Source organism: Sorex fumeus, unplaced genomic scaffold (assembly GCF_029834395.1).
Source record: "Sorex fumeus unplaced genomic scaffold, SorFum_2.1 ptg000100l, whole genome shotgun sequence".
Taxonomy (NCBI): domain Eukaryota; kingdom Metazoa; phylum Chordata; class Mammalia; order Eulipotyphla; family Soricidae; genus Sorex; species Sorex fumeus.
In genome coordinates, this window is record NW_026606157.1 from 1,790,547 (window position 1) to 1,917,469 (window position 126,923).

General features: G+C 38.9%; 1 protein-coding gene across 1 annotated transcript; it reads right to left on the reverse strand.

Moving 5' to 3' along the window:
* Positions 1-322: 322 nt before the first annotated feature.
* On the reverse strand, positions 323-88,217 carry SLC15A5 (solute carrier family 15 member 5). Its single transcript, XM_056134594.1, has 9 exons — positions 87,911-88,217; positions 82,471-82,690; positions 68,076-68,245; positions 56,631-56,851; positions 50,938-51,124; positions 40,934-41,122; positions 31,644-31,772; positions 5,339-5,447; positions 323-477 (listed from the first exon to the last, which is right to left on the reverse strand). Exons 1-9 carry the CDS (start codon positions 88,215-88,217, stop codon positions 330-332), a joined length of 1,680 nt encoding a protein of 559 aa, XP_055990569.1. The 3' UTR covers positions 323-329.
* Between the last annotated feature and the right edge of the window lie 38,706 nt (positions 88,218-126,923).

A 126,923-nucleotide genomic window follows, 5' to 3' on the forward strand; every position in this document is an offset into this window, starting at 1 on the left:
CGTTAAAACTCTAATATTATATACTTTGTTTTTAATAGCTGAACCATTCTAAAAGATTGCAGAATAGTCTTCTGCATAGGAAATACAATTTTGTGGTCATAGAACAATTTCCTAAGTTTCTAGTTAACTTCATTAATTATAGTGTATAACATTGGTGGCACACCACTGCAGTTTAATGAAGATTTATAGTCTTGGTAAATAAAGTACATGGGTACAATATGAAAATCTACTCCCACACTTTCTCATTCTTAAGCAAAAATGCATAAAGTGTTCAGCTGAAGGTAATAATGATAACTTTGCTTCCAAGACAGACAGAGTCAAATATAGTTTCATAGGGCTGTCTCCCAAAGATCAATACTAGAAGAAAACTCCTGTGTGCTACCATAAAATTTCAGAGACTTTTCATGGAGGAGAAATGTTTCTTCAAGATTACTTCCATGGATGTTCCGGGCATTAAAATGATTTAGATTACAATATCTGAAAAAGAAAAAAAGAAAGCCCCTTTTAAGTCAGATGTAGATGACTTGGTAAATCCTTTGTTTTTCTACCATGTTTGTCCACTTTTTTAAAAAAAATCATGGGCTGGAGTGATAGCACAGCGGTAGGACATTTGCCTTGTGCACAGCCAGCCTGGCCGAGCCAGGTTCGATTTCTCTGCCCCTCTCAGAGAGCCTGGCAAGTTACCGAGTATTCAATATGCCAAACACAGTAACAAGAAGTCTCACAATGGAGATGTTGCTGGGCCCGCTTGAGCAAATCGATGAACAATGGGAGAACAGTGTTTTTGTTTGGGCCCATAGATACTGGCACCACAGAGGTGGTTATTCAAGGATACAACACACCAGAATGGACTGTATAAGAGGACAAAAGGGACTTTACTATATATGAAGGTATCTCATAAGGACTTTTAGGTGGTATCCTCTTTGCAGTCTGCAGTTAGTAGCATTGAGCAACTAGAAAGCTTGATCCTCTTCCAACTTTAGAGAATTCTTGGCACCAGGACTTATGAGAGGTTGGTTAATCAGTCACTCTGGAAATTGGCAAATTCAGTGCTGAGACATTGTGAAAAACCATAGTTGAAGAGTATCACATCACAGTCCTCCCGTTGTTCATTGATTTGCTCAAGTGGGCCCAGTAACGTCTTCATCCTGAGACTTGTTGTTACTGTGTGTGGCATATCAAATACGTCACGGGTAGCTTGCCAGGCTTTGCCATGCCGGCAAGATACTCTTGGTAGCTTCTCCGAGAGGGGCAGAGGAATCGAACCTGGCTCGGCCAGGCCGGCTGCACGCAAGGTAAACGCCTTACTCCAGCCCAGTTGAAGAGTCACTGTCACTGTCACTGTCACTGTCACCCTGTTGATCATCGATTTGCTCGAGCGGGCCCAGTAACGTCTCCATTGGAGACTTTGTTGTTACTGTGTTTGGCATATCGAATACATCACGGGTAGCTTGCCAGGTTCTGCCATGCGGGCAAGATACTCTCAGTAGTTTGCCAGGCTCTCCGAGAGGGGCAGAGGAATCGAACCCGGCTCGGCCGGGCTGACTGCGTGCAAGGTAAACGCCTTACCGCTGTGTTATTGCTCCAGCCCAGTTGCAGAGTAAATGCATGAATTCTTTTAGAATAAGCGCTGATTCAAGAAAAACTTGGCTTTCCTAAGTCTCTTCTAAGTGCCAGACACCACATTAAAGTCATGCTCTCCCCTTAAATTGTTGCATTTTCAGTACAAGTCTGAATGACTGGAATCATCCCTTTTATTTCATGGAGAGGGAAATAAATTCAAAGAGATTAAACAGCTTCCTTAGGATTCATGGATTGATAATATCAGAACTCTATTATTTGGAACCTTGGAATGTCCCTCAAATGATATGTTACTTTTAGAGACTAATTATTCTCTAAACACTTTTGAATAAACTCTAGGAGAATAGAAACTGCAAATGTAGGCTGTGGTCACTGATCTGTTACTAGGACCTTAACCAGGGCCTACCAGGTAGCAAATGTTAACAAATATTTGTTGAGCATATATTTGTTGAATTTGTGTGAAAAGTTTAATTTGATCACATAAATCTCTGAGGACAGACAACTGTTTTGTGTATGTGAAGGTTTCCAAAGTGAATTTCAACTTTTCCCTTCTCATTCCATTGCAAAAAGAAACAGAAAGAAAAGAACACTGCTTGAATACTCATTCATTTGTCTCTGCTCTATGCCACTCTCCATGAATGTCACAGATTATGAACAAAAGATGATCAGTATTATTGTGAAAATAGGCACAATGATGGCAACTTTGTAAGATATGATTCACAGATTGAAAAAAGGAGTGAAGTTCTAAACACAAATACCTGAATACCCCTATTCCTCATCCTATTGAGAAACCTGTACTCTCTTTTTAGCCTCCAGTATTGTACCCCTATTTGTAGGAAGGTATTACAGATGGAGCGATAGCACAGCGGGTAGGGCGTTCGCCTTACAAGCGGCCAACATGGCCGACCCGAGTTCGATTCCTCCGCCCCTCTCGGAGAGCCCGGCAAGCTACCGAGAGTATTCGATATGCCAGACACAGTAACAACAAAGTCTCCAATGGAGACGTTACTGGGCCCGCTCGAGCAAATCGACGATCAACGGGAGGGCCTTTACCTTTACCTTTACCTTTACTGTTCAATGACGAAAAGACATTTCACCTGCCTGCTTACATTACCCCCAACCTAGAGTAAGACTCTCCATGTTTCATATTCCATGTTTGTTTTATTTCAGATTTGATTTTTTGTACTTTTGTTTTCTTTCGGGGACTGAACATGGGAACAGCCACTTGCAAGGCAAGCGCCTACCCACCATTCTATCACTCCGGCCGCGGTAGGGCGTTTGCCTTGCAAGCAGCCAACATGACCGACCCAAGTTTGATTCCTCTGCCACTCTCGGAGAGCCCGGCAAGCTACCGAGAGTATCTCGCCCACATGGCAGAGCCTGGCAAGCTACCCGTGACGTATTCGATATGCCAGACACAGTAAGAACAAAGTCTCCAATGGAGACGTTACTGAGCCCGCTCAAGCTCGAGTTTTCTTTAGGCAAAAATAAAAAGTATATCTGGTATGATATTTATAGATATCCTTACCAATACAGTCACTGGTTGACATTCTATGTATTCTGACAAGATTAGTTTGAATTCAGGCTTGCATCAGACTAACAAACTTGGTGACAGAGCTGCCCGCTGGTGCTAGCGCAGACCTGGGGCCATCTATAGATTGGTCAGGATGCTCTTCCTTAAATCAGTATCAGTCTTTAAGATACTGTGGTCAGGAATAGTACGGAGTTAACCGAATTTGCCACTATTACCTGGCTCTTACCATATTTGGATTTGGTAAAAATTAAATTGTGAACAGATGTATACTGAGATCAAATACTGTCTGACTCACGAGCACGGTGTTTCACTACTCTTGTCCCTGATGCTCTTGGTGTCACCTGTTCCCCCTTATTTCTCTGCATTCTTACTGTAATTCTTTGACAATAATAGTTAGTGTTAGACTAACATTATAGTTGCTAGCATTTTTGAGCATTTACTCATTCTCAAGATAACTTATTGCAATGACTATTCTTAGGGTTTCTTATTTACAAAGGAAGGCATTGAGGCAGAATTAGCTTAAATGGCTTGCAGGAGTCTGTTTAGCTATGTTGTGGACCAGGATCTAACTGCTTGCTTCTAGAGATTAACTTTTAAACTAATTCGTGAATGACATGGGTCCTATCTTGCAGTGGGAGAGAAAGGACACTTGAGAAACAGCACAGGTCTGTGTGAATGTGGTAGGCTCTGCAATGTCTGGGGGCAACAAAGGAGGGGAAGAGGTTTTGCCTGTTGGTTCTGTCTTCATTGCTCACTGTTTTGTTAAAAAAAATCAAGGATATTATTATCGCATCCCTCTTGTGTGATTCAGATGTTATAATTTGGTTATTTAAGAGTAAGACATTTTGGGGGCTGGAGCAATAGCACAGTGGGTAGGGTGTTTGCCTTTCATGCAGGTGACCCAGGTTCGATTCCCAGCATCCCTTATGGTCCCCTGAGCACCGCCAGGGGTAATTCCTGAGTGCAGAGCCAGGAGTAACCCCTGTGCATTGCCAGATGTGACCCAAAAAGCAAAAAAAAAAAAAAAGGACATTTTAGGGAAATTACATATTGTGGAAGGACAATTTGATAACTTTTGTACTTTGAGTGGATAAATACTAAATGCAGGGATGTCATAGACATAGTACAGGAGGTAGGGCACTTGCTTTGCAATGCCGCGAACTCCAGTTCCGTTGCTAGCACCCCAGATGTTTCTCTCAGCATCGCCAGGAGTGACTTCTGAACACAGATCCAGGGATAATCCATGATCATTACCAAGTGTTCTTCCCCCTCACCCCCACCCAATCCAGGCAGCCTTTCAGATTTTGGATTTTGACAGCAGTTTTGCTTCACATCGTGATTGTGTCACTTTTCTACCAAACCGTTAGCTTCCCAGGAGCAGGACTATTATTAGCACTAACTCTTTGTCTTACTGACTTTGTGACTTTTTCCCCCACAGGATTGATGTTCTAAAGATACTTATTCGATGAATAAAATTTAGATTTAGGCAAAAGAGAAGTCACCATGGAAGGGATGGCAATTGATTAAATAATCCATAAATGAATAGAGGTAAGAGAGGAAAATGAGATCCTCATAGTCACTTCTATTTGAAAGACGCTGTATTTTATCAGAATTTATCTCCCTAAAGTCCATAAGACATTGGCATTGCTGCTTTGATTTTACATGTGTGAAACCAGGTTCAGAGAGGGTAGATAATTTGCTCAGAAGCACACAGCCATCTGAGAATGAGAAAGAGGTGAGCTGGCCATGGATGGTACATGTGAAGTCATAGATTGGTCTCTGATGAGTGGCTAAATGATTTTGCAGTTTGTTATTGACCTTGAAATGGTCACTGCTGATTTAAAGGCCTGACTGGAATCCAAATTATGTAAGCATCATTAGATTTCTAGCTATTTGTTTAATGATATTTGTTTTTAACGATAATGACTCATTCATTCTTATTATCAATATGGTTATTTCTAATTCTAAAATGATTCTATAGGGTAGATAAAATGTTGTCTTAGAACATGCTTTAGAATAGAAAAAGCTCTACTTTTTTAATAAGGATCAATGAAGAAAAAGTGAAGTCTAAATTTAAATTTTTCTCTGAATAATCTGCTCAATTTCTCTAATATGGTAATTTGTCCAGTCATGGTATGTAGGATTTTCATTCGCTCAGGATGAGTCTGATGCCCAAATCAATATTTCATAGACTCAGAAATTGTTACCCTACTACACACTTACCTTTGTGAAACACTCCAGAATCCCAGGACGTTCAACAACGTTAATGAGGCCAAGAAGAAGAAGAAGCTTTCTAAATTGCCTTTGTTTAATGTGTTTGGAAACCAATTGCCTGTTTGGAACAAATGTAATTGTTATTCAACTGCAGAGTTGTAGGTTTCTTTGAATATTTTATCATTATACAATTCATAGAGCTTTATTCGCTTCAATAATATCTACAAAGCAAAAGAGCTGATCTGCAACTCATTGTCAAAATTCATTTGATGCTGTAATTAATAGTAAAAATGATTAGCAAAGAACCCCAAATATTTTGAAGGTCAGAACACCAACACCTTAATTTGCATAGCACAATATAGGTGTTGAAGAACTAGCTTATAAAAGTCACCCTGATTATGCTATTAGCTTTCAGAAATCACGTTTCTCATTTTTATCCTTATAATTCTAGTAGCTAGAACAGCGCTGGGACATAGGGGTTGCTTGGTAGAGGTAAATTGGATGAATTGAAAATGTTTGCTCTTATCAGATAGCCTATTGCATATGCTAATTGTAAAACTAGTATGATAATATATGTAGATGCCAGATGATACGTTATTTTGATAACTTAGATAAATCATAATATTATTGCGGGCTCCGTAGGTCAAATTTTTTGCAATCTATGGTAGACGTAGAGATTTTCTTTTAATCGGATGAGTAATTCCTTCAATTTAATGTCCTTGTATAAAGGACTATTACCTCCTTAGGATGTCAAACTGAGTATATCTGAAACTGTTTAGAATTCAAGGTAATTACTTTCAATTTGCTCCTAAGCTATTGCCTTTACTTTGTATATTGCTAGAACTTATTCTTTCCACATCAGCATCTATAGCTATATAATCTCTGTCTCCATATTCTTCACTAGGTGTTGAAATATTATGTAATGTCATGAGTATATGGGCTGGAGCGATAGCACAGCGGGTAGGGCGTTCGCCTTACAAGCGGCCAACATGGCCGACCCGAGTTCGATTCCTCCGCCCCTCTCGGAGAGCCCGGCAAGCTACCGAGAGTATTCGATATGCCAGACACAGTAACAACAAAGTCTCCAATGGAGACGTTACTGGGCCCGCTCGAGCAAATCAACGATCAACGGGAGGGCCTTTTACCATGAGTATATGATGATACATACAATGCTTATGAAATATTTTAAACAACAATGAAATATACTGGTGTTGCCAAATACATTATAGATAAATAGTACTATAGAATATTTGTAATTGCTTAAAAGGGAGGAACCTGTTTTTGCAGAGAGAGAACTTAAAGTCAATTGTAGTCATAGGTGGGCAGAATACTTTTAGAAAATGTCATCCTGTATAAGAATAGGAATGGATCATCTTTGAACAATCAATGACCAAGAGTTTTGGCATTTTTGTGCCTTTTTTTAGGGGCAAGTTTGCAGAGGGGTTGTTAAAAGGATTCTGGGACCAAACCCATCAGTCTGTGTCTCTACAGACTTCATCCTAAGTGCCATCTTTGACTCCTGGGTAGCGCATTGCTTCTTGAACTAGAAAATGTTGCCTGGCCATTCCCTTGATGGTGAAGACCTTTAAACGGGATTTGAATGAAATGCTGTGTTCAAGGTTGATAGTCGGCAAGTGCCTAAGTATGGCAGCTGTGATTAATTGTGCCACTTTTCATTTAAAGCTGTTTCTCTGCTGTTATTTAGCTGCCCAATGACTATTATTATGAGTCGACCATGAAAATGAGCCAGTGTCCATTATAGACTTGGACCTATACATGAAAATATTTATTATATTGGTTTTAAAACCATTTTGTAAACTCCACCTCCTGGTTTTCTTAATTTGTGGTCAGTTGCAATAGAAATGTGTGTTTCTGTTGATAGACTATTGGGTAACCTTTTGTGTGTGTACATGTATGTGTGCATATGTGTATGTGTGTGTCCTTAGTATTATCTAAGTATTTGTTATACGTCAATATGCATGTTGGGGTGGGAGTCAAGGTAAGATGAAAAGACATCACATTACTATCAGGAAGAACTGACCCATCCCACAAAGCCTAGTCAAACAGTCCTTTTTTTATTTCCTTTATGTGAATATCCCAGTCATATTTCTGTCCTTTCCATTTCTCATCAGCACTTTGCATGTCATGCAATTATACCATTTTCTCACTATGTTTCTCTGGCTAGAGTAAGAGAAGTTCGCATTGAGTATGCGGAATCTCAAAATTAACATGACATTAATTCTTGGAGCATGGATTTTAAGCTATATATAATAAGTAATTGCAAAGACTATATTTTAACAAAGTCAGATGAGGGAGAAGAATATAAATTTTGTGATATCTTTAAAGGTAAAACAATTTTTAAAAGAAATTGTGCAATTATAGAAAATACCAGTCTATTAGAAATAACACAAGATCCCCTGGGTTTTCCAGGGTGTTGTACTTTCATTGTGGATACTAGGTATATCCACAGTAAATGAGAAAGGGATGTTTTGGGGATGACATCTGGTAGTGTTCCTGGTTGATGCAGTGCTGGGAATCAAACCCAGGTGCATGCAATACCCATACCTTACCCACTCTACGACCTCTCCAGCCCCGTAGAAGTGCTATGAGTTGATATAACAGTCATGTGGGCTGGAGCGATAGCACAGCAGTAGGGCATTTGCCTTGCATGCAGCCGGCCTGGTGAGCCGGGGTTCAATTCCTCCACCCCTCTCAGAGAGCCCAGCAAGCTACTGAAAGTATCTTACCCTCACAGCAAAGCCTGGCAAGCTACCCGTGACATATTCAATAAGCCAAAAACAGTAACACCAAGTCTCACGATGGAGACGTTACTGGGCCCGCTTGAGCAAATTGATAAACAACGGGAGGACCGTGACCGTGATGACAAAAGATACTATTGTAAGAAGGTTAGAGAAAGGCACTGTAAATTTAAGTGTAACAAAACATGTTGTGAGTGGAATTATTTAAAACTTAAAATGAAAGACCACATTATGCAATCTACTGAGTGATAGCACAGCAGGTAAGGCATTTGCCTTGCATTCAGGCCCACCCGTGTTCAATTCCTCTGTCCCTCTTGGAGAGCCTGGCAAGCTACCGAGAGTATCCCACCCACATGGCAGACCCTGGCAAGCTCCCTGTGGCATATTTGATATGCCAAACACAGTAACAAAAAGTCTCACTATGGAGACATTTCTGGTGCCTGCTTGAGCTAATCGATGAACAACAGGACAACAGTGACAGTGACAGTGACTGAGAATGTTCTATGTTCCTTGTTAAATATCTTTCTTTAAGTGTTCGACTTTTTTCCTAATGCTGATTGATTTCAGTCCAATATTTTTGTGTTATTAAGCTAAAAGTGAACATACTCCATGCAACTAATTCACAGAGCTCAGTTGAGACTTAGAGAAATCATCACCTGTATGGATAATATGGGCAGTTGCTAACATTATGTGGGCAAGATTCTTTATGAAACTTAAAATTGGCTTCACTATATAGTGATAGTCTCTCTAAGAAATGACATGAGATATATAAAGGGAAAGAGCACAATCTTTGAAATAAACACAGAGTCAAACACTGCCTTTACTTTTAAATACTTTTTTGGGGGGCATCTGTTCCACTTGATCACTGTGGCATTGATATCTACTCTCTCAAATGATAATACCATCTCTCTCATTGAGCTGTTAGAAGTTAAAGAGATTCTAGATGTCAACGGTTGGAAACAGAGGAGATACCCTGAAAGTATTAGCTTATCACCTCCTCTTTCTGCTGTTAGAGGTGGCTCATACAAAATCTTATTGCCTGGGCTTGATCTGTGACCCGTTTCCTATCAGGTATTTCTGCACATTCTGTCTGCCATATTTTCTTTCTTTCTTTCTTTCTTTCTTTTTTTAAAATCATTATCTCAGGACTGGTTATAAAATGTTTCATTTAACATTGTCAGTTGACTCAGCTCCTAGGTACTATAACTTTATTTTAGTAGCTTATAAACTTTTATTGTCATAATTCACATTTGTGCCATTTTTCATCTAACATTTCTTGGAGCTCCTTGAAATAAAGAGTATCCTTGCCAAAGGAGAGCAGGTGAAGACCTGAGGACTAGAATAAGACCAATTAAATGTCTCTGGATCTTTACTTGGGTAGACAGGAAGGTTCACAGTTTACAGCATGAGAAAAAATGTACCACACGATAAGTCTGAGGAACACAAGATGCTATTTGTTATTATTCCCATAAACCCTAATTCTATACTTGAATCAGCTGCTTAGTGATAATACAAGACTACTATCATAATAGAACACTCACAAAAACTTTTGACAGTAGTTGATATTCCCTAATATATTAGAAACTCCCCAAATCTTGCTCAGCTAGATTTATTTTGCTCACTTGAAAATCTTTTGTCAAAAAAATTATCATTACAGGGAAATGGGCATTTCAGATTGTTTAAGGAAAGGAACTCGTGGATTTATTGGGAGAGGCTATGCAAACAAATAATTACTTGGCGACATTAGAATTTAGAGATACTCAAACTCTTTCCATTTATCCTAAAATGTCATGGTCATCTTGTCATTATTTTCTGTGTTAAAGTATATATAGACACAGAAAGCAGAATGAAACATAGTCAGTAGCTGCCTCGTTGCCTTACTCTGAGCAGCATCTAAATTACTGAAGTACTAGTACTTAAGCCCAGAACCAGCACTCTTACAACTTAACACCTACTCATCTCTGAAGAAGTGTCTCACCAGCAGTTTTTAGAATACATGGTACAAATACTGTCTAAAACACATAAAATGACAGTTTAACTTAAATCCTCGGACTAGCATTCACCCTAGTGTGAGACTCACGATTGAAGTAATTCACAATGAATTTAAAACGATGCATGGTGACCCACACATGTTGTGATTCTACAGCACAATGTTGCTAATATAAGTGATATACTTCCTTTCTGCTCCCAGCTTAGGTCCTCTAGTGTCGGGACCTGCATTCCACATGCTCCCCTTATGTTTTGCATCTTACAGAATCCCAGGTTTAACAGTTTCTTCCATTTTACATCCGATACTCTCTTCACTTGGCAGGCAATGGTACATAGCAGGCCAGTGTTCCAATCTTTCTATCAGCGAACCTGCACTCTGTTGAGTCCTTCTCAGCATAATGGGTTTCATGTCCTTTCCAAGCGTTGATGTTGTTTAAATTAGCAGTCACATACTCCTCTATACCTTTTCCAGTTCCCAGCCTCCAGCAGGACCCAGGGCTCACCTTGCTGTTGTTTTTTACTGCATAGCCTGCCTATGTCCTCAGACCCTGCTTGTTCACTCTCTTCCTGAATGACATATTTCTGTCCCTTGAGCTGTGAGTACATGATTCATATCTTGGAACTCAGACTCTGATTAGTTTCCTCTGTTCAGTTTCAGAGATCATATTTCCAGCCATCTTACCCTTTTTGAGTGGAGGGTCCTTTATTCATGAATGGGATAAATAGGAGGTGATAAAAGAATTCTTGTCCCCCACCTCCCAACCGCCCACACCTCCCTCCCCCATCCTCCCACACACATTAATTTCTAGACATAATTCTAGTAGTTGTTGATGCTCTAATGTATGAAGGCATGATTACTCACTGGAGGCCAGGGAGAATGAACCTTCCCAGAGACACTCTTTTACCCCTTTCCCAGTCCCAAGAACCTCTGTTTCTAAACGAAGTCAGTGTACATAACTCCCATAAACCAGGAGACAGGAAATAATAGGGTTGTAACAAAGACAAGGAACACTTTTTCCAGGAAGTATACTTTTCAGATGCAAAGGAATATAGTAAGTTCTGTGGGGCTCCTGATAACAAAGTGTGCTGGAGGCTGCAGTTTATACTCACACCAACTGATCAAAGTCTTATAGTATCAGAAATAGTGTAGATAGCATGAGACTTGGGTTACACCTGGTGGTTCTCAGAAAGTAATCTCAGCTCTACTCAGGGGTGACTCCCAGCAGTGTTGGTGATTGAACCAGGGTCTGCTACAGGCAAAGCAAATGCCTTAACCCCTATATCATTGTTTTCAGCTTTGTAGGGCATTTTAGTGTAAAATTTTAGCAAAATCACTTATTTTTTAAGGTAAGTGACCAAGACTAAGGAAATCCATGTACATTCTTGGTCAGTCAATATTTGGTCAATATTTCCTCTCAGAAAATGTTTGCTTTGGGGATGAATTAATAGAAAAAAAACAAGGATTTTTTTTAGACAAAGGAAAACACAAACTGATAAGTTGAAATAAATAAAACAACAATTCAAGAGTTGAAAATACTAGTCTTATACAATGTTGAATGAAAAAGAATGCTCATTTCATAGTGATACTGAAAATGTTTTTATATTGACCAAAAGTGCCATAAAATGAAGATAAACAGATCTTAAAGATTTTGAAAAAGCAGAACCTGTTGAAGATATAGGGGTTAAACTACTGAGTGAACAGTTACTCAGAATGATCAGTTTTCAATAGCTCCAAAAGACAAAAAAGAAATTAGATAGCAAACTTGAAGATTGATTCATAAGCATTTAATAAAGATTGCAGTATTGTTTAGTGTAAAAAAAACTATAACTATCTTATAAAAGTTTAAATAACATCAACAAACAAAATGAATGTAGAAATTGTAGACATTAGTCCTCAAGAACTAGGTGGCTAAAGAGGAAATGAATCTTATAATCCTTTTAAGGGATTCATATAAAACAAACATGTAAATTGAAACATCAAAATTATAAAATGAAGCAAAATATAAAGTTTTGGTTGTATTCAAATTCAAGGGTCTATAAGCATTCTAATAGATTGTCACATGCATAAAATGTTATATTTGAACCTCATGGTAACAACAAGATATCAGAAAACTTAAGAAACTAATACTGATAATCATATAATAATAGATATAATGCTAGAAATAAATTTAACAAAGGTGACAAAAGGACTATGGACTGAAAATAAGTCGCTATTGAAAAAGGCCCTCCCGTTGATCGTCGATTTGCTCGAGCGGGCCCAGTAACGTCTCCATTGGAGACTTTGTTGTTACTGTGTCTGGCATATCGAATACTCTCGGTAGCTTGCCAGGCTCTCCGAGAGGGGCAGAGGAATCGAACTCGGGTCGGCCAATCGAACTCGGGTCGGCCCGAGTTCGATTGAAAAAAATGATTGAAAAAAATGATTGTAAACACAAACAGATGCAAAGATAATTTTGGTCATAAGTTAGAAGAACTAACATTGTTACTATGGCTACTTTTCCCTAAAGCAATGTACGAATTCACTGCCATCCCTAATGAAAACTCTAATTCCATGAATACTATTCTTCATGGAAATAAAACAGAAAATTCTAATTTGTGTTGTGATCATCAAAAGACCTCAAGGAGTGAAAGCAAATTTCAGGAAAAAAAGGAGATATTGTATTTCCTGGATTAGAACTGTATTGTAAAGCTGTGGTAATCAGAATAGTCTGGTATTAGACCAAAGATAAGTATATAGATCAGTGAAACAGAATTGACAGTGGAGAAATAAACCCATCCATATATTGACTACTAATTTAGACTAGTAGCTAAGCATATTCATGGAAAAAGGGAAGTTTCTTTAATAAACTCTGTTGGGCAAACTGGATAACTACATGGTGGTCTAGAATAAAACTAGACCATCAACACACTACAAAAATTAATTTCAAAGTGGATTAAATACTTGAACATAACACACAAATCCATAAGATGTAGAAAAAAACCATAAATGATAGGATGTTAGGTATTATTCTTTCTTTGTAGATTCTTCTCAAACAAAATCAAAATATAAAAAATAGGATATATCAAACAAAAAGTTTCCACACAATGAAAGAAATTATTTTGAAAATGAAATGGCTACATGCTAAATAAAAGAAGATATGGGAAAATCAAATTACATATCTGACAAGAGATTTTTTTTTTAATTCTGTTTTGTGCCGTTCTTGGTGTTCTGTAGTTATTCCCAGGTCTGTTCCTAGGAGTTTGTTTCTGATAGTTCTCAGGAAATGTAGTGTCAAGAGTAGAACTTGATGTAGTATCAAGAGTAGAACTCGGACAAGGAAAAAAAAAAGATGAAATCTTGCTCTTGGTGGTGGCAACATGAATTAAACTTCAGGGGATTGGTGTAAGTAAAATTATTAGAGGAAGACACATACACTAGTTTTTTTCATGTGGAAGATGAAACAAGACAAGAAAAGAGAGCCCCCTAAGACTTTACAACAGAGTAGTAATTACCAGAGGCCAGCGGAGTTGGGGTACATAAAATGGGAAATGGGTGAATTTTATGGTGGTAATGATAACTAAATTTTTGTCTGTGATGATATTTTTGTATATACTGATGTCAAAGCCTAAGCTGTACCCCTGAAACTATATTATACAGTAAGACTTTACCTCAATTTAAAAGAAAAAAAGCAGAGGAAATAAAACAAATCAGAAAGCTGGCTCTGAAATAGTTCTAAATTCCCATAAGATCTAACAATAGACTAAAACATCACTAATTAGTTTCATTGCACTTATCCTATGACTGTGGAATATTTATATTTTCACAATATAAATCAAATTATGTTTTGAAGTTTATTTAAAGCAAAAGTGCTTAGCATAAGAAGAAAATATTCATGGATGAAAACATTTTGTTGAATATATATACCAGTGATCTCCAGGCAACAGTCCATGGACTGGTACCTGTCTGCAGGTGTAGAAAGGTTGAAAACCACTAATTTACAACCTTGTTTTAACTGCATTCATGAACTGATATACAGGATGGATGCTGCACCACACACATAAAGATTGAGAAATGCTGTATTAGACTACCAAAATTCCATAGAGGAATTTGAAGCTCATCACAATTACCAAAGTTGGTAAATTTGCTCATAGACACCAAAAAATTTTGTAAATCTCTAAGTGGTTTTGCAAGTCATTCCTTACATAAAATGTGTGAAATTCCACGGAATATCAGCAATAAATATGGTGTGAGGGTCACTAAAGTATAAAAACACATAAGTCAATAAGAAAAAAAAGCACAAATAGACCAACAGAAAAATGGGCAAAGAATATAAGCATATTATGAATAAGTAATGATAAAAATGCTCATAACATTAAAAGTGTCAATTTCCCATTCTTAAAATATAAAATAATGGGATATAATCTTCTGCTAATCAGGTTGACAAAGATCTAAATATTATCATCATATTTCAGGCTAGAAAATTAATACATTGAAACAAGTATTTTTCTAAAAAAATGCAGCATAATTGCTGCATTCTTTTAGAAAACAATTTGATTTACTTCTCCAGGGTCTTTAAGATATTTATCCATATTGAAGGAATAATCACATTTCCCAGATCTTAAGGTGAAAATAAGTGATGTTGTTAAAGATGATACAAAACAAAGCAAGGGCCAGAGAGATAGCTCAGTGATCTAAGAGCATGCCTTGCCATGAGGGAGTCTGGGGAGGGTCCCTGGCATTGAGTGGTTCCACAGAGCAGTATTGAGAGTGAACCTTAAGCTCCAAGCTGGGAGTAGCCTGCATCTGTGTGGGGGTCCCAAACAAGAAAAGAATGCTCATCTTAGTTATATTTATAAGTATTGGAAAGTTGGGAAACAACATAAACATTCCTTAAGAAGAGAAAGACAAATTAATATTCATACATTTACACACACATATATCCATGCAACAATATATTATAATTGCTAAAATGTGGGCCCAATAACGTCTCCATTGGAGACTTTGTTGTTACTGTGTCTGGTATATCGAATACTCTCGGTAGCTTGCCGGGCTCTCCGAGAGGGGCGGAGGAATCGAACTCGGGTCGGCCATGTTGGCTGCGTGCAAGGCAGATGCCCTACCCGCTGTGCTATCACTCCAGCCCAGAATGTGATTTTTTTTTCCCCTGAGAATTTCAAATGATCAAATAATGTGAAAATTTGCTCCCAATTGACACTTAATGCAAATTTGTTTATTAAATACACAGCAGAATTTATTCAGACCTTAATTAAAAATTATATATGTAAATATAATACAAATACATATGAAAAAATATTGGAGAATATTTACGTAATATTTGAGATTATATTTTTAAAGTTATCCTCCCCCTTCCTTATAGTATGGATTTATTTTTTATCATATATTACCTTTGCAACAGAGGAATAATATTTTAAAACAACTAATTAAAATACATTTAGAAAAATTTGATTTCTAAAAATTGTCTCTGACTTATTATGCAACAGAATGTGGTGATTTTCCATCACCAACAACTCTTCTTCAGTAATTAAAATACTGTAACTTAGAAGTTAAGTGCTATTTATAAAACTGTCCTAAGATATTATTTTGGAAATCATGATATCCTAAGTCACAATAACCAGTGAATTCTTTATACTAAGATCTACTCCCCTCAATGATATGTCACTGAATTCCCTACTGAAATCCAATCTTCACTGAATATCTCAAGTATACGTAGCACTATTTTAAGTACTATGGCATATTACTTTTGAGTTAAGGCAGATGTCTGCTACCTCTTTCTGGAAGAAGATGCAATATTTCCCCATTTTACTAATTACTACTTTATTTGGAACTTTAGAAACCTTAAAATGTGCCTGCAGGAACCCTTTCAAATAACTGAGTGCTGTGATTAATTAATTTCCTTGGATTCCTTTAGATTCTTTAAAATTATTTTGTAATGCTGATGATTTAGCAAATATCCAAAATGGTTGAGACAAAAACGGAAATGGGTTTTGTGTCTTATTTTAGGCCCATCTATCACTTCACTGTGTGCTTTTTGCTTGAGAGTAAAGAACTTTGCAATTAAAAAGATGTAACAGTCGTTCTCTAGGGTAGCTATGCTTTGGCGCCATGGGAAATAAACTCTGTACAGTGAAAAGAGCTTCGGAATCAGGAATCCACCATCACTATATGATTTGGGCAACTTATATAACTTTCTGAGCTCATTTCTCCTCTTGTATATGATGGGACTACAAATATCTAACCCCCAAAGAATTGTTGTGAAGATTTAATGAAATAATATCTTTGTGAAATGCGTCTAGCAAGGTCTGCATATAACTGACACTTAATAAATGTTAATTTCTTTCCTTCCTCCTTTCAGTAACCTGATTTAAATGCTTCATTTGAGATTCATAGCTCTCCTACCTGAGTTAATTTTTAAAACACATTAATTTTCATGATACCTGAAGGAAATAATACCTAACAACTCTATTCTAACTTTGACTTTTTTTTCTGTCATTCCCCCATGTTTATCTAGTACAAATTCAAACTGCTATTACCCTTGATTTACAGAAGTAAAGATAGAGGCACAGAGAGGCTGAACGGTTTGCCTAAAGTCATATAAAGGAGACAGCACACGAATCGGATGAATGGAGGAAGTGAGGCTGGGCTTTGGATCTGCAGAAGCTCAGTACTTTGCTCTCCATAACAATGGATGCGCCTGACTTTAATTTGCATTTCCAGTTCTTGGGAATTGTGGATACAAAATGAAGTCAGGTTGCTGTTTCCAAGAAGGGACACTGTGTCTTTCAAAATTGTAGAGAAATTGCTATGCATTGTTCACCTAACTGCAGAGAGAACAGGCATGGGTGATATTTGGGATAACAAGCTTTCTTTTAAGGGTGAGTTCGTTCTCTTGAAGAGCATTGGGAGGTAAAAACCCATCAAGATAGTGTGTTCTCTTGATGATTTCAATGAATTATCATGGAAATGAGTTTTAGAAGAGAGGTAATGCTTTGTGATAATAGCCCGATAATGCCATTAGCTATGAACTGTAATTGTAATAGCATTAGTCAAATGAATATATCTGATATTAATTTGAGTGTCAACTATTTCTATAAGGTTCTTCTTGTTAATTAAACATCAGCCTTGGTATTATTAATTCAGTTTCTACCCGGAGCTTACACATAGTAGGAGCCCAATATGTACTTGTGGCCTGAATTAATAAATCAGTCTCTCAGTGAACCTTTTAAAATAGCTAAATGTAGAGTTTTTATTAATATCATGGCTTTTATAAAAATATTTTTGGGTTCAATATCCAACTGTTTTTATAATTCTTTATTTTTCACCAACAGATACTTAATGGTGTAGATGATTAATTTGAAAGTTTGAGTAGGTTTTTCTTATATTTTGCATATTTTGAAGGGAAATGCCCTACCCAGTTCACCTACAATTATTTTAATTGAGGAGACCTTGTATCCTTTTTTCCATGTCTACCCAACATCTTCATGCCTGCAGTGAGTTATGGACAGAATCATGCCTTGGGACAGTTGTAACAGTCTTCATGATCACGGTGTCACTTTCAGCAAGCTGAAGACTTCTCATCTCTGTCATCTTTTCTCTCTTTCTCCAGGAGAATTGCCATCAATCAGCTACTCTTACCTTTGGTCTCAATCAAGTCCTCTGCTCATATGGCTCATATGGCTCTCTGAAGCTTTATTAAAGACCACCATGATAGCCAATAGAGAAGGACCACATGGCAATGATAGTTGGAAATGGTCACGAACTGCAGGCTGAAAGTAGGTAAAGAGGCAAACATGATAACCTCTCAATGCCTGTATTGTAAACTAGAATGCCCAAAAGGAGGAGGAGGAGAGAGAGAGAGAGAGAGAGAGAGAGAGAGAGAGAGAGAGAGAGAGAGAGAGAAGGAGGGAGAGGAAGAGGGAAGGAGAGAGAAGGAAAGGAGAGGAAGAAGAGAGAAGAAAGAGAGGAGAGATAGATAGATAGAGAGAGAGAGAGAGAGAGAGAGAGAGAGAGAGAGAGAGAGAGAGAGAGATGCCTGCCATAGAGGCATGGGTAGCAGGAGGGATACTGGGGACATAGGTGGTAGGAAATGTACACTGGTGGAGGGATGAGAGTTGGAACATTTTATGACTGAAATCTGATCATGAACAGCTTTGTAACTGTGTATCTCTCAATAATTCAATTAAAAAATAAGACCATGATAGGATTAACAAGGGAAGATTCCAGCTTCTTTCCAATCTGCCTTCCCCTAAACTCATCCTCTTCCTCTCTCTTTTGTGTCAGTGCAGAATATCTACCCTCCAGTAAGTATAGTCTCATTTCTTTTCATTGCATTTTAGCTTCTACATCAGTGCTAGATTTTTTTTATATTTATTTATTGAATCACTGTGGGTAAAGTTACAAAGCTTTCAGGTTTAAGTCTTGGTTATACAATGATCAAACACCTTTCCCTTCACCAGTACTTATTTTTTACCACCAAGAACCCCAATATAACCCCCCACTCCTCCCAATGCCTGTGAGGCAGATGATTTCTACTTAACTCTCTATCTACTTTGATTACATTCATTATTTCAACAAAAGATGCACCATTATTGTTTAGAGTTTCCACCCAACAATCAGAACTGCTGAAAAGGCATTGTGAAATAATTTGTTTTCTGTAGCTAGTTATGAGAACTATGTGATGTTTTGTGGCTGCAATAGTGGCTGCACAATTTTGGATTTCTGATATTTTACTTATTAAGTCTGGAGGGATTTCTGCCAAGAGCCAGATAATTACGAGATTGGTTTCTGTGGCTCTCTAGCCATGGCCGTGCCGGACAGCCGCTCGTGTGGGGCAAACTCGTGACCTTGGTAGGGCATGAAGGATGAGCCAGGAACAACCCCCTTCCCATGAGGTTGCAGTTGCCCCATCACAACCGGCTCATACCTGGCTTTCCAATAAGCTCTGAGGCGGCCACCATCTTGCTGCCTGGGGGGAAAAAGGCGGAAGAGAGTGACACCCTTTACCTCCAGGGGAGGCATGGTACCATGGATCAACGCATAGTCCATTCACTTTTCTGCTGCAAGCTGCGGGGCTCTGCATTAAGTCCTTGTGCCTCTGGAGCCATTGCCGTGCTGGAGAGCCACTCGTGGGAGGCAACTCATGACCTTGGTAAGGCGTGAAGCATTGCTGAATATTTTAAGCAGTTAAATATGCTCAAGCATTTCTCTCTATTAGGAAGTATCTTGTGCTTGCATCAAAGCTTCCCAATAAGATACAGACTCCCAGGTACTTTTGAATTTCAGAAAAATTATCAATTATTACTTTTTTAGAATATACTAGTGCTTAATATTGCCTAAAAATAACTTTAGTGTCAGGTATGTCCACAATACCAGAGGGAACGTACTTAAACTAAAATAGTTATTAGCTATTATTTACCTCAAATTCTAATTCAACTGGGTGGCCATGTTATAAAATTTGTTAAATATAACAATTCCATCCATATCTCTATCTCAATTCCACTTTATTTCTCTTTATCTGAATGCCAGGTTCTTCAGGAAAGATGTTTAAATCTTGATATTTTTTTTTCCTCATGGACTAGCTCTTCTTCAGCCTTTCATAATCTCTTTTTCACTTGCTCTCTTACTAAAGTTATTAGAGATCATAATGTCACTAAATCTATGGATATTTTTCATTTTTCATTTATCTGATCATGTAGTACTTACCACAATTTACCATTTCCTGCGGGCGAGATAGCACAGCGGTAGGGCGTTTGCCTTGCACGCAGCCAACATGGCCGACTCGAGTTCGATTCCTCCGCCCCTCTCGGAGAGCTCGGCAAGCTACTGAGAGTATCTCGCCCGCACGGCAGAGCCTGGCAAGCTCCCCGTGACGTATTAGATATGCCAGACACAGTAACAGTAACAGTAACAAGTTCCTCATCTAGAATTTTTCGCTTGAATTCCAAACAAGACTTTTGAAATCCAAAGTGAACCTTCGGCCCATCCACTTGATATTGGCAGAATCAAGGATGCTTCTTTGATACAATTTGTCTCTGCTGTCTTCTAAGTCATATCAAGACCATCACTAGCCACTGTGATTTCTGCCTCCAAAATCAAGCTAATGCCTTTGATCTCTCCCCATCTACCCACTTTCTCTCTAGACCATGATTATGCTAGACTTGCCAGAATAATTTCAGTTGTGCACTTTCCCCCAAGTTGTTTCTTTTTCCATTTAAATCATGCTGCATCTACATTGATGTTAAAACTCAAGAAGATCATGTAGACCATGTTCCTTGTATAATGCCTTTATTTTTTCTCTTGCAAGTTCTAAAAATTCCCAGCAAACCAAAGACCTGTTATATTTTACTTCTGATCTATTAACTTGACTTTATGCAGTTCTCTGCACTTCTAAATATATTTAGGTTTCAAAACTGCTTTTAGTTTCTCCAGTGCACTTAATAATTTTCTACTTCCAGACCTTGATATAAATGCTTTCTACCACCAATAATTCACTCCTATGTTCACCAAACTAAACACTACTTATTCTTCTAGTACTAGCTTTAGTACAATTTCCTAGCATTCTTATTGTACACATGAATGATTTCTAACTCTACCCAATATAAGTTTGCCATGCTGAGAAAATTCTTCCAATGACATGGGTTCATGAGACCAGTAGGATTTCTAGAGCTTTGTTCTCTTTCCTCTCATCCTAATCTAGACCTGGGATTGAAGTGAGCTCTGACATTTTGGAACACATTCTTTAAACATTTTAAGGTAATTAGGCAAGATTAAAAAAAAAGGGACCAGGATGACAATGATAGCTGGAAATAATTACATTGGAAAAGAACTGAGTGTTAAAACTAGGTAAAGGAATATACCAGATAACCTTTTTAGTATCTGTACTGCAAACCACAATGCCCAAAAGGTGTGTGTGTGTGTGTGTGTGTGTGTGGGGGGGGGGGGAGAGAGAGAGAGAGAGAGAGAGAGAGAGAGAGAGAGAGAGAGAGAGAGAGGAAAAATACCTGCCATAGAGGCATAGAGGCAGGCTGGGGAGGGGAGTTGGGGGGTGTTGATGGGAAATTTTTGTCAGATATGTACACTGGTGGAGGAGGGATGGGTGTTGGAACACTGTCTGACTTAAACCTGGTCATGAACAGCTTTGTAAGGGTCTATCTCACAGTGATTGAATAATAAAATCTTTTAAAAATTTTGAGATATTTTATTTGAGACACTGTGCTTTTAAGTTATTATTAATGACAGTATTTTATGTGTATAGTAGTTCACTACTACATCCTTCAACTGGAGTGTTTGTTTACTTCCATCATTGTCTCAGTGTCCCCTCTTTTTCACATGTACCCCCCTGCACCCTCAAAAGTATGTTCAGTTCTGTAAGCCAGTTCTTACTTTATGTTGCCTTTGTAACATATTCTTTTCTTAAGGGTTAATAATGTACCACACTAGAAGGCGATAACCATGATAGTCCTAGTCACCTTGAAAAATATTGAAATCCCACTCAAATTATCTAACATCTTAATCTATTGCTTTGTCACTGTCACTGTCACTGTCCTCCCATTGTTCATCTATTTGCTCAAGCGGGCCCAGTAATGTCTCCATTGTGACATTGTTACAATGTTACTGTGTTTGCCATATTGAATACATCGCGGGTAGCTTGCCAGGCTTTGCCGTGCAGGCGAGATACTCTCAGTATCTTGCCGGGCTGTCCGAGAGGGGCGGAGGAATCAAACCTGGGTCGGCTGGGTGGGTCGTGTGCAAGGCAAACGCCCTACCACTGTGCTATCACTTCAGCCCCTATTGCTTTGTATATATTATAAATATTATTTCTGTTATGTATTATTTTCTTAAAATATTAAATGTCATTAATAATACCATTATAGAGAAGGAGATAGTCAGAAAAGTTTATTAAAGAGCTGAATTTTCTTAGGCCATGAAGGGTTAAATGGAGTTTTTTCTATTTTTTTATATTAGTTATTTATTAAGACACTATGATTTACAAAGTTATTGATTGTCGAGTTTGAGGTATACAATGTTCAAACACCAATCCCACCACCAGTGTCAACTTCCCTCCGTCCATGTCCTGAGGTTCCCTCTTACCCACCAGCCCGACTCCCTGACAGACACATTTATAAGCTAAGTTTGAGCTTAGACTTGTCTGACTCAAAATTCTGCTGTTTTTTGCCTCTTCTGAGCTATGGGCAATAGGGAGTTGTTTTCTATGGTTGAAGGGAGAAAAAACTCGACCCTGATTTTGTTAGAAACTCTATGGCCTCTGAGCAATTCCAAAGGATTTGTAGAATTTGTGTGTCTAAATGGTTCTGGATACCTAACCCTTTTATATTAGAGTTTTCTGCGTTTAGCTCTTACCATGACTGTGAGCTGTAGTGGTCCTGCCACCCTGATGGTATCCTGCTCAGTAACCCTCAGACCTCTGACATCAAGTAGAGGGTTAGTTGGTAAAAAGTAAATTATGCCACCAGAGGCTACCTTTACTCCAGTGTGTGTCTAAAAACTGTGTCATCTCAAAGCTCCTATGGAGTTGTAACCAAGATAGTGATGTGGATTTAAAGAAATGCATTTCATGGAAAAAGTGAAAATGGATGGTGAAATGCAGTTGAGAAGCTTTCTAGGTGTATAAACATTTTCTTCTTTCAAGTTTATTGCAATGGTAAATTCATCAAGAGGAACGTGACATTTTAAGCTGATATAAATATCAGTGGCCTCAATAATCATAGGTATTTAAATGAGAATTCTCAGGATCAGATTTTACATTAAAAAAGATCTTCATGGTAGATATTAGACTGAACATGATGGCCATTCAATACTTGCATTACAGACCACAACATTCTAAAGGGGAGAGAGAGAGCAAAATGGAATGTGCCTACTACAGAGGCAGGAGGTGGGAGGGAGGGATACTGGGAACTTTGGTGGTGGAGAATGGGCACCGGTGGAGGGATGGATACTTGATCATTGTATGACTGAAATGTAAGCACAAAAGTTTATAAGTCTGTAACTGTATCTCATGGTGTATCATTTAAAAAAAATCACACTTATAGCACTGTCATCCCATTGTTCATCAATTTGCTCAAGCAGCCACCAGTAATGTCTCCATTGTGAGACTGGTTGTTACTGTTTTTGAATATTGAATACACTATGGGTAGCTTGCCAGGCTCTGCCATGAGGGCCAGATACTCTTGGTAGCTTGCTGGGCTCTCTGAGAGGGATGGAAGAATTGAACCCGGGTTGGCCACGTGCAAAGCAAATGCCCTACCCACTGTACTATAGCTCCAGCCCATTAAAAATTTTTAAAAAAATTTAAAAAAATTTTTCATGGGAATTAAGCAGCTAGATTCCTTGCTGCTTTCCCACAGTCTAAGCAAGAAGGATTAACGGGGACAAGGGGATAGAGACCTTGACCTCTTGGTCGTGCTAACCTTCCTTTTCTCTGGGACATCCTACTGCAGATCTTTCAGTCACACACGTGTCCACAACGAAGATGTCATTTTCACTGAATTCTATTTTGTTATTTTTGTCAAAGGGTAATTTAGAACTTATGAGTGTGAGAAAATTGATCTCACTGCTAATGGGATCGAGGTGACGGCAGAGCCTGGCTGACTTCTTCACTCCCTTCTATTAGCATTGCTACTTTTAGATAAACTATTCCTGAAATGATTAGTGTGGGAGGATGGGTTTAGTCTTGTATATTCTCCTTTAAAGCACTCAGAGCTCGAGATCCCAGAAGGATCAGTTTTCTCACTTGTACTGAAAATGTCACTCTAACAGTTATTTGTCTGCACAGTCAAGTTTTGAGAAATCTTTTGAATTTACCGCATTCACACCATTCTCCATCATGGTGCTAAAAATGACTAATGCAGCTTGGAGACAAGGAGACTGTGATAACTGATCATCTTTCCAATCATATACTCACTCACACACACACACACACGCTTACACACACACATACACACATACCATACATATGCTCAGCTGACATGAATCCTTAAAGGTTTAAAATACCCTACATGCTAAACGGAATGCAGCGACTCAGGGTGCCTAAACAGACAGTGATAGTGTTGATTTCATTATAGTCAGCTCTGTCAAAAACATTGCTTGTTTTACTAAATAGACTGATCTTGTTGTTAACCAAATGGACCACTATGATGGATGACTTAAATTTTTCATTCAAAATAATCTGTTGCATTAACATTTTCAAATACTTTACTTTTATCTCTCCTTATCTCTGGAAAGGTAAAATGAAGCATTCATCTTTTTGTTTGTTTGTTTGTTTGTTTGGGGGCCACACCTGGTGGTGCTCAGAGGTTATTCCTGGCAGTGCTCAAAGGACCATATAGGATGGCAGGGATAGAACCTGGCCAGCATTGCTCAAGGCAATTGCCCTAACTGCTGTTCTATAGCTCCGGGGTCTAACCCCAAAACATCTGGCTTTCTAAATAGGAGAAAATAGTCTATGAGAGATGTCAGCGTATCTACATACATGGTCAAAAGATTGTTGAATTTTAGGAGTCCACATTAGTCGCTCTAAACAGTATTATGTGCCTAGAGTAAAATACTTGAAATGAACTTGGGTTCCTTTTTTGAATAATGCTACTCTTATGAGTAAAGGGACTGTCACAAATCCAGATCCATCCACCTCCCCAAAAGACATGACAGAATCTCTTGTGATGTCATTTAGGGAATGATGGAGAAGTGAGTGGGCTGAGTTATAGTAATTAGGTGAAGTGGGGGATGATCACATCCAGAAGAGGGTGTTCGTTGACTGTCTTTTACTACTGTGAGGTTGGTAGGAATTTTCCATAAGACTCTCTCTGTCTTTGGGCCTGTATAAGATTCAAAATATTTTTCAATTACCTGGAAGAAGCCTAGGAACTTGCTCACTAAATTTGCAAATGATGCATAACTAGGAAGTAGAGATGAGTAATACTCTGGACAACAGGTCCAGATTTTTTTCTTTTTTTTTCTTTTTTCTTTGCTTTTTGGGTCACACCTAGCGATGCTCAGGGGTTGCTCCTGGCTCTGCACTCAGGAATTACCCCTGGCGGTGCTCAGGGGACCATATGGGATGCTGGGAATCAAACCTGGGTCGGCCATGTGCAAGGCAAATGTCCTACCCGTTGTCCTATTGCTCCAGCCCCCCAGGTCCAGATTTTTGAAAGGGTTGTGTTCTAGGATTATGGGCTGACATTTATTAAGGATAAAAATTAATACTTTAAAAAAACTATCAAGTGGATGGAAGGGAACTGAGAGTAACAATCTTTTTAAAGCTTTGGGGTATTTGTCGGGGGGGGGGTAGTTGTGGGGTGACACACCTGGTAATACTCAAGGCTTACTTCTGGCTCTCAGGAATTACTCCTGGTGCTGCTCAGGGACCATATGGATTGCTGGGATCAAATCCTGGACCAGCCACACCCAAGGGAAGCAAAACTCTATCTGCTCTAACTCTCCAGCTCCGAAAATTTTAGATTTTAATATACCTTAAGAATAGAATGGTGCACGAGTCACATTCCCTTTAGGGATTCAGAGGATGAGGAGTTCACTAAAAGAAACAAATCGAACCTCTTTGCATACAAAAAGCTCTGCATTGTGCATGATTCTCACATGGGATTGGTCTCTCCCAAAGGGTCAGAGAAACTTTTCTCAGTATATGCAGAATAGAACTTTTTTTCAGTGTCACCTTGGTCATAGAACTAAGAAAGCCCTGTGGGCCCCAGGAGGTCTGTTTCCATTACTTAGGAATGTAAATTATTTTAACTTTAGAACCCTAAAGGCCTTAGAGGTGGAGAAGAATCATCTGTTCCTTCTAAGTCCTTTGCACTTTTCCTAATTGAAGAATAATGGTTTCTCTCTTATATCTGTATTTCAAATCATAATGTCCCAAATTAGAGAGACTATAAGAAGAAATGTACCTGCCACAAAGGCAGGGGGTGGGATGGGGTGGGGATGGTGGCAGGGACACTGGAAACAATGGTGGTGGAAAATGTGCACTGGTGTAGGGATGGGTGCTTGATCATTGTATGACTGAAATGTAATCATGCAAGTTTATAACTGTTCCTCATGGTGATCCAATAAAATTTATTTTAAAAAAAGAAGTGGTGGCTTCTCTCCCTTTTTATGACCTAGAAGAATGTAGTTTGGGGCTATCAACTAAGTATAAGTTCCTCATGAACATGTCCTTTGTATTTGAGAATCATCTCATATACTCAGAGCAAAGATGAGATCATCCATCCTTGCTATGTGACATAATCCCCTTTCCTTGATGCCCAAATCACTCAACACAGGATAAATACCAGTGCTTAGTCCCACCGTGCTTTAAAACGTACAAGTCATGTAAATATTCCATATGCATGTTATTAAATTTTGTCTTTTTCTCCTAATCTGTCTGATGTTGGTTTGTCCAACCTAAAAAGAGCCCAGATGAGGTGGGGAATTTCTCCTAGCATCATGACACTAAAATCTTCATTTTAAGAAAGCTATTGACACAATACCTTATAATGCATCAAGGGCTTTTGTGAGACCATGAGCTTAATCCCTGGAGCCACCATAGTTGCAGAAATGCTGCTCTTGACTGTCCCCCAGTGAGCAATTCCCCAGGAGGGGCTTAAAAAAAGGGAAAGATACTGACAAATTATTTTTGGTTTAAGGAAGGGATGGTTGGTCTAGATCAGAGTAGCTTTCTTTATTGAGAACTTTGTGCATGAATTTATCATCATAGCATTGCATTATTTATTGTTATTGACATAAAAATAGAGGACATGGGTAGTTTAAAAGAGAACATAGTCTCTTAACATTGTACTATGTCGTTGATTTAAATATCTATCAAATGTTTAAAAGAGTTCCTGTGTGACTAGAAAAATATCCTGTTCTGTGTTTGATGCTCGGGGGCCAAGCATCCTCCACCCAGATCCTCCAAATTCCATTAGGCGGGGGTCACACCCACCAATTGGCCCCCTGGCGCCGTGTAATCCCATCAGCAGCCAAGACTCAGAGACTATAAAAACCAGCTCCCGGAAGATAACAGTGCAGTCTCCTGCCCCCTGCGCCTGGCTGTCCTTGTCGGGCCCCTTGGAGGGGAGCGGGTTGAGCTTTCCTCCCCGCCCCGACCAGGGCTCTGGCAGCCGAAGACCTCCAGGATCAGCCACCCCCATGCAGAGACCACTCTCCGCACACATGAAGGTACTAGCAGAGAGACAAAGTCACGCGGGTTCAGGGGCCGAGATCTCCAAGCCTACTCGGATTTGGGCCGAGCATCCTCCACCCAGATTCTCCAAATTCCAGTAGGCGGGGGTCACACCCACCAACTGGCCCCCTGGCGCCGTGTAATCCCATCAGTGGCCAAGACTCAGAGACTATAAAAACCAGCTCCCGGAACCGCGTGGCCATGACATCTTATTATGACATTTCATTATCTCATTCCTACTTTGGACAAACTGGCAGGCTACCGAATGTAGCCTGCCCACACGGCAGAGTCTGGCAAACTCCCCGTGGCGTACCCAATATGCCAAATACCAGTAACAATGATGGGTCTCATTCTCCTAAAGAGCCTTGAATATAATTTCAGGGCTAGGATGAAGGAGACGTTACTGGGGCCTGCTCACGGCAATCGACGACTAACAGGATGATTTGTGATTTGTTTGATTTGTGTTCGATAGTTATTAACTACAGAAGAATAGGTTCAGATTTCTTCTAAAAGTAGAGAATTTTCTGGGGGCATCAGAAGACGCTGGTATTTGTTAGCATTAGACTGGATGAACTCTTATGTAAATTCTAACCATAAGATTCCACCTTATTGGGAGATAGCATAATATTATGAATAGAAAAAATCCTGGCTAGAGAGATAGTACATTGGGTAAGATTTTTGCCTTGCACATAAGAATTGTGCTCAACCCCAGCACCATGTAGAGTCCCCTGAGTAGCTCTTGATGTTATTCCTGAGCACAGAGATAAGAGTAAAGCCTGAGCAATCTGGGTGTGCCCCCAAACAAGGCAAAAATGTTCATAACTATAGAAGCAAGTTAAATTAATGTGTTTAAATTTAAATGGTGTTCTCTTGAATACAAATTTAGTTTGTGATTCACATAAAGTTCCATTTTTTTCTGAGATGTTCTAGGTAGACCTCCTTCCATATATACTAAATTTCTGCCAAAATTGATATAACTTTTGTTGTTCTATGTCTGACATCTAGATATTTATCCACAGTAGACTGTATGTAGTCTGTTTGTTTCCAGAAGGAATATTTCTGTGACTCCTAACCAAAGTTTATTGAAACCAATGTTGGCAGTGGTTTTGGAATGAGAAAAGGATCAGATACTACCTGTGATCATGAAAACACTCCACTCTCTTTTCTATATCTTAATTGTTGTATTTAAAACACAAGGCTAAATGGACTGGGATAGGGTTGTGGATATATTGGCATTTTAGTGATAGAGTGTGGTAACATTGTGCTTCTAAGACATATAAACAGATATACAGTTTTAACTTCAATATTTTGTTATACCATTACACCAATATTATGTCAATAAAAAATAATATAGTAAAAAATAATAATATCACCTTTATAAAACAATTACAATAAATTAAATGGTGATATAAAGGTATAATACCATGCTAGGCAGATTCTCAAGAAAAAAATGTTTACAGTGAAATATGTTTGCATACAGAGTTGAATTTGTAATAAATAATTTGCCTGGTCTTTGTCTCTGGTTCCTGGGAGACAAACTATACCCTCTGAATTTCTTGAGTGTTTGGAATCTGTGTAAATTATGGTGGAAGTCCCGTCTGATGGTTTAGGTTAATGATATGACTATGACTCATAGTGGATCCCTAGGTAGTTCTGCTGATAATGCAGTATGGGAATTGGCCACTCAGGAAGACCAATCATATGATTAGAGTTGGGGCTCCAGACACATGGTATCACGCTAAGCTCTGGGAGAGGTGAGGCTTGAGATTAAGATCAACCATAAAACCAATGAATCCACGAGTAAATGAATCAATCAGAGATTGCAGATCTGTTCCTTAGTACTTAACCATAGCTTAACCATAGCCTCCATATTCAGAGAACCTACCCTGAGTGACAATGATCAGCATATTGTCATATATTGGTGTGCTGGCTAGCATGGTATCTCTGAGGATAAAGAAGGTTTGAGAAAATCCTCCCAATTTTGTTCTGTGTGCCTCATCCTTTACCTCATTCTGATTCATATTCTTTTGCTATTAAAAAAGTTATCATCTTAGGCATTGAGCTTTTCTGAGCTCTGTGAGTCATCCTAGTAAATGATCAAATCTGAAGGAGTCTGTGGGGATCTCCAAATTTATAACCAGTTCATCAGAAGCAATGGCAATCCTCAGGAGCCCTGAATATGTGACGGATATCTTAGCATTTATAGTCTTGTGGAAAGCTTAACCCGTGAAGTCTGACCTCATTCTGAGTTAAGTTGCTAAACTATCAGCATAACAAATTTACATTTACATCAGTTTGTATATATATGTATATGTATATATGTGTATGTATATATGTATATGTATATATGTATATGTATATATGTATATGTATGTATATGTATATGTATATGTATATATGTGTGTATATATGCATATATGTGTGTATATATGTATATAAAACCCTGCTCCCAGAAGCAGCAGTCTTATTATCTAGGTCTTACTCTGGAGAACCTGGAAGGCTACCAAAAGTATCCTGCCCACACGGCAGAGTCTGGCAAACTCCCTGTGGCGTATTCAATGTGCCAAAAACCAGTAACAATGATGGGTCTCATTCTCCTGACCCTGAAAGAGCCTCGAATGTGGCACTTTTTTAAAATCTCAGGGCTAAGACGAAGGAGATGTTACTGGAGCCTGCTCGAGGCAATCGATGACCAACAGGATGACAGTGATAAAGTGATATATGTATAAACATATACTACCTGTTTGTACATAAATACTAACAGGTAGTATATGTTTAACATGGCACTTCTAGAATATGTCAAATGGTTTGGTTCTAATTTTTCTCTAAATAAATTCTCAGAAACATTTCATTGAGTAATATAAAGAAAAGAAGGAATATATGTTTAAGATCTGGTTTTGTAGTTATAGGTTAGACTTTTCCAGGTTGTCTTATAAAATCCTAATATTATACTTCTTTCCTTATTTCTAAATAAAGAATATAACCATCAGAAAAATCAACAGCTTGCTACAGTTTCTACATGTTGTTATGACAGCTTGGATTTGAGCCCTTTGAGTGCTAGAGCCATGTCAAACATAATTCATTGTGGCATAGAGTTGGGGACATAGTGAGAAGTAAATACATACATAACTTTTAACTTCTGAATTTTCTTAGTTAACTAAACTAGACAAACAATTAAGAAAGGAGCAGGGTGTAATCTTGTTATCCATCAATCAAAGATTATAGATCTGTTTCCTGGTACTTAATCATTGCTATAATTTATCATTCTAATTTTATTTATTCCTAAATCTTCTGAATATGTCATGAGGATTTGGTGATTATTTTCTTTTTTTCACCCTGATATCTACTGTTTCCGGTGTTCAAGCAGTCAAGTGGATCCTTGGTGAGTATTTTTTTAATACTTAATCCAATTCAAAGGAGTTTCTCATTCATACAAGTTACTTTTTTCATACTTTTACAGTAGGTAATTTAATTTGTTCTGAGTAACTCTTTATATTACTTTTAAGATCACAATTATAAGTATAGTTGAGAGTAGAGAAGAATGAACTTCCAATGTTTCCCATAAAATAGGCAACAGTATTTTTTTAATGTAAGCTATATTAACATATTAGAAAGATAAGGAAAATCTGAATTTGAAAAAATAGCAAAAGGCATTTCACTATGATATATAATCATTATTGTCTTTCTGTTATTTCTACCAGCAATATAAGAGTGATCTTTTTTGTATTTATATGTGGAGTTTTCCGATTGATCTTTACTCCTGACCAAAACCTCTAAGGAGAAAAAATTTTCCAAGATCATTTGTTATTCAACTCATAATTTCTCTTTGGTTGCATAGATAAAACTTCTGGCAAATCATAAGGGAAAATGATCACCCAGATACCCCATCTCCTCTATTTAAGTAGAGCTTACCTTTTCTGAGGATTATCTACGCCAGCTATGAAGCATTATTGAATATAAACTCATTGAAAGACCTAATAAGCACATAATGACCACTTTGTTTTAAAATACACTAAAGAAAGACAGCAGACAGGGTCTCTTGAGAAGTGACATTCTGTAATTACCTCCTCCTATCAAAAGAAAAACAATTCCCAGAAATTAATGAATACAGCAAGAGTCTATTTCCTATCTTAATTCTATCTTAATTGCAAAAGTGGATCAATTAAAAAAAGGCTATGCTAGCAAAGCCCCTCTCCTAAGATTTTTCTCTCAATTCTTTAGTTTTCAAGTGTAAGCACATATATATACATATATATGCATGTACATGTGTGTGTTTCAGCTCATATATATCATATATTTGTGTGTATATGTATGTATACTTATATATATACATATACATGCATATACATATATAAAATCATGTCATGAACCTAGTTTTACCTTCTGTGAGGAGATATATCACCTGCACCAACAGTGCCCCTGTGAAACAGCCAAATCCATTGAACAGAGTCAGCAAATTCCTAGTGCTTCCTCTGATGGCTCTTGGAACAAATCTGTATATGACAGAGACTGAGAGAAAAAGAGAGGTGGGAATTTAGAATTTAGAATTTAGAACCTTCTCTCTAAAATACTTAGTTTTCCAAGTCAATGTTGGTTGTATTGCAAAACAACTTACCGTTGCTGCCAAAATTTGGGCTGGGTTTCATTATGTGGAAGTTACTTCAATGAGATATTTTATGATGTTGCAATTTGCAGATGTCTGCAAGGAGTAAAATGGGGATAAATGGACTCTGGTTCAACTGTGTCTGGTCTTGACTCTCCCCATAGAGTCACTGAAATTTTACCTCAGATAGATATTTCTGATAAATTTTTGATGTGGCCTGTGCTCAGTGATATGACAAGCCATCAATAGACCTATGATTCTGTGATTCTATACATCATTAAAAGTATTATGGGAAGCTCGCATTTATCAAATAAAATTAGCAAAAGAGGTTAAAAAATATCTCTGTAGTTAAAAACATTTATGATGCTCAAAAATCTAAGGTCATCAATTTTAATAATCTGTGGATTTTAATTGTTATTTAACTTTCTAGGTCTCAAAAATCCTTCTCTGTAAAAAGGGAATCACAGCATTTTGCATTTGCTGAGGGGATGTGAATGGTGCTTAATTATTATACATTAAAGTGCTTAGGATAATACTGACTTGTAGGAATGGAATACAGTCTTGCTATTAAACAGGCAGTGAGACTCCCCACAAAGCCTTTCATTGAGTGATCCAGTTAAAGGGGAGACCACACCTTTAGCTTGGGGATCATTTTGTCTTTTTCCCCAAAGTTGCTGTTAGACTCCCCATCATAAATTTTCATGGCATAGGTTGAAAGAAAAAAAAGGGAGGTATATTGATTTGAAATGTCCAAAATAATTTTTGGTCATTAGAAGGATGAAAATAAAATAAATTATTTTGTCTATATCCTCTTACCATAAACCTATTCAGTTATCTGTGAAAATCTTAGGGATATATGCTAAAATATTTATATTTTAATATAATATCCGGAGTTTGCTTCAAACTCACATAACACGGAGGAAGAGGCTCTGAGAATGAGGTGAGAGAGAAAGTTTGGACATGACTTGAAAACTGGCCAAGCGGGAATTATGCTAATCCTGCTTTTGTAATGTGTGTGGCACAAAATTATAAGGAAATGCATTAGACGGCAGGAACAATTTTAGCTTTGAATGGCTGAAGTTTTGAATTTTTAATTTTTCCTCTCCCTGCGCTTTTGTGCTGCACAAATTTCTCTACAATGAGAGATTAAATTTCATGTAACGCAAGTGGTGATAGAAAATTGATATACTGTGAACACTTAAACCTCTAGTTTCATTCTCTAGAAGAAGAAAGAGATCATATTCTCTCCTCCCTCCCCTCCAAGGAAAATTTCAGCCCTGGCTTATATGTATTTTGCCTCACTCAAACTCTGCATTTGCCCAGAATTTAAAATGAATACACAACTATGTGTGGTAAGCATATTCCCGTTCCTCCTCTCTTTTTTTTTTTTTGTTTGTTTGTTCCTGTTTTGGTTTTGTTTTTGGACCACACCTAGCTGTGCTCCAGGCTTGCTCCTGGCTCTGAGCTCAGGGATCATTCCTGGGGGCTCGTAGAACCCTATTGGGTGTCAGGGGTGCTGTGCTATGGCTCCAGCCCCTATGCAGTCATTTTTGCAGTTAACATTTCCCTTCTGAGTTCTGCAGATCTCCCGCATTCATCCGACTCTAGGTATGATGCAGAATGCAGGGGCAATAAGTAGGGAAGAGCAGGGGGGCGTAGTTCCTGGATTCTGATCTCTGGTGGGGGTGAGAAGTGGTAGTGCTAACTTAATACTTATGTTTAAGTTGGAGGTGAGGGTGATGGTGATGATAAATACTATGCGAAGGGACTCGAGTCTTAGTGGAAGGGGCCTGGCTGTCACAGCTGTCCTTTGCAGGACAGGTCACTCGCAGAGAACCACAGCTTCAAACCCACATATTCTTTTATTTTTCAGGACGATCCAAAGGCTAGTGTGAGAGAAGTGCTGAACCGGCTTTGGAAAGAAAGAATTCACAGTTACACAAAAGGTTTGGCTTCTGAGCTTCCCTCTCTATAAATATGAGGAGACAAACAATGGGCAAAAAGACTAAGTAGGCTGATTTCTTTCACAGAGAAAAAGCGCAGCGTACAAGCCCATTATTACTCTGCTAGTTAATTATTAATCCTATGCTTTTCTCCTGCTAAAACTTCTGGTGCGGTATATAATTCATGAACGCACTTGGCCAGCTCTCTGCCTGCTGGTTAATCTCTCTTTGGTGTCATTTTAGTAGTTTTTGAAAGCCTCCGGTTCCCTTTTAGAAGACTTAGCTTTTCAACTCTTTGAATCTCCATTTTCCAGTATCTACTGGCTTGTTCTGATTATTTTTGACTCCAGTGACCACCGACTTGATTTTTAAGGTGCCGGGATACTTCTTTTTCCCTGTTATGTATGGATATGATCAACAAGTCTGCCACTATTCTAAAATTCTTACTTTACTAAGAACACAGAGGGCAAAAGCTAAAACCACTCCCAGTGCATGTGCCAGCTGATTTTATTTATTTATTTTTTTGCCAAGGGCAGTGGAAATCTGCGGGGCAGCTGCTTAGTGTCTGCAAAGGTGAACAAACCTAGTGAATGTGAGTCTAGAAACCACAGGGTTGTTGCTACCTTCCAAAGGCCCTGCGCTCTCACTGCTTGAAACTTCTACTCCAACATTTCTAAAACACTTAAGATACCTTTGTGCTTGGTGAGAAGTTCTTTTGAACAGGTGAGGTAGGGCTGTTGTCCTGGAGAATGCAACTTTGGGGCCAGAGCAATAGTACATCAGGTACATTTGTCTTGCATGCGTCAACCCAGGTCCCATCCCCAGTATCCCATACAATTCCCCCAGCACTACCAGGAGTAATTACTGAGTGCAGAGCCAGGAGTAACCCCTAAGCATTGCTGGGTGTGACCCCCCAAAAAAGCAAAAAAAATTGCAACTTTGTCTGTATGCATATCTTCCTTCTCTCCTTATGGGTCAAGAGTCTTACCCCTTCAGAGCCTTGGAATTTCAAGTTATTTAGTTTTGTAACCTAACACCTCTCTCTTTGTACTGCCACCTGCCCATTTCTGGGGCATTTTCCTCTGTTAGCCTGTCATCTGTTCCTCTTTTGCGGACATACCCGACAGTTCTATTCCTACCAAACTTTGGCACTTTTAGTCTATCAATCATTCTTCCAGGATTCCCACCGGCTGACATTTGGTTTCTTGTTTCCCGAACTCTCCTACCTCATGTTGTTTTCTTCCCTTTAAATTAGCTGTGGCAGGGCATTCCCTTTTGTTCTCTCTCTCTCTCTCTCTCTCTCTCTCTCTCTCTCTCTCTCTCTCTCTCTCTCTCTCTCTCTCTCTTTCTCTCCCTCTCTCTCTCTCTCCAGAGTGGGATGGGGGGAATGGGTGGTGGGAGGGATACTGGGATCCATGGTGGTGGAAAATGGGCACTGGTGGAGGGTTGGGTGTTTGATTATTGTACAGTTGAAACCCAAGCACAAAAAATTGTAAATCTACAACTGTACCTCATGGTGTTTCACTAATAAAAAATTTAAAAATAAATAAAAAATAAAATAAAATAAAATTAGCTGCTTACACCTCTGGCCACGCCCAGGGCCTTATCGCTAGATCAGGAGTTGGCAAACTACAGACAGGCAAATCCAATCCATAACTTGTTTTTCTATAAACAGAATTAGGGGTGGGACTTAGTCACCCCAACTTGTGGAATGCAACTGATGACTGCTTATACACCAGACTGGCAGCCATAGATACTCCTAACAGAGATTGTCTAGGGTGCAAAGCTTAGCTATTTTATATCTGACACTTAGAATCAATTTGTTAACCTCTGCCTGGGAACGATAACTGTTGCCACTGCACACCCTCAGTTTTGTGTACCTCCCTCCACTATGCCGTCTATCTTTCTGGCTCATGAGCTACCATCCAAGCACTAACCTAGTTCCTCTCCTCCAGGATCTTTACTACATCACTCCCTACACCCTTTTCATCTCTCTCATGCTCTCGACTCATATTCTCGATGCTTTGAGAAGATTTCAGTTCCACAGCAAATCATTATGATGCTATTTTTTTTCCTCACATGCCCACCCAATACCTTGACTTTCTCTCTTCCTATCTAGAATTTGATTGTCAAAGAAATTATTGGTTTACCATGTTGGCTACCATATTCCTACAGTTTGACATAGCCGATAAAAAAAATCATAACCCTCTTACAATTTTATTGTAAATTCAGGCCCACAAACAGCAAAAGCTCTTCTAAGACTCTGGGTGATATTCCCTGTCTCCCAAGTTGATTCACCGTTCCTGGTCCTAGGAGCTAAAGAATCACTTTCATACCTTTATTCTTCCTGCATACCTTCAAATATCTTCCTTCACCTTTGCTCGGAGCTTATGACCTGGTTCCCATTCTTTGGAAAGACTGAGCCAACCAGAAGAGAATTTTCACGAAATATCTACACTATAGGTCCTCATACACATCTGTATCTATGTAGTGGACTTTCAAACTGCTGTCATTGCTATTCCTGCTGTTGTCTAAAGCCAAAGAAATTTATAAATTAGGTCTCAATCATTCTCAGTCCAGTATTTCCCCTTCCTTAACACCATCAGCTTTCCCTTTCTAGCAAATAATTCCATAAATATATTCTTATTCTGTGATTATCTTGTCTTTCTTGACCCCTTACCATAGAGCCAGAGGTAGACCCTGAGTACCATAGCATATAAATCCAAATCCTCCCTGCCATCCTTCATCCCAAATAGAGGAAAAATCATTTCTACTTCACTCTTTCCCAGTTAATGCTTTCTTTTATTTCCCTCATTGTAGTTAACATTTTCAAACTAATTACCTCCAGTTGGTCAGACTATTCCTTAAACTTCATTGGGATTTTATGCTTTCCTACAGTCATATGAAGAAACTCTTGGATCTATCAGTAAACTATTCATCATTTGTCATCTAAAGTATTTCTCTCTTGGTTCCTTCTATCTCCACCTGTCATTTCCTTTCTATCTCTTTTGTACAATTCTCTTCTTGAATGTCTGAATGGTGGAATGCCTAAAGACTCGATTCTTTAAATCTCTAGATTAAAGTCTACACTGACCCCCTCCTAGTCTACACTAACTGCTTTAATGATTTCAGAAATTCTCGTCATTTTATATTTTAGGTTTTTGGACCCGTGAAAGTTCTCAGGGTTTACTCCTGGCTTTATGTTCAGGGATCGCTCCTGGTAGATTTGGGGAACTATATGGGGTACGGGGATCAAATCTGGGTTGGCCATGTGCAAGGCAAGTGCCTTACCATCTGTACTATTGTTCCCACCCCATATTCTATTACATCAAATACTACTGATATGCTTGTCAGTCTTGAGTTTGTATTTATGCCATATTGCCTTATAAAATTCCAGACCTGATATCTGGTTGCATATTTGTCATGTCTGTTTGGCATCTCAGACTGTCCAAACCTGAACACGTGTTCCTTTCCCTAAAGCTTGGTTCTAGGTTTCCACAGGCCATAACCTTTGGTGTTCTTTTAAATTTCATTCTTTCTCTCATACCAGTTGATATGTCTTCAAAACATAACTATGTTTTTATTGTTCTTTACTATTATATCCCTGAACAAACTCTTGAAGCTGATAGAAAAATCAGAGAAGACTGATAGTTGAAAAAGTTACAGTAACGTGAAGAAGACAGACCCCTGAAACCAGAGGGCAGGGAAGTCCAGGAAGAGGTAACAGAAAGTGCAAAAGTCTTCGGAGCAGATATAGTCTGAGATCTTGGACATTCAGGATGAAAACCATCAAAATTCTAATGAAGAGGCCTACAGGAAGATTTTTTTTATGTAGTAGTACTGCAATTTATTCAGCCACTGATTAGCTGATTGAATTGGGCATGAACTCCACCTTACTTTTTTTTTTCATTTTTTTATAATTTTATTTACTGAATCACCATGAGAGCAGTTACAAAGCTTTCAGGTCTAAGTCTCGGTCATACAATGAAACACCCATACCTTCACCAGTGCCCATTCTCCACCACCAAGGAAGAATGTTTAAAAATGTGGTTGAAGCGAGACACTGAGGACCAATCATAAGGGACTTACTCACTACTTAAGAAATTTATCTTCAAAACCTTATGGTGGACTTTAAAGTAAGGCAATGATAGGATTTATGATCTGGAAAGAGCATTAGAACTATTTTGAAGCAAAAGGACTAAAAGATCAGGAGAAGAGACCATGAGACATTTAGGAAGCTGGAAGGAATTAGGGTTTGGGGTGATGTGGAGTGTGGAGGGGGAGCAGTGCCGATGGTGAGATCTGGTCTCATTTACATTCTGCATCAATATAGAGACGAGACTTGCTTCTCAGTAGGCAGTGAGAAGTCAGCATCAAGATGGGCTCAGGAGGGGCTGGAGCAATAGCACAGCGGGTAGGGCGTTTGCCTTGCATGCAGCCGACCCAGGTTTGATTCCCAGCATCCCATATGGTCCACCGAGCACCGACTTGAGTGATTCCTGAGTGCAAAGCCAGGAGTAATCCCTGTGCATTGCCGGGTGTGACCCAAAAAGAAAAAGAAAAAAAAAAGGATGCACTCATGAGGAAGACGTGGTTCTCACACTGCCAGCACTTCTAGGGTCACAATCATGGGGAGGGGGTAGAAAACTGGGCAGGATATCTGATTCTAGTGCCATACTCCTCATTCATGTGCATCACTGTCGTAATACTAACAGCACACAGCATAGTTGCTAATTATTGTGTGCCCTGTTACAGACACTCTGTTGATTTCTTTACACAAAATATTTCATTCATTCTCAAAGCAACCTGTTTTATAGATGATGTTGAGGGCTCGGAAATGCTAAATAATCTTCCCAGGGTCAAGCAGCAAGTCAGTGGATTCCTATATTGATACTGTGATACAGGCGAGAATTATAATTACTTCTACTTTAAGGATCAGAAGGTGAAACGTGGGGGTTAAATGAATTTGCAAGGTCACATTGTTAATAAGTGACAAAGCTGGAAATAAAAACAAACTCTTCTGATCCCTACTACCATGTCTGTAGTGGATGAAGTAAATTGACTTAGCTGGATCTAAGTTTCAGTAAATCAGGAAGGAGTGGGCCAAGTGCATTATACTACTTGCTATACCCTTTTTACATTCTATGCTTACAATTATCTCTCTGGCATTTGTATGTTGAGCTGCTATTTTATTACCTTTCTTCACGTCTAGCTCAGAACATTTTGGCTAACTATCTACAACAATTTTTGCGAATTTAAATCAGAAAAGATACAAGTGTTTATGTAGTGGCATTCTTTTATACTTCCTTTGCATTTCTTGCAGAGCCAGACAGTGATTCAACATTTTAGAATCTCATAAAATAATTTATTCGTGCAATATATATATATATATATATAAAGTGAAATGGCTTAACATTATTTTTAAAAAAGGAATGGAATACCTACAAACTTAATTTATTTGAATTATTTTCAATACATTTCTTTAAGTATGTATGTAGTGAACATATTTATCAAATAAGTAACTTCTGAAGTTAATAGAGTAATTGGATATTTTAGGTATAAATAAAATGATCATGGAATTTTCATTTAGAATGACTACAGACCTTGATTTGAGAAGACAGAGTCAGAGAGACTAGAGATTGGAAAATAGGAGTTATAAAAATAATCGTAATGTTGTATAATTGGGACTTGAATTATAACCAGGTCTCTTATGCAGGGAGCTAGAAGGAATAGAGAAACTTAAGATGCAATAGATTACACTGACAAATACTCATTACTACATTGCAAGAAATCACTGAACTATTTTCATCAGTTTAAAATATCAGCCACCTAGATAGTCCAGAAAGCACTTGATATTTAATAAAGTTATTTTGAGCCTGGCTTATGAAACACTCATGATCATACTTTATTTAGTCTAAATTAATTTAAAGCTATTGTCTTATCTGGAAAATTATCTTCAAATTCCCTTTCATTTATAAGTTTGTACACTTTCAAAGAACATTAGAATGTCATTTTTGGAAAGGTTACACATGAGAGTTTGTCTATGAGTTAGCGGGAGGGAGGGCGTGGGGACAGAGGAGAGATTTCACCTGAGTCTATTGGGGTTGTTTGATGCTTTAAGCAGTTTTTTTTCCCTATAGTAGAGCTGACCAAACAATTCCTATCTTCAACCAGCTTAGAAAATCTTTCATTCCATCTGTATTCAGGTAGAATTATTAGCTGTATGTGATAGAGGAATGAAAAGAACAGACTTTTTTTTTTTTAATGAGAGTGATCAATAAGCTGGTGAATTTTTTTTAGTTCCCTGAAATTTATTTCTTTATTTATTATTTTATTAGTGAAACACCATGAGGTACAGTTGTAGACAATTACTGTCTTGTGTACAATTACTGTGCTTGGGTTTTAGTGATACAATGATCAAGTACCCATCCCTCCACCAGTGCCCATTCTCCACCACCAATGATCCTAGTAGCCCTCCCACCCGCACACCCCATCCCCCTGCCCCACCCCGCCTCTGTGGCAGGGAATTCCCTTTTGCTCACTCTTTCTTTCAGGGTCTTGTAGTTTGCAATAGAGGTATTGAGTGCCCATCATGTTCGGTCTATAGTCTACTTTAAGCACGCATCTCGCATCCCGAGCGAGTCCTCCAAACATCTTTAATTGGTGTTCCCTTCTCTATCTGTACTTAAATGTTCAGTGCTGCACTGTTCACAATAGCCAAAATTTGGGGAAAAAAAACCTGAGTGCCTGAGAACAGATGACTGGTTAAAGAAACTTGGGAAGGTGGTGGTGGAAAATGGGCACTGGTGGAGGGATGGGTACTTGATCATTGTATAACTGAAACCCAAACACAAGAATTTGTAAGTCTACAACTGTACCTCATGATATTTCACTAATAAAAATTTAAAAAAAACTTGGGTAGATCTACACAATGGAATACTATGCAGCTGTTAGAAAAGATGAAGTCATGAAATTTACATACAAGTGGTTCTACATGGTTAAAATTTTCATGGGCTCTTCCGCGCCCCCAACCCCCTCCTTTTAGGATTGCTCCCACTGAAGTTATTGATATTGCCATGAAGAGTTAGTGTGTTCCAGCAGGAGGTGACACAGAGGTTACTTACAGGCTGGGCCCACCAGCATCTCAGCCGCTCCCAGCAGCACGTATTGAAGGACCAGGTAGGCGCAAGGCATGGAGGAGACGCTGATAGCTTCGCCTGAGCGCGGTTGCTGCATGGGAGGGAAATGCTTCCGGTAGATTTCTAGGATGCCAGCTACCATTACACTCAGGGCGGCACAGAGGTGCCCAGCAACTGAAAGGGAATGAAAGAAGGAGCTAGACATCATTGTTCTAAGCCTTGGGATTTCTTATTCTTTCAAAAAGATGTTTCTTTTTCCCTGGGGCTATGTCGGTGCCACCTACCTGCCTTCTAAGCGCATCCTGCGCTGTCTCTCTTGGTTACTGGCAAACGACCACAATGTCTCTCCATCCTAACTTACTGGTGATAAGACCTCAGGCCAGTTATTTAATCTCATTATCACTCTCCTCAGGTCCTAGGCTGGGACTAATGGTTCTTACTTTGTAGGGAGGCTATGAGATTTAAGTAAGATAATGTACTGACATCACTCATGATAAGGGTTCCTGGTGGCAATCAGTGGTGATTATTATTAAAGACAAAGCATAAAAGTCTGAAGTTTTATCCTCAGAGAAGTTATATCTTTCTTGACATACTTTTTTGATCACATACATGAATCAAAAATGATTTGGGGGAAATTTAAAATAATTTTCTCTTCACAGAGGTATGAAATTGTGCCCTGAAAATAAACTGATATATGTATATATTCATAAGGTTTTATTTTTTAGGAAAAGTTTGTTTGTTTTTGTTCATGATGATTTGTCATAGGCATTCAGTATTCCAACACCAATCCCACCACCATTACACCTTCTGTCCACCACTGTCTCCAATTTTCCCAACCACCCCTCAAGCCTGCCCCCATAGCAGGCCCACGGTAATCTATTTTATATTGCTTGTTATCAATAAGTTGCTAACAGAATGATCAAGAATATTTCCTTCGAAGGAAATTAGTATAAATTGTTGTGTCTCACCATGGAGACATTAAGTCCTTGAATGAAGGATTACTAAGGTGTTGTTCCAGGTTAAGCCTTCTGAGCTACTGTTTGGTTAGGTGAGATTGGTTGCCTTCTGTGTTACATCCCATCCAGTCTGGTGCGCTACTACTGGATTATCAGTGTTGCAGAATTTTGAATTGTGCAGTCATGACACAAAGGTGGCTGCATGCTCCAGGAAATCGAAAATTTTTAACTGGGTGAAAAACTTGTAAGCATCATTAGTCATCAGTTTTCTGATATTCTCTAATCTTTACAGAAAACATAAAGCAGTTATTAGGGAATTAAAACTAAACTGAAACTTTTGTTTAGGACCATATTCAACTTGAGTTATGTGTTATGTAGGTCATGTGTAACATGGAATCAGTTATGGATGCAGGGCGGGGGGGGGAGGGGTAGGTGTGGTGTGTCAATTCTCTCCTTTAAACTTTTCCAGATTTGTCTAGGACAGTTGTCTGGAAATGAGTGAGGATTTAGTGACTGTTTTGTTAACAGTTTATATCTACTGAAACCATTTCCATTTTTCTCAATCTATCATTCATTTTCTGGACTTTATCCCATCTTTAGAGCATAGACAAACTTTAGCATGATGGAATTTACTTGAAATTTAGAGATAATCACATTTTGCTAAGTTGCATAAGAGTTCAGATAAGGCAAAGCTTTCAATACAGAAAAATCAATCTAATGTTTAAATAGCTTGGTGTTTGTTTAGGTTGATAGAGAAACTGGTAGCGAAATTTTAAAAAACTTTTATCTCAGCATTTAAATATATCCATAAAGTCCATTTTTTCCTGAGACCTCAAGAAATGAATGGTGTCCAAAGAGAGGAAATCTGAATAACCATTTAAAAATGGGAGGAAAATTTTTTATTTATTATTAAATTAAATTCTATAAGGGTACATACCAAGTGAAGTAGAGATTTTGATTTTGTAAGTACCTCATATAAAAAATAAATTTCATGTATTATCTAGCTTTAAGATCAAATTTATCACATAATTGCATTTATCCAGATTACTTGACACATTACAGTCTCATCAGAAAGAGCTAATATGTCAGCCCAATTTAATGTTGACTCTTCCCTATTATCTGCACGGTACAGTTGGGGATATCAGATGAGAAAGATCGATTCTCAGTCATTGTGGACTCATATTTTATTGGGAAATATATGGAGAACTGATTTTAAGTCAGAAAGGTGAGAAAAATAACTTCATGCTTTAAAGAAGTAAGTGTCTTTATGTGGAAAAGAAAACAGTACCAATGGTATGAGCAAAGGCACAGAGTCGTAAAAGGGTCAGAAACATTTTCAGGCTGGGGAAAAACTCAAATTATTTAGGACCAGAAGAGAAAAATTTATATTAGGGGCAAATCAGTAAAGCTATTTCAGTTTATTTTTAAGGAATTAGAAAATTATTCTGGAGATAGTACAATTATTAATAATATTAGGTACATTCAAATAAATTTAGGATAATCTAGATAAGGAAAAGCATACCCCCTTTGTTTTGGTCATCACCTCTGCAATGTAAAAATGTTTATATTTTATACAAGGAAGTTGATGGTAGCATTAGAAGTAATAGTTAACGATCAGTGATTTTTTTTCAGAAAGAGGCTAATAAATATTTTAGTTTTTATATAACAAATTGCAAAAAAGAAAGTGAAGCTATAGAGGTCCTTAAATAATGAGAGAATACATTTCTACTCTTATTAATGAAATTAAAAATTAAACTATTTTAAGGGGAAGATGGCAATGGAATTTTGCTTAAGTAGTGTTCAGAGATATAGTTTCTTGAGCCAGTTACAAATACCCATACTTGAAAACAATTCTTAGTTTTCTTGTAGTAGAAAAACAGATGGCCGATCTGACAGGTGCTTTATGTAGTGGTTGGCCAACCCTTGCTTTAAGGATTAGCTTTTATTGTCTATTCCTGAATTCCAGCTCTAAGCATATGAGAAATTGAGGCCTTTGGGGCATGGGTGAGGTTTGGGGCCACACTTGGGGTTGCTCAGTGGCTATTCCTCGCTCTTATTCCCTCTTGGTACTTGAGAGAACCATATGTACTGCCAGAGATAGAACCAGGATTGGAAAGTTGAAAGGCAAACATCATAAGCCTGTACTATCTCTCCACTGCCCTGGAATTGTGGCAATTTTACCTGACCCCTCTACCTGTACACAGATTTGAAAAAACACAAGAAGGTAATCTTTTCCTTTTTTTTTTTTGCAGTGCTTCTGGGTATCGAACCTAGGCCCTCAGTCATGCCAGACAAAAGTAGTACACTGAGCTGCATCACAACCTAATGTTAGGGTACTTCTTTCATCTCTTCTCCTGCCCTTGATTCTCAAAGCTTGCTAGACATCAAATTAAATCATCAAAGCAGATATACACTTAAACAAGATCCCTAGAAAATTCCTACACACATTTACCTTTGAGACACCCACTCTAGCACAGAGCACTAAAAAGCGGGCACTTGCAAAATCCAACAAAACACAGTTCTCCAGACAATTTCAAGCCAAGTACATTTATTTAATTCATTTACCCAGCTATATTAGGGCAAAGCATATCTCACCTAAAGGATCTAGATAACTACATTTGCATTTTATTTGCTACAACACTCTGGTGCCACCAAAAAAATGACTTAAAAAAAAGGTTTTGATTCCACCCTAAATGCAATCTGCCCCATTTTTCATTCTTAAATTCTATGGGATCATCACATGTCAAAGTAGTTTATCAGAAGACACACATTTACAATTTCAGCAGATCTTTATTTACAAGATAAAGCACAATGGTTCCAGAGGAGAGATTATATCCTACTAAATAATTGTATGTTTTAATATTGACTCTGTGGTTTCAAACAAGTTCAAAAGAGTTTTGAAACCCCTGTAGTTTATTCTACTAGCCTAGCATGCAATAACTTCCTGGATTAAATTGCTGTGAAATAAAAGGAAGCCAGAATTTTTTCAAGAATTGGATTGCACATTCAATTTCATATTGAAGCAAAATCTATGCTAAAAATAAATGCTTTAAGATTCTTTTTCTTTTTTTTGCTTTTTAGGTCACACCTGGCAATACACAGGGGTTACTCCTGGCTATGCACTCAGGAATTACACCTGGCGGTGCTCAGGGGACCATATGGGATGCTGGGAATCGAACCCAGGTTGGCCGAGTGCAAGGCAAATGCCCTACCCACTGTGGTATTGCTCCAGCCCCCAAATGCTTTAAGATTCATAACTATTAACCGAATATACTGGGAAAGCTATGGTTTGGTGTGAGATGTCAAATATGTGGGTCTCTGGCATGTGTTTAAGCTTAAAACCTTACGTATGAGATTCTATTGAGTCCTTGAGAAATTGTCTTTGTGTCCATGATCTTGTTATTTCCCAGAAAAGGCAACTTGTTCACATGAGAATAGACTGGGATCTCTAAACTACTCTGATAGAGACAGCTATACATTTATTGCTGTATGTATCCACTGCCTTTAGATCTTCTTCACTTGCTATATTTTAGAATGCCATTGCTTAACTTTCATTTCATTTCCCCTTCCATTTGTATTGTGCTCCTGTATTTGAACTGAACTACCCACCTTTTGGGTTTTCTTTTGTTGTTGTTTCTCTATAGACCACTGGGACTCATTTTAAAAGCTTCAGCTCAGTTTGGGTTTTTCGTTCTGAATAAGGTTCTGAATAAGGAATAGGTAAGTAATTGACATGCTAGTTAGACACTGTCTATCTATTAGGCCTCAATTATTCCTATAGATAATCCACTTTTGCTCAATGTTATTTCAGTTTTTTGAGTGAAGCAAAGTGGTTTTTACTGAACAAAACTTAAGGAAATGTGTATGAGAGAGAAGGAGAGAGAGAGAGAGAGAGAGAGAGAGAGAGAGAGAGAGAGAGAGAGAGAGAGAGAGAGAGAGAGAAAGGATGGTTTCAAGACCTGATGTGGGCTTAGCAATTAGCTTGAGCCCTAGGGTGAGCTTTGGGAGAACATTATATACAATTTCTCCAGAGTATCTTGACCTGGGCTTTTTTGTATACGTAAAAGTTTATCAGGATGTGATCACAGAGAAAGCCAAAGGCTCTTTATAGTTCTTTCATACTTCTATCATGATATTTAGATTTCTTTGTAGCTTCTCCTTTTCAGAGGGGTCCAATTTTGATGTCAGTTTTTAAAAGGAGAACTTGAAAACAGTGTTATTATACAAATGAATAACTGTGGCCATGATTTATTCAGGCAAGGTGTTACAGGATATTTCATTTGGTGTTTACACAATTCTATCTGATCATTTGCAGTTGGGAGACAGGTGATGTTTCTTAGAAAAATGCTCCTATTCTAAAATTATAATAAAGAAAAAGTAGTTTTGCTGCCATAATTCTGCTTTCCAAGAAGATGATTGATTCTCAATTGACCTTAAACTATCAAAGACTCTTGATTCCAACCCCAAAAGGAAACTTTCTGTCCCTTTCAATTATTAGAGCGAATAGAAATTACTGGTTAAGTAAAAAGAATCAAACACTTGGGCTGTACCTACATCATAAAAGACTTATACTCAGAATTTGAATTTTATAAGTGTTTTATTTTTAAAGAGGAAGGTCTGGCAGATATTTGAATATGCTTCATCTGCATTTCCATGTAAATGTTATTTAAAAGCCAAGATAATTTCTACCTACTGGGCTGTACACTTCTGCTCTGTGCAAGACTTAATGACAATCTTAATTAGGCTAATTTTAGTCAGATTAATACTTGTGTGTGTCAGCACTATCGACTAAATGCCATATACTGCTGGATTTTAATTAATGCTAGGGAAAGGAAATACTCATGGTGGAAACACTCCTGAGCTGAAAAAGGCTAAACTGAAGTGTGTCCAATATGGCAGATGAGAATCGAAATGATATTCCTGCATCTTCTGAGTGTGCTGGGGAGTTAAGACACAGCTCCCAGTAGAAAGAGTCTTGTGCTTGGAAAACAGAGTCTAGACAAACCGTCCTGAATTTGGCAGGTCTTTGCTTTACATAGTTCTGGGAAATTTGCAGATTTTTTTCTTAACTTGGTACTATGCGGACCTCTTGATTTCTTTAGGTGATACACTTAGGAATGTCCTGTCTTGATTCTGAACCCTCTCTTTTGTTGCTTAAACTATACATAAGCTAGAATTAAGAAAATGCATGTTTCTAGGTTCCATTGTTCAGCTTCCAGTTTTATCCACTGAGTGCAGCGGGTGGGGGGGGGGGGGCATCTTTGATCCACTGGACTGTCATCTCTGTGGACCTGGGGACAAGCTGGCTGTGAAACACTGGCATCCTGCAGCCCAACAGTCCGGGAAAGGGCTGATAAGGAAGGACAGGGGGATCCAAGGAGTCCCAGTCTTTGTGATAAACAGAAAGTTTTTATTCATTTGGTCCATTAATTGGGAAGAAAATTAAGGTTCCACAAGAACATGTAAAGTGTTATGTTAACTTCTATGACCAAACAGCAACGAATAGCTGGTAAGTACAACAATAACAACAACAACAGTAATAATAATGATTATGCAGTGGCTTTAGGAAGAGAAGACCTAAATTCAAATAGTGTCTGTAACTTTTGTGACCTTTAAGATGTTTTATCATGAAGTGAAATGGGGCATGTATGTGAAGAATCCTAAATTCAAATTAAGAACTTAGTGTTTTGTGAACAATCTGTTGACTTGATATACAGTACTTATATAATCAAGGTAACGGGGTTCACAGAAAAAGAAAAATTTAATATTAAATTAATTCAGTTACGTAAATTGCTATTTAAAAGTACCCTAGTTTATGCGTATATGTCCTGATCAAACTTCCTGATCTTCCATAATCATGACAGCTTATGGAAAACTGAAACAAGTGTCCAGCTTAAAAGATGCAAGTTATCACGTCTTTACATTCCTCTATCAAGACATCATGCAAATAAATGAACATGTATATAAATGAAGAAATGAATAGCATCTGGTTTAGCAGCAACTGCATTTAGATTTTATACCCAGAGGAAATGAGTTGACCTAAAAAAATAAGTCTGGTTATTGCTATTGCCTGTCCAGCAAGTCCTATTAATAAGCTTGTGGAGGAATATTTTATTTGCTAGCATCAATGCATTAGAATAGTCTATCGTCTCTCAGAAAAAAAAAGTGCAGTTCTTTAAGAACAAACAGCAGGTGAAGACCAGAGAGATAATACAGTGTGTAGGGTGCTTGCTTTGCAGAGGGCTGACTGAGGTTTGATTCCTGGTACCTCATGTACTTCCGTAGACCCCTCCAGGTGTGTTCCCTGAGCCCAAAGCTAGGAGTAAGCCCCAAGCATCACTAGGTGTGGTACAAAACCGAAACAAAAAGAAAAAGAATAGATGGTAGACACTAGATTTTTAGCAGTGGGTATGCTCTCATTTCCATATAAAAGTATGAAATCAAACCCCTCAAATTCCATAATATTGAATAAAATGTTAAATCAATACAAATTAAAAATTAAAATTACCCTAAAAATAAGCGCGGTTCACACATGCTAGGGGAAAGGGGAGCTCAGAGAGAGAAGGAAACACCAAATAAAGGTGTTGGGAGGATCCTCCCAGAATGGGAGAAGCTAAAAGTAGACTATAGACCAAACATGATTGCCACTCATTGCCTCTTTTGCAAACCACAACACCCAGTAAGAGAGAGAAAACAAAACGGAATGCCCTGACACAGAGGCAGGGTGGGATGGGGGGATGGGGGTTGGGAGGGATACTGGGATTAGTGGTGGTAGAGAATGGGCACTGGTGGAGGGATGGGTATTTGATCATTGTATAATTGAAACCCAAGCACAAAAATGTGTAAGTCTTCAACTGTACCTCATGATGTCCCACTAACAAAATTTTTTAAAAAAAGCATGGTTCAAAAACATAAGAGTATGGGTGGAGAGAGAATCCAGTATACCTGACATGAAACCAAGCCTCTGTCATATTCTCAGAAGAACATGGTCTCCTGGATGTTACCAGGTGCAGTCTGAGGATCCCCAATAACTGCTGGAACTGACTGTTGTGGCTTTGGGGACACCCAGGCCACTGGGGTGGCCCAGGTATCCCTGACATGCAGGGCCTGAGCAGCCCCCCATCCTTGGACCCTGGCATGGAACCAGTGGGGGATTGGCTGAGAATTTCCTATGGGGCGCCTTAGACCACTCGGCCAGCTGGAGCGATAGCACAGCGGGTAGGGCGTTCGCCTTACAAGCAGCCAACATGGCCAACCCGAGTTCGATTCCTCCGCCCCTCTCGGAGAGCCCGGCAAGCTACCGAGAGTATTCGGTATGCCAGACACAGTAACAACAAAGTCTCCAATGGAGACGTTACTGGGCCCACTCGAGCAAATCGACAATCAACGGGAGGGCCTTTACCTTTACCTTTACCTTTACTTTCACCTTTACCTTTCCTATGGGGCCTGGAATCTCCCGAGTACCACTCAGGAGGTATGTTAAGTTAAACTCCTTTTGTGATCTGTTTATGTCAGACCTGTGATAGTTCCTACCACTAGCTCACATTTATAGAGCTCTAGGCACTGATGCTATCCTGAGTGATCTCAGAACTCTTGCAGAGTAAAAGTTTACATAGGTTGTGATCCTCAGTGAGAAGAACAAGTGAACTAGAAGACACGGAGCTCAGGGGAATTTCAGAGGTTCCCTGTAGCTGCCCAGTGGGAGAACAAGGCCCTGACTGAATTTTGGTTCCCCACCTGTACTCCTTTGATGGACTAGAGCTTGTCCTATTGTTCTGTGATGGTGCCAAAAAGACAAGCCTAAGAAGAGGACAGTGTGATCAGAATGAATGCCAGCTCTGTCTTTCCCTTTTCAATTGGTGTATTTATTTATGGTTTGTTGATTGTCTTCTGAGTAAAAAGTCCTAAGGTTTTTGTTTGTTTATTTGTTTTTGTTTTATGGCAATACCCAGTGATTCTCAGGGGTTTGTTCTAGCTTTGCGTTCAGGAATTACTCCTGGAAGTTCTCGGGGTACCAGATGGGATGCCAGGGATTAAACCTGGGTCGGTCCTGTGCAAGGCAAGTGTCCTACCTGCTGTATTATCTCTCCAGTGCCAGAAGTCTTAGGTTTTTTTTTATTTTGATGATGAGAGCAGAGTTTTAATGTTTTCGCCTATGACACCACCACTACCAAGAATGAAATGGTATTTATGTGAGGTAAAGCATATGTGAACTACCCTTATTATGATGAGCGTTTTGCATGTGTGTCAAGCCATCACACTATGTGTGCCTTAAACCTACATAATGCCTGATGCCAATGATATATAGTAAAATTGTTGAAAAATGTTAGGGAACATTGCTCTACACCATACTTTTTGATAATGTACCCACTTATTCACAGTGCTAACTTTCAATATATTTTGCTACTAGTTCATAAGTGAAAACCCCTCAGCACAAATGGACATCATAATTTTGGCTTGTTATCTGTAATTATTATTTTATTTTATGTGAGAGTTTCTTTGGTTACTTCTCAGAGCTTACTCCTGGCTCTGTGCTCAGGGATCTCTCCTGGTGATGCTCAGGGTACCAGAGATAGAGCTGGATTTATCAATAAATCTAACTGGGTTTGTCAATTCACAGTGTAAGAGACCATACTGGGTTTTGTCACATACAAAGAAAGTTCTTGGCCCCTATATTATCTCTCTGGCCCATCCTGTGCTTATTCTTAAGAGCATTTTTAGAATTAACATAGGACCAAGGACGGTCTTCCTGAAAGGATAAGACCTTTTGGCAGCACAAGGAATACCATATCTTACAGGTGCATCATCTAAAGAAGCATAGAGACAAGGAAGAAAATGAGTCATGGACAAGTGGACTGAGATTTGATAAACTGGTAACTAGCACTCTCCAGTTCACCTTCTTCCCAGTTTCTCAAAATCAGACTCTACTCCCGAACCTCACTGGGATGCTAGCACAGCAATTTTATTTTTATTTTTATTATTTCATTTCATCACATTGAGAACAAATTACTTGTGCTGAGAAGTTGTACTCACTAATGCATGCTGACAGGAACCGTCCGTCTCGTGTAGAGGGAGGCAGGCAGTTGCTGCAATACTCCATCAGTGGAGCGAGAATTAACAGAGGTAGGATGTTGGTGATGTTCATCACTGCGACTGGCAGGAGAAATCCCTCCCAATTCAGGTTGGAATGCATGGTCTGCAGGTAAAATCCTGAAGGAATCTGTATGGGAGAGGAACCAGCCATATCTTAGGACAGTGCTTTAAATCTGTCCAAATCTGGGGCTGGAGAGATAACACAGCGGGTAGGGCATTTGCCTTGCATGCGACTGACCCAGGTTCAATTTCCAGCATCCCATATGGTCCCCTGAGCACCGCCAGGAGTAACTCCTGAGTACAGAGCCAGGAGTAACCCCTATGCATCGCCAGGTGTGACCCAAAAAGCAAAAATAAATAAATAAATAAATAAATAAATAAATAAATCTGTCCCAATGGCTGTGGGACAGGAGCTCCATCTCTGGCAGGTAGTCTGTCACGGATAAACTGACTGTTCCTCAGTGATTCAAAGTCCTAGGCGTTAGATGACAAGGGACAGTCAGAACTATATGGCAGCAGGAGTTCTGTTGGGTGTATTGACAGTCCTTTTGCTTAGTATTGTTTTGGTGCCACGTTGAAGGTGCCCGAGACTTACTCCTAGTTCTGTGCTCAGGGGTTACTGATGGTGATGCTGGTGAGACTCATATGTGGCATTGGGGATAGAATAAGGGTCAACCATATGCAAGGCAACTCACTTTTCCCTTTACTCTCTCTCTGGTCTCTTTGTTTTTAAATAGAAAAATCTTGTTTCATCTCACCGACTTGATTTCCCTTTGAAAACTGACAGTGGCTCTGATTTTGAGTATTGGGTTTTACATTAAGAAGTTTTGAGCTCTTATAAACACTGACCTTTTTTTTTCTTTTTTTTTAGGGTTTTTATTTATTTTAAATTTTTATTAGTGAAACCTTTATCTTTTTTTTTTTTTAAAAAAACAGTAAGTTAAAACTCTGTGGAAGCTTAAACATACTTGTTTTCATTCTTATAAAAAAAAAAACCACTGGGGAATAGGTTCTAGGAATAGATTCTTTCTGCATCCCAGGAATAGGTTCTTTCTGCATCCTACATTGATGGCTCACTAGATATGATAAACTTTATCCTCCAAACAGAGGATCCAGTGTTGAACTTCATTGTTTGTTATTGGCTGTCTTTGTGGGTCCCTGAATTGGCCTAGTTCCTACCAAACACACAAAGCAGAGAGTGAAGCTATCCTGGTATATGCACTCTCCTTTTGAAGGAGTTATGTGGCATTGATGGATCACAAAGAGAACTCAGGGAAAAGGCTGCGTCCAAAATCAGCACATGGAACATAAACACTTATGTTAAATCTCATCCTTTTAAAAATAATCCCAATATTCGCTACAATCCTCACCCAACTTGGGTGGTTTTCAAACCTTTTGTGTGAACTGACTCTCAGGGGGCGAGGAGACAGTACAAAGAAGGGGGGCAGGTACCTTGCAGATGCAAATCCCTGAATTTGGTCCTCAGTACTGCTGGGTGTGGCCCTAGTGGCTGCCAGCACCACTGGGCCCAACAATGAAACTTCGAGTTGCCAAGTATCTGGGAGAAGCTCATGGGAGCCTTGAGCACTGTTGGGAGACCCATGTTCCCTCCCCCACAAAGAGCCAAGACCCATGGAGTATGTCAGGAAAGGGGCATTGCCTTCCTCAATTCTCATTCCGGGCATTGCTACCCCCTCCAGCATGCACTCATTCTTTCCTTCCCAAAGACACAAAATGCAGCTGCATAGCTCAGAGACGAAGTTCACTGAGTTGTGTTTGAAGAGTAGATTCGTCAAACTAGTTTTCTGACAGTCTGTGCACCGCCCTAGAGACTAGCATCCTGCGGGGAGAGTTTGCATCAACCCCCTGGTACCACTTGCTCATGACTAATTTCTCTATCATTTATACATGTGAGAGGGTCCAAGGAGCGTCTGCTGTCAGCCAACATGGCAGTTCAGGAGCCCACCGGGTGTCAAATGGACACTGTCAGTTGCCCACAGCAGGGACTGGATCTCATGTTCATGGAAATTATTCCCACATCTCTAAGTACATCCTGGTGATCATTTATTATCCAGTCTTCACTTTGCCCCTTGGATTTTTTCAGGGGTCACTTCTGGTTTTGCGCTCACGACTAATGCCTAGCAGTGCTCGGGAGACCACATGGGATATTGGGGATTGAACCCAGGTCAGCCACCCACAAGGCAAGCTCTCTATCCTCTGTACTGTCTCTCCAGCCCGGTTCTTGGATTGTTAACCAGAACGGTTTGAGGTGGCAAGAGAGAAGGAAGTAGTAGTTCTGCTCTGGTTCAATAAAAATTTTAAGCACATATCCCTCCCTCCATCAGCAGGAAATGAATTGTTATTTTTTAAAGCGTTGGCAGCAGAACTACTCTGCCCGAAAGGCTCCCGGCCCAACGTGGAAGTTTCTGTTACGGATTTCAAATGAGAATTATTGTTAATAGAAATAAAGTTATTATCGACATGAATCACAGACATGGAAACCTGTTAACTTAATAATGTGGCAAATGTACTATTAATCTTTAGTGAAGCAATATTAATCTATCGCCTAATCTAGGAAAAGGCTCCAGTGTCTTGAAAGCTTGAAATCATTCCTGCTTCTGCCTCAAGTTCTGAAATCATCCCCGTTTAAAATTTTAAAGACTTTTATTTCATAGAAGCCTTTGAGTATTCAGAAATAATTGCTGTCAATAGAAATTCATTTTCACCTTTGAATGGCCGGGAATGTCAAATGGCAAAATCGTCAGCCTTAATATCAACATATTTTAAATGTATGTCTTGGAACTGAAGGTCAAGAATGGCCACTAAATTTAAAATATGGAATCCTATGATGTTTTATTCCAGAAACTTTGATTACCTTCGCTCTGGTGATGACTTCATCTGGAAGCAAAAATGTACTTCCAGGCCACCCCTATGGGAGCTTTTCTCTGCCTCCCTTGAGAAGTATGTTCTAACCGTGTTTTCAAAAAGTTTCTGGCACAATATCACCATATATCACCATGGGAAGTATATAGATTATATAAGGAATTCTTTAAAAAATATTTATTTTTAAATTGAATCACCATGGGAGGCACTGTTACAAGGTTGTTCATGATTGGGATTCAGTCATATATTGTTCCAACACCTGTTCCTTTACCAGTGTAAATATCCCACCACCAATGTCCCCAATTTCCCTAACATATTCCCCCAATTCTATGGCAGGAACTTTTTCTCTCTCTCTTTTATACATATGGATATATATATGAATATATATTATATATATACATATATGGGATTCTTAATCTAGTCTTAGAAAAGCTGCCATGAGTGCTATCAAAGGCATGTGTGGATACCAGCCCCTTATATCTGGGCTGTCTCTCTGCCACTTATCTGCAGAATCATTATGAGCAAGTTGCTAAATGTCTCTGAGCCTCAGACCAAGAACAAGCTCAGCCAATTGGATTTGCCATGGGTATTAAAGTGTAGTCATCTTGGAGAAGCTATTGCATAATAGGTGCCCAATAAATATCAGATGCCATTCTCTGCAATAAACTAGGCTTCTAGATTTGGCAAGATGCTCACACAGTTGTTTCTCTACATGTATTGTAATATCTCTCAAATTAAAATTTAAACACAGCTAAAAGAAATACCAAGTGTCACTGTAAAACAAAGTCAAAGGATCTCTAATCTGTACTGTTTGCATAGAAGGTCTGAGGGCCACTTCGTAATTTTGTTCTCACTATCAGTGTCTCCATTCGAAGATGTTTTGTGAAATTAATGATATGGGTCCCATTTCTGTGTCAACTGCTGTTGCAGAGTCAAGAGGGAGATTGAATCTGCTAAATCAGGGTAGCATTTATGCTTTGTTTACAGCAAAGATTGACAAACTTTTCTGGAAGGGACAGAGAGCAACTATTAGCCCATATAGTTGCATTCTCATGCACCGATATAACCCTTCTCCTGCATAAATAGACAAAGTATGGCAAATGAATGAAAATGGCCATTTTGCAAAAATTCTTTTGTGGCACTGACTTTTGAATTTCATCTGATTTTCACATGCCACAAAGAGTTTTCATCACATGTTTTTTTCAGTGATATAGAAATATGAAAAATAGCTTTCCAGACCTACAGAGGTGTGCAGGGGACTTGGTAGGCAGTAGCCGTTTGCTCATTTCTAGTTTCGATACATGTCCCCCTGTGTTTTTATAATCTCATGGCAACATCAGGTGCAAATAAATGAATGATTATATAAATAAATGAGTGGTATCTGTTTAGAAACACCTAGATTCTGCCCTTCCTTTAAATACTATTAACTGTGACCTACCTGTTCATTGCACAATCATTGGATTTTTTTTATAGCCTCAGTTTCCTTTTCAAGAAATGAGTTTTTCCATAATTCCCAAAAGTAGACAGAGAATGGGAGAAATTATCTGCCATGGAGGCAGGGGGAAGGCTGGAAAGGAAGGGTATACTAGGGATATTGGTGGTGGAGAATGAGAACTGGTGGAAGGATGGATGTTTGATCATTGTATGACTGAAACTCAGACATGAAAGCTTGTAGCTGTATCTCATGGTGATTCAATTTTTGAAAAAAGAAAAGAAATGAGTTTTCAGGTCAAGAGATAATACAGTGGTCAGGTTGCACACCTAGCATGCACCCAGCTCAGGTCTGATTCCTGGTACCACGTGACCTCTTCACAATAACCAAGCTCGTCCCTGGAGGCCCCCAACACTGCTAGTGAGGCCCAGGGAATCATAGGGATTGAGCAGATTTTCATCTTCGGTTCTTTGCATTGAACTTCTGGCTGCTGGCCCAGTTGGCAGAGAAATGCCAGTGGGCCCCAGTACCTCTCGAGCACTACTTGGTAGTCCCATATCCCCCACCCCTGAAAATAGAAAATAATGAGTGAAGTGGTTTCTAAGTTTCCTTTCAATTGCATTGTTCTTTGATTTGTTGATCATAAATCATTCATTCATTAGCCTTCTAAATTCTAAGTAGAGGGTGAATAACAAATAAGTCTCAAATTTCTTCCGTTTTCAAATTTATATTTCTTCATAAGTAACTTGATCTTAAAACATTCAAAATAATATGAACCACATGCAATTCTATAAAGTACTTTGGACTCAGATCTTTCTCTGATTTCTCTAGGGACTTAGGGGCTGATTAACCAAGGAGCTAAGAGTGGGTGGGGAGAGAATCGCTTGCTCATTAGTACTTATTGTTATGAGTACTGTGGAGGTGGTGCTCAAATTAGTCAACTCAGCTACTTCTAGTACCACTTTTTAAAGGTTTAATGGGGGAGGAAGGCCAACCTTTGACTGAAGGGAAGTGAGGTAATGGCCCATGGAGTTCATCGCTCTCCTGACTACACTGAGGTACTTCCTGTGTGGACCATGGCAGCTATAATGCTACAGGAAGAAGCAGATGCCCAGCCTCTCCCAGGCATGCTTTTGCTGCCCTCTTCATTCCTGAAATTACAGTCTGTACTGATTCTTGTACTGTACTGAGCCTTGGTAGGCTGACTGCCCAACAAAGCGAAAGAGACACACTCACTGAGGTGAAAATCAAGCTTCCTTTGCGCATTATTTCGCATTGCGTTTCCCATGCATCCTTCAGAAGCGGGTGAAATCCTTACCTGCACAACACACATTCTGAAGAGGATCTGCAAGGTGAAGAGCAGGAGTAGGATGACAAAAGTCTTAGTGCATTGCACATGGAGACCCCTGTAACAGCTTCTGTTCTCCTCCCTGCCCTGGTCCAGCCAGCTTGTCCTGCACTGGACAAGGTCCGAAGATTTTAAGCTGCATGTCTTCAGGGCATGAGAAAGAACCCCAAACACTTTCAGCGGGGAGCAACCTGAGAGAATGGGAGATAGTAGGTATTAGACAAAGAATGTTCCTTTGGTTTTCCCTGTGTCAAGCAGATAGGTGACAGGTGTAGCCAAATGACTGAGAAGATATCAGGGCCCAGGGGGTTGAATTCAAAGAAACAGCTTCTGACCAGGGTCCTGGCATCCTTGTGACCAGCCCAAGGTGGTGCCTGACAGCTGATGTGAAAAATGAAAAGGCTAAGATCAGTGGGAACATGTTAGAAAGGAAAGAAAAGGGACCCAGAGCAAAAGATTTTTTTTTCTCTCAGAAGTCTTTAACTTTAACTCATTAATAAATAAGGCAACCTGAACTTCCCTTTATAGCCTTAGCACCAGGAACTACTTTTAATGTAACTGTTTGCATAAATAATTCTCATTCTCCTTGTCGGAGAGATGGTTGTTTCTTATTCTGACACAGAGATCAAGGGAAATGTATTCTCTGTTTTGACTCTTGTGTTCCATTTCAGATATGAGGCTAAACTTTAAGCCCTTCAAAGATTTTATCCATGTTGATAACATTTCTGAAAGTTCAGATCGGACAAGGTTGGCTTTTGATTTTTCCAGAAGTCTTTTTTTGGCTTGGATGGGGCTTATGTTAGTGTTTGAAGCTTTTTGCAACTTCAGAGGTTAGTAGTCATTTATTGCTCATATTTGTAACCTCATTGTTGCTTCCTTTATGATCTTTTAGCTTCCACTTTTTTTTTGGTGGATAGGCCCTAAGAAGAACTCCTGATGAAATAACAAATAAGAGGGACTGGAGATGGGACAGAGAGTTAGATGCTTGCCTTTCATGCAACTGAACCAGTTCTATCCCAAGCACTCCATATAGTCTCCTGAGCAGTACCAAGAGTGAGCTCCGATCACCAAGAATAAGCCCTGAGAATCATCAGATGGACCCTTCTACCAATGATAAATAAGATAGCCCCAACTAGTTAGTTGGGGACAGATCATGTATTACGATTATTCAGATACCCCCTTTAACTGGATAAAGCCTTCTACAAGTTACACAGCCACTAAATCATGGTTGCAAGGATAAATGGTATAATAAATGTGAAAATGACTGTGTATCTCCAAAGAAGGCTTCTAGAGAAACTCAAAGTATAGTTTGATTGTCATTTTGATTATGCTCAAATTTCCTATAATGAAATTTTAGAATAAATGCACTCTAACCAAATTCATTTAAATGCTAGAGAGCATTGGCTTTGTGTTTAAAGAATATGTATTAATTTTTCTTTTTATGGTTATAGAGTGATTATATTGATTTGATTGGGTCTTTACTTTAAGAGTTCTAATAGACCTATTATGTCAAACTTTGATTAATTGAAGAAGCTTGGGGCCTGGTAATTGGATATGGAGCCTTTCACCTCGAAGTCGCTGAATCAAATCCAGTTCAAATTGGTAATGACCAAGAATGATTATAGTAGTGGCACTTTGTTGGCCTCTGTGAAGTGTGTTTAGTCCAAGTGGGAGGATGTCGTGCTCACTGCTGGCTGGATCTGGCCTAATAGCTGAGTTCCTGTGACCTCTGAATCACTGCATGAGATACAGTGAGAGGCAAGGGATTGGGAAGATCAGGGAAAGAAACACCTGTGAGGAAGGATGTTTGTGTCCCTTAGGAAAAGGAATAGGGTCATATCTTCATCATTGCAGGCAGAACTGCTCTATCATGAGGCAATCCTGGTTAGCATTGTGAATAGTTTATTTAACTTATAGTTAGCTGTAAAATGAGAATAAGAAAGTTTAGAGGCTGAATTTTTTTCTTTTGTGGGGCCCACACCTCAGGGGCTATTCCTATCCCTGTCAGATTCATAGATTGCATGGTATTTGGGAATCAAATTCTGGGGTTCCCATATATGAAGTATTCTGGCCCTTTGAATCATTTACTTAGATCTAGAGACGGAATTTGAACATGTCTTGGCTAGGAGACTTCACCTCTTATCCCTATTGCTTATCAACTATACTCTGTTTAACTCTTTAAAAATTTTCTTTTTTAGGCAGCTCAGATAGAGAAGGGAGCACCAAATAAAAGGTGTTGGGAGGTTCCTCTCAGGATGGGAGATGAGTGACGAGAATAGACTATAGACCGAACATGACTGACACTCAATGTCTCTTTTGCAAACCACAGCACTCCGAAGGAGAGAGATAACAAAAGGGAATGTCCTACCACAGAGGTAGGGTAGCATGGTGAGGATGGGGGTTGGGAGGGATACTGGGATCAGTGGTGGTGGAAAATGGGCACTGGTGGAGGGATGAGTATTCGCTCACTGTATAACTGAAACCCAAGCACAAAAATTTGCAAGTCTACGACTGTACCTCATGGTGTTTCACTAATAAAAATTTAAGGAAAAATTTTTTTTCTTTTTTTAGGGGCCATGCCTGGCAATCCTCAGGGTTTTCTCCTTATTCTGTACTCAGGGGCCACTTCTGGAGTGCTTGAAGTTTTATGTGTGTTGCCAGGGGTCGAACCTGGTTCAGCAGCTCGAAAGGCAAACTCCTGACAAGCTAGTCTATCTCCCTAGTTCCATTATTCAACTCTTGCGAAATAAATTCTGTGGGAGAGCAGGGTTATTACTGACACTGATCCAACTTATTCTGTGATTTCAAATAGGCTTCATTATAAAATGATAGCTATTTGTAGAATAAAAGACTATTTCAAGGATATTTTTTCCAATTTCCCTTTCCAATTATTTAAATCTGGGGACTTTTGTTGAATATAGTGGTTCCAACTTACTATTTTCATTTTGTATACACAAATCACTATTTTTTGCAGGATAAATTTGGATCTTCTCTTAATGCATGCTAAATTGACACCTACTGTCTTATTAGACAGTTAAATATCTCTGCCACCCAATTTCTAAAGAGGCTTAGGCTAGATTATTCTTAAACTATGGTGAAAGATCGATTAAAATTTTCCTCACTATCATATAAATACTTTTCCGAAACAATAAAAATGAAATACTCAAGGTATTAATTTTTTAAAAAGATTAATAGGTCCTAATATTTAAAATATTAGATTCAACAGAACTAACACATACATTTTCATAAATATTCCTACATGTATTCACTCACTATTTATAACTATTTATTATGTGCACGCAAGTCACAAACAGTTCATTGGCCACCCTTAACCCATAAGCCAGACTTTGAGAGGAACTTGCTTCCACTGAATACATATTACAAACAGAGAATTTAAATAAGAATATAAATAAGTAAAATTGCATTTTGAGGTGCTATGAAGCAACAAAAACAAAACAGCTCAGACAAGAAATTATTAAGCATGGGTGAGATCTGAAACTTGAGCTAACTGAAAATGCATATAATTGATACCCAACAAATGTGAATAAAACCACTCTTTCATTCACCAGATCTATTAAGCTGAGACATGCTTCAGAGACTTTTCCAGACCCAGAGAATGTAGCAGCGAACAGGATCTACAAATCCCTGAGTTTTCTTTCACTTGGGGGAAGATGCTATACAAGCAGGAAATTATTAGTCAAGTTCAATAATGAAGAGAAAACGGAGGTCTAATATGGAAATCCCTCATGGGGTAGCCTGCAGAACAAACATAAAACATTGAAATTTGAACTAAGGATAGACTGGCGGAAAGCAGACCTGAAAGAGGCACCTCCCAGGTATGACCAGAGATGGGCATAAGCCAGGAGAGGTTGAGGAACAGCCTATGAGACAGTACCTCAATTAATGAGATTAGAATAATATGAGGTTTCACAGGTGGTCAGACTACGGAGCACAAAGAAAGGAATTTGAAGTTTCTCCTCAGTATTGTGGAAAACCATTAAGAAGGTTTTCACAGAATAGGGATAACCTGTCATGTGTATTTTCCCAAAATTTCCTCTGGAACTCTGGTAATGGTGTGGAAAATAGATTTTAGGGAGTAAGAGAGGAAACTTGGGGAGGATGACAAGGGCATAGTAGCTGGACACATCAGTAATGGTGGAGTAGAATGGAGTATGTTTTAAATAACCGATGTGATTTTTTTTGATGAAAGGTCAAAGAAATGATAATTAAAAAATTAAATCACTGTGAGATACACAGTTACAAAGTTATGCATGATTGGGTTTCAGTCATACAATGTTCCAACACCCATCCCTTCACCAGTGTCCATTTCCCACCATGAATGTCCTCAGTTCCCCTCCTTCCACCACTCACCCTCAGTTTGACTCTATGACATGCACTTTTCTTCTCTCTCTCTCTCTCTCTTTCTCTTTCTTGCTATCTCTCAAATTGAGAAGACTTGATGACTAAAATTTCCTGTTAAACAACATGAGTGCTGAAGACTTGCAGTGCAATGAACAGACAGACAGAATGGCAGACAGACAGGCAGACAGAGTTAAGTTTTGATCAGGTGAAGTCTGAGACTATTATTTTGTAATTTGGTCTTTTTGGAAGATAATACATTGAGTAAAGTTGGCCAGAAGACAAAGGACAAACAAAAGAAGATCTCATTTTTCTGTAGAACATAGACTACTAGATGAGGAAATGCACTGTCGTATAAAGGGAATGCTTGGATCACTCTCGACCCCAGTGTTTAGAGAGGAAAAAGAAAGAGAAGAGAAACAAAGAAATCTAGTGGGGGGTTGGGGGGTGGGGAAGAGAATGGGAAGTAATGGGTGAGCAGGAATCAGGAATTTGGTTATACTGGTGCTATGGGAAAGTGGTAAATCCATATATCCAAAACACAGATTCAATACACTGAAAACATGAAATCTAAGCCATAAGCACTAAAAGTTTGTAATGTACCTGTCAAGGTGACAGGTGAGGATGAGGAAGGAGGAAGGGAGGGAATACGGGAACACTGGTGGAGAGAAATTGACACCTGTGATGGGATTGGTGTTGAAATATTATATACCTTAAACTCAATTATCAAAAACCTTGTAAATCACAATTCTTTAATTAAAAATTTTTAATGTAGAATAATGAGATGGATTATATGACTAGATTATAAAGAGCATGCCTTGCATCAAACATTGAGTTTGATATTTATTACTGAAAAACAAAAGATAATATTTAGCCCGGAGAGATAGCTCAATGGACTGGAGCACAAATATTACATGTCGGAGGTCTAGGTTGGATCCCTGTCACTATATATTATCCCCTGAGTACCACCAAGAATAATTCCTGAGCACAGAGCTAGTTCTCAAGGGCTATGCTCAATTTCTGAGCATAGCCCTTGAAAACTACCAGTTGTGGCCCAAAACATACATATGCACAAGCACACACACACATGCAAGAGTAAATGTGTATGAATACATACACACACACACACACACATACACACACACACACCAAAAATCAAAATCAAAATGGTGAAGAGGAAGTTAGATTTTGAATTTCAAGGAGAGATGAGAAATTAGTATGGATTTGCGTGTTTGGTGTGCAAACACTGATGAAAACCATGGAAGTAGAAATTACTGGAAGAAAGGGGGAGGGGAGAAAATATGGGCTACTGGAGTGAATCAGCGTTGGTGCTTCATTACTTAGGAGAAATCAGAGAGAGAGAAATTTGCTAGAAGGAGACATTATACAAGATAGTTTGTGAATCAACAGGAAGGAAGTAACAGACCTAAATTTATCAACTGGATTCTGAGAAAAAAACAGTGCACTAGTTAGAGAGGCCGAGAAAAGACTCTGCACTCATCTAAGGGCAGCAACAGCTGTCCCAGCAAGTCAAAAATGCCATCACTGAATGTTGGGAGGGAGATCCTCTTGAAAATATCTGTGTCTAAACATTACTCCACCTCCATGGATTAATCCATTAGACTTAATAGAAAACTCATACCTTCTGTACAGATAATTTGGGGTGTCATGTAGACTCAGCCTTTAAAAAATCCATTGTCATTATAATTCTCAAATTGCTTTTCGACACAGGGAGCAGAAATGGAAAGTTGGAAAAAAAAAAAACAACAGAGTGAAAATGCAGCGGAAGTTCCAGTTTAAATGTGCGTGGCAAACACACCGGGCGTGCACGTTTGAAATAAAGCAGATGAGCTATTTTAAATGTTTTATTGCAAAACTTAAAGATTGTAGCTATTACTACTTAAAAAAAAACTTTTAGGAAGCAATTTTTCTATTCCTTGTACCTTTTAAGTCCTTGGTTCTGATGTTCTGCTCCTCTGACCTTGATCTAATCATGAATATCTATGCTACTTAATTATAATAAAAAAAAGCCTACATTGCACTCTAGATGGTAGATGCACATTTTTTCTTCTTTGGTCACCTGCCAGTTCTCAAAATTATAGCAGTGGGAAGAAATGCAAATGAAGGCCGTGCTTGACAGCTAAACATAATGGAATGCCTCGTCCACATTTGAAAAGTTACCTTAAAATAAAAGGTAGCATATAAAAAATCATTTCTTTAAGGTCACCTATGGCTTTGAATTACAGCTTTGAAGTATTTCCAATTTAGTCATCAGAGAGAAAGAAGCCAAAATAAGGATTATATACTTTCAATAGAGGAATGATAGAGTTTTCCTTTTTTCATAGTGGAATGATTTTATAACTTGGACTAGAAAACACAACCAAACAAAAACAACTCCGGAGTATTTGTTTTATGGAGTGTTGTGTAAACCCTGAGTGGACATTACTATTAATTTTACTTACAACTAATAAAATTCTTCTTGTAACTGTTCAAAGAAAAGGATGCCTTCTCATAATGCTAAAATATTCAGGGAATGGATGACAACAGGCTCGAGGCAAGCAGTTGGTTGTACAGATCTTTATTACTTGAAGAATTGTATTTCTTCATTCAGATAAAAATGTTTTCAAATAGGAGTCTAGAAAGCAAGATGGTAGATGCTGAATTGTTCTTTAGGAAATATAAATCTAAAATATTAGAGCGAGGATGCATTGCACATATAAATGCACATGCGTGTGTATATTTAGCATCCCACTGCAAATTATTTCATGATTACTCCAGGAAATGGCATGTTTTCATTAGTTCAAAGTTTGCATTTCCTGTTGTTGGCTGTTTGGAGCAAACAGAGACTCATAGATTTAAAAAGTTTTTTTTTTTTGCATATTGAACCGACTCCACAGATTAGAAGAGAACATATATGCTTGGCTGTATTCCACAGACCACAGAGGGGTGGGGCAGCTGTGGATGAAATTTTCTTGTTCAGTGTCTCAGTATGTAGTGAACAGAATGAGCTCTAAGCTGGGAAGCAGAAGGCATCGGTTTTGGCTCCACTTTGACTATTGGCTTAGGCAAGTCATTTTATATAAATTATGTTTCATTTTCCAAACCCAGTTTAATAATAGTAAACATTAATAGAACATGTATCACATCTCAAGTATTTATAAGAATTGAAACGTCTGTGTTCAAACATAGGGTTAATACAATGTAGTAGATTAAAAAAAAGGTAAGTCTAAGTTTAGGGTACTACAGAGGACAAAAACATAGGAAACCTGGTTTGTCAAAGGTTGTTCTGTGTCCCTCTTGACCTTACCAGTATGGACAAAATGAGTAATAGGCAAAAACATTTCATTTTCAGAACACACACACACACACACACGCGCGCGCACACACACACACACACACACATACCCAAAGAAAACATGAGTGAATTTTTTTTTATTAAAAGCATAGAAAACTTTTCCACCATGATTAAAAATCTAGACCCAATAAGGGAGACTAAGGAGTTATAAGCAAATTCCAACCTCTAAGATGAAATGAAACTGACAAAGCCTTATGCATGGAAGATAATACAAGTATTTACAGATAGCAACACAAGAACAGGATTAAAAGATCTATGAAAATGGGATATATTATTTAGTCTTGGACAATAGGTTAATAATATCCCCAATATATAGAATATTTTAAAAATTGAAAGAAATTTTGCATAGCTTTAGGAGAAAATGTTCAGGTATATGAACTGAAAAATTTTCTCTATAGCCATGAAAAGATCCTCAACAAGTCTTTCTTTTTCATTTTTTCTTTTCTTTTTTGATTTTAAGCCATACGTGGCAGTGTTAAGATCTCTTAGCACTTCTGGCTCTGTGCTCAAGGATAACACGTGGTGGAGTTCAGAGGACCATATGGGATACCAGGGCTCAAACCCAGGAGGGCTGCATGCAAGGCAAACACTCTGCCCACTGTACTATCGCTCTGACCCCTCAACTATTCTTATAATAAGAGTCATGTTATGGCCAGAGAGAGACAGAGTGAGGTTAGAGGACTGTATACGGCACTTGCTTTGCCTGCTGCTGACCTGGGTTCATTCATCGGCACTGTACATGGTCATATGAGTACAGTAGGGAGTGACTCCTGAGCACCAAGCTACGGATAAGCCCTGAGCACAGTCAGGTGTGGCACCCAAAACAAAATTTCCCAGTGAGATGCCATTTCCCACCCTTAAATTGTCAACACTCTCCTTTCTTGGGGAGACTGGGGAAATCAGCATCAAACATGTTTTGATGGAAGTACAACATGGTACTCAAAAAATGGAATTTTAAAGATATTCACTTTTTTTAATTTGGCAACCCTTCTAAAATCTTCCTAAAGTTAATATGAGGAGGTATGTAATGAAGTATTCATCAGGATTCATTTTACATAACAAAACTAAAGAAACAGCTCACATAGCCATGCTGTGAGAATGGTAAGATAATGCTTCAGCACACAACGGTGTACTACATGGATATTAATAGGAATACTTTTATAATTATAAGCAATCCCTTTTTCATTTCATTTCATCATCCTGTTATTCGCCGATTGCCTCGAGCAGGCCCCAGTAACGTCTCTTTCATCCTAGCCCTGAGATTATATTCAAGGCTCTTTAGGAGAATGAGACCCATCATTGTTACTGGTATTTGGCATATTTGGTAGGCCACGGGGAGCTTGCCAGACTCTGCCCTGTGGGCAGGCTACATTCAATAGCCTGCAAGTTTGTCCAAAGTAGGAATGAGACAATAAGATGTCATAAAAAAAAGTTCTGATAAGATGTCGCGCGGTCGCAAATGCGGCCACGCGGTTCCGGGATCTGGATTTTATAGTCTCTGAGTCTGAGCAATCCCTAATTAATGCTAAATTAAAAATCAGGTAAGAGAAAGTGCGAATCATACATTTCTTCTTATATAAGAAGGGAGGGTCTATGTATGTATACATATGAGCACACTTACATACAAACATTAAATAAAGTTTTAATGTGTCTTTTTTGTTAGTTTTTGGGCCACACCCAGTGGTGCTCAAGGTTTACTGCTGGTTCTGTGCTCAGAGGTCATTCCTGACGAACTTGAGGCACCATATGGGCATCCCCCCGAAAAAATAAACAACACCCCCAAATTTTAAGTCCATGAGTTGAATTACAGTTTAAAATTAAACAATAGATCACTTTTAGAAGATGTTAAAACTCAGCTCATTAATTTAAAAAAAATCTAAGAATAGAGGAAAAAAATGACATTTATCTTCTTTTTGTTATATAAAAGGAACTTTTATATATAATTAGCAAATGAGATTTTTTTTTCTCTTTATAAAATTACGGCGGCTAATAAAAGTGGAAGCCATAAAGACCATCACCACTTTTGCAATTCCCAATGCAATCTGGAATGACAGCACCATGGGTGCTGTCAACAGGGATAATCAGACATTTTGATTCCTGAATCAAGTCCATGACACAATCTATGAAGAAATTTTACTCCCGTAATTGGGATCTGGTGAAGTATCTAGGTCAATCAGACAAGTCACAGGACATGTAGAGAACTTGTTGGGTAACACTAGATGGATTTAATCAGCATCTCCATGTCTCCACACTATGAGAATTATCAGTCAAATGACCAAATTTGTCATTAAAGTAAATTGAAAAAGTGAGATAGCAGTCAAGGGGTGCAGGGGAGTTGTATGTGGTTCACAAAACATGGGTGCTATTTGAAATATATGGACTTTAGAAAAGTTTTGATTTGGATAAACTATAAAGTAGATAATTTTTTAAATGAAATTAATCAGAGAGGTTTTCATAGTGACCTTGAATGTCATGTTCGTTAAATGTAAAATAGATATTGCAATTACTTTAAATGTATTTAACCTTTATGGAAATATATACACACAAATAATGCTCTAATATCTAGATTTTACTTGTAAGGTGAAATGGGGAAAAGTGATCAAAGATGAAGTAGTAATTTCTAACGCTATAAGTTAGAATTAGGTGGAATTCTTTTTTTAAAATTTTGTGTATTTTTAAAATATTTTATTATTTTTTTTTTAAAAAAAGGAAAACAGAATTGCCCCGATGAGCCGTTTTCCGGTACAGCCATGGCACCAGAGGTACACGGACCTAATCCAGAGCCCGGCAGCTTGCGGAAGAAATGTAAACAGACTATGCTTTAAACTATGGCGCCATGTCTCCCCACCCCCCAGGAAGGAAAGGGTGTCTGTCTCTCCCGCCTTCCACCCTCCCCCCTCCCCTGCAGCATGGTGGCCGCCACCTCAGAGCTTATTGGAAAGCCAGGTATGAGCTGGAGGTGACGGGGAAACTGCAGCCTCATGGGATGGGGGGGCAGAACCGGCTTGTCCTTCATGCCCTACTGAGGCCATAAATTGCCCCCATGAGCAGCTCTCCAGCATGGCCATGGCTCCAGAGGCACAGACACCAATTTCTTAATTATCCGACTCTTGGAAAAAATCCCTCCAGACTTAATTAGTAAAATATCAGAAATCCAAAATCACATGGCCACTATTGCAGCTGTGCGACATCCTATGGTTTTCATAACCAGCTATAGAAACCAAATTATCTCACAATGCCTTTTCAGCAGTTCTGATTGTTGGGGGGAAATTCCAAACAATAATGGGGCATCTTTTGTCGAAATAATGATAATCAAAGTAGAGAGAGAGTTCAGTAGAAATCATCTGCCTCAACAGGCATCAGGAGGGATGGGGGTGTATATTGGGGTTCTTGGTGGTGAAAAATAATTACTGGTGAAGGGAAGGGTGTTTGATCATTGTATGACTGAACTTAAGCCTAAAAGCTTTGTAACTTTTCTCACGGTGATTCAATAAATAAATTTAAATAAAATAAAATAAAATCAAAAATCAAAAAAGGAAAATAAAAGAAAGACTATCATATCTTAAAGACATTTTGCTTTCATGCACAACAACTGCCAAAATTTACAAATTCTCCTGAGTTGAAAGAAGTTCTTAATCAAAGAAGATGTATTGAGAAAATAGCAATAATTAAAAGATTAGTGTAAAATGTGATTTACTTACATTTTTCTGGCTGATAAATGAGGTTATGGTGCACCATATGGAGAGTTATCAGAGCCATAAGTGTAGAAATGAAAGGAAAAAGTAAAACCAGAGGCCAGGCTCCAGAGTACTGGATAAAAGATATTCCCAGAAAGACCACAGAGGCATTTAGATTCATGATCCAATAAGACCTGGGTGTGCAGACAGAAATAAAAGTGCCATTGAGTTACTGCCAATAACAATTGCTAATTTGAGTTCATTTATTTTGTTTCTTTATGTTCTAAAAGTGAACGAAAAATACATGGTGCTTGTTCTTCTCTGACTTTAATAAGCATTACACTTGTAGGTCCTTCCACTACAAATGGAAGGATTTCATCCTTTTTATAGCTGAGTAGTACTCCATTGTGTATATATTCCACAGTTTTTTCCCCAATTATTTGTAAAAGGTAATTTCGGTTTTTTTCCACTCTTGGATATTGTAAATAATGCTGCAGTGAAGTATGAGTGCTTCTAATCCCTTTGAATTAATGTGTTTGTGTTTTGGGCATATATACTCAGAAGTTGGAGGAATTTAAATTTTTAATGTCTAATGAACTGCTTTCATAATGTTTTCATCAATTTAAATTCCCCCGATATACAAGGGTTTCCTTTACTCCAAATTCCCAATACTCCTTGTTTTTTTCCTTGGGTATAATAACCAATAATTGATCACTTGATCACTTGACTTCCCGTTTAATCATCGATTTGCTCGAGCGGGCACCAGTAACATCTCCGTTTGTCCCTGTCACATGCTAGTGTAGTTGCCAATAATTAATCATTTATATTTTTTATGTCAATTTAAGCTCTATAATGGCAGCATGTTAGTTGGATGAGATTTTGCAAATACTCTTGTGTGTGTGTGTGTGTGTGTGTGTGTGTGTGTGTGTGTGTGTGTATTCTGTGCTCAGGGGACCTTGGTGGTCACATTTGGTGATATTTGGTCTATCTGGTCATTGCTTGGGCCCAAGTATGGGAGTCTTCTTGGGTCCTAGAATGTAGAGTACCATGAGAACCACCCTTAGGTACCCTGGTACTAGGACTATACTTGGCAATACTTACAAGGTTATATGGTTCCAGGGATCAAACCTGGATTGCTTGTTATGAGGCATGCACCCTCACCCTTGTACAGCCCTATTATGTTTCTTCATTTGTGTACATGGCACGTATGTCTTATCGACTTCCTCATCTTTGCTTAGAATAGTTCTAGAAAGAATGGGTCTTTTTTTCTACTCTCTACAATGGAAGCTCGCAACTTTTTCTGTAAAGGGTCTGCTAATAAATATTTTAGGTTTTGTTGTTCATGCAATTTCTATTGCAACTATTCAATTCTGTTTCATGGAGGCATGGAAGCTAGAGAAGACTTCAATGGGGCTGGAAAGATAGTACAGGGTTAAGGTACTTTCCCTGTGCACAGTCACCCCCTATTGGATCCTCTGTGTGGTTCCCCTAGAACCAAGGAGTAATCCCTGAGCACCATCAAGTGGGCCCAAACCTGTCCCCAATCTTTAAAATCTCTCAATGAATATATCTAATGAACCTGCAAATGGTTCTATCATTAAAATTAATTCTCCCTCCTTATCCCACTTTTCAAACTGCAGTAGAACTCAGGAATACCCAGGTTATATCCAGACCTTGTATTAAGGTTTAAAAGACACCAAGTAGGTGTCTTTTAAACAAAACATTCAGTTACTCCTCATAATCATTATTAGTGCTATCTATACTACTAAGGGTATGTAAAGCAAATTCTGGAGAAATAAATGTTGTCTCATCCTTTCATTAGCTCTGAATTCTGAAAACCTTAAAATTCCATTGCTGAAGAAGGGTGTAAACATTAACTTAAAACATTATTGAGGTGAAATGAAATAAATAAAATTTACTGTAGCGAGTGCTATGGTTTCATGATATATGTTTCAGTTGTGCAAAATGCTAATAAATCTAAGATTTAGAATACTTAGCATTATCACTAAAAATGAAGAGACTTACTGGTTAGATCAGATTTACCCAGGATACAAGAATAATCTCTTTTTTGATTAACTTAAATGAGCTGATTAGAGGTCTTAATTATTTAGCAAAATCCTTTCACATTTACCATGTAGCATAATTTAGCCAGGGTGTTATCCAGTCATTTACTATATTCTTCTGGGAAGAGAAAGATCATGGGGTTATGACCACACTCAAGGTGATGGCTCTGTCTGGAATCCATTGAGGAATAGTTATCCTATCACTTTTCTTCTATATTTTCTAATTGGTCTGTTTTTCTCGACTTTTTGTCCTTCCTCCTTCCATCTTTTCTTCCTGTTCTCCTTCCTTAGCTTCCTTCTGTTTTTTTTCACTAAGTGAAACAGCAATACTCAACGGGAAAGACTGGCTTTTGGAAGGGCAAAGTAAAGGCTTGAAAAGAAAGAACAGTCTTGAAACAGCCATCTGAAGGAAAAAGAATAAATGGCTACACTGTACTTGTCCAAGAATTTTTTAAAAGAATGAAGAGGACTGGGAAGAATGAGGAGAGGGCTGATGTCCTGTCCACTCCCAGAATTGCTCTATATTACTTTAATTGGGTAGCTTGTCTTTTAATTATTGATTTATAAATATTATTTATAGACTCTAAGTATATCTCTGTGTTTTGAAGATAGGAGCCTTGTCTTTTCATTTTTTTAATGAAATCATTTGGTAAGAAAATGTTAAAAGACTTTTTTTTTTTGTACAACTGGGAATCTAACTCAGAGCCTCACACATGCAAGATAGGTGCTTACTACCAAGCTATAGCCCCAGTGAAAAGTCTTAAATTTTAATAAAATTTCAGTTCATTCATTTTACATTTGTTCATTCTTTCACACTTTTCCTGTACTATGCAAAGAATATATTTTACATGCAAGTCACATGCACTTTTTCTTATTTTCCATAGTTTTATGGCTTTAGATATTATGTAAGGCTAATGGCCCACTTTGAATTAACTTTTAGCAGGGCATCCTTTTTTTCTCTATATGATATTCAGTTACTCTACCATAATTCTTTTAAAAGATGATCTTTTGGGGGGTACAGAGGTGATACAGAGGTTGGAGAGCTTGCCTTACATGTGACTGACCCTAATTACTGACCCTAATTCAATTCCTGGTCCCCTGAGCACTGCCGGGAGTGGTCCCTAAGAAAAGTCAGGAGTAAGACCCGACCACAGCCAGGTGTATCTCAAACCTCCTTCTTCCCCCAAAAAAGGAGTTCACAAAAAGATGACATTCTCCTTATTGAATTTTTGAACCTTTGTTAAAAACGAATTAACCACATCATTTTGGGTCTATTTACTGTTTTTAATTCTATCCCACTAAGATAACTTATGCTAATCATACACTATCTTGATTACTGTGGTTGTTTTACTATTTTAAAAAAATATTGGTTTATTATATTGACATATAATAAAAGGCTTGTGATTTAAAGTACACAATTTGGCAGGGCTGTAGAGATATCACAGAGGCTAAGGTGGCCAGGCTTAAGTCTTTATATCTGGCCAGCCACAGTTTGATCCCTGGCACCACATGGTTTACAAGCACTGCTGGGAATAGCCCCAGTACTGCCTCTAACCCACTTCTAACCCCTGCCCACACACAAAGTATACAATTTGGTATATTTTTGATAGGCACCCACAAAATGATCACCCCATTCAATGCAATGAACATTTTTATCACTCCAAAAGTTTCTTGCTGTCATTTTCTATTTTCTCTCTCTCCTACACCTTCTTGCCTCACTCTCTCCATTCCCAGGTAACCAAACAAGACTTTTTTTTTTTACTGTCACTGTAGGTTAAATTGAAAATTATATAATGTGTGTGGAATTTTTTATATGTGGAATTACCAAGCACTTCATCATTTTTTTAAAGCACTTTCAAGATATATTCTAGAGATTTTCAAATATACACAACAGTATTATTAATGGCAGTTGCCTTGCTGTACATAAAATCTCCATGACTATTTTTACAAAAGTTTATACTTTTAAATTTATTTTTCTCACCCCTTTAACACTCCCCCAATCCACTTTTCTGGCAATGATCAATCTGTTCTTTGTCTATGAGTTTGAATACCTAATTACTTATTTGTGACATAAAATATTTTTATTTAGAGAAATTCACTTAGAGAGGGGAGGGAAAGAGAGATATATGTTCAACAGAGAATATGGGCTTTTCTAAAGGAGAAAAGTCCCATTGTTTAGATTCCATGTATAGTGGAAAATATTTACTTTTTCATCCATATGTTTTCACTTAGTATAATTATATATATAGATTTGCCCAGATTATTGTTTCTTGGTATGTCTTTCTTTTTATTCCCAAGTAGTATTTGACTATATAAATATACCACAATTATATTTATATTTTCTAGCTTTTTGGCTGTTATTATAGCACAGCGGGTAGAGCGTTCGCCTTACAAGCGGCCAACATGGCCGACCCGAGTTTGACTCCTCTGCCCCTCTCGGAGAGCCTGGCAAGCTTCCGAGAGTATTCGATATGCCAAACACAGTAACAACAAAGTCTCCAATGGAGACGTTACTGGGCCCACTCGAGCAAATCGACGATCAACGGGAGGGCCTTTACCTTACCTTATTATAACAATTCCATTTAGAGCATTCATATTTTAATTAATTTCTCTTGGGATAAAAGTCTAGGAGTAGAATTATTGAGTGATAGATATGGTAGAGGGATATATAAAATTTTATTTATTTAGGTTTGGGGGACCACATCTGACTGTTCTCAGGTCTTACTCGTGGCTCTATGCTCAGAGATCACTCCTGGTGGGGATTGAGGGACCATGTCTGATTCTGGGAATGGAACTTGGGTCAGCCACATGTAAGGAAAACATCCCAATCCATTGTACTATCTCTTCGGCCCTACAACACGTTCATAAATTTCCAAGCAGTTTCAAGCAGTCGCAACATTTTTTTATTATCACCTATGCACTATAGTCCCTACACATATACATGTTGCCCAACATTTGTTACTGTCAGTCTTTAATTTTAGCCATTTTAATAGATGTATCTGGTATCCTACTGTACTTTTATTTTGCATATCCCTGGCCACCAATAATATGAACATCTTTCACATGCCTATTAATCATCTTCAGGTCTTTTTTGGTGAAGTTTATAATCAAATCTTTCGGCCATTAAAAATGGACTATTTTCCTTTTATTGATCTTTGTGATTTCTCTATACTTACTGGTTACAAGTGATCTGTCAAATAGGTGATTTAAAAATTTTGTTTTCCCATCTGTGAGTGGCTTTCATTCTTTTAACAATGTCTTTTGACAAGCACAAATTCTAAATTCTGAAGTCCAGTTGCTTATTTTATCTCTCACAGATCACATTTCCAGTGTTGTCTGTTGTGTAACTTTGCCTAACCTGAGATTGGCAAGACCATCCTTCTTGACACAGCCTTTAGGAGACGTTACTGGGACAAGATGTACTTTTCATATTTCTTCACAGTCATTTATTTCTTGGCATCATCATTTCCTCATGAATCCAGGCTTCAGCATTTGAAATTACCTTCTGCTCTACTTCTCACCCATTTAATCTACCACTTTAATAAATATTGTTCTTTCTCTTCAGGATAATGGACAGAAAACCATTGGTTTGAATCTTAACTCTGACAATCACATGATTTGTGGTCCTAGACTCTCTGGAATTTGGAATCTTTATTTCTAAAGTAAGGACCATCCCATCTGGACGGTGTTTTGGGCAAGATTTGACACAAATGCAGTTACTCTTCTTCATTTGATTTCAGGTACAAAAATGAAAAGGGAAATTAAAACCTAGTGAGCAGTGACTAGAGAAGGAACCGTTACGTACGTTAGATTTCATAGAGCCTTGAAGTCCATGCTAAGGAATTTGGATTTTATTCCTTACAATTTGGGGGGAAGCCGTGAAAAAGAAATTGAGCAGGATGCTGAAATGATTAGGCTGTAAGTGTAAAAAAAAAAACAATGCTATGTCTGCTCTCTAGGATTAGGGGAGGCCTGATCACGAGATCACTCACAGCTGTTCTAATAGTCTAGCTGAGAGCTCCAAGGGAACAGCTGTACCAGAAGAAAGAAAAGGAAAAGGAAGAAAAGTAGATACATATGTTATACTTATTAGGAAAGGAGAAAAGCATGAATAGGGCTGCTTCACTTTCTTGTAAACATGCCTGGTCGTTTTTTGTCCCCATAGCTTAAAAAATATTTTAATTGAGTCAGGTGAAATATACAATACGAAGTTGTTTATGATTTAGCGTCAGTTATATAATGTTTCAACATCCATCTGTCATCCCTTCACTAGTGCACATTTCCAGCTACCAGTGTCTCCAGTTTCCATCCTGCCCACCTCCCCACTCCACCCCTGGAGTCTGCCTCCATGGCGGAGACTTCTCTCTTCCTCTCTCTTTCACCTTCTCTCTTTCTTCCTCTCCCTTTTCTTTTTTTTAAAAAAATTTTTTATTAGTGAAACACCATGAGGTATAGTTATAGACTTATAAATTTTTGTGCTTGGGTTTCAGTTATACAATGATCAAGTACCCATCCCTCCACTAGTGCCCATCTTCCACCACCATGGGTCCCAGCATCCCTCCCACCCCCCATCCCCCCTGTCCCACCCTGCCTCTGTGGCAGGGCATTCCCCCTTGTTCTCTCTCTCTTCTTTTGGGTACTGTGTTTTGCAATTCCCTTTCCCTCTTCTTTTAGGCACCATGGTTTGCAATACTATTACTGAAAGGTTATCGTGCAGATCACTTTACCTCCTTTCAGCCTTCATTTTTTTGTCCAGTGTAATCATTTCCAACTGTCATTTGTCACAGTGGTCCCTTCCCTGTCCTAACTGCACCCCCTCCCCATTGTGGCAAGCTTTCTACCATGGACTAGTCCTCCTGGCCCTTGTTTCTATTGCCTTTGGGTATTATTTGAATACTGTGCTTGTTTTGTTAATATCCTGCAAATGAGTGCAATCATTCTATGTTTGTCCCTCTCCCTGTGACTCTTCAGAGGGAGTCTTGACTTGTTTGGTCAGTGGTATTTTATCCTTGAAGAAGCCTTTCGCTTCAATGTCTTGGAGAGTTTAGCCTATATTTTCCTCTGTATACCTTATGAATTCAGGTCTGATATGGTCTTTAATCCATCTTGATTTGTGTTTTGTGTATAGCGTTAGAAAGAGATCTGAGTTTTTCTTTTTTCTTTTTTTGCATGAAGCTGGCCAGTTTTCCCAGGAATAGTTGTTGAAGAGGCTTTCCTTGCTTCACTTCATGTTTTTTGCTCCTTTATCAAAGCTTAACTGATCATATACCTGAAGGTCTTTCTCAGTATATTCAAGTATACTCCCCCATAATCTTTTTTAAAGTTTTAAAGTTTTTTATTGAATCACCATGAGATACAGCATCACAAAGCTGTTCATGATTGCATTTCAGTCATACAATGTTCCAACCCATTTCTCCACCAGTGTAATTTCCCAGCGCCAATGTCCCCAATTTCTCTCCAACCCCTTCAAGCCACCCCCACCCCCGCCTGCCTCTATGGCAGGCACCTCTCATCTCTCCCTCTCTCTCTCTCTCACTCTCTCTCTCTATCTTTCATTTTAGACATGATTTTCAATACAGATGCTGAACTCTCAGCATCCAGTTCTTGTCTAGAGTGATCATTTCCAACTAGTATTGTCATAATGGATTCCCCCGCCCCCACCAATAACTTTTCTTGTTCCTAGACTTACTCTGACTCACTTCCAAAGTGCAATATCCTTTTCCTTCATTTGCTCTGCTCTTAAATACTAGTTCTCTTTTCTGAACCCCCAAATGTTTCTGCTCCAATTATTCCACTTGTGTGAGTGTTGTCTTATTTTTACATTGGCAAGCCCCCCTGATAGTAACAGTCTAGTTTTTATATCCAATTCTCTGTCTCCAAGGACTCTGCACAGTTTGGGGCCCATAATAAATGGACAGTAACTGCTTGATAAAGAACATGGTTTCTCATTAAAAAATAAAACTGGTCTGTCAAACAACAATGTTAAAATAATCTCTTTATAACTTACCCAAGAAAGCAGTAAGATGTTAAACATGGTTATACCGAATGAACAAATTTACCATCATTTATTAAGAGCAATTTATTTCTTACAAAGTAGGTGCAGTGTAATGTTAGAATTTTCTAGAACAACTGGATGAAGTCCCTGAGCTCTGCCTCAGGTCATCCTTTCATGCTGTGACAATCTGTGTACTTTTGTTGTAGCAGTAGCAACTGAGAAGCTGGAGCAGAAAGCAATGCGACAGTTCTTTAAATCTTTAGAAAACTTTTTTTTTAAGTGTTAGGCATTGCTGAGAAAATCTGTAAACTAAATTGCTCTAAAGAGGGTCAAGGAAAATTACAATTATTCTAAGACTTAAATCTTGTGAAAAGCAGTTAGGACCAATGAATTATAGTGTTGAATATCTTATGTGTAGGAAGAGATTTCACCTAAAGTACTAAATGCATTTGAACAAATGCCACCCAACCTATTTGATTGTGTAATTTTCTGAAAGAATTACCCAGCACAGTCATTTTTATATATGCCTTTGTTGATCCATGGACAGGACAAGCCATAGATAATTAAGGGTGAAATTGTGTATGTATCAACTGTAAAAAAATAAAAGAAATAAAACTCCACAGTCTTCAAACTCACCATTAAGAGTCCTTTCATCTCATAGCTCACTAGCAAATTGAATATACAAAGCACCTTTCACACAGAAAGTCAGAGAGCAAAGCACGAAAGCAAAACAAATACCAGTGATTAAGGAAAATTGAAAGCAGCAGTAAAAATGTTTCTTTACTTTTAAATACAGACTGGAAACTGCAAATAACTAGGAGTATATACAAGTGGTATTTTTTGTTGTCGTTCACAATATTCTCTGCTATAGAATACAACTATGGTAAAAAACATTCCTGTTGTAAAATTCAGCCATCCTTTTGAGACTATTTTATTGAGATTATTTTAAAACTTCAAGTTTACTTAGTAATAGTTTTTAAATTTACTGAGACATTTTGCCATTTCTTACACTGACCACTTTTGACATGCTTTGGATTTGGATTTGTGTGTGTGTATATGTGTGTGTGTGTGTGTGTGTGTGTGTGTGTGTGTGTGTGTGATTTTAGGAGAAATGGCCTAAAATGATCTTTCCTAACTTGAAAAGCTATCAATCAGAGGAGACGAATGTTTGGGTCTTTATAATATTAGTGAACAATTTAAAGAGTTCAGGGAGAATATTTTATTCTGCACTTTGCAGTATTGACATAGTTCAGTATCTAATATCTAGTGGAGGTGGCTTTTCAACAGGGTAAACTTGAACTGTGTGGAAGAATGTGTCTGTGGGTAATTGGCTTCTGGTTTTGTGTTGGATGGCTGTTGTCAGCCTTCAGTCTTTTAATAGAACCATCAGTTCAATGAAGTAGTTCAAAGAACACTCTAGTGATGTTAAATTTGGAGGAAGAAGGAGCAAATGAAAATGTTAAAATTTCACACTTTATTTTTAAAGCAATATTGTTAGAGAAGAGGTAGTTTAATAAAGGAAAACTAGCTTTTATTGAACGTAAGAATGATATCAAAATGCCATTTTTATCATAGACCTATCTCATGGATATATTTCTTATTATTATCATATATGGGCATGATAATTTACATATATTGATATGTCATAGAAATATGACATATTTTCTTACTGTCTTGCAATAATCCATATCTAATGGACATCAAAATAAAAATGAACACCATACTTTAAATTGGGGGGAAATGTTTCACTTGTTTTCTTCAAATGTTTCTCTTGCTTTTCCTGCCTTACCCACTTTAGATATGTTTTCATTCCATTTCTTGGTTGCCTTTCTTTTGCTAACAGCACAGCTGTAACAGTTGTTTAATGCATATTTTTTTTCTTATATCCAAAAGTTAAGAACTTTGAGCCAGTAATTTATTGATGAAAAGAGAGCCCAGTCATCTACCTATCCAGCTTAAAATAGACTAAGTGAGGTTTAGGATAAAACAAGAAGCATCAGGAGCAGCAAACAACAAAGGAAACTGTTTTCTTCCCTCCTTTCCTGCCCCTCAACATTCCTTGGTTTCTACAGATATATTGTTCATTTCTACAGATATATTGTTCAAAGAGGCATTCTGTTTTTGCTGAAAGCTTACAATTTCAGCAAAAACGAAGAAGGAGGCGCCTGCTGTTATTGGGCAAAGAAGGTATTATTTATTAAACTTGGCTGCAACTCATGCCAAAAGAATTTGCAGAGATCTAATGATTCCTTTGAAGCAATTTATAGGCAATTTTCAGTCTATAACTTAGAAGATATTTTGAGTATTAGTATTAATAAGATTATTTCATGAATAACATTAATTTTATTGACTAGGTGGCATCTTATAAATTAGAGTCTTATTAATGCAGTGTGTATATAGACACATAGCTTTTTCTCTTATCACGGATTTGATAGAATCTCTACTAGGTATGTTTCCAAGGATGGTAGAAAATTTTTATGAATCATAAACATCTTTCAAAGCTGCCTCACACACTGCTGGTGTGCTCAGTCACTGTTTAGTTTCATCTCTTTGCAACAATACCTTCCGTCTTTGGAATATCCTTTGGAATTATTATATTTGTAATATACTCTTTCCTGTCACAGAACTTTTTTCAAAATTCACAATCATTTGCTGAAGGTATATAACCAGTAGCTATGCTCCAAAGGGTTGAAAGAGGGGTCTGAGACATATTTAAAAAAATCTTCTCAAGTGATTTTTAAAATTAGGTGGCACTATTCCAGAGGAGGGAATTATGCATGTCTTGGGGTACCAGGGATCAAGCCTAGGGTCTCAAAATTGTCAAGTACATGCTCTACCATGGGGTGATCCTCTGTAAATATTCCTGATCCTTTTAGAGCAGTGATTCTTCTTCCCTCTTTTATGTTTTTAAAGAAATTCTATTAAAAGAGTCAAGAGAAAAGGTAATGCATTCAAGAGAGAATGTGGGCTTCTCTAGAGAAGAGAACTCTCTGAGGAAAAAGGAAGGAATTATACACCAAGCTCAGATGCAGGTGATTCCAATGGAATGCACCAAAAGAGGTGGTTCTTAGATCTGATGACTACTTAGGTTGCTTCAATAAAAACAAAAATACCTCCTGGTTTCTGGATCCAATGTCAGATCAACATGGTTGAGACCTTGGGTGGCCTGGTCTTGGTATCAGTTTTTCATGCACCTCTGAGATTGAGTTTCAATGATCTTGGACAATATTCAAGTGCATGTTAAAATAGCTTCTAGAAATATAAATTTGGTAAAGTATTTTTTTTTACCTCAGTGCTTCCCTAAGGTTAAAGAGATTACATTCAAGTAAGTATTAAAATTTTACCAGGAGGCAGGGATCACATGAAGTCAATTTAAAGGTCAATTATTAATTTGATAATCAGAATTTATGAAATGGAATACGTCAATCTCTAAACTCATTTATGAACTTTATCAACACTCTTTGGACCTTTAAATAATATAGAATTCACTTGGATAATTGATTAGCAATGGACTATGACAGGCAGATAGAAAGCAAATGATCAGGGAAAACAAGTAGAAAGCTAGATTTGAGTAAAAATGATGGTCATGAACAGTCTTCATTATGTACTTTCTTTTTGCTTCCAGAAAAGATCAGCACAGGTGTATTTACCTAGGAGATCTCCAGCGCAGTGATTCTTAATTGTATACCCCAGATTTTGGAAAGTGTTTTGAGTCAGGTTCTGCTCCAGATAACGGTACAGAAATGATGGCTGAACATTATGCCTCTTGATTTCTGGGAGTTAAGCTTTATTCTTTTCATGAGGTGTATAGTTGAGGAAGATCCAGTACCAGATGGTAAAGTTGGCTAGGAGTGGTTTTCTCACCTACACTTGGCAGCTCTACTCGGATGTGTTGCTTTCAATGCCTGAGACTTTCAGTCTATACTATTTAAAATGATCATTGGAAAGCTTTAGGTGGTATAGATGCAATGACACAACTCATTAAAGGTCCTATAACGACGAGGATCTGACATCTGTGCTGAAAAAGAACTGGATGCTTTTTTTTTCTTTTTTGAGTGATAATGGACTGAAGTGGCATGTTATTTCTGCATACACTACCAAAATTCCTTACCTTCATCAGATATGTCATTTCTAGAGGAATTTTTGACCTGGAGAAATAGATCATAAGTGAATCAGCTACCCATTCAAAGATGGCATGCTTTTAAATGGGTTCCCTTTTCCCCAGAGTTTAGGCAAGAATTTTATTTGATAACTGACTCATTATTAAATGATCATCAGAATAGCCATCATGGTTTGACTAATAATGTGCTCAGATCCTGCATGTATTAACTGTTCAGCAGCTCTTTCCTTATTTCCATTTCATTGGGGAGGGTCCTGAGAGTTTAAGGAACTTACCAAAGACCCCCAGACTCCAAAGGGAAAGAGCTAGTATTCTGCTAGCTGCCCGGGTCTTCTGCTGGGTCTCTGTGCCTCTTGCTATCAATCGTTACTGATGCACAGGAGTATAATTAATTTTCATTTCTCTAAATTGCTCATTGCCATTTCCCTGTAGTTAAAAAGTGTCTCTATATTTTACTATTTAAATGTAAGAAATGTAAGGAACAATCATCCTTCAAGGTTGCACCTTATCCAAAGAATCTGTTGTATGAGAGAGTAATACCCAAATTCTTTAGACACATTTCTGGGTGCCTTGGTTTTAGGTGTTTTAAAGAATGCATGATTCTTTTTATAAGCGATTTTAATGAACTTAGGAAATATTAAGAGACCAAATTGAAATGTGTTCATTCTAAATTTGGCCTGGCTTCTCACAGCTGCAGAAATTCATTTTCACCTCATTCCCCATCCCCCTTCCCACAGTCCTAAAGCACAGCCCCCCTGGGAGTCCCCCCTATTTCCCAAAGGAAATATTTCATTCATATAATGTCTTCTTTGTAATCAACACTGAGAAATGTCACTTTGATTAAACACAACTCTGAATGACTAAGACCACAGTACAATAAATTCTCCAGAGCTATCTTTCAGAACAACTGATTGCTCTCCAGTCTTAATCCTCCAGAGTCTTATTTAATCAAAATGATGGTGCTAATTAAGGATTAAAACCTTCGAATAGAATGAAAAAAGAAGGATTTTTCTTTCTCCTTTGGGCAGGTCAAGGAGGCAAAATTTGTTATAAGGAAGTAAAGAATATCTTCCACCTTTGATTAAAGTATGTTATTTTCTCATGTTTGGATGAAATCCAAAACAGGTCTGAATGCTTTATAATATTAATGTAATTGGAGGGAAAAAGAGAGAAAGAGAAAGAGAAATATAAAAAGAGGAAGAAATAACATGACACTCTTGGATAGCGGCGTCTACCTAGGTAAGATTTATTCTGAAACTTTTTCACTGAATGCTTTTCATATTAATTTTCTATAGGCATGTAGTTGGATGCTATCTGTGCACTGCTCTTATCTCTTGCGAATATTGATAGAAATATAGAAAATATTTTTTAAATGTTGGTAACCCATTTGACAAGAACAGAGGGGAAAAAAGACAATGGATTTTATAGCTGTTTGATATTCACTGATGATCAACAATAAAACCAGAAAACTTCTCAAATAAATACTGAAATGCTTTAGTATGTGTTCATTATTTTCTTAAATTTGTATTTGGTAATAAAAATTGGTTTCTTAGGGACACAAAAAGCCTTAAGAAAGCTTCACGATTCACAGAAAGTTGGTTGGGATTTTATGGAATAAACACTTGCGTGTCAAGGGTGCAGGGATGAGAGCATTGAAGTTTGCTATTTTCAGCACTTTGTTAAATGCTTAATATCCTTTTCCTCTTCCCTTTGTCCTGGTTTTATGGCTTGTAACTCCAACCCTATTGGTCTAGTACAAGGTATAGATAACAGAACAGCTCTGGTCACCTACTTGGTACCAGTTTCTCTGCCAATAAGTTTTTCTATCGACATTCTCACCACCTGAAATAAAACCTTAGAAGAGATATTATTATTATAAACCCACAGAAATCACTCAACCAAAACCTACAGAAAATGTATCAAGTCAGGTAGAGTTGGAACTCCTCCAGGTCTACTTGGCTCCAAAGCCACATTTCACTCACTGTGACAAGCCATGGCACAACTTGATGAGTTAAAGGAGATAGTCACTGGTGTGTCTACGAAGGGACTGGGAAGTGGTGTTGGTCTTTCCTTGCCTCGTGTTCTGCAGAATGTCTCATCAGAGGCATTGCCACTTTGTCTCTTACCCTGGCCAATTAATGTCAAAGATTGTCCTGCTTCCATCCAAGTGGAATTTGAGAGCAAACAATGAGAAATCTTTCAAAGGAAGGAGGGAAAAAAATGAACAAATTTCTCTCTTACCAGGAACAAAAAGCACTTGGTCTCTGGGGTCCACATTCCTGAAGGCTGTAAGTACCCAGTGGACAGAGGGTTCTTATTCCGCCAATGCCGAGGCTGATGGCCAACAGTGCTCCATAGAACAGCCTTGTCTGCTCCTGAGTGGGGAGGTTGTTCGTTGTATGGTAAAGACCTATGGAGAAATGCCCCAAGGGAAAGGCAATCATAGATAATAGTGCTGAGCCTGTGGATAGAGAAGAAAAGTGGTAAAATACCACATAGACCAATTCACCAACAAACCACACCATAAATAACTTTCCTCTCAATAGGGCCTCACTCTGTGATATGACTGAAGTATTTGCTAATTATAGCCACTCTTAAAGATTGCGGGAGTTTTCCAAATGTGAAAACATCTGTATTCTGTGTTTTAACTAATCCAAGAGTCCTTGATTTCCCCTACCCCTGGAGTTAGCACTTCCTTTCCTCTCAGAATGTATAGGCAAATCATGTCCATTTTAACTCATTAAAACAATTCAGAAATCCATCATCTAAGAAACCAAGGTTGCTTGTAATTAACCGCACCCCCAGAGAAAGTCACTGTTAATAAGATATTTGTGCTTAATCAACAGTGATAGAAAATGCAGTGATCTCAGACATCTCAGAAGCCTGTTGGAGAAAACTTGATAAGAACAATAGTTCTTGTCATGAGATTTGCCTTTCCTAGTTCTCTGTTCTTTAAATGACCTTCTCAGTTTTGTTTTTGTGTGTGTGTGTGTGTGAAGAAAACAACTGCCACCCCTCCCCCTCCCCATTCATACTCCCAAGATGCTCAAAGAAACTTTCCTAAGGTGTCATGGTGGTTTGAGGATTATTTTGAGCTGAGGTCAACTGAGACTCTTGAAGGTTCCCAAGAATCACGCTCTTAACTTCCTAGAAAATTGAAATTGGGGAACTTTGTAGAATCTGAACTGTCCTCAGAAACTGCCTTTCTAGCTAAGAAGCCTCTCTGGTTATGTGGCAGGGCAGAGAGCTTATTATCGTGGAGCTGTTCATCTTAGCTCTGAGCAACCGTTTCCTCAGCACAAGCTCCTCATCACCCAACTTGAAACCAAGGGTCTCTTCAGATCAGACAAATATATATTCACATCCCACCCCTCATTGACTTTGAAATCTATACCCATATAGATTCTCCAGATGTATATAATTAAATTTGTGCTCCCTGCTCCCCCCCCATCCCCTAATCTGTTTGATGTGAATTTGATTGTGCAGTCAGCTTGCCCAGGGGAACTTCTTCTCAGCCCCTCTTGCCCCTCTGGGCTTCTGCAGCTGGGTGGACCTTTCAAGTCTCAGGCAGAGGTGAGAAGCCTGGGGGAAGAGGCGAGAGTGCCAGAGGGTTGGAGGGGACAGAAAATAACAAGGAAGGGTTGAATGTTCTCACTTCTGTCTCCCAGGGATGAGCTTTGAGGCGGTCTTTGCTTAATGTAAATGACTAATTCAGTTCTACGGTTCCCCTGTGCTCTTTACGTTTTGCAAATGCATTTTTGCTTGTTGTGTTGTTTCCTTTTGGAAAGCCACAGTGAGATCAGAGAAGGCAATTATTTTTATTCCCGTTAAAAAAGATAGAGACAGGAAATAGAGTGGACTCAGATGTAACTTTCTTCTTCTTCATTTTTTTAAAATTTGTATTTGATAGCAAGCAGTAGGGCGTTTGCCTTAAGCATGGCCTGCCCAGTGGAGCCAGGTTCGATTCCTCCAACTTTCTCAGAGAGTTGGGCAAGCTAACTAGAGTATCTCGCCCACATGGCAAAATTTGGCAAGATACCCGTGACGCATTCGATATGCCAAACACAGTAACAAGTCTCATGATGGAGACATTACTGGGCCCACACGAGCAACTTGATGAACAATGGGAGGACAGTACTACAGTGCTACAATTTTTATTAGTGAAAACACCATGAGGTACAGTTGTAGACTTACAAATTTTTGTGCTTGTGTTTCAGTTATACAATGATCGCGTATCCATCCCTCCACCAGAGCCCATTCTCCACCACCACTGATCCCAGTATCCCTCTCACCCACCCCCCCATCTCCCCCATCCCACCCTGCCTCTGTGGCAGGGCATTCCCTTTTGTTCTCTCTCCTTTTGGGTGCTGTGGTTTGCAAAAGAGGCATTGAGTGGCAATCATGTTTGGTCTATAGTCTACTTTCAGCATGCTTCTCCCATCCTGGGAGGATCCTCCCAACACCCTTTATTTGGTGCTCCCTTCTCTATCTGAGCTGCCTTTTCCCCCTAGCGTGTGTGGCTGGCCTCCAAGCCATGGAGTAAAATTCCTGGTACTTATCTCAGCTATTATTGGGTGTTAGTCTCCTATTTTGTTACTTTATGTTCGCCAGATGAATGCAATCTTTCATGGATCAGGAGAATTAACATTGTCAAAATGGGAATACTTCTTTGTTTTTTTTAAGACTTCCTGTCTTCAGATAGTCAATGGATTTTTTAAACACCAGTTTAATACCTCAGAAATGTCTTCTTTATGTTAGTTTTGTCTTCCGATTTTTTAAATTTGACATTCACTCTTTTTTTTTCTTGGTACAAATTGTTTGCAATGGTGGATTTATTTGGCTAAAGGCAAATAGGTCTTCTGTTTCCTTTGCTCTTCCTGTGACCTTCACAGAGGGAAGGGCATGTGCGCTCACCAGCTATTTGGTGTTAAGCTGCTTTGTATCACTGAGTTGGAATGATTCCTAACCAGTTTAGCCAGATGTGGAACTAACGGTCCTAACTTGGTCACTCACTCGGTCCCAATCCCCAGGCTACATGCCAGCACAAGAGGATGGGCCACAGCTTAGTAATTGCAGCAGCAATTTCCTTAAAGTGAAGGAACTCGGAACAGACCTCTGTGTAAATTAGAGAGGCATAGTGTTCCTATCTGTCGAGAGAATTCCAGAGATACTTATTTCATTTGCACCAAATTTTATCTGCCATGAAGTAGATTTCCAAGTTCATGACGTGTGTGATGGAGCATCTCCCTTTGGAGATATACTGCTGGGTCCAACATCAACAGCATACGGGCAATTGAAAGCCATTCGAATGTGGCAGGATTCATCCTTTCTCTGTTTGGGTCAGGGTTTGGGGTGGGAGATTGACCAGCTCTTCTGATAGAAACTGAAGGAGTTCACTGGAGAAGGTGGTAAACGCAAACATACAGCTATGATCAGAATGTAGTTAAGCAGAGAGCAAAAAAAGCTTGAAACACCATGTGGGTCTTGAATGCTTGCTGTTACAAGCTTGATATGTGGGGTAGAAAGATAAAGCTTGGTGCCATTTTTAGGCAGGGAGATCATTTGTAAGATCAGAAATGGAGGGAAGCAGGCAAGGAGAAGGTAGGCACAATGGGGGTGGTATATTAGGACAGAAATCTGGCGAAATACATTGGGATAGATTGCAAAGGGTCAGGTATATAGAGTTCATTTTGCATTTTGGTTTTTTCCATAAAAGCTTTTCTTTTTTAGTCATCTTGTGTTGAGGACATAATGGACCAGAGGTACAGGCCATTATAATGGCTCAGAAAGAAGAAAGTCATGCTTTTGAGCTAAGGTGGTCGCCATTCAAACAGATGACACATTTTGGTTAGGAACTCTGATATTTAGCAGAAATGAAGTTTGATTGAAATTTGTTGACAGCTGTGGGAAGGGGAAATAGGAACATAGCTTTTAGTAGGAAAATGAATGAACATGAAGTTGGCTTGGACATTTTGTTTGCCAAGTTCCAAGTCTTAGAGTAATGATACATTGGAAATGTGAGAGAAAAACGGTCATATTAAACAAGAAGATACTCAGTGCTGCTGATGTGGCCTCTTGCCAGGAAGAGTGAATCATTTAGGTGTTTGGTTAAAAGCCTCCTTACCAGAAGACACTCCCAGATACAGAATCACAGCTTCATCTATCCTATTCACTTAACCAGTCACCAGTTTTACTTATCATCATAGCACTTACTACCACCTGATGTAATATCAGTATACTTATTTATTTCTCACTGCACCAGAAAGTCAAGATTGGAAGAGAAGAGAAGAGAGTATTTTATTGTCTGTGCACTCTAAGATCCTGGAATAATGCCTGACATAGAGGAGACAATGACAAATATTTGATGACTGTTGAGTGAAGGTTTGCCAGTCAGTGACTACTTTTTTTCCACCACATAATTGAAGCAGTGAAGTTTATAAGTCTGGAGATTCTAACTGATACCACAAAGCAATGTTTCACCTGCCTGGGGTTGTGTCGTATAATATCATATACCATTCCTTCCACTTAATCTGTTCTCTTCTCCCAAACCTGAATATCAGTGCATTTCTTAGTTTTCACTAACAACACACTTCCTTCCCAATTTCCTCAGCTCAGAAACTTAATTTTTGTCTTTTAATTATTTTTGTGCCCTTAGTTGGATGATATATTTTTTGTTTCTCTGTTTCAGATATTCTTTTTGGATTGAAACTTCTCCATTGCTAGACCATTTTCTCCTGGAGCATTTTCTGAGATTTTTTTTTTTTTTTTGCTTTGAGTTTTCAGATCTTTATTAGGGAACAATTAGCCATTCTCGCATTAAACATGTTTTAAATACTGTTCATATTTTTCTTACAAGTTGCAGAAGTAACAGTAATACTTTATATCTTTTTATAAGAATATTCCCCAAATGTTTTTATTCAAAGTTAGTAACCCTTTGTTGTGTGGAAGAGTAGCTTGAATTTTTTCAGCTAAAATTCTAAAGTGTTAACCAACTTACTCTCTATACCTCATGAAATAATCTTAAAACACCACTGAAGTCTCTCACAATACATGCTACTTTAAATTTTTATGGATATATTTATTTTTCAATATGTAAAGAAGCATAATGTAAGGTTTGAATTCATTAATTGTTAGCAGGTAAGTGTAGTTTTGTAGTATAGATCTTCAAATGTAATCTTAATTACTATCTGACTAATTAAAAGCCTGTGATTTGATTAAAAAACACTTCAGTAATTCTATGTGAATCTCAGAAATCTGTTAGCAAATTAGTCTTACTGGGCTGCAAATGAATGTCATATTTCACCCAGAATTTGTCATAAATTTGGGATGTGGTAAGATGGGGTGAGGGAAGATGTTCTAAGAAATTGAGAAAACAGACACATACAGAAGTAACTATTATCAAAACATAATCAGCACCACAAAACAGATATCAAAAAAGAGACCTCATGTGCTACTAGTGGAATTAACCTAGTTCTCAATTCATAGTCTAGTACATAGCTGGACGGGATCCACTGGTAGATGTGGATCTAGTATTCCTAGTATGATGCAAATATTGAAATACATTGCATTCTTGTGTTTTATGCTAAGAGCCAGACAAGAAGAACAAAACTAAAAGACAAAAATCTAACAAGTATCAATTCAGTTAAACGACAAAGCATCCCCTCCAAAAGAAGGCACTCACCTAGCAAATGCAGAAACAAGCACACATAAATCAGTTTGTTTTTTTCTCCACAGACATCAGCAAACCATCCTGCGAGCAAAGGGGTAAGAATGGAAGTCCCAATGAAAGACAAGTTCAAAATGGCTGCCTCAGCGTTGCCATGACCAAGCTTGACAGTGCAAAAGGGGATCATATTGCAGACGATTCCAAAGAAGGTGAACCTCTCACACAGCTCCACCAGAAGAAAACAGATTCCAGTCCAGAGATTTTTCACAGAACAGGCTGAAGAGAAACAACTGGTTGGTCCTATGGGTTTTATGGTTCTCATTGCTGTGACTTGGTGGTATTTTCTCTTTAGCTATTTTAAAGTCTGTAACAGTCATCACTATCCTTCTTGAATGCAATATATGGTAGTGGTTTGAACTTGGTGGATTTTATCCCTACCCCTCTAATGAAAAAAAGTAAGTATTATCTTTGCTTTGAATTTCCCAACTCCATGTTAAAGTTTCACAAGGATTTTTCCACATCAACGTTGTTCATTTTGATGACCCAGGCGCACGAGCGAGGAGACAGGAGTATTTGGAAGTCCATGGCAGCCCAGTGGAGCTGAATCTGATTTGTTTGCCTAATTATTTACAGGCTAAATTAGGCTCTTCCTCCAAAATTAGACTGAATTACATGATTCCAGTTGCATGCGTGCAGAATCTCATCTGCCTCACACAGATAAAGGCTTAAATACTGGGGCAGGAGAAGCCGTTTTTCAGGAGAATTTGAGCACTAGATCAAGAAATAATTTGAGTCTAATAATTTCTGATCCTTTAATTAAACAAGCCAGAACAGTAGCAAGAGATAAAGCATGAAAGGAAATCTGTTTTGAGGGGGCAGGATACCTTATCATTATTACATTTCTTGTTATTTTTGGTTGGAATTCTGATAAGAAAGCTAATTAGGTAACAGAAGTGCTGGTACATTTAGGTAACAAGCAGAGTTTGCAAGAAAGTAATTTAAGTGCACTAATGAAAGGAGAAAATATTAAACAAAAACCTTCTTCCTTTAAGTTGACCCCATGCTTGTAGAACAGCCTCTCGGAGGAAATCAGAATCAAAAGGTGCTATTTGACTCCTTATTATTCGTCAGCAGCAAGGGCCAAGCAGCGGCCCCACATATGCTTTGGGGAATACTGGATCCGACACAACCTGACCCTCCAGCTGGGTGAATGGATGCTAGCCTTCTATTTTGGAAGGCAGGAGGGCACCAATTAAGCTAAAAAAGCTGCAGTCAAAAGGAACATTTTAACATTTAGGGGGTTAGCTACAAGGACTAAAGAAGACAAGGGAACAGAACTATTGGGTCAAAGTCACAACAACTTGGCACATCGGGAGTGCGTTTGTTATTTGCATGGGGAGTCAAAAGCAAGAGACTGATAAGGGCTTTTTTTCTCAAATTCTTATCCTGTGACCAGAGACACTGGATGCCAGATCAGTCTGCCTTGACCCTTCCTTCCAGTCTCGAGGAAATGGCAGCGATTTTCATCTGTTCTGCTTGACTTCCCCACACTCTTTGGGGACAATGCCCTAGTTTTCCTTTGTGTTGCGTGATCAGGCAATTGATAGAATCCAAACTTGGAGATGTTCGTGAATGAAAGGGATGCTATTTAGAGTTATTCTGAAGAACAGATATCAAATGGGACAGTCTGGGGCAAACTCCCAACATGTGGTCACCTTCCCTTTGGGAAATGACCCCCACCTACTACATGAGTGTGGGAGCATCTTTCCTCTGTCCTAGGGGACCAGAGCATGATCAAAGAGAGGAGTTTTAGCTTTCCTCCCCAGAACTTTTGGTCAAAGTGCGGATGACTCAAGGTTACATGTGGTAGAAGCGAAGTCGTTCAGATGGCGGAATCTCCCCTAAAATTACCCTGGTGGAACCACTAAGTAAATGACAATTGGAGGGTTCACCCGGGATGGGAGATGTATGCTGAAAGTAGACCAAGGACCATACATGATGGCCTCATAGTATCTGTATTGCAAATCAGTGACCCAAATTAGAGAGAGAGTAAGAAGGCAGGGAGTGGGGTGGGGTGGGGTGAAGGTGGCAGGTGGGACACTGGGAACAATGGTGGTGGAAAATGTGCACTGGTGGAGGGATGAGTGCTCGTGCATTGTGTGACTGAAACATAATCATGCAAGTTTGTAACTGTATCTCATGGTTATCCAATAAAACTTCTTAAAATTAACCAACATTTTTCTTTTTAAAAAATTGCCCTTGGGGACCAGAGTGATAGCACAGCAGGTAGGGCATTTCCCTTGCATGCAATTGACTGGGGTTTGATTCCCAGCATCCCATATGATTCCCTGAGCACCACCAGGAGTAATTCCTGAGTGCATGAGCTAGGAGTAAGCCCTGTGCAATGCTGGGTGTGGCCCAAAAAGAAAAAAAAATTCCCTTGTGGCTCTGATGGAGAAGGCAGTGTTTACCCAGTTCTTATCCTTCGCAGGGCAAGTTGCTTGGAGGGCATGTAGTGTTGGAGATAAAAACTAGGGTCAATCCCAGGTGAGCGAGTGCCTCATCCCCTATACCGTCTCTCTGGCCCTGAACTTTTCTTTCTGCAAAGGAATCTATTTCCTATTACTTTTAGTTTGATTCAGTGAGCCTGAGTTTTCTGTGGCTTACAAAGAACTCGAAGTGACAGTTCCCCAGGTCAAGGTATCACCTTCCCCAGTGACGGTCTTCTAGATGCAATTGTGACTTACCAAGGTCTCTGTAGTGTTATTTCACAACAGGGGCCATGAAGATTGTGTTTGAATTTTGTCTCCTCTGAATTGTCTTGCCCAATAACAGGCACAGGTGGTGGGGACCTGTGGTTTGGGGTAGTTGCATAAACCCAAGCACTAGCATTTGTTGAATAGAGCTGAAGCAACAGGAAAACAACTCTTAAAAAACTGACTGGTGTGTCTCAATACGCAGGTTTGAGTGAGCTCAAAGGAAAAGCACTGAATTCATTGAGAAGTAATGTTGACAGGGGATATTGAATGTCATTTTCTTTTTTAACAAACTTGAGTCCTTAAGTAGACTTATGTATATTAAGTTTCATGCAACTCACCACAAACTGCAGAGAAGTTCTCGGTCCCCCACCTTCAAGAAATGATTTTTCACACCCTTTAGTTATACAAGCAATATAATTACATTGAATATGACTCAGGAAATATTAAAAATAAAAGCAAAAACAAATAATGAACATCTTAAAACAAAATCTAGCCCATGACTAATTTTTAATAATAAGTCCCACCACCATAAGAGGAAAGTGTGTGAAAATTGTTGTGTTTAATCCTGGAGCCATTTAAGCCCTTGTGTAAGAGATTACAAGTGTGTATGTTAAACCCAAACAAATGTCTGCTACTTTTGGTACATCGGGGGCTAAAGTATAAGTGGCCAAGTGCCATGTGTCACTCTCTTTGGGGAGCTATATTTCAGTCTCTGGATCTTTGCCTTAAATGAGATTATATGGTGCTCAGGAAGGGGGTGGGTAGTTTGTGGGTGTGACTGCCAAGCTACAAGAAAACTTGGAAGGAGACCCAGTCCCGTTCCGAGCAAGCTTGGAGATCTCAGTCATGGGTTCTGCATACCTGGGTTTTTCTGCAGTTTCCGTAATAGATGAGGCATGTCCGAGCCTGTGGAGAGCTGCCTTGAGCATGGCTGTGAGGTAGGGTTCTGGAAGTTTTGGGCTGCCAGGGTTCTGTTGGGGCAGGGAAGGAAACTCAACCTGCCTCCCTCCAAGCTGCCCCAGTGAAGACTGCCTGGCGCGAGGTGAGGATGTTCTATGTAGGTTACTTTAAATATATATATATATATATATATATATATATATATTCTGTTTTAAATTTGTATTGACTTAATTAGCATTTATTAAAAATGCATTGTGTACTCATAATCAAATCTTGTTTGTTTGAAAGCAGCCATAGAATCTCTTTGATTTAGATTTTAAGACATAATTTCTTATAGTAATAATAGTATGGGCTGGAGCGATAGCACAGAGGGTAGGGCGTTTGCCTTGCATGCAGCCAACCTAGGTTCGATTTCTCCACTCTTCTCAGAGAGCCCATCAAGCTACCGAGAGTATCCTGCCCACATGGTAAAGCCTGGCAAGCTACCCGTGGCATATTCGATATGCCAAGCAATAACAAGTCTCACAATGCTACAGTGCAGGATTTTACATATTTGTTACTACATATAGTTACTGATGTGCATTTTCGGTCTCTTTTCTAGGTAGTCTTATAAACACCTTAAGATACTATTATTACTGATTCCCTGTAAACTCATGTTTATAATGGCATTGAGAGGAACTTGTTTACTTAGCTACTATTTAGTTAGGTATATAGATATATATTTGCTTCAAATAAGTTGTAAAGAAGACTTTTAAAACTTTTGGTGGTGAACACACGTTAAAAAAATCCCTGGAGAGATAATATAGGGGTTAAAGTGGTTTTCTTGCATGTGGTAATCCCTAATTTATATCTGGTACCACACATGTTCCCTCAAACATTACTAGGAATTGATTACTGAGCTCAGGGTCAAAAGTATGCACAATTAGGCTAGGCCCTCAAACCAAAAAAGACCAATTAGTACTTATAGAAATGGTGCTTCCGGATTATATTCTTTGGTTTGTTTTTCTGAAACAATATGACTGAATTTAAATGTATGAAAGTTTTTAGGTATTTCGATACACAACGTCAAATTCTAAAACAAACATTGGGCATTTTTAAAAATTGAAAAGCCTCTGTTGGTTTTGGAACTCCAAGACTATACTTAACACTAGGATTCTTCAATGAAAAGGTAAAAGTGAAAAGATAACACATGAGGTAAGAAATTGTAGGTGCTGTGAAAAGTATTTTATTTACAAAAAATTAGACAGAGGTGTATTCAATAGACTAACAATAGTCTGTGTTTTTTACTGAGCCTTGAGTATATTAATGGATCAGATCTATCTGGGTTACATTGGCAATAAACCAGAAATGCATATCCTGGTCTTAAATATATATCTCTTGTCCTTACAACACTATTTTTTGTTTGTATTACTTTGGGGGGATGCACACCCAAAGGTGCTCAGGGCTAGCTCTGTGCCCGGGGATTATTCCTAACAGGGCTCCTGAGAATTTATGGGATGCCAAGATATGAACATGTGTTGATTGCATGCAAAGCAAATGCCCTATCCCCCTGCATTATCTCTCAGGCTCAAGAACATTATTTTTAAGTCGATATAGCTAAAACTACATTTCTATGCAGTGTCTCTAAGTTGATTATGAATTTTCAGAGAACTAGTATCTTCTAAAATGTTTGAAGTATGTGAATTTATTGCTCCCAAAATTTCCATGCATTTACAGAATAACTTTTCATAGGTCCTCTAAGCACATAATATACATTTTAAAGGAATTTTTTCTAGTTCAATAATTCTCTCTAAATAGTAAGCACAACATTTAGTTGGAGATATTCATTTAGAACTCCGCTTTTATTTAATTCCATTAATAATAAAGATAGCAGGTTTGAAACCAGTATAAGAACATGGGGATTTTTTTTATAATTTACTTGTTAAGAATTACATTTCACAGTCTTGTTCAGAAATTTTTTTTGCTGCATCACTCCAATTATAAACGGAATGCAAAGATATACATTGGAATTTAGTTTTTGTGTGTTTTTTGGTAGAAGATATTCTTGTGTTGACCCCCACTTGTCTGTTATTATAGCCCAATCCTCTGATGCAATGAGAAGTACCTCACCTCCCAGCAGATCACAGCTCATGCATTCCTAAAAGCATTCTTCTTTCCCTGAAGATAACTAAGAGTGATGATCTCTGTCCTCTTATAATTTTTCTTCCACACCACACAAGAACAGCTGTGCAACTCTGGATAGAAGGTGTATTTGTATAAATAAGTGCATCTCTCTAGTAATGCTTTTATGTCAACTTGGTTGGGCCACAGTGCCTGAGTTGGTCAAATGTTATTCTGGATATTTCAGTGAAGGTAGGTTTGCATAAGATTGACAAACAGATTGCTTTGTCCAATCAATAAAGGCCTGAATTGATTTCCTTTAACCAGAAGATTGCCTTGGGTTTTCACAGATAACACCAGCTTTTTCTGCCTTTAAACTGGAACTGGAACACCTTTCTGAGTCCCTAGCCTCATCTTCCTTATTTTCGACTCACCCTATTTCTGAAATTTTAAGTCAGTATCTTAAAGTTAAGTTTCTAGAATTGGAAGATAGTACAAAAGTTAGGGCAGCTGTGTCCAACCTGGATTCATTCCCCAGCTTAGAATGTTCCCCTGAGCATCACCAGCTACAGCCCTGGAGCACCTCAGCATTGGAGGTCAGGTTGACCCTGTAATGCTTCCAAGCTTCCTGTGGCCTTTGCACTGAATGGGTATCTCGATTGTCCATGAAACACCAGGGACTCCTGGACATCTTGAACACTGCTTGTGCCCCCTCCCAAATAAAATAAAATTCTAATTGTGAATATAGATCCCTTTTGTCTTGTTGTTTTTCTCTTTTCATATATATAAATATGAAGGTCATAATATCAAAGTTCAGGCTCTTTCTTCATTTACTCCATACCTGTTACATTGTGAAGCCTTCAGGATCAGGTGAATGAGACCAGTTGTAATTACACCAAACATCAGCAAAGCGACACAAATGCTGGCCGACTTTGACCGTGAGCGTGGAAAGGTAGGACTACGGCTGAATCTTACGAAGACAATGTTTATGAGAAACAGCCTCATTCCTGACGCCCCATTCGCTCTCAATGGAATGACCATCTCCGAATGCAACAGCTATGTGTACCTAGGTCGAGAAGTCAGCATGACAAATGACCTGGCACCCGAGCTGCACAGGAGGAAGAGAGGGCTTGGAACACCTTCAAGAACGTTGAAGAAATAGCTAAGAGGATGAAGAACCTCTGGTTCCATGGGCACATCTCTTTGATTCCACTGTTCTTCCTGCATTAACATATGCCTCAGAGACCTGGGCCCTACGCAAACAGGATGAGAATGCTATTCGGGTCTCCCAAAGAGGAATTGAAAGAGCTATGCTTGGAATATCACATTTCACTCAAATGAGAGAAAGAATCCGGAGTTCTGACATCCGTCGACGATCAAGAATCAGGGACACTGTCTCATTTGCCAAGGTGTCGAAAATCAGATGGGCTGGTCACGTAATGAGATTTAAAGACGACCACTGGACTAGAGCTGTTACCGACTGGATTCCACGGGATGTCAAAAGACCATGTGGCCGCCCACCTACCAGATGGTCAGACTTCTTTATCAAGATCATGAACGATCGGTTTGAGGCTCTTCATGTTCCCAGAGCGAACAAATGCCATTGGGCTCCACTGGCACATGACAGACACGAATGGAGATGTTACTGGCGCCCGCTCGAGCAGATCAACGACTAACGGGAAGTTAAGTGATTAAGTGATTAAGTGTTGCATTGTATTTATTCTAGAAATATTTGTTGATGACTTACTGTGTACCAGTGTTCTCTAAGCACAGAGACAGGAGTAAGCCCTGAGAAGAGTCAGGTGTCCAAAGTGCAAAAATATTCAGATATGTTTCAGTTGTTTTGAAATGTAGTACAAGTCACTAGCCTAATTTAATTTAAATTTCTTTGAATCTCTTTTATTTCTTGGAGTAAGTGAAACAATTTGGCAGTTATTTTAATACTAGATTATATTTTTGTTAGAAGAAAAACAAGCAGCTGGATCATGTACTATGCTAATCAAAGTGAAGGTAAAATTAATTTCTTGTCATTCATCTTGGATATGGGTTTTTCCAACATCAGTGGTAGGGAATACATGTAGGTGGACATAATTAACCTTTCTTGTCCAGAGTTGAAAACTTAAAATGTTCATGAACGTTAAAGCTCCCACTTTTAAATCATTTATTTGCTTGATGGCAGCTTAGTAATAAATTCAGAAATACTTTCAAAGGAATACGGACCTTTAAAAGAAGGCATATTGGACCAGGGAGATATTGCAAAGAGCTGGAGCATATGTTTTGCAAAAAGAAGCACCGAGTTCAATTCCTGGCATTGTATGGTCCCCCCAGCACTCTTCAGGAGTGATTCCCCAACACTGTTCTGAGAGTTACAACCCAAGTACTGACAAGTGTGGCCACCAACTTGGTGGAAGTCCTGGGCCTTTCCAGACGATGCACAAGGTCTATTTCTGGCTCAGTGCTTTGGAGGGACTCCTGGCAGTGCTCAGGGGAGACCATATGTGGTGGCAGAAATAGGATCCCAATTCATGCTGATGCAGCTGCATGGAAGACAAGTGCCTTGCCTCCTGAATTGTATTTCCATTTTCCCACCCCAATTATTTTTAGTTAAAAAATAGAATAAGAAGGCATGTAGCCTTCTTTAGGGAGGAGAAAAGGGAAGGTTAGAGAAAGAAGATTCAGAGATAGAACAGGAAGCATCTGATTTTTAAAGATTCATCCTTTTAGATGACCACCTACATTCAAAATTATACAATTTTAGATGTGGGGAAGGACATTTTAGCCAAGATGCTGCCCTTGTAAAAACAAACAAACGGACAAACCCTCTGTTTTATATCTGAAGAACTGAGAAGTATAGTGACTGGTCTATGCCAACTTTACTAATAGTTATAAAATTCATGTACCTTTGCTACCAGTGCAAACTATCTCTGTACCATTGTTTTGGAGTAAAACTCTGTTTTCGGGAATTGAAGTTTGAATAATTTTAAAGTTAGAAATCATCCTGTACCAGTAAAACATCTGCTTAATCATAATCATTCTGTAGAAATACTTTCAGATGCTGTTCTTGCACTATTTACACATTTTTTTCATTTTTTATTTATTTTATTTTTTTATTAAAATTTTTTTTAATAGTGAGACATCATGAGGTACAGTTGCAGACTTACACATTTTTGTGCTTGGGTTTCAATTATACAATGATCAAATACCATCCCTCCACCAGTGCCCACTTCCCACCATCACGGATCCTAGTATCCCTCCCACCCCCCATCCCCCCTCATCCCACCCTGTCTCTGTGGCAGGGCATTCCCCTCTGTTCTCTCTCTCCTTTTGGGTGTTGTGGTTTGCCAAAGAAACATTGAGTGGCAATCATGTTTGGTCTATAGTCTACTCTCAGCATGCTTCTCCCATCCTGGGAGGATCCTCCCAACACCTTTATTTGGTGTTTCCCTCTTTATCTGAGCTCCCTTTTCCCCTAGTATGTATTTACACATTTTTTAAGGGTAAAATTAACTACTTAAAATCTCAGCTTTTTAATATGGTGACTAAGGACTTTAGATCAACTGATACTCAAGGCCCTTTCTGATTCTCTGATTCTAATTTCCCTTGCTAAAGAGCCCAGAAATTTACAAGATATATATCCTTTTCACTGTACTAATAGAATTGTCTTCCTATAAATTTTACTTTTCACATATGTATACTCTGCACAGGGCATAAGTAAGATTTAACTATTTTAAAAGATGCAATTACCATGGTTATAGCTAGATTTCCATCTTTGTAGTCCTGTCTCTGTGGGTCCAATTTGAGATGTGGGGAAGGTGGATAGCCAAAGAAGAGCTTCTGAATATCTCTTCTCTCCCTGAGTCTCAGAGTTAAAAATTTTTATCCTTGGCCTTTCGAAATTTATATAGAAGGGGAAAAAAACAGAAAATTTAAAAATACAGTGTTATAAATAGCACTTTGGTTCTGATTTCATTGTTTCTTCAAACTCTGCAAATTTTATTCTGGGGACCCTATTCAAACACATGCAATTACCTAAGCTAAGCAGTTTTTCATACTTTCAAGGTTCTTGCATTATTGCACCTGTACGACGGCTTTATAATTCAGTAGTAATTGAACAGCAATTATTTTTCATGATGCATGTACATTTTTATATCAGATTGTTGGCAGATATTCTTTATGATGATGTCGTTTTCACTAATGAGGAAATTAGAGCGAGTTATCACATAGAGTAAGATGTCTTTTTCTGACTCATTTCTCAGCTCTTGACACAGATTTGAGAAAAAAATTTCTTGTAAAATAGTATATACATATGGACACAATGTGATATCTGAGTTTATGGAGGTTGGGGGTGGGGGTGGTTGTGGTGTCCTGTCCATCTGATGGACTCTGATATTCAACTTCTATGTACACCTATGCATACACTTAGCTTTCAAGAGAACACAGACAAATTTCTTTTTGCTGTTCATAGTGCTCTGCCTAAAATAGGTCCTCAAATGAGAGGCTGACAGACCAACTGACTCTATAGTTTGGCAAAGAACGAGGCAGCAGAGGGTTGACATGATTTTCTAATGAAGTTAAGCAGTACAATCAAGTGAATGTAGACCATTTATGGCTGATCAGTTTCAACATTATTGAGCACCTGTTGTATGCCAGGACCTCTGCTTGCTACTAGGTCTACACAGTGAATAAGATGGGTCTTTAACTTTCAGTTTCTTCCAATAAACATATTATGTGGATATATATATATATATAGATTTGCTCGATATATATTATATATAATGACATGATTGTTTCATTTACTCAAAAATATTTAATACCTGCTGCATGCTAGGAAATGCAATGAATAAGGAAGTCGAAAAAATTATACAAATTTTGTCTTCAAGAAATTAATAGTCTGGTGGTAGAAGCCAAGATATAGAATGAGAAGACAATGACAACCACTTCTATAGAGGTCCATCCAGAATAGTATGTATTGATGAAATGGTACAGACAAGACTTTCTGAAAGGGGTAATATCTGTGTTAAAGCTGATGAGGGTAAAGAAGCGTCAGGCCTAGAAGGTAGGGAACACTGGGAAAGGAGGGGAGTGTGCCAAGGGCAATGACAGGTGAAGCCAAGTAGAGACCTGCAGACTGGCTGGTGAGATGGTGTGAAGAAGGGGTGGAAGGAGACTGATGGGGCTACATCACAGAGAATCCTGGGTAATGACAGGGAATATAGTTTTATTCTGAACTCAGTAGAAACCCTTCTGAGTTTCTGACTGTGGGTACTGGTGTTTGAGCTATATTCTAGAGAGTGATGAGGAACATTTTTCTTATAGCAATGGGAAGAATGGAAAACTGGCTAGTATAGAAGTTACCAGCATGATTCATGATTAAGTCTATTTATGGGTATTTTAATGGTGGTAGAAAACAGGGTACAGATTTGTAAGCTACTAGGAGTGAAGATTTAACAATATTCTGACTGATTTCAATATCTGTGTTCATAGAAAGATATCAATCTTGACTCTTTGATTTCTGGCTGGAGTACTACTTCCTGACACACAGGTTAGTGGAGGGGGTTTATAGTGGGAGATTAAATGGGGTGACAGAGACCATAAGTAAGTTTTGGTATTTTACTTTTAAGGAATCTATGGGATATACAGAAAGAGATATAATGGTTATTTCCATCTTAAGCTGGGCTGACAAATACAAATATGAGTGGTGTCACCTGTTATCTGATGATACATGGAAATATAAGGGTGGTGGAAGCCGTTAGGGGTTGTGGGGAGAGTTAGATAAGAAGTTCAATGTTTAAGAGAGAAAAGAAGACTTGTTTCCATGGGCATGTGGAACAAAAATGGAAAAATCAGCACTGGCGGCCTGATCAATTGACTTAGGAAGCACTGGATGGTCAAATATTAGGTTTGATAAGAAATAAAATCCACCTATAAGAAATAATAGCCAGCGAGATGTTGATGTATTTGTTGTGGAACCTGGGATAGCAGGGGAGAAGTACTGGCATTTTATTGGTAGGTATGCTATGGTAACATTATATGTCTAAAGAATGCATATTAACATGATTGCAAACCATTTTACCTTGATAATAAAAAAATTGAAATCTACCCTGAAAAATATTATGAACAAAACTTTGAAGAATAGGTAACTTTGACATAGTAGGGCAGCATTGCGACTCGGATTAAGTTGACCTTGCAGTTTTCCAGATCTCCAGTTTCCAACATACCCCACCCCCTCCTGCCTTATGATCATAATGAAACAAGTTGGTCAGGGAGCGTCAGAAACTCTTTCTCAGAGATCAGTCCTCAGTGACAAATGGCCAGGAATGGATCCGAGGGAAAGTAATATTGCAAATGGACAGAAAGGGACATAAATTGATTAAGTATTGATGCAGGAATATATTGATCATTGGAGTAGACCAGAAATATTGGCCCAGAACAATGTATGGTGACCTCATCCCATCTTTATCTCTGTCCACACTTCCTGATCCCCTCCCATATCTGACTGAAAGGTTTAATGCATGGAGAACTTAGAAGGAAAACTGAGTTGCGGTTGAATGTTTTGCTGAAGGTTAGGTGTATGATTGGAGTCACCACAAAACACTCAGATAACTGTAGAAATATGGAAGGGGAAAACAAGGCCCTGAATGAAACGCTATTGCACTTAGAAACATCAGTGTATAATCATGTGATAATCATGTGAACCAATGGAATAGGTGGTTTCCTGCTGTAAAGGAGTATGGAATAAGAAGATTAAAGCCTCTCTCTCTCTCTCTCTCTCTCTCTCTCTCTCTCTCTGTGTGTGTGTGTGTGTGTGTGTTTGTGTGTGTGTGGTAACTCTTCTAGACTATATATTTATAGCAGAGACTTGGACACTTATTTGGCCTGTTGTCCCTGTTTCAGAAAAACAATCATTTACTCAGCCCTTGTAAATTTAACTTCTTTAAACAATCAAGCAAAAAGCACTTCCAATTGTGCTCAGAGCTACTACTGTCCCCTTGGATTGTTCTAACAACACCAAGAAGGTGGTATCACCCATTTGGGAAACACAAGCTACCTGTTTTCATCAATAATCCTTATAGATTCTGATATTACCAGAGCCAAGAATAAGTAAGGGAGAAGTAAGGGAAAAGGGGAAGGTTGAGGTAATTATAGTATTGCTGAGTATTTTCATTTCTATTTTTATTTTTCTACAATTTTTATTGAGACACCATAATACATCTTCTAAAAAAGGAGCTTCTACTACCAAGAGAAAAGGCTTGGATTTTCCAACTTACTATTTGCTTGTATTTTTACATAACCCACACTGACGATTTGGGTTGACTTTCTTCATTACCAGTTACCCCTTTCGGGGGCTTTTCAAAAACATCCTACGCTGTTAACCTGCTTTATGCACTCTACATTGAGCCTCACTTTGACCACCTCCAGTAAGAGAAATCAGTGACTGTTCCCTGAATCTTTTTGTGCTGTGCTAGCAGTCTCCATAAAATACCCAGAGAGCACAGAGCATTTAGTTGTTGCATTCCCTTACATTTGCAATTCATTTTCTGTGTCAATTCATGTGGTTGATATTATAAAAATCATTTTAAACCTAGTTTAACTTTTCTTTTTTAACGTTTGGCTTATTCATAATTTTATGAGCTATAAATTTTATTGCATTGTGAATTGCCTTTCCCATCTGCAGATAACTCTGAGGAAGTCCTTGGAGGAATTGCTTAGGATGTGGTAAAAAAAATGAAAAGAAGGGTACTTCTGTTGTGATTTGGTAGATGTGAGGCCAGAATGTATCCTTGAGTAGAAAATGACCAAGGAGGAATGAGTTGGGCTCTGTAAAGCTGGTGTGATTTGAAGGAGTCACTCTAGCTGAACAGGCAAATGGTGTTTACAGTATGCAAAATGAAGATGAAATTCAATACAATTGCATGGTTTACTGAAACTATAGTTCTAACTAATTCATATAAAGTCCATCTCAGGTAAAGATTTTCTTCAGGATGAGTTAACCAGAAAGACTGTCAACAAGAACCCAAATAATGAGAAAATGCAAGTTGCTGTTCTTGTGAAATCTGATTTGGTCATCACATAGGTTAAGGCTGAGGTTATTATGGCTATACCAAGTATTTATTGAATGTTGTAGAGCTCTCCATACATTTTTTTTTATTAAGGCAAAGACATAAACTACCAGGAATACATTGGGAAAAATGATATATTGTTGTCATTTCAGGTTTATTTATATTGACAAGGGATATGAGTAAAGAATATTAAAGAAAGACTATGATGAATTTTGGGTCCAAGTGCTGGCTTTTGATTCTGCACAAATATAATTTTAAGAAAATCCTTTCCATTCACCAGATAGTCAAACCTGTTATTTTTTTTATATTTCCAATAAAGTATAATTATTCCCCTCGAGAGTTTGGAAAGGTCTAATATCAGAGTCTTAAGAAGTACAAGATTCTGGATTTGAATATGCTTTCCTGATGTAAACTTCATCAGAGGTTCTGACTTTGTTGCTTAATAGGCATAATCTGTCTGGAAAGTGTCTTTTTCTATGTCCATGTAGCTCTGTAGCACTGTCCTCCCATTGTTCATCGATTTGCTCGAGCGGGCCCAGTAACATTGTGAGACTTGGTTGTTTCTGTGTTTGGCATATCAAATGCATCATGGGTAGCTCGCCAGGCTTTGCCATGCAGGTCTCTGTCTATACATATGCACAAATATGATTTCTGGGTAGGATATTTTCCTCAGCTCTTCTCTCTTTCTGAGGGATGCTTTCTCCCATATGTCCTTGCCTCCATCATGACTGCTTGGAAACTGTCTTCTTGGTTATGCCTACACTGAGCTGATTATTTGAAATTGCTTACTGCTTGCCCACCAAACACTCTAGGTGACAACCCTTGACCTGTTTTGCTTGGGACTTTTTTGGTTCCAATACTGAAAGTCTCACAATCAGAAAATCCCCTAAATCCAGTATCCCTAAGTCCATTATCCCTTGCCAAGTTTTTAATCTATTTGTCTATATTTCAATATATACATGTATATATATTCATATAAGTGTACATATATATTTACATCTTTTCATTCATACAGCACACATACTTACATTTCACTATTTTCTTCTAATTTTTCATCACTGAAATTACGTTTTATAAGAGCAGAAATATATGCTGTCTCCCTCCCTTCCCCTGAGGGAACAGCATCCAAGGGCCCTAAAATAATGTTCAGTGAAAACTTGTTAAATGAATGAAAATATATACATGTTGGGGAAGATTAGTAAAAATTAGAATATAAAGGTCATGTTGACATTGCTCCATCTGTCCAAATAGCTACTAAAATTGTATTTCGATCTTATCAATTTCCTAACTCATACTTACAGGTGAGCGCTGAATGAGTCCAAGCTTCTAAATGGCAGGGAATAATGTCTATATACAAGTAGTTTGAACTGAAAATTGAGATTTATGCAATGAAAATGCTGATTCATATCAAGTGTGCTGCAGGATGATCAGATTGAATAGAAAGTTTCAGTTATGCCTCAGTCGGATGGAGACACTGATAGAAAAATAAAGATGAGGAAAAGAAATGATGGGCCTAAAAAAAGACATTCTGGAACTAGCTTGGGATGTGACTTTAAATGAAGACCTGGTGCAGTAGGTTTAGATTCAAATCCTATCAACTAAAAATGTGTTTGGGAATTTTTATATCTGGCATCCAGATAGATATCTTATTCAATAGAAAAATCAAAACCAGAAAAACAAATATAATAGAACGAGATAGATTAGATGATTTCAAAACCTAGTATTTTGAGTAAAGCTGAAGACATTAGCTTGGGAAATGGCATGATTGATGAGCTAGGATTTCATTCTTTTGTCTCTGTCTCTCTATCTCTGCCTCTCTGTCTCTGTCTCTCTGTCTCTGTTTCTGTCTTGCTGTCCCCAAGGCCAAGTGTGAGTACTTTTATTATCTCCCAATCCTTTACCAATATGACTTTCTGGGCTTTCAGCCATTTCTCTGCTCTCTCTTTTCCTTATTTAGGAATTATCACTTCATTCCCATTTATTTGTGGGGGGGCAGAGGAGGGTGCAGTAGGCACCCCTGTAATGCTGAGGGGATCTGTCAGGATCACAACTGAATTGGGGCTTCTTTGTGAAAAGTGTATGTTCCTGCCATTGAAACATCTCCTGGCTCAGGGCGTTCTCGTTTGATCTGCAGGGTTTTGTCAGACTGTCACCAGTTGTCTTCTTAGTGTCCCTTATCCAGTTCTTGCTGGCCCATGGCAGGATTACTGTGAGAGATTTCCTGTCTCTGACCTCACCCTACTCTCGTGGCATTACAGATCTCCTCTGTGTAATGACCACATTCCTCTGGGTCCTCTGGGTGCCATGTTACTCCTGGAGAAGTTCTTCTATCTGTCCATAACCTTCTCCTCCATTACTTCAACCTGCTTCATCAACGCTGGACTAGTCATAGTTCTCAGCACAACTCTGGCTTTAGTTTCTTCCCTTGGCCCTTATTTGTCTTCTATTTCATGAATACTGTCCTCTCCCACTGGCTGTTGGCTCCCTATCTCAAGACCTATTTCTCAACCTTCTGTGTTGTTGTTGTTTGTTTGTGGGCCACACCCTTTGTTGTTTGTTTGTTTGTGGGCCACACCCTGAGATGCTCAGGGGTTACTCCCAGCTTGTACTCTGGCATCACTCTTGGCAGGCTTGGGGGACCATATGGGACACCGAGGGTTGAACCCTATAGGGCACATGCAAGGCAAGTGCCCTACCCACTGTATTATTGCTCTGGCCCCAAATACCTGCAGAGGAAGCATCTCCCTCCACATGTTCATGGCACATACTTCACAGTAATCCACTGTAAGTTCTTATTCAGATCTTTTCCTTGTATTTTCCTCTGACTTCTGAGACGTGGATGGAGTCTTGTTTCTCTTTGCATTGACACTAGCTGGCAAACCATTTGGGGATAAAACAACTGTTTGCTGAATGAGGAATAAACGAATGAGTGTTTACATGGCTTCACCATTGTCAACCTTGCTTCCACGACACCCATCCATCAGCAAAGGCCTTTCTTTTCTTCTCATTTCAAAGGCCTCTTTTTGTTTCTCTTATGGAGAATCCTCTTTTTTCCTTGACACCTGACAAATGAGTCACACCTCAGCTGTAATGAAATTTTCTTTCGACTGTCAATTCTCTTTTCCTTATGGAAGACTCCATGTTCAAACTTTTTATTTTATTCCCTTCAGACTATTGTAATGGTCTTTTGGCTGGTGTCCCGGCACACATAATTAACAGACTTCACTTGGTCTAAAATCGGGCTGCTAGAATCCAATCCAACACTAGATCAAATAAGCACCTAACTTGGGTTTTCGTGTCATCGAAATTAGAGATGGAAAATTATTATTGGTTCCACATAGGCTCTGTCCTCTTGGGAGGGAAGGCAAAATTGGTCCCCTCTGGTGTTTTGTCCACTGAGTTTGAGTGTTGAGACCAACGGGTCCCCTACTATTTCCCTTGGGATAGTGCTTCATTGTCACGGTAAAAGTGATTCTTTTTAAGGAGAAGAAAATAACTCTTTCAACTGATATGAGGTTTTCTTAACTGTTTTCCTTCTAGCCTCCGTTCTATCCCAGCATCTGTCCATGATGGAGTATCTCCTGTGGCCAAAAGGTTTATTTTCCTTTGTGATACTAACTGAAGGCATTGCCTTTATAATGGCCCATTTAATCCCAGTCACTTGGAAATGAGTTAAATGCTACTTCCTTGCACAATCTAAATTGGTTTAACGTCTTTCAATGCAAGTTATTTGTGTAATTCCCTGCACATGCTAATGTATACACCTCAAGCGGACTACATAGACATCAGGTCCAAACAAATGATTTCAGGGTCCCAGGAGCGAATTACTGTATTGATCTATTAAATAGACCTAAAATGCTTGTTTGGATTTGGAAGTCAGTTGCAATCAGTAGCATTTTAGTGAAAGGCTTAAGCTGTGAATGACTTAGTGGGAGGAGGCAGAGCCATATTGCTAACTAACCACAGGGATTGGTATTACAAGAAGTTTCCCAAATGACTTTTTCTATAAGCAGGTTTGGCTTGGAGGCTTGATGTGCATTTGCTCCATTAAAATAACCCTTGAAATGAGATTTTAAGCATAGGAGGACATTTTCCCATTCTACCTCTTCACACTTACCTCCTCCCTTCATGAAGGAGATTTTTAACACCGCAAAGAAAGCTCACAGGAATTTGAAGTCAGATTGGCTTTCATTTAAATATCGATTCTACTATTTTCTGGCTTTGAAACCTTAAAAAGTTAGTTTTCTTTATAAATATCAGGCATATTTATGAATTGGGAATATAGAAATGTAATTAGCATAGTTATTGTGGGGATTCAACGGTATAGGTAGTATGTCTTGGCATATGTTAGACACTCGATAAGTTGTTTGATTTTTTTTTTCTTTTCCCTTTCGCTATTAAAACTATTCTATTACTCTCAGACTGGAGGATGCCTGGAGTGTCCAAACCCAAGGCCACACTGGAGCAAAGGAGGGGATTGGCTGCTCCCTTTATAGTAAAGTTGCTAATCAGTGCTTAAAAAAAATTCCAAACAAGCAAAAATCTATTCTGCTATATAAATCAATGAGAATATGCAGGAAAATGTAGAGAAGCAGGTGGGATAAACTTGACAAGTGTTTTATAACACTAAGAAACCCAGATTCACTTTCTATTTCATTATTAATAAATTACCACAAATGTGATTAAATAGTAAGTTTCATATAAGTTTCCTGCTCTTGCTTCTATTCCTGTCCACATAGTAATCAGTCACACCCCCTTAATAATTCTCTCTTGGTTTATAGAGCTCTTTAAGTTATTTTCCTAAAGTAGCTCTATATCTTTGAATACTATTTGGAGATATTAAAGAAAAAAATTTTTTCACTATCTTTCAAGTATCTTTGACTGTTTTACTACTTACAAAGACATAAGACTGAAATAAGAAAAATTTTGATTTTGTATGTAAAGGGAGTTCATATACATATGAAACCAAAACTCATAAAGGTCAAGTGACCTTTGCTGAGATCAGGACTGGAACAGAAACCAGAGGCTTCCAGGGAAGGAGGACAGCACAGAGAAGATGAGCATAGGAGATGTTTGGTGGTTAGATATTTGCCTGAGATACACATGGGCCGTAAAGAGTTGTTCCATTCCCACACCCCATCACCACCTAAAATCCTTTGGGTTATTAAGGAAGAAGCACAAGTTGTGCCTGTAGCATCTTTTTTGCACTTGGCTCAAAATAATCCACATACCATAGTGGAGAACCTAGGGGCAGCCTATTCTGAATTCTTTTAGAGGTATCTCAGTCTTGCTGGTTTGAGTCGAAAGAACGAATGCTTCTACTGAAAAGTGATTTTAGGCAGTCTGGAAGCCTTTTCCTCCCCTCTTGTTTACAATTAATTGTTCAGTAATATTATTTTCAGAGTAAGCAGTATGTGTGTGTCTATGCATGTATATTCATACATGAATACAAAGCCAGAAGCAAAAGGGTAATTAGGCTGTTTACCTCTTTCCATTCTCCCATGTTTGTTATATTATTTATTGAATCACTGTGGAAAAGTTACAAAGCTTTCAGGTTTAAGTCTCAGTCATACAATTATCAAACACCCTTCCCTTCACCAGTAATTATTTTTTCACCACCAAGAACCCCAATATACCCCATCCCACCCCTCCCAATGCCTGTGAGGCAGATGATTTCTACTTAACTCTCTCTCTACTTTGATTACATTCATTATTTTAACAAAAGATGCACCATTATTGTTTAGAATTTCCCCTCAACAATCAGAACTGCTGAAAAGGCATTGTGAAATAATTTGTTTCCTACAGCTGGTTATGAGAACCATATGATGTCGTGCGGCCACAGTAGCGGCCGCGTGATTTTGGATTTCTGATATTTTACTAATTAAGTCTGGAGGGATTTCTGCCAAGAGCCAGATAAATATGAGATTGGTTTCTGTGCGTCTGGTGCTATGGCCGTACCAGAGAGCCGTTCATGGGGGGCAACTCATAACCTCGGTAGGGTGTGAAGGACGAGCCGTTACTGCCCCTCCATCCCATGAGGCTGCAGTTGGCCCATCACCACCAGCTCATACCTGGCTCTCTGATAAGCTCTGAGGCAGCAGCCACCTTGCTTCCGGGGGTGTTTTTGAAGCTTATCATTTGCTCTGTTTTGCTGTATGTCTGACTTTGCCACCCAAATGATAAAAGATGGTGACATATTTGGGTTTAGAATGCTACTTTATCTTATGTACCTGCAGTGAGGCCTCTTGGAGATTAATGCAGATTTATAATGTGATTGGTGTAGGCGTTGGTGTAGGGCCCAAGCAGGAGGATAAGAGCCTCACACACTGGGGGTGTTTCTTGCTGGTTCTGGCCACGTCTGCTTGATCAAGTTCCAAATGAAACCTAAGCACCTCTGAGGTGCTGAGGGGCTGTGTGCATCACATTCTTGGATAGATTGACTGGGAAAAAAGGCTGTGTTTACTCAGATTTCTCCACTGCATTTCTAACTAGGTTCCAAGTCAGTAAAAGGAATCCAAAAGTTTTGCTGTCTGATTTTTTAAGATATTTGTGGCCTTACTCTTTAAGTTGTGCTATATTTCAAGAGGTTTTCTGATGTTAAAAAAAATAAATAAAATGACTGCGAGACAGACCAAAATCTAGCCTGGCTGAAGAAGAATAATTCCTGAAGGCAGATGTTTACTTTCCCTGGTTTCTATTTAGAACTAAATTAAAAGAAGTGCCAGAGCAGTATTAATTTGGTTATTTTTACATAAATCTGCATTAATATCCAAGAGACCTTATTGCAGGTATACAAAATAAAGTAGCATCCATTAATTAGTGCTACCTCTGTCAACTGTATTCAAGCCTGAGATTCAAAGCATGAAAGTGGCTGAAACACACAACAGGTATTTAAGCTAATCAGTGCTTATTCATGCTTAGAGGAGGCGCACAAAGGGAATTGCAGCATGCACAGAGAAAGGAAGGTGTCAGAAATAGATAATCCAGTATGGGTAACTGAAAACAGGACCATTCTCTTTTCAACTCTTCCCTCTGGCCCCTTCAATCTTTACCCTCCCCAAATTAAAAACAAAATATATCACAAGTGATAAATAACATACTCAGATTGGGGACTGTGTGTCTTTAGCCAGAACTTAGTAATTAAACCTCTTTTAGAGTTTCTCTATTTTTAGTATTTTATTTTTTACAGTGCCCCACTAGCAAAAACCCCAGTGAACAATTAAGTGTGGAGGCAGATGGTAGAAAGCTGAATTGCTCTCTCTGGACAGAGGGTGTGATTTAAGATAAAGAAATCATGAAGAAGACAAGAGGAAGTATATGCTGAGGGAAAGGAAGGTCTGAACAATGAAAGAAGACCAAATCCAAATATGGCCATGGCAACTATAGACTTGCATTCCTGGGAAAGGTGATATGACATAAAGAACTCAAAAAAGAAGTGCACTCTGGGAAAAGGGAATTTTAAAGGGGAGAAAGAATGTGCAGGGATTTAAGGTGATAGTGATTGCCTGGCACATGGCCACCCAGTCTGATCCCCAATTCCTTCCCCCAAATAAAAAATAAAATGACATTTCAAGAAGAGGAGGAAGAAGCAGTAATGTGAGAGATTGTAAAATTAAGTTTTATTCTCCCAGATCTATGCTAACTTCACAATTTCCATAAAATAGACATGTACATGGCTTAGAGCATGGCTATCTTTGGCTATGAACTATCCCTGACATCTTTCCTCTGAGCTCTATACTTTGGAGGAAAATGGGAGGCAATCTCTTTATCACCACCAGGAGAGTGAGTGCATCTTTAACAGATTTGTGTGCTGAACACTGCACAAGCAAATTGAGTGAGCCAGGTCACCATGTACTAACAAGAAGAAAACTAAATTACATAAGGAAAATGTGTAAATGATGTATCCAATATAATGCCTTGTATATAGAATTGTATAACAAAAAAATTAATAATTGTCACGGATGCATAAATATAAATGGCAGCAATAAACAGCTAAGTCAGTATAGAGGTTATCTTCAGTGGGAGAGAATTGGGTAGAGGTTCATACCAGAGGCGATATCTCTATTTGCAATATCATATTGCTCCCTTTCTTTTCCACAGGAACAGAACTTTCACCTAAGTTTAAAAGGTCACCTGGCTGCCTGGTTAGAGATTATGTTTCCCAGGCTTCCTTGTAGCAATGCAGGCTTATGCAACTGAATTCTTTCCAAGGGAGTGTGGTTAGAAGTGGTACCTGTGACTTCCCAGGCACTTTCTTAGTGGAAATTCTTGTCTTTGTTTCTCATTCCCTTTTCCCATGGACAGAATATGGATACACGGCTTGTTATCCAGTTTTAGTCCCAAACATATGGAAGTACTTTGGGGCAGGGGTGATTCTTATTGAGCCAATGGCTAAATATATGTGTGTATAAACATGTGTATGTCTTATATGTATAATACACACAGATATATATGTATATAAAATACATATGTAATATGTATTTCAAGGTCATGGTCCTCCTGTTGTTCATCGATTTGCTCGAGTGGGCCCAGTAACATCTCCATCATGAGACTTGTTGTTACTGTGTTTTGGCATATCAAGTACGTCACGGGTAGCTTGCCAGGCATATGTAATATGTATGCATCCTATATGATTTTTGCAACTTCTCCCTATTAGATCTCCCTTCAAATTTAGAAGATATCTGTTGGATTAGGGACATTCGAACATCTGTTGGATTAGGGACATTCGAACAGGCTCGCCTGAGTCTTGTAGTTTGGAAGATGTTGCACTTTCTCTGGAAGCCACCGACTGCGTTCTACAAGCTCTGACTGGGCTAAAGCAGAATCTCAAGAACATTTTGCACTGCTAAGGACCCCAGGATCCTGGATGAGCAGTACAGGCCAGTGGAGTCTGCTTTGTAGAGCCTTTCTCAATTCTGAGGCTCCTCACTCTACATTACTGTGCTAAAAATCACATCCTCCATGATATTTCTCCATCACTTTCTGTATGTGGGATGTACGTTCAGTGTGAGTTCTTCATTTGTGCATGTCACTGTTCTCCCTCATGAAGGACTGATAGAATATGTGATGCTGTTTCATCGTTCTGTTTCTACTGGGCATAAAAGTAGACTAGTAGACTCCTACTTCCTTTCTATGAAGTCATTCTCCAGCCCATGCTAAAGTGGTTTTCATTGCCAGTAAAGTCCCTCTTTTCTGTTTGGTTTCTTCACTTTAAGGACAGCACATATATTTACATATGTATATAAGTGTATGCATATATTAATATGTGTATATGTCTATGTGTTATGTGTATATGTCTATGTGTTTATGTATATGTGTATGAGTTTATATGATCTTTTAAGTTTTATCAATTTATTTTACCGCACAGGAGGGAGAAAATTCTATTATTCTGAAATGTATTTCTTGTGTTCAGATTATGAGTTTGAGATTCAATCATATTGATATGTATAATTCAACAACTTTTATTTCTGTTATATTTAATTGTATTTATAGACCACCGTTTATCCATTATCTTGATGGACATTTACAGTGTGTTCTGACTGGGGCTATGAAGGAGTATTCTTTGTTGTTGTTATTGTTGTCGTTGTTTGGGTATTTTTGCATCACAATGGTGTTCAGTGCTTCCACCCTGCTCTGTACTCAGAGATCACTCCTGGCTATGCTCAGAGGACTATATGGGTACTGGGGATCAAACCTTGGTCATCCCATGCATAACTGTTGCCCTACCACTGTACTAGTACTCTGGCCACTGAGGAATATTCTTCTGCAAGTCATCTTTCCTCATACTTGAGAGTTTGTCTATCGTATTTTATATAGTAATCAATTTGAGCTAGTCTAACAAAAATTATGTAAACTGTGAAGCTTATAAACAAACATTTATTTCTCGTAGTTCTGGAGATGGGAAAGTCCAAGACCATGGCACCAAAGTTCCATGGCTTTTGAGGACCTAAGATTTAGCTTGTTGTTGCTGTTATGAGGAGGAAGCCTCCCTCTTGGGCTGTTTTTTATAAAGACACTGATTCCAGTCATGTCCTGGTGCCCTAATCCTTTTCCAAAGCACCCCTTCTAATACCATTACATTACAAATTAGGTTTTGACATGAATTTTGTAGGGACAAGGGCATTCAGAAATGGTATTTCTGGATCAATAGATATATATGAGATAAATTTTCCTTCATACAATCAGAATAAAATTTTTTCCAAGTGACTGTAAATCATAAAAGCGTTGTATTGTTGGAGACTCATCATTTAAAAACTTTTAACTAATTTATAATTTTATTACCATTTTAGTTTTTAAATTGATTCATTATTTCTTCCTATGGTTTTAATGAGGATAAGGCATTATTTCTTAATCATTAGGGATATCTGTACAGCATTTGCTATGAAGTGTCTATTCAGAGACTTGCTCATTTTTCTGTTGTGTTGTTTTTCTTATTGATCCTATAGATAAGTCCTTTGTTAAAGATATGTATGCTAAAAATCTTCAACCCTGGCTTGTCCTTTTTTATGTCTTTGCGAACTGCATTGAATTTCAATGTTGTATAACTTTTGGATGTGAAGTTTTTATTGCTTACGACTTCTCTGCACTCCAAGGTTATAAAGATATTCATATTTTATTCTATCATTTCTAAGTTTTTATTTCCTATTTGTTTTAATTTTACAAATGATAACTGATTTTTGCATGTAGCCCTTAAGAATTCAGTTTATCTAATTATTGTTCCAGACTCACTGACAATAACTATTATTCGAATGTCACCATATTTAATTACTTCTCTGTTATTTTCTTTCTGAGGGTATTTTAAAATCTTTTATTCTTTGTTATTATTCTGCCTACCTAACCCTATGCAGATGTCATACTCTTTTAGGGTGGCTTTAATAAAAGCGTCTGTCAGGAAGGACAAACTTCTACTCTTGTTCCTTTTAGGGGAGCATGTGGCACACCTAGCAATGCTCAGGGATTACTTCTGGTTTTGTACTCAGAAATTACTCCTGGCACTGCTCAGGAGACCATATAGGGTGCTTGGGATTGAACCCAGGTCTGCCTTTTGCAAGGCAAATGCCCTACTTTCCTTACTATCTCTCCAGACCCTCACTCTTGCTCTTATCAAATGTTCTTTCATAGTCTTATTTTTTTACTCTTTCTTACCATTAGGGTCAGATCATTGTGTTTATCCATCAGATGGTGGGAGCACTTTGGTTCTATTTATGTGTTCTTAAGTTTAAACACTTCTTCTAGATAAGTTTTTCATAAGCCTGGTGTTTTTGTTTGTTAGATGCAGGTTATAATTTTGTTCAAAGTTAAACAAAGAAAAGTTGTTAGTAAAGAGCTGTTTTTAGATGTAAAAGATGCTATAGTTAAAGGATAGATTGGTACATTCGAAAAAGCACCTTAGATGGAAGCCATGAAAAATTGTCACAGCTAAATGTGAAAAACAAATTATGTTCCTGACCTTGAAAAGTAAAGTGGGGAGCAGAGGCCAAGAGAACTACCAGATGGCCCACACTGGCTTACCATAGGTCAGCTGCATTCTGGAACATTCCTAAAGGAGAGAACTGAGCATCCTGAGGCAAATGGTGAGGGTGGGAAAGAATTAGTTCAACATGTAAAAAATAGTTGAAACCGAGATGTTCATAAAGTGGTGTACCTTTCTTGCATGCTGCAGTTGTACAAGGCATTTTTTATATTATTTTTTTAAATTTTTATTAGTGAGACACCATGAGGTACAGTTGTAGACTTACAAATTTTGTGCTTGGGTTTCAATTATACCATGATCAAATACCCATCCCTCCACCAGTGCCCATTTCCCACCACCATGGATCCCAGTATCCCTCCCACCCTCCATCCCCCATCCAACCCCACCTCTGTGGCAGGGCATTCCCTTTTTTTTTTTATGCTTCATTTTTTTTCCCTTTATTTTATTTTATTTTATTTACAGTTGTAGATCTCTCTCCTTTTGGGTGTTGTGGTCTGCAAAAGAGGCATTGAGTGGCAAACATGTTCAGTCCATAGTCTACTTTCGACATGCATCTCCCCTCCTGGGAGGATCCTCCAAACATCCTTTATTTGGTGCTCCCTTCTCTATCTGAACTGCCCTTTCCTCTAGGATACCCGGCTGGCCTCTAAGTTATGGAGTAATCCTCCTGGTGCTGATCTCAGCTATTCTTGGGTATTAATCTCATATTTTGTTACCTTATATCCCCCAGATGAAAGGGCATTCCCTTTTGTTCTCTCTCTCTCCTTTTGGGTGTTGTGGTTTGCAAAAGAGGCATTGAGTGGCGATCATGTTTGGTCTACGGTCTACTTTCAGCATGCTTCTCCCATCGTGAGAGGATCCTTCCAACACCCTTTATTTGGTGCTCCCTTCTCTATCTGAGCTGCCTTTCCCCCCTAGCATGTGTGGCTGGCCTCCAAGCCATGGAGCAAAATTCCTGGTACTAATCTTGGCCATTCTTGGGTGTTAGTCTCCTATTTTGTTACTTTATGTTCCCCAGATGAATGCAATCTTTCTATGTCTATCCCTCTCTTTCTAACTCATTTCACTTAACATGATACTTTCCATGTAGTACCACTTGTATGTAAATTTCATAACTTCACCTTTTCTAATCGCTACATAGTACTCCATTGTGTAAATGTACCAAAATTTCTTTGTCATCTGTTCTCGGGCACTCAGGTTTTTCCAGATTCTGGCTATTGTAAAGAGTGCTGCAATGAACAAACAAGGCATTTTGAGCAAGATTTCATATCCTCAGGGGCCCTGCTATCAAATTCCAAAACTACAGTACCGCCTTCTAAGAGAACTTTCCTTATAACATTTGAGGAAAAGGAACTGTTAGGATGGTCTCACGCAGAAGACATGCTGATAAGGCGTGTTACATGCCAATTGAACACTGATGGGAGTCAAAGAATTCTGATAATTACCATCAGGAATGCTGGACAGAGTTAAAAGAGAAAAAAAAAAGACTTTGCTTTTCAGTGTTTCTATTCAAGTACATAGAGTGCCAAAAAAAGAATGCCATGAAGCTAATTTTTTAAAAACGAAGCAGGCTTTCTAGTTGTTCAGTGCCCATAAAAATCAAAAGGATTAATGTGACCGAAACCTGCTTTACTGAAGCAAATTTTCACAAGCTGGCATTTAAATTGAGCTTTGGGGCACTCAAATAATCCCACAGGCATGTAAACTCTGAAACTTTATCTGCATCTAAGTGTTCTGCACTGGGATTTGGACTCCCAATTGGTCACCTGGGAAAACCATATTACTTACACTTGCTCAAATAGTTTCTAATTAGTTCTTCTGGCCCTCTTGTATACTAATAAACGGCCCATTACAGAACATTAAAGCGGAATTCTTTCCATTAAAAATCATTTTCTTGCTAGCGAACATGATCTCAGCTCAATATACGTTGTTGGTGAACATGAGATTGTTCAAATGTATAGCGAATGCTCTCCAGGAGAAAATGATTGTAGCTCTAATTAGACTTTCCAGTTCAGTCAATGAGCTAAGAGAAAGATGTGTTTTCTGACAGTGGACTAAATATTGCTTATACTCTTAGTTTCCTTTTGCTCTATTGCTTTTTGATCTAAACTGCTGAAAACGCTAATGTGAAATTGTATAATGAGCCTTGGGAAATTATGAGTCTAAAGAGACTTTTAGATCACCTCATCAGGTCGGTGTTTCAAGTTTTATTTTGTTACTGATCTGCTTAGGCTGAGGCAATTGGAACTTCTTGTTGGGTTCTGGCAGACTCATCAATCCACCCAAGGCTCTTGGAACCACGTGTGATAGTTGTCCATTAACTATATGTCAAATTACTATGATAAAATGCCCTTGATCAATCAATGAGCATGTTTATTGAGCAGCTGTATGAAAATTCTGCATGAGAAATCATAAGGTAAATTAAGATTTGTGGCCAGAGAAATAGAATATGGGATAAAGTGCTTTGCATGCAAACAGCCCTGCTTCTATCCTTGATACTGTGTACGGTTCTCCAGGCACAGCTGGAGTCACCTCTTAGCACCTCAAGCTGTGGCCCCATTTCTCTCCCAGCCATAATTCAAAATATGTACTAAATTTGATTCTGTGAAACCATATCCTAGTGATGTGGGTTTAGGTCATTATAAACTGTCTCCGATGGAACACCTCCCGGAAAACCCAGACCAAGTTTTCCCAAGTGCTCTCTATGCAGAAATTTTGCATCTGGAGTTGGTCTGGTGGGAATGTTGCTAAGTGGGCTAATGTTTATCTAGTTCCTGGTGTGTGCCAGGGGCCCTGCTAGGTGCTAGGTATATAGATAATGTGTGATGGCTACCCTTCTGACAAGCCTGGTTAACAAGAGAAAGCAGGGAAAATGGAAATACATCTCATGGTGACATAGACAGCATGTCATGATAGAACAGTGCTGCCCTGAACCCCATGGATGGGACAGGCAGGGGTCCTACGGCTGGACAGGGAGGACAGGAAAGTGAGAGGAACTGGTCAGGACAAGGAGGACAGAGGAGCGCACAGGGGGAGAGAGCAGATGCGAGGAAGAGGAAGCCGTAAGTGAGAATGGAGTCTGGACTCTGAGTTATAATTGCAAAGAGCTTCCCAACAATGGTCCCTTGATCACTTGATCACTTGACATCCCGTTACTCATTGATTTGCTCAAGCGAACACCAGTAACATCTCCATTTGTCCCTGTCGCAGGCTAGTGTAGCCCAATCGTGTCTGCTCATTCTAGGAACACAAAGAGCCTCAAACCAATCGCTCAGGGTCTTGACAAAGAAGTCTGATCATCTTATAGGACACGCGATCTTTTGATGTCCCATGGAATCCAGTCGGTAACGGCTCTAGTCCAGTGGTCATCTCCAAATCTCATTATGTATCCAGCCCATCTGATTTTCGACGACTTGGCAAACGAGACAGCATCCCTGATTCTTGATCGTTGATGGAGGTTGGAACTCCGAATTCTTTCTCACATTTGAGTGAAGCAGGTTACTCCAAGCATAGCTCTTTCGATTCCTCTTTGGGAGACCCGAATAGCGTTCTCATTCTGTTTTCATAGGGCCAGGTCTCTGAGGTGTATGTTAATGCAAGTTTGCAGCACCATATTTGATAGGGTTCAAATATGGTTTGAACCATGGGAACAATTGCAAGGGCGATTAGAGGCCGCCCTAAAAGCCTCTATTCTCTTGAAGAGCATGGCAAGCTACTGAGAGTATCCCGCCCGCATGGCAGAGCCTGGAAAGCTATCTGTGGCGTATTCAATATGCCAAAACCAGTAATAAATAGTTCCTATTTTCTTTCTTTATTTATTTTAATGCACAGGAATTACTCCTGGCTCTGCACTCAGGAATTACCCCTGGTGGTGCAGAGGGGACCATATGGGATGCTGGGAATCGAACCTGGGTCAGCTGCATACAAGGCAAACGCCCTATCTGCTGTGTTATTGCTCCAGATCCATGGTCCCTATTTTCAACCTGAACTCATGTTCACCAAATGGATCTCTTTTTCTTTTTATTTAAAATTTTAAAAATGTTTATTGTAGTTTCCATAATGTGATTGCAATAATGTTACCTTTATGGTTTGGATGTGCAAAGTTACTGGACACCAGCCAGAATGCTCACCAGGAAGGGTCTGATACAGTCCACGACTGTCCTGTTACTCCTAGTTCAACTTTTCCTCCTCCTCCCCCAACATCACTCGTGAGACTTGGTTTTGGAATCCAGGGCCAAGGGTTGGTAACTGCAAGTGAATCTTCAGTAAAGTAAAAGCACATGTATGTCCTCCTTTCAAAGGTTTCCCAATTTTCTGAGAAAATAAACATGGTATTCCTTATTTTAGCAATTAAATCTTCTATAAATTAGCCTAAGAATACAACTGTGACCTTTAAAAATTGCATTTTGTATTTTGGGGGCCAGAGCCCAAAATTGTACAGGAGGGATAGTTCAGTGGGGAGGGCATGTACCTTGCATGCAGCTGACCCAGGTTCAATTCCTGGCGTCCCCATATGGTCCTCCAAGTACCACCAGTTATAATTACTGAGTGCAGAGCAAGGTACCTCTGAGCATCGCAGGATGTGACACAGAAAAAAAAATATAGCATTTTGTCTTTCAACAACATAACCTTGTTTCTCTGTTTCTCTTCAATTATTCTCATCTTCAGCCATCCACACTTGATTTCTTTATTGTCTCTGTCTTTTCAAAAGTCACCATTCATTACACCAAGCTCTTTTCTTTTTTTCAACTTTTTTATTGAATCACTGTGAGATAGACCCTTACAAAGCTGTTCATGATTGAATTTCAGTCATACAGTGTTCCAACATCCATCCCTCCACCAGTGTACATTTCCCACCACCGGTGTCCCCAGATTTTCTCTCATCACCCCCCACTCTCCACCCTCTGCCTGCCTCTATGGAAGGGGCTTTTCTTCTCCCTCCCTTCCTTTCACTCCCACCTTCACTCCCTCCTCCCTCCCTCCCTCCCTCCCTCCCTCCCTCCCTCCTTCCCTCCCTCCATCTTTCCCTTTCACTTCCTCCCTTCTTGCTCTCCTCCTCTCCTTTTGGGCATTATGGTTTGCAATGCTGATACTGAAAGGTTATCAGGTATATCCCATTACCTAATTTTAACCCTTAGATCTTGTCCAGTGTGATCATTCCCTGCTATTAATGTCATACTAGTCTCTTCTCTATCTTACTTATACTCACCCCCCCACACACACACACTTGTAGTTAGTTCCAAGCATTGACCAGTCCTCCTTACCCCTGTTTTCCCTGGCCGTGGAGGCTCTTCCTCGTTTCTCTTATTCCCATCCATAGTATGTGATTTCTTCCCCACCTGAATGCACACTGTAATGCATTTCTATATCTGGTATATTGTCTTAGAATTATAGATTTAGATATTCAACCTTTTTGACTAAAAGACATTATTACTATATTCAATTTTCGGTCCTTTAGTCTTGTGATAGCAACTAGCATAATGCATGACTGTAAATAATAGTAATAAAGAATGAAATTGAGTCTTTGATGGTTGATCGTGAGATATTTGAAAATCTGAAGCAGAAGTGAAGTTGTGATTTGCTAGAGGACTCTCGGGTTCTGTGTGTGTGTGTGTGTGTGTATGTGTGGTTGTGTGTTCTAAATATTTAAATCAATATTAGAAAGTCTCTGCTAAAAAGCGCTAATAGCTGCACCTGAAAAACCATTATAACTTCGTGTTTATTGTGTAATGAGATTGACAGCCTCATTTAAACATTGTGAATAATACAAAATGCCTTTGTTGAGGATTCCAAGGTACAATTTCTCCAACAGCTTCCATTAATGAATACAAAGTTTTTTTTTTCAACACCGTGGATTCCTGAGAATAATTCTGACCCTAAGCATGTTTTTTTTTTTTTGGTCCCCTGCTTGCTTACAAATTTTTTTTTTAACCAAGAAATACTATGTTTTTAAAAGAAAATTACATGGAGTAGAACATTTGTGGATTCAGGTAGAACATTGAAACTGAGTGTATACAAGAAAAGAATATGAAAAATGTAAAAGATGGGGAGGAGATCTAAGGCATAAATTCAGTAAGTGATGCTAATACTCTTTGCTAACATATTTCCAGCTTGTTTACTTAGGAAACTGCTCAGACTTGGAGAAGATAAGAATTTTTTCAGATGTAGAAACTAAAACCAGAACTATGATTTAATACATCTTACTTTCGTTTCTTGCTTGCTCTAACTTATGTACTCTCTCTCTCTCCCCTCTGCCCTTTTGAGGATGACTTATGAGCAAGAAACTCATTGCTCTATACTCTTCCTTTATTTCATATTCTCTCTGCCAGCCAGGCTTTGAGTATGAGTTCTTACCATAAAAATAGTTGTTCACACACAAACACTCTTTTCTCATAGCAAAATTCTTCTTACTTTGATCTTTTCTTTCTTTGCCATTTTGTCTAGCAGCTTAAAGCTCTTGCTGTTAATTTTAATTTAATCTAGGTCTGATATATATATTATTAAACCTTTTTTCTGATTAAGTAATGAGACCCATAGGATGGAGAGACAGTGCAGCAGGCAGGGCACTTGTCTTGTACACATCTGACTCAGGTTCAGACCTCGACACCACCATCAGTGATTCCTGAACACAACTGGATATTGCTCAAAGAATGAACAAAAAACAAACAAACAGAATGGGCCCAGAGTGATAGTACAGTGGTAAGGACATTTGCCTTGCACGTGGCGGACCTGAGTTCAGTCCCCAGCATCCCATATGGTCCCCCAAACACTTCCAGGAGTAATTTCTGAGTATAGAGCCAGAAGTAACCCCTGAGCATTGCTGGATGTGACCCCCCCCAAAAGAAACTCCACAAACAAACAAAAAAACGAGTCCCAGAAATATATAAAACTTCTCCAAAGACCCTGAGATTCTGTCACAAGTTGAATTAAGGATTCCCCTAGACTCAGATTTGATGAAGCACCTTAAATCCCAGGAGCTCGCTCAGGATGTTATCTTCTTTGATATTTTTGGGGTGACACTCAATGATACCCAGGGGTGACTTCTGCCTTGATGCTTAATGGTTGCTTCAAGCAGAGCTTGTGGACCAGTCAGTGCTGGGGATCAAATCCAGACCTCCTCTATGCAAAGCATGCATTCTAACTCATCAAGTCCACTCTCGGACCCAGAATGTCACTTTATTTTTTTTTTTTTTAAAAAGGTTATTACAGATGAGATTAGTTAAGACAAGGTCATATTGTGCTAATAAAAGGAGGAAAATCCAGGGAAAGTGCCCTGCGAAATTGAAGCCAGAGATTAGCATGATGCTTCTAATTTGCTCGGTTGCTCTAGTGTCTACCTTCTCTATTCATACATTTTAAAGCAAACAATGTTTATTGTTGTGACAGTCACTCCTTGTGCCAGGGATCAAATATAGGATCTTTCCCTTGCAGGGCCTGTGTTCTACCTCTTCAACCACATCCCTGACTCCAAAGAAGGCAATTTTTTAATTTTAACTCATGAAAGAAAAACATTAAAAACCAAGGAATTCCAAAGACTGCCAGTGAACGACTAGAATTGAAAAGAGTGGGCAAGTTATAGAATCTCCCTCACAGTACTCAGAAGGACCTTTCCAACACCTTGACATTGGACATTGAGCTTCCAGGACAGTGAGAGAACAAATGATTGTTGTTTCAGCAATTCAGGTTGTTTTGTTAAGCCCCTCCGATTGTTATGATGACCCTGACCAACTAACCGACTCTGTCCCAGCCCAGTCAAGTCTGGTGCTCTTTCTACTATCTGACAGCTGCATGTGCTGAATGGAGGCACTTGGGCTTGACTTTTAAGGTCAAGCTTAAGTTACTGGAAAACACAAGAGGAAATGACTTCTGCCTGGGCGTCCTGGAAGGTTTGATTGAGACACTATCTTTTGTTAGAGATCTGCTAGAGTTGGAGTTCAGGAGATACAAGCAGTTGGGTGTGAGGGGAAGAATTCTAGGTGCAACAAACAACTTCTCTTGCAATCACTTAGAAGAAATGATGGGGACAAGGAGCTGAAATAATAATGAATAGGCTGCCAGACATATAGGAATTTTCATACTTTTGAGAAATATTTGTAGGAGCTTGACATACTCTAATACAAACAGTTCTGCCCACACAAATAGAATTATTGGAAAGCTACCGGGGGGGGGGGGGAGACTGTTGTATTGGTGGTTATATTTCTCCCAAGTTGTGTACCAGCCCTGTGCTTAGCTCCACCTGTATCCTAAATCCAGCCTTAGTCATTTGTCTCCCCCCAGGTCCCAAGAAGATTAGCTTCTGTCCTGTGACTTGTCACATTACTTGACCTCTACCCCACCATGTCCTCAAACCTCCTGCAACCCTCATTGGCTCATTCTTTCCTGGAAAAAGCATGTCCTCAAGGGAAAACTACTGCTAGTATGGGAAATAAGTATCCGTGAGATTTGGTTTTCCTGACAGCTGCTGAGAGAGGTCAGTTAAGAATCCAGATGGATAGGAGAGCCAGCACCCACAGAAACAGGACCAATAAAAGCGCTTCCAGGCAGCAAAGTAAATCTCTCAGAAGAGAGCAACATAGAACGATACCTTGTAGAGATGCCTCCGACCCCGCCCTAGGCTATCTTATCTGGGGCAACCTGGAGCAGGGCAGGGCAGGTGAGTTCCCCTCCCTGCCCCAACAGGGCCCTTTGGGGCAACCTGGAGCAGGGCAGGGCAGGTGAGTTCCCCTCCCTGCCCCAATAGGGCCCTTTGGGGCAACCTGGAGCAGGGCAGGGCAGGTGAGTTCCCCTCCCTGCCCCAATAGGGCCCTGTCAACTGAAAACCCCCAGAACTCAATCACTGCCATGCTCCTTGCCACTCTCTGCAGGCTGGATGAGCCTCATCCATGAGTGAATCTGCTGAAAAAGCCCACGTATGTGGGACTTGTGACTGAAATCTCCAGGCTTACATGGGTCTGGAATGGGTGACCTTCACACCCCACCCCCCATCTCTCTGTGCTTCCGGGATCCTGGCAGTCAGGCTCACTAGCTGCCTCTGGCACAATATAAGCTAATTAATGGCCATGATCCAGAGACTCAGAAATTAGTCTCTCAGAAGAGAGCAGCACAGAACAACACACCACAGAGATGCCTCCAGATCACAATGTCACCATCCAGTTTTTTAAAAAATTAAATTAACCTCAGTTGTTAAAAAAAAAGTCTTTGAAATAAACGGCTGCCTCATTTTTACAAGTTCTGAGTAGATTTAGGCTTGTCATCCAGCTGTGAGGTGTGTGTTTGTGTGTGTACTTTTGTTGTATCATTTTTGTTTTTTTGTTTGTTTGTTTGTTTTTCCAGTGTTCAATTCTGTGTTCTTTTTTTTTTTTTTAGTGAAACAACATGAGGTACAGTTATAGACCTACAAATTTCCGTGCTTGGGTTTCAGTTATACAATGATCAAGTACCCATCCCTCCACCAGTGCCCATCCTCCACCACCACGGGTCCCAGCATCCCTCCCACCCCCCGTCCCCCCAATCCCACCCTGCCTCTGTGGCAGGGCATTCCCCCCTTGTTCTCTCTCTCTTCTTTTGGGTCCTGTGTTTTGCAAGAGAGGCATAGATACAGAAAGATTGCATTCATCTGGGGAACAGAAAGCAACAAAATGGGAGACTAACTCCCAGGAGTGGCCAAGATTAGTACCAGGAATTTTGCTCTATGACTTGAAGGCCAGTCACATGTGCTAGGGAAAAAGGAAGCTCAGATAGAGAAGGGAGCACCAAATAAAGGGTGTTGTGAGGATCCTCCCAAGGTGGGAGAAGCATGCTGAAAGTAGACTATAGACCAAACATGATTGCCACTCAATGCCTCTCTTGTTGTTATCATTTTGGGGCCACAACTTGCGGTACTCAAGGCTTACTTTTACCTATGTACTCAAAGATCTTTTAGGGCTTGGGGGACCATGTGGAGATCCAGGGATCGAACCTGAATGCAAGACAAGCACCCTACCTTCTGTGCCACCATTTGGGTCCCTGTCTTTGTGTATTTTTGTGAGATATAATAACCCATTCACCTTAGGCTATTTCCTCTGCAGCTTAATTTCCCTTTCACATCAGTTCTTCTTTCTGAAACTACCCTGTCTCATTGGTTACTCTGCTAAGACACTCTTTGTGAAGCCCATGAGTATCTGGTCCAATTGTGCCAATTTCCCAACGGCACATGGGATGGCTCTGCATAACTTCTGGTAGAACAATCCTGTTGGCTTTTTAATATGTGGAGTAAAGTCCATTATTACAGAAAGAACCCAGTGAAATTCTGTATACTTTCCTCCACCTTTTGAACAGCATAGTGTGTCTGGCGTGATATGACACCCAAGAAGATTGCAAAATTATGTGCTTTCATTAAGGAGTTGATGGATATTATGATAATGGTCCTCATTATATCCCTGTTCCATTCACCTCATCTGACCTCTGTAATAACCTGATAGCTCAATGCATGACCCCACAGATTGACTGTGAATTTGGATCTTCAATTGTGATAATGTTGCCATATGTATACTCCTGTACACTGCAGGAGATCAGTGGAACTGATCTATGTACACGGCAGGAGATCAGTGGAACGTTGGTTATAGCAAGTAGCTATTAGTCAAGCAAATGCTCTCACACTTCTATTTTTTAAGTTTTTTAAATGGACATTTATTAATTTGTTATCTTTTTCTCACAGCAGGTCAAGAATGTAGAAGTCATTTGGTTGGGTTGTATAACTTGAAATATCACAAGAGGCCATAGTCCTGTTAGCTTTGCAGATTTGCTTTGGAGGTGGCTCACTCACAAAGTCAGTGCTTGTTCTTGGTGGAAGGTCTCAGTTTCTCTTTACCTGCTTCTGTTCCCAGGACTTTTTTGAATAATTACTAGCTTCCCTCAAAGCAAGTGATCCACCAGGAAGTACTCAGGTGTCAGCTATTTTTTCTGGGATCTGGTCTTATGAATGGCCCAGCATTATTTCTGGCATGTTTCATTAGCTGGAAATGAATCACTAAGGCTCTAGTCAAGCAAAGCTAAGGATTTTTCTTTGAAGAGAGGCATGCCAAGGACATGAGGGCTTATTTCATTTTTAATGGGGACTTCCCCAACAGTGCTTATGGACATAGGGGCCACTCCAGCAATACTTGGTCTGGTAGTGTGGGCCTGATGGTTGTGCTCAGGCTGGGGATGTGGTGTTGCTAACATCAGGAGTATGCCCAGCTAACCCTCTCTTAAATTCCCATTGAGACCTACACCTCCCTTCTTTGTACAGTGCTCTAGACTCTTCTGCTTCCTGTCATAATACAGGGATTTGACTTATCTTGTGAATTTACATTTCTCAGTCTGTCATCCTGTCCTCATCTCAGTGGATGACATTAAGCTAACCGGACCTGGTGAGCAAGAGGTAGTTAATATCTCGAGTGACAATAGGGTAAAGGATAAACCCAAGGAAGATTCAGCAAACTGAAACCTCCAGAAAGTGTTGGGTAATCAGTGGTCTGGAGCATGCTGGGAAAGCAGTTTGAAAAGGACTTCTTATCATTACTTTTTAATCATTAAGAAAGATGAAACCTTGTACCTTGCACCTCTTATCACTAAGAGGCCAGGATTCGGTAGATGTTTTTGGATTGAAAAAAGCAGGACATATTACTTATTTATGGCATGATTTGGAAATCTGCCAGTTCCTAATTAGACATAGTAAAAGAGTGGATCTTGCTGTAGATGCAGGCTGCAATACAAACCATCAGACCACTGAAATTCTGTACACAGAATTTTTAGCAGTTCTGGAAGTATGAGATGGTACTGGAATTGGAGAACTTTGAGTGAGTAAGGAGGGAAGTTCTGACCACTGAAGTTTACAGCACTGACAGCTGCTGAAATAAAGTTCTCAGGGCAAAGCCCAAAGTCGACCTTCAGCGTTCTGGAGTAAGGCCAATCTCTCCTTTGAAAAATAGCTCCCAGTATGTTTCCCTTAGTAAAGATCGTGTAGCTGGCCATGGGACAATTAATGAGACTGGGACTTGAGCTGTCCCTCATAAACTGGCGTCTCTAGATCCAAGAAGTTCAGAGCGTGAGTGGAGTAAATTAGACTCTGATTTAGGCCTTGTTCATTTATGCTGGATATGCCTTTCCTTCAATTAGCACATTTGGTTTCTGGGGGCTCCCTTATGATGAACTAATGAAGGGGGAGGGTGGTTTTGTCCTGCTTCACAGATGGTTTGGCATGTTATGCTGGTGCTGTCGAGAAATGTATTGCTTTTCCATGACAACAACATTAGGAGGTGTCCTGAAAGAAGAAATAAAGAGGAAATCCTTATAGCAGGCAGAGTTAAAAAACAGTTCACTTGCTGGGTTATTAAGTCTGCATAGAAGGTTATTAAAGAATGGATATTCAATGACTCCTGGGTCTTCATGCCTGTATTTGTTGGTCAATTGGTCAGAATTCTGGGAGAGAGGATATTGAAAGGATAGTCAAGAATATCTGGGGTTGGGACTAAAGTGATAGTCTAGTTAAGTCTAGATAGTCTAGATACAATGTATCTAGATAGTCTAGATACAATGTATCTAGATAGTCTAGATACAATGTATCTAGATAGTCTAGATACAATGAGTAAGACCCTTACCTTGTATGCAGCCAACCCAGGTTGATACCCAGAATCACATGTGGTTTCCCAAACCTGCCAGGAGGTGGTTCCTGAGCACATAGTCATGTGTAACCCTGAGCATTCCCAAGTTTGCAACCCCCCCCACCCTCACCCCTCACCTCCCCCCCCCAAAAAAAAGAGAGAGAGAGATAACCTATCTGGGTTTGGGGCTGGAGTGATAATACTGTGGGCAGAATGCTTGTCTTGCATGCAGCCAAGGCAAGTTCAATTCCCAAGGACCCCTTTTGGTTCCCTGACCCCAACAGGAGGGTGTTCCCTGAATGCTGAGCCAAGAGTAAGTCCTGAGACAACTGGTTGTGGCCCAAAAACAGCAAACAAAAAAACAAGAGAGAGAATATGTAGAACTGGGTTGCAGGGAGGCACAGAGTGAGTAAACCATTGTTTGTTCTGTGAACCACGACAGAAAGTCTCACTTGAGCAGAGACTTTAATCTCAGGTAGGGGAAGTCAACTATTCTGACACTATCATCCAGCACTGTCCTTAATACCCCAGTACTTTTGTTTTGGCACAGAAGGTGATGCTCAGGTGTTACCCCTGGCTCCACACTCAGTAATACTCCTAGCAATGTTCAGGGGACCATATGTGATGCTGGGGATCCAACCTGGGCGGACCACATGTAAGACAAATACCCTACCTTCTGTCCTATCTCCCCATCACTCCCCAACAGTACTTCTTGAATTAGCAAAAATCTCATTTTTACTAATGCATCAATGATGGAGTCTAACATGAATTCCACGGCAGGACTTCCTCTTACCAAGGCCAGTCTAGTTACCAGGTGACTCACACTTGGCCCTTGTGTGACACCCGTTTTTGTAGAGAAGAGGCATTCACGTGGGGAGCAGGTCATTTTCATTGAATTCCTTCTTTCTCACAGAAGGCAAAAATTTGCCTTGCCAGACTGGTAATAGGTGGAGACATCAATTTGTTAATACATGTTCTACATAAATGGCAGTATTATGTAGTTCAACAACATGCATTATTCTGAATCCATAGTCACAGAATTTAGAGTACTCCAAGAAGTTCCACTCAGTGCCCCCAGTTCCAGTACGTCACTTCTTTTCTGCATTCTAGTTA

What these genes read in the sequence shown, in the direction of transcription:
- SLC15A5 (XM_056134594.1), bottom strand. Translation starts at nt 88,217, where the DNA reads ATGAGAACCATAAAACCCATAGGACCAACCAGTTGTTTCTCTTCAGCC. An exon ending in TCAGAATGTGTGTTGTGCAG is followed by an intron (nt 51,125 to 56,630) that starts GTAAGGATTTCA and finishes TCTCCCATACAG; the next exon opens with ATTCCTTCAGGATTTTACCT. An exon ending in GTTCCTGTCAGCATGCATTA is followed by an intron (nt 41,123 to 50,937) that starts GTGAGTACAACT and finishes ATTCCCTTTCAG; the next exon opens with TTGCTGGGCACCTCTGTGCC.